The sequence below is a fragment of the Chiloscyllium punctatum genome, chromosome 2, assembly GCF_047496795.1.
Source record: "Chiloscyllium punctatum isolate Juve2018m chromosome 2, sChiPun1.3, whole genome shotgun sequence".
In the NCBI taxonomy this organism is placed as follows: Eukaryota; Metazoa; Chordata; class Chondrichthyes; order Orectolobiformes; family Hemiscylliidae; genus Chiloscyllium; species Chiloscyllium punctatum.
The window spans coordinates 40743256-40887434 of NC_092740.1; the positions used below are offsets into that span (position 1 = coordinate 40743256).

Sequence of the window (144179 nt, forward strand, 5' to 3'; positions counted from 1 at the left end):
ATGTATTTGTGGTTTAAATTGAGTATCACATGCGGAATTCACAGTGGAGCTGGGGGCTGAGCAGGAGGAATTCTCCGGCAGCTTGCACATTAGCAAACCCAAAGTCATCCAGTTTGCCTTAATCACTACAATTAGTCCTGAATTATCACCGGACTCTGACAGACGTTCCTTGTAACTCTCTTTTATTTCCAACAGCCCATAATCAGCAGCTCTCATTACAAACGCTGATTAAACTGCAAATTATCCAGCAGTGGCCCTGTTACCGTCTACCAGCGGCTCGTTCAATATCAATTAAGGCAAAAGCAGCAGCCTGCAAGCTCCCAGCTCTTCTAACCGCCTGATAGTGGCAGTTATTAGTTTGGAAAACTCGGAAAATACTAATAATCGACGGGCATGGCAGACAGAGAGGGGGAGAAAGAGAAACTTCAAAATAGACATCCTTAAACCATAGACATTAATTTCGCATAATATTAACAGAACATTACCTATGTTGGGTTCCTATTATATTTTTACTAGGTAGCTCAGTCCAGTGGGTGGCAAAGAGATTTTATTGGACAAGGTAATATCTTTATATTATTGGAGTCACTTTTGGAAATAATGAATCGTATTAATGCATGAAAAATCTAAAATCCGACATCATTAGGTCGTTCCGGTAAGAGTGAGAATTAATAAGTAATTTTTTCTCCCTGTGACCTTGTAGCCTAAGTAAAATTAAAGTTAATGATGGCTGATTTTATTTATTTATTTCATTAGTGAAAACCTTCTCATACATGTCAAGCTTTTTCGTGAAGTCACGCTCATTGGAGTGTCCAATGGAACTGAAAAAACTTAGCGAGGCTTTTCTTTTACCTACCTGGGTTACTGGCGACGTTTGTTTAAGTTTTAAACTTAAAAACATTTTCTTCCTCCGAAAAATCGTGAAAGCGAAGCTCGAATACTGGCTGAGGACAGTGTTTGTATGCACAACATCAAATTAATCTGCAAAGCGTGCGTCTATTTATCAAAGGGATACAAGCAGTAAAACGCTGAAATAGTTGTAGATAAATCATTCAATTATCAACATATATCCATAAAAAGGACATCAAGGAGATGTTAATAGATACTGTACCGATGTGTCTAAATGCGTGTGTTTATTATGGATATGCACTTCGAACCAATGAATACATGTGAGTAACCATGAACTGGAGTAATGTATATAGATTCCTATGCCTGCCGTCTACCGATCTCTGCTTGTTACAATACTATCTCCCTTGTTGTTCCACGGATAAATTGAATGAAATTAAACTGCCAAACGGTCCGAGCTGAAATCAGAGTCCTTAAAATGTTGCTTGCTGCACTGACGACTTTCACCAAACAAATCGCAGCCTCAATCTAATTTGAAACAAGACAAGTGAGTAAATTGTGTAAAATGCTGCTTACCTCGTGGAGAGAATTCGCCTGATTCAGAATTGCACAGTCTTCAATGATGATGGGCTGCATATGGAGGACAGATGAAAATTAAACATTCTAACTGGCATTTTCCAAATCTGTCAAGAAACTCTAGCGCATAAAACCGTGTAGGGAAATAGGTTTATACAAATAAAACATCGCAAAGCCATATATTCGCACATAATTGGACCAGAGATAACAAATGTTTAAAAGCCAACTGTGCATAAAATATTACGTAAATAATATCAAACGGTGTGGGCAGTCATGCATTTACTATCGTCAGTGAAAAGAACATGAAACATGCAATAAAAAAATCACACCAGGAAAAGGTAAATCCATAGTGAAATAGGTAAAGTAATAAGGTTCTTTACATTTGCCTTACTTGTCGGTAAGTATAAGGAGAGAAAAGTACCAAGGCGTCGATTATGGGTGCCAGCATTTATTTTTCTTATTGATTCTACGTTCTTATACGAAAGACAAAGAATCTCAGATATGTTAATACAGTACTCTACAGATGAATTTATTTGTACAACTTTAATGGTCTTGGTGTACTCAACGGAATTACCCTTGTTGCGGTATTGAACCCTAAGTAATGGTATATGAGGTTCCTTCTGTGGAAATCGCACCAACAACAGTGTTATTTTGTTAAAAACAAACTTTACAAACTTGTCATATATTTGAGTACTCCCGGCGATTTGGAGGAGCCGGTGTTGGACTGGGAGGGACAAAGTTAAAAATCACACAATTCCAGGTTATAGTCTAACAAGTTTATTTGGAAGCGCAAGCTTTCGGAGCGCCGCTCCTTCATCGGATGGTTGTCCTGAAGAAAGTGCGGCGCTCCGAAAGCTCGTACTTCCAAATAAACCTGTTGGACTATAACCTGGTGTTGTGCTATTTTCAATCATTGAGTGAAAACTTATCTTGCTTACAATGCGCACAATCTTAACGCCTCCAAAAACATTAAACACTGCCGGTTACAATTCACGAGGAGCAGTCTCGTTGTCAACAAGACATTATGCAAAATGACGAACAATACTATGACAAGTTGACATTAATATACAGGAACTATACAGTTATCAAGCTGGACGTTGAGTTTCATCGTACAGTAAAAACACCCTTTCCAAACACCATGAACTTACGTTTAATTGGAGGGAAAGACGAGAAACTATTAAATTGGTGATGTGTTAGAAATAATTTCCGTTTGTTACTTCTGAATCTTGTTACTTCTGAAAGTTCTTCAATTCCATAAACAAACACATCTTGATGCAGTGTGGTCCTCAGTTGGAGCCTGATATTGACAAGAACATTCCAATTTTTAAAGTTCCCACAACACATGAAAATAACTGAATAGTCAAAGGGTTTGTGCCATCAAATTCACCTCACAGCAATCAAATATACTGCTCACTATCTGTTATAACATCCTTCCCCTTATCAACTGTTATATCATCTATCTTAGTGTAATAGCTGAAAATGTGTTGCTGGAAAAGCGCAGCAGGTCAGGCAGCATCCAACGAGCAGGAGAATCGACGTTTCGGGCATGAGCCCTTCTTCCTGAAGAAGGGTTTATGCCCGAAACGTCGATTCTCCTGCTCCTTGGATGCTGCCTGACCTGCTGCGCTTTTCCAGCAACACATTTTCAGCTCTAATCTCCAGCATCTGCAGTCCTCACTTTCTCCAACTTACTGTAATACTCTGGAATATCCAGAGATAGCATAAAACTTGAGGTATAAGGTTTCAGATATCCATTAAATTTAAGTCAAACACATATGTCTAATACAAATTTCTCTGTCAGATTTGTATAAAGAATCAAAGGTCGTTACTTGGATTGCAGGAAAATGGAGGTGAAGCATTCAAAAGAACTGGGGCTCTTAATTATGATCTCTTCTTGAATAGCAATTATCCTTGAATAAACTCATTGAATGTTTACTTAACATAGATTAGACTTTATAACAGTACAAGGAGACAATTTTATCTTACCAGTGAAATAATACATTATGTATTATACGCTACAATTTAATACACTTCAAACAATCCCATAAATGTTTTAGTCAATGCGATTACAATTTGATCTCATGGCCTATCTGCCATACTTACTATTTTTCTTTTTTTGCAACAATAGATGTGTACAAATATTGCATAAATAATTGTGTTATTACATCTTAAAAATGAAAGAGACAAAGGCAGTTATTTAAAAGCCTCTTAACTGATGTTATCAATAACATTGAACAACAAAACAACAACATTACTATTTTGACCTCCAGCCCAAATAGAAATTCAATTCTGATTGAAAATACCAAAAATACACATTTTAAAGTTTGTGCTAGTGACATGGAATCATGGATAATATGCTAACAATTTTCTGTCATGTTTTTCCTAGGTGATGCGAACTGGAAAACAATATTTCCTAGTGCTTACTTAACATAAATAAAACATTGTGCTCTTTCTAAAAAAAGTAACTTTGCCTTAATGCTAATATAATGTATTGTTCATTAACATTTCAACCTGCATAAAATACCTACCATCTGACTTAACTGTGATCAATACCATTTAGATCCAGGTAGCATATTACACATGTTTAATTTGTGCATTGCTTTCTAAATTCCATGTCCAGTCATTACAGGCATAAAACAACCAAAGAAGGAAACCAAAATTTCCAAGTAGCATAAAATGGTGCTTTTAAGCTGAAGTAGGAAACAGTCAAGTGTTTTCACTTTCCATAACTGGACTCTAATTGGCCAGAATGTGTATTCATTACTGTTGTAATTTATGATCTTAAGAGGGCATGGTTTTGTGTTATTAACAGAGCAATATAATATACATAAAGTATTGTGTGTAAATGTTTTATCCTTAATAAGGATGTTGCTAGGATTGGAGGATTCGAGCTATAGGGAGAGGCTGAGTAGGCTGGGGCTGTTTTCCTGCAGGGTCTGAGGCTGAGGGGTGACCTTATAGAGATTTATAAAATCATGAGAGGCATGGATACAGTAAATGGACAAGGTATTTTCCCTGTGGTGGTGGAGTCCAGAATGAGAAAGCATAGATTTAGGGTTCTAAATGTAGGTTTGCTCGCTGAGCTGGAAGGTTCATTTCCAGACTTTTTGTCACCCGACTAGGTAACATCTTCAGCGGGCCTCCAGGTGAAGCACTGTTCATGATTCTTGCTTTCTATGTATATGTTTGGGCTTCTTTGCGTCGGTGATGTAATTTCCTGTGATGATGTCATTTCCGGTTCTTTTTCTCAGGCGCTGATAAATCGGGTCCAAGTCAATGTGTTTGTTGATAGAGTTCCAGTTGGAATGTCATGCTTCTAGAAATTCTCGTGCATGTCTCTGTTTGGCCTGTCCTAGGATGGATGTGTTGTTCCAGTCGAAGTGGTGTCCTTCCTTATCTGTATGTAAGGAAAAGAGTGAGAGAGGGTCATGTCGTTTTGTGGCTAGTTGGTGTTCATGTAGCCTGGTGGCTGGCTTTCTGCCTATTTGTCCAATGTAGTGTTTGTTACAGTTCTTGCGCGGTATTTTGTAAATGACACTAGTTTTGCTTCTTGTCTGTATAGGGTCTTTTAAATTCATTAGCTGCTGTTTTAGTATGTTGGTGGGTTTGTGGGCTACCATGATGCCAAGGGGTCTGAGTAGTCTGGCAGTCAGTTCCAAGATGTCTTTGATGTAAGGGAGAGTGGCTAGCGTTTCTGGACATGTTTTGCCTGCTTGTTTGGGTTTGTAGCTGAGAAATTGGCGGACTATGTTCATTGGGTACCCATTCTTTTTGAATACACGGTACAGGTGATTTTCCTTTGCTCTGCATAGTTCCTCTGTGCTGCAATGTGTGTTGGCTCATTGAAATAATGTTCTGATGCAGCTTTGTTTGTGGATGTTGGGATGATTGTTTCTGTAATTCAATATTTGTTCATTATGTGTTGTTTTCCTGTAGACGCTGCTTTGAAGTTCCCCATTGGCTGCTCGCTCTATTGTGATATCTAGGAATGGCAGTTTGTTGTTGTTTTCCTCCTCTTTAGTGAATTTTATGCCAGTAAGGGTATTATTGATGGTCTTGAAGGTTTCCTCTAATTTTTTCATTTAGTGATGACAATGGTGTCATCCACGTAGCAGACCCAAAGCTTCGGTTGGATGGTTGGCAGAGCTGTTTATTTCTCTGCATAACTGCCTCTACTAAGAACCCTGATATCGGAGATCTCATGGGTATTCCATCGGTTTGTCTGTAAGTTTTGTTGTTGAAGGTGAAGTGGGTGGTAAGTCATAGGTTCACAAGCTTGACAATACTGTCCTTGCTGATGAAGTTAGTGGTGTTTGGCATATGTGTCTTTGGGTCTTCTAGTAGTGTAGTCAGTGTTTCCTTGGCCAGGTTAATGTTGATTGATATAAACAGGCTGTTACGTTAAAGGAGACCATATTTCATCCTCTTCTATCTTAGTGTTTTTGATGGTCTTCAGGAATTCTTGGGTGGAGTGGATGGAGTGGTGTGAGTCTTCTACTAAGTGTTTTAGTCTTTAGTGTAGCTCCTTGGCCAATCTGTAAGTTGGTGTTCCAGGTAGCGAGACTATGGGTCTGAGGCGGGGGGTGGGGGGGGCGGGGGGGGGAGGCTCCTGATTTGTGAATTTTGGGTAATCCATAGAAGCGTGGTGTGTTGTATCCGTCTGGTTTCATTTTTTGGAAGTCGGTCTTATTCATTTCTCCAGATTTCTGAAGTTTTTTGAGTAGGGCTATGATTAGGTTCTCTAGTTGTGAGGTTGGTCTATCACCACTTGTTGGTAAATGTTGGTATCTGCAAGTAATGTGTTCACTTTTTCAATGTAGTCTTTTTGATTTAGAAGGATATAGCTGAAGAACCTATAACTACTTTGTGTCAGTCTTCGCAGTGGAAGACATGAGTAATATCCCAAAAATTAAGGAGAGTCAGGGGACAGAGTTGAGTATGATAGCCATTACAAAAGAGAAAGTGCTAGAAAAGCTAAAAGGTCTAAAAATTGATAAATCTCCTGGCTCCGATGGGCTACATCCTAGAGTTCTGAGGGAGGTGGCTGAAGAAATAGCAGAGGCATTGGTTGTGATCTTTCAAAAATCACTGGAGTCAGGGAAAGTCCCAGATGTTTGGAAAATCGCTGTTGTAACCCCCTTGTTCAAGAAAGGATCAAGACAAAAGATGGAAAATTATCAGCTGATTAGCCTAACCTCCATTGTAGGTAAAATTCTAGAATCCATTGTTAAGGATGAGCTTTCTAAATTCTTGGAAGTACAGGGTTGATTAGAACAAGTCAGCATGGATTTAGTAAGGGGAGGTCGTGCCTGACAACCTGTTAGAATTCTTTGAAGAGGTAACAAGTAGGTTCGACCAGGGAAACCCAGTGGATGTTATCTACCTAGACTTCCAAAAGGCCTTTGATAAGGTGCGTCACAGGAGGCTGCTGAGTAAAGTGACGGCCCATGGTGTTCGAGGTGAGCTACTGGCATGGATTGAGGATTGGCTGTCTGATAGGAGACAGACAGTTGGGATAAAAGGTTCTTTTTCAGAATGGTCACTCGTGACAAGTGGTGTCCCAAAGGGTTCAGTGTTGGGGCCGCAGCTGTTCACTTTATATATTAAAGATCTGGATGAAGGGACTGGGGTATTCTGATGATACGAAATTAGTCGGACAGGCAGGTAGTTCTGAGCAGGTGGGGAAGCTGTAGAAAGATTTAGACAGTTTAGGAGAGTGATCCAGGAATGGCTAATGAAATTCAACGTGAGCAAATATGAGGTCTTGCACTTCAGAAAAAAAGAATACAGGCATGGACAATTTTCTAAGTGGTGAGAAAATTCATAAAGCTAAAGTACAAAGGGATCTGGGAGTGCTAGTCCAGGATTCTCTAAAGGTTGACTTGCAGGTTGAGTCCGTGGTTAAGAAAGCAAATGTAATGTTGTCGTTTTTCTCAAGAGGGTTGGAATATAAAAGCAGCGATGTGCTACTAAGACTTTATAAAGCTCTGGTTAGGCCCCATTTAGAATACTGTGTCCAGTTTTGGGTCCCACACCTCAGGAAGGACATACTGGCACTGGGGCATGTCCAGCGGAGATTCACACGGATGATCCCTGGAATGGTAGGCCTAACATATGATGAACAGCTGAGGATTCTGGGATTGTATTCATTAGAGTTTAGAAGGTTATGGGGAGATCTAATAGAAACTTACAAGATAATGCATGGCTTAGAAATAATGGACGCTGGGAATTTGTTTCCGTTAATCAGGGAGACTAGGATCTGTGGACACAGCCTTAGAATTAGAGGGGTTCAATTTAGAATGGAAATGAGGAGACATTTCTTCAGCCAGAGAGTAGCGGGCCTGTGTAATTCATTGCCATGGAGCACAGTGGAGGCCAGGTGGTTAAATGTCTTCAAGGCAGAGATTGATAAAATTCTTGATCTTGCAAGGAATTAAGAGCTACAGGGAGAGTGTGGATACAGGGAGTTGAAATGACCATCATCCATGATTGAATGGCAGAGTGGTCCCAATGGGATGAATGGCCTTACTTCCACTCCTATCTCTTATGGCATGGACGAGTTGGACCAAAGGGTCTGTTTTGTGCTGTTTCTATGACTCTATAGCTAAGAGGATCTTCTCATTCTTTTGTCCCTTAAGGAGGGGACATGTGGTTGTATCACAGTAAATTCAAATTGAGAAAAACATTCCAATCAGTAAACTGGTTTCTATCACAACTGATGATGTATTGGTCATGTATTGTGCAAATCCAGGCTTTAAATCATTTTGCAGAAATGATCCTGATTTCCCTTCTTTTGTCAATTATTACTGGAGCAAAGTTATGGAATTTTCTCATTTCATGAAAGTTATCATTAAGATTACATCTTGAGCACAACCTTTCAGCACTGCTCAAATCCTTACTTAATGAACTTGATGTTGCCTTTGGTGAACATGTCCTCTATACTGATGTGAGGTAGTAAAGTCAAGCGAAGGTCCTGCTAAGACTTTTAGATCCAATGCATGAAATTGTCACATTTTGCAAATCAAGGAATGAAGAGTGCAGTAAGCTGTCAGACAATGCATAATTTCTTGACTTTGTATTCCTTATAGATACAATTCAAAACTGAGCTAAACTGTGAACTGCAGGAAATGGACAGAGTTAGCTTGCAATCAGCAATGGAAATGCATTCAAATTAAAATTGGTTCTATCATAGAGTCAGAGTTATACAGAATGGAAACAGACCCTTTGGTCCAACTCATAATCTCAATTTAAAACAAATGCAGCAACATTTCCTGACTCTGTAAAAAGAAAACAAATCAAAGTTAAATAACATTGTTTCTATCTAGAAAATGTCTGTGCACACCCAAGGACATTCGCAGAGCAATTCAAATGATTTCAGAAGTTAGATGTGATGGACCAAATGTTCATGTTTTGTCTCACATCATTCCTTCAAGTGGACATCGGTGTGTTGGCTACTAAATTCCAACAGTGGAGTTGATGTGGAGATGATTACTAGACAAAATGATATTGAGCTGAAAGTCAGATCAAGGGACAGTGAATAGTGGAGAATTATAAACAAATAAAAATACCTGTTTCCTTCTTTCTTGTGCTTTTAACATGAAAGCTTACTTTGACTCCACATACCTCCATGATACAGTGTTCTCCCAAATGGAAATAATCAGGTCCAAGTATCATAGCTGTCTCAGAAATAGCTATTTTTGTGGACTGTATACAAGTAGCAGGTTCAAACTACAACCCATACTTCTAGTCACAGGTATCACGCTGAGAGTTGATGAATGAATGACAAAAATAATAATTATCTATACTTCATTTCAGATTTATATAGCATTAACAATTAACTGTTCATCCTATATTTTCTTAGAGGTACATCCTGTGTTGCACTTAAATTCAAAAAATGATCTTGTGCCCATAACTTGGAGACAACCGACATAGACAATAAATACTTGAGGCTATAGGACTGATTTTTGTTGCCCTCCACCAATTACATCATACCAAACGAAAATAAACATTAATCCCGATTCACTGCCTTTTGTTTGTAAACCATCATAGAATCATAAAATCCGCACAGTGAAGAAACAGGCCATTTAATCCAACAATTAGATTTAAAATAGTGATGGAAAAAGATAGACCAGATCTAAAAGTTGAAGTTCTAAATTGGACAAAGGCCAATTTTGACAGTACTAGGCAAGAACTTTTGAAAGCTGATTGGGGGCAGATGTTCACAGGTAAAGAGACGGCTGGAAAATGGGAAGCCATCAGAAATGAGATAACGAGAATCTAGAGAAAGTATATTCATGTTAGTGTGAAAGGAAAGGCTGGTAACTATAGGGAATGTTGGATGACTAAAGAAATTGAGGGATTGGTTAAGAAAAAGAAGGAAGCACATGAAAGGTATAGACAGGATAGATCGAGTGAATCCTTAGAAGAGTATAAAGAAAGTAGGAGTATACTTAAGATGGAGATCAGGAGGGCAAAAAGGGGACATGAGATAGCTTTGGCAAATAGAATTAAGGAGAATCCAAAGGGTTTTTATAAATACATTAAAGAAAAAAGGGTAGGGAGAGACTAGGGCCCCTCAAAGATCAGCAAGGCGGCCTTTGTGTGGAGCCGCAAAAAATGGGGGAGATACTAAATGAGTATTTTGCATCAGTATTTACTGTGGAAAAGGATATGGAAGGTATAGACTGTAGGGAAATAGATGGTGCCACCTTGCAAAATGTCCAGATTACAGAGGAGCAAGTATTGGATGTCTTGAAATGCATAAAGGTGGATAAATCCACAGGACTGGATCAGGTGTACCTGAGAACTCTGTGGTAAGCTAGAGAAATGATTGCGGGGCCTCTTGCTGAGATATTTGTATCATCGATAATCACAGGTGAGGTGCCAGAAGACTGGAGGTCGGTTAAAGTGGCTTACGAAAGGTGGTAATGACAAGCCAGGGAACTATAGACCAGTGAGCCTCTCGTTGGTGGTGGGCAAGTTGTTGGAGGGAATCCTGAGGGACAGGACGTACATGTATTTGGAAAGGCAAGGACTGATTAGGGATAGTCAACATGGCTTTGTGCGTGGGAAATCATGTCTCACAAACATGATTGAGGTTTTTGAAGAAGTAACAAAGAAGATTGATGAGGGCAGAGCAATAGATGTGACCTATATGGACTTCAGTAAGGCGTTTGACAAGGTTCCCCATGGAAGACTGATTAGCAAGGTTAGATCTCACGGAAACAAGGGAGAACTAGCCATTTGGATACAGAACTGGCTCAAAGGTAGAAGATAGAGGGTGGTGGTGGAGGGTTGTTTTTCAGAGTGGAGGCCTGTGACCAAATGGAGTGCTACAAGTATCAGTGCTGGGTCCGATACTTTTTGTCATTTATATAAATAATTTGGATGCAAGCTTAAGAGGTACAGTTAGTAAGTTTGTAGATGACACCAAAATTGGAGGTGTAGTGGACAGCGAAGAGGGTTATCTCAGATTACAACAGGATCTGGAGCAGATGGGCCAATGGGCTGAGAAGTGGCAGATGGAGTTTAATTCAGATAAATGCGAGGTGCTGCACTTTGGGAAAGCAAATCTTAGCAGGATGTATACACTTAATAGTAAGGTCCTAGGGAGTGTTGCTGAACAAAGAGACCTTGGAGTGCAAGTTCATAGCTCTTTGAAAGTGGAGTCGCAGGTAGATAGGATAGTGAAGAAGGCGTTTGATATGCTTTCCTTTATTGGTCAGAGTATTGATTACGGGAGTTGGGAGGTCATGTTGCGGCTGTACAGGTCATTGGTTAGGCCACTGTTGGAATATTGCATGCCATTGTGGTCTCCTTCCTATTGGAAAGATGTTATGAAACTTGAAAGGGTTCAGAAAAGATTTACAAGGATGTTGCAAGGGTTTCAGGATTTGAGCTATAGGGAGAGGCTGAACAGACTGGGGCTGTTTTCCCTGAAGCGTCGGAGGCTGAGGGGTGACCTTATAGAGGTTTACAAAATTGTGAGGGACATGGATAGGATAAATAGACAAAGTCTTTTCCCTGGGGTTGGGCAGTCCAGAACAAGAGGGCATAGGTTTAGGGTGAGAGGGGAAAGATATAAAAGGGACCTAAGGGGCAACCTTTTCACACAGAGGGTGGTATGTGTATTCGCATATTCTCCCCATGTCTGCATGGGTTTCCTCTGGGTGCTCCGGTTTCCTCCCACAGTCCAAAGGTGTACAGGTTAGGTGGATTGGCCATGCAAAATTACACTGTAACATTCAGGGAAGTGTAGATTTGTTGATTAACTATGGTTAATGCGGGGTTACAGCATAAGGTAGGGGCTGGGTCCGGGTGGGATGCTCTATGGAGAGTTGGTATAGATTGAATGACCCCTTTCTGCACTGGAGGGATTCGATGATATAAGTTGAGAGTGGGGTGTCAGAAAAGCACAGCAGGTCAGGAAACATCTGAGGAGCAGGAGAATTGACGTTTTGGGCAAGAGTCCTTCATTAGGAATTTCTGATTGAGGCCTCTTGCCTGAAATGATGATTCTCGTGCTCCTCAGATGCTGCGCTTTTCCAGCTCCCCACTCTCGACACTGACCTCCAGCATCTGCAGTCCTCCCTTTCTCCTTCTATGATATAAACTGTATTCAGGCCTCTCAGTGTTCTTAAGTTTCAATGTGACCTCTCCACATCCTACTGAGTACAGGCCCAGAGTTGTCAACCACTTCTCATATGACAAGCCCTTCATCCTTGGGATCATTCTTGTCAAACTTCTCCAGATGATCTCCAAAGCCAGCACATCCTTTCTTAGCTATGGGGTTCACAATATTCCAAATGTGGTTTGACCAGAGCCTTATACAGCCTCAATAGTAGATGCCTGTCTTGCATTTTAGATTAGATTACAAGTTTAGATTAGATTACTTACAGTGTGGAAACAGGCCCTTCGGCCCAACAAGTCCACACCGCCCCGCCGAAGCGCAACCCACCCATACCCCTACATTTACCCCTTACCTAACACTACGAGCAATTTAGCATGGCCAATTCACCTGACCTGCACATCTTTGGACTGTGGGAGGAAACTGGAGCACCCGGAGGAAACCCACGCAGACACGGAGAGAACGTGCAAACTCCACACAGTCAGTCGTCTGAGGCGGGAATTGAACCCAGGTCTCTAGCGCTGTGAGGCAGCAGTGCTAACCACTGCGCCACCGTGCCACCCTCTTGAAATGAATGCTAATGTCTACTGTGCCTGAAGTTTGATTTTTGACTCTTTACATACTCTTTGTCCTATTAGAGTCAGAGAGTCATAGAGATATTCCGCAAGAAACAAACCCTTCGGTCTAACTTGTCCATGCTGACTTCATAACCCAACACAATCTAGCCCCACCTGTCATTACCAGTCCATATCCCTCCAAAACATTCATATACGTATACCCATCCAGATGCCTTTTGAATGTTGCAATTGTACTAGCTTCCACCACTTCCTCTGGCAGCTCATTCCACACATGCACCACCTTCTGCATGGATATGTTGCCCCTTGGGTCTCTTTTATATCTTTCCTATTGCACCCTAAACCTATGCCATCTAGTTCTGGACTCCCCCACCCCAGGGAAAAGACCGTGTCTATTTACCCTATCCATGCCCCTCATAATTTTATAAATCTCTATATGGTCACCCCTCAGCCTCTGATGCTCCAGGGAAAACAGCCCTAGCCTATTCTCTCTATCGCTCAAATCCTCCGACCCTGACAACACCCTTGTAAATCTTTTCTGAACCCTTTCAAGTTTTGCAAAATCCTTCCAATAGGAAGGAGACCAGAATTGCATGCAATACTCCAACAGTGGCCGAATCAATGTCCTGTACAGCTGCAACATGACCTCCCAACTCCTGTACTCAATATTCTGCCCAATAAAGGAAAGCATACCAAACGCATTCTTCACTATCCTATCTACCTGCGACTCCATTTTCAAGAAGCTATGAACCTGCACTCCAAGGTATCTTTATTCAGCCACACTCTCTAGGACCTTACCATAAAGTGTATAAGTCCTGCTAAGGTTGGCTTTCCCAAAATGCTGCACCTTGCATTTATCTAAATTAAACTCCATCTCAGCCCACTGGCCTGTCTAATCAAGATCCCATTGTAATCTGAGGTAACCTCCTTCAGTGTCCACCACACCTCCAATTTTTGTGTTATCTGCAAACTTACTAACTACTGTATACTTCCTATGCCCACATCCAAATCATTTATATAAATGACGAAATGTAGTGGACCCAGCGCCGATCCTTGTCGCACTCCACTAGTCACAGGCCTCCAGTCTGAAAAACAACCCTTTACCACCACCCTCTGTCTTCTACTTTTGAGCCAGTTCTGTATCCAAATGGCTAGTTCTCCCTGTATTCCATGAGATCTAACCTTGCTAACCAGTTTCCTATAGGGAACCTTGTTGAACACCTTACTGAAGTCCACATCGATCATGTCTACTGCTCTGCCCCCATCAATCCTCTTTGCTACTTCTTCAAAAACCTCAATCAAGTTTGTGAGACATGATTTCCCACGCACAAAGCCATGTTGACTATCCCGAATCAGTCCTTGCCTTTCCAAATAAATGTACATCCTGTCCCACAGGATTCCCTCCAACAACCTGCCTACCACCGACGTCAGGCTCACCAGTCTATAGTTCCCTGGCTTGTCCTTACCATTTTCCCAAAATTGTGGCACCATGTTCATCAACCTCCAGTCTTCAGGGACCTCACCTCTTACAGTCGATGATACAAATATCTCAGGAAGGGGCCTAGCAATCATTTCCCTATCAGCCCACAGAATTCAAGGGTACACTTGATCAGGTCCTGGGGATTTATCCTCTTTTCGGCATTTCAAGACATCCAGCACTTCCCCCTCTGTAATATGGACATTTTCAAGATGTCACCATCTATTTCCCTGCATTCTATATCTGCCATGTCCTTTTCCACAGTAAATACTGATGCAAAATACTCGTTTCGTACCTGCCTCATCTCCTGCAGCTCCACACAAAGGCCGCCTTGCTGATCTTTGAGGGGCTCTATTCTCTCCCTAATCACCCTTTTGTTCTGTTCTGGAAACTTTAATAATCTCAGCTGAGCCCTCCCCCACCTTTAACATTTTCCATAATTTTACAAGCAACTGATCCCCGCCCCCAAATAGTTCAAACCCCTTGTTATATGAGTTGCCAGGACTGGTCCCAGCCTGATTCTGGTGGAGCCTGTCCCAATGAAACAGCTCCCTCCTTCCCCAGTACTGGAGCAATGTCCCATGAATCTAAACCCATTTCTCCCACACAAATGTTTGAGCTACTTGTTTACCTCTTTATCCTGTTGATCCTGTGCTTGTTGCTCAGTTAGTAATCCAGAGATTATTATCTTTTTGGTTCTGCTTTTTAATTTAGCCCTTGGCTGCTCATATTCCCTCAGCACAACCCCTTTCGTCTTTCTGAAAACAACAAATGCTGAAGATCACAACGGGTCAAGCATCATTCATGGAGAGAGAGCAAGCTAGGGTTTCGAGTCTAGATGACTCTTCATCAGAGTTGAAGTAACGTATGGAGGGTGCGGTTGGAGTTTAGAGTGCTGAGGGAGAAAGGATGTTGATAGTTCAGATTAAGTGATTGGAATGGAAGAATGGCAGAACAATGGTGTGTCTAACTGCCTGACTTGAAAGAACAGACAGTTCCACTGGGGTTGTTGGGGGGGTGGGGGGGAGTTGGCAGAGAGAGGACATGGCAAGAAAGAATGTAACAAGTAAAGCTAAAAGAAAGGAAAGGAATGGGATTTGGTGCATCATTTGAAGATGTTGAATTCAATATTAAGTCTAGGAGGCTGTACAGTGCCTAGTCTGAAGATGAGATATTGTTCCTCTAGTTTGCATTGTGATTCACTTTACACTGATTGTGGGAAGGTCGGGGTCATGCTTGAGTATTTGTTGTTTTCAATACGGGTTCCAGTATCCAGAGTAATTTGCTCCCTTTCCTCTTTCTACCTATTGTAGTACCTTCATAGACCATGATAACTGGACCTATCCCCTTCCCGGTCCAGGTTCTTCTGCAGCCCAGAAGAGAGAGCCTGAACATGGGCACCAGGTAGGCCAAGCAGCACCTTGCTCCTGGCCACAGAGAACAGACTCTATTTTCCTGGGTACACTATCCCCAGTTACAACTACATTTCTCTTTCCTTCTCCCTCTTGAAAGGCTCTCTGTACCATGATTACTATCTCTCTTCTTCCCCCCCACCTATATCATGGGATGGCATGGTGGCTCCGTGGTTAGCACTGCTGCCTCACAGCACCAGGGACCTGGGTTCGATTTCAGCCTTGGGCGGCTGTCTGTGTGGGGTTTTCACGTTCTCCCTGTGTATGTGTGGGTTTCCTCCCACAGTCACAAAGGTGTGCAGGTTAGGTGAATTGGCCAAGGTAAATTGTCCATAATATTCAGGGATGTGTAGGTTAGGTGCATTAGGTAGGGGAATGGGTCAGGATGGGATGCTCTTTGGAGGATCATTGTGGACTTGTTGTGTCGAATGGCCTGTTTCCATACTGTAGGGATTCTACGATTCATGGTACTATAGTCGGTTTGCTCATCCTCCTTACAGTCTCCCTTTCACTTACACAGGGTGCAAGAATCTCAAACCTATTAGGCAAGCTCAGAGGTGAAGATTCCTTCAGACTACCTCAATATTGCCTTGTAGTAAGGTTTACTAGCTTACAATCATAATTGCAATGAACTAATAATTGCTTCAAAAACAAGAATCATTGGATGTCTACTTACTTATGCTATTTATCTTCTGTGTGTTTGACTCACTGCTCAGCTTTCATATTGTCAAATTGATTTTGCTAGTAGTGGGGGAGAACTGTGGTAAACATTTCCTGTCAACAATCCCTTTAGAATAGACATGGTCCCTGTGAATACTGTCAATACATCAGGCACCACAATGGCTGCCAAACATACTTACTCCATGGCATTTGTCACTGCTCTGAAGAGCTTGGTTTGATGGGTCCTTTTAACAATTGAGAAAAGGTTGCCTCTTTAGTTTCCTTTGTCTCCTTGCCTGCCATAAACTCAATTATTGGACCTCACAGCTTTATGCCCAGTTCTACAGCAAGTATCTGAAGTGGGTGACACTTCTTTCCAAATCATCATACAGTGCATTGAATGTGGTGTAGGAATCCAGTATCTAGACCTGCAACCTTTTTGTGTAATGAGATAATGTTTGCATCATGCATCACCTGTGGAACAGAGCCCACTTTTCTAAAAGGTAGAAGGTGATAACATTGTGAGGATAAATGGGACTTTCTGTATTTGGACAATACGGTGGCTTCGAGAGGTGCATTTTGTTCTGGCATTTGTTCTTGAAGAGAGGTTTTGAGCCTCAGGCTCGGGTTGTGTCTTCAAAGCCAATAAAGTAAATGGCTTGTGAAGTCCCGTGTTTTTTTTAAAAGAACAATAGAAACAGCATGAATAGGTGCAGTCAAGCTCCTAAGAGCCAGGGTTTTAGTTTACCTTTCAGTAGTTATTGAGGTTTTGGAAGTTGGTTATGGAAACTGCCGAAATTCTCTCTGCCAGAATTTTCTCTTGATGTTCGTTCCACCTGGACTGGAGGAACACCACGCATGAGATAATCTATCATACTGAACTTGCTTTTGCCAAGAGTGTGCTATGAGATGTTACTATGTTGGAACAGTTGCTGTTTAGTAGTTAAATAAGCTGTATTCTGTTAAGTTTTCCATGCTTCTATTCTTTTTACCAAAGTTCATGACCTCACACTTTCCCACATTGTACTCCATCTGACTCTTCTTTGCCCACTTTCTTAACCTGTCCAAATTCTTCTGCAGCCTCCCTGCCTCCTCAATAATAATTGTCCCTCTACCTATCTTTGTAATCTGCAAACTTAACCAGAATGCCATCACTTCCTTCATCTAGATCATTAACGTATAAGGTGAAAAGCTGTGGTCCCAACACACCACTTACCGCCTGAAAAAGACCCTGTTATCCTCACTCTCTACTTTCTGCCAGACAGCCAATTTTCTATCCATGTACCTTGCATCTAATACCATAGGCCCTTGTCTTACTCAGCAGCCTCCTGTGCAGCACCTTGTCAAAGGCCTTCTTGAAGTTCAGGTAGATAACATCCATTGGCTCTCCTTGGTCTAACTTGCTTGTTACTTCCTCAAAGAATTCTCGCAGTTTTATCAAGCATGACCTTCCCTCTAGTTTTGGACTCTGTTACCCTGGGGAAAAGACCTTGACTATTCACCCTCATGATTTTATAAACTTTGATAAGGTCACTCCGATGCTCCAGGGAAAACAGCCCCAGCCTATTCAGCCTCTCCCTGTGGCTCAAACCCTGTAACCCTGGCAACAAACTTGTAAATCTTTTCTGAACCCTTTCAAGTTTCACAACATCCATCCTAAAGATTGGAGGCCAGAATTAAATGTAGTATTCTAAAAGTGGCCTAACCAATGTCCTGTACAGCTGCAACATGACCTCTCGATTCCTATATTCAATGCACTGACCAATAAAAGCAAGCATAACAAATGCCTTCTTCACTGTCCTGTCAACCTGCGACTCTACTTTCAAGGAACTATGAACCTGCACTCCAAGATTTGTTTAGCAACACTACCCAGGACCTTACCGTTAAGTGTATAAGTTCTATATTTTTGAATGTGGTGTAGGAATCCAATATTTGGACCTGCAGCCTTTTTGTGTAATGAGATGATGTTTGCATCAGGCATTGCCTGTGGAACAGGGCCTACTTTTCTAAAAAGTAGGAGAAGGTGATAACATTGTGAGGATAAATGGGACTTTCCGTATTGGGACAAAATTGATGGCTTTGAGAAGTTTAACTAAATTAAGTCACATTTAACTCAATTAAACTCCACCTGCCACTCCTTAGTCCATTAGTCCATGTGACCAAGGTCTCGTTGTACTTTGAGATACCCTTCTTCATTGTCCATTATACTGCCAAGTTTAGTGTCATCTTCAAAATTATTATCCATTTCTTCTATATTCACATCCAAATCATGCTTTTATCTGTTTCCTAATTTTTCCTGGAACAGGTAACTAACCTATTGTTCGAAAATTAGTATATTAAGGGGCAATACTCCTCATCTAACATGTCTAAGCAGGAGATTATTCTATTCTTAATGCCTGTCAGAGCCATATTGGAAGAATTTATAGGTTAATCATCAAATTAATTGCCTTCAATATAAACATACTTTGTGTGGTCACAGGCCCTGAAATGGGACTCACCTTCAGATTAGTGATCCTACAGTTTGCAACACTTGACCTTTACAACTTAAGTCAGATTTAGGCCACTTTTGTGGTTTAAAGTCCTGGAGCAGGTCTTAATTTGACCACTTGGATTGCTGAGACACTGAATGTGCCATAAAGAGGATGTATTAGAGGTATTAAGCCGTAATGCTGATAATTTACCAGAACTGCATGAGATGCATCCAAGGATTCTGAGGGAATGATAGTGCAAATTACAGAGGAACTGGTGATTATTTTTGAATCATTATTCTATATTTTGGTGGTGCTAGAGGAATAAAGAACTGCAAATGTTACAGATTTCTTCAATAAAGGATATAAAGATAAGCCTAGCTACAACAATTAGTTTAACCTTTGTAATGGAGAGGTGTTACATTTTGGTAAGGCAAATCATGTCAGAATTTCAGGCTTAATGGTAGGATCCTGGGGAATGTTTCAAAAAAAGATCTAGGGGTGCAGGTTCATAGTATCTTGAAGGTGGAGTCACAGGTAGACAGGATTGTGAAGGCAGCTTTTGGTACACTTGCCCTTATTGGTCAGTGCATTGAGTGTAGGTGGTGGGTTGTCATGTTGCTGCTGTACAGGACATTAGGTTCAACCACTTCTAGAATGCTCTGTTCTGCTGTGGTCTCCCTGTTATAGAAAAGATGTTAAACTTGAAAGGATGCAGAAAGATTTACAAGAATATTGCCGAGCTTGGAGGGTCTGAGCTATGGGGTGATTTTACCTAGAATGTTGGACGCTGATGGGTAACCTTATAGAGGTTTCTAAAATCATGAGGAGCACTAATAGGCTGAATATTCAGTTTTTTTCCAGGGTAGGGGAGTCCCAAACTAGAAGGCATAGGTTTAAGGTGAAAGGAGAAAGATTTAAAAGGTACCTAAGGGGCAACTTTTTCACGCAGAAGGTGGTGCATTTGTGGAATGAGCTGCCAGAAGAAGTGGTGGAGACTGGTACAATTACAACATTTAAAAATCATCTGGTTGGGTACCTGACCAGAAAGTGTTTAGAGATATATGGGCCAAATACTGGCAAATACGACTAGATTAATTTAGGATGTCTGATCTATCTTGTCCTTAAATGTAGTCCATTTCTCCTTTACAGTTTTGCCTGCCAATCTTTGATTTCAACTTATCTTACTCAGATCCCTTCTCATCCCAATGTTGTTGACCCTATGCCTATAAATTATTTTTACTTAGGATTCCATGCCAACCTGACAACTTTGACATAATGGCCACCATCCCCTAAATGTTCCCTTAATGATTCATGATTCACCCCCTTCTCTAAAACTATATCCAATAGTGCTTTCTTCTGCATTGGACCAGAAATATACTGGTGCAGAAAATTGTCCTAAAAGACACTCTTGAAACTCTTTCTTCTCTCTGCCCTTTACACTGCTGCTATATATTAATCTAATTAAATGCTCATTTTAACTATCTTACAGATTTTGCATCTCTTTGTAATTTCCTTACACATTTGATTATCTATTGTCCCGCAGGTCAGTGGCTTATGAATACATCCAACAATTCCTGTTATTTCTTAGCTCTAACTGAACAGATTCTGTGAAAACTGAAAGGACTGTGGATGCTGTAATTCAAAGACAAAAATAAAAATTGCTGGAAAAGCTCAGCAGATCTGGCAGCATCTGTGGAGAGAAATCACAGTTAACATTTTGGGTTGAGTGAGTCTTCCTCAGAACTGAGGAAGAGAACCTCATCCTCTTTTTACCTGTGTCATTGGTACTGACGTGACTACTGATGCTGGCTGTTCACCCTCCCCAATTAGGTGCTTTTTAACTGTTAGTGTTATCTCTGATCCTGGAACCCAGGAGGTGACATCTTACACTGGATTCAAGTCTGTAGCCATAGAAATGCCTGTAAAATCTTTTAATCACTTAGCACTACTACAATCCTTCACCAATGGTGTCATTGGAGGGTTGGATGCACGTGAAGAATAACAGAACTTTGGTGACTTCACTATAATGTGTGAACAGAAGGTAGCTCCACTGAACCTTGTCCAGTTTGTATGACAGCTCTCCCAATGTTGGCTCAAGTCCTCAAGATTTTGATTAGGATAACTTTGCAGGAATGACAAGGCTGTGTTCACCATTAATATTCCTGGTGACATAGGTCAATGCTAGGTGGTCTGTCTGATTTCATTCTTTTCACTTTTCCCTAACTCAACATCATATTTCTACATGAATATTTGCATTTACAACTCACTAATCTTGTTGATCTAATTTCATGCATTCACATACACTTACAGTAAAACTAACTCAGACCTTATTTCATTCCTTCTTACTCTTCCCCCTCCTAATACCTATTTCCTACTGCAGTGTTTTCAGCCTTGACAAAATACTTATGCATTGTAGGTCAAAGTCCAGATCATTCAGTGATTGTACTTCCGCTGGAGATGGTGGAGTCTTTAGTGATGATAACACTACTGAAAGTTACACTGACATATATTTGAAATTAGTGCAGTTTGGGAAACAAGGTCTTAGCCAAATTAAATAATTAAGAAGTTATTTAATTTCTGATGAAGAGTTATTGATTTGAAGTGTTAACTCTATATCTCTCCACAGGTGCTGCCTGACATTTGTTTTGTATTTTGATTTCAAACTTCTAGCATCAGCAGTAAGTGTATTCTCTCTGTGTGGCCAGGTGGGAGAAATTAATACAATTTTGAGAACAGATATTGTGTAATAACACAAGAGGTCTGACAGTAATTGTGCAAGCGGATTAAAACATATATTTCTTTGTAACTGTCTCCCTTAAGGCATCCTTGGGCTTTCAATGTTCTTTAAAAAAATAATTGATAAGAAACAAAAGCAGCATTAATCAATGTCATAGACCTACTGGCAATATAGAATGTATGTAACTACATTAGATGTTATGTAGTATTGGATCTGCACTGAGGTCTGTCGAGCAAGATTGCCAACTGTTCTAGACTTTCCTCAAGTGTACTGCCTGAAAAGGTAGTGAAGAGCATTCAGGAGTAATCTTCAAATGGAATTAGATATAAATGTGAGAAAGAAAGGCTTAGGGAAATATGGGGGGGGGGGGCGGGGGGGGTGAACAGGGGAACAGCATCTATTGGATAGGCACAATAAACTAATATGTTCCTTCTTTGTATTAAGATTCTTATTGGCAAATCATCAAGAATAGGCATAGAGGTCAATAGAAATGGACACAATGGACAGCATGTCCTCTTTCTGTGCTGTAACTATTGTTGGAGAGGAAAAATAGGTTACTTTTAGTAGTTTAGGTAGCACTGGAACCTATGTGAACAAGGTAGACTGTAAATGCAATTACTTGTATTTGAATTGCAAAAATAATTAGTTTCTAGTCATAATTTGTTACTTTAATCAGCTCAAGTTTTACATTTTGCTCCCTTCATCTTTTCATTGCATTGTTTCTTGAGTTTATGGTTTACCTGAAGGGAAATTATCAGTTGATTTTGGCATTGAAATGGTTGGAATGGTTAGAATTTTTTTTCCATTTGAATAATTTACCTCCTGCTGTTGTTTCTCATTGAAATGTTTCTCATTCTCATTGTTAATTCCCATTCTTTTGGTCCCAGTGTCTATTGTGTGACAAGGTTAGCAATCTGAATGTAGGTTTGCTCACTGAGCTGGAAGGTTCATTTCCAGATGTTTCGTCACCATAATGGGTAACATCTTCAGTGGCTCTCCGGGCAAGACACTGCTGATAATTCCTGCTTTCTAGTTATATGTTTGGGTTTCTTTGGGTTGGTGATTACAGAGAACAAGCAGTTACCCATTCTATGTCTGGAGAAAAAAAGGAGTGGAAGTTAAAAAAATTTTAAACCAAAAAATAAAGAAAATGTTTACATGAAGTAAAATGCTATTTGCCTTATGGACATATGGACTGAGTAAGCTAGGTACTAAAGCTGAAAATCAGATGACAAAAATTGGTCTGTGAAGCAATTTATTTGAAGCATTTCAATATAATGAACAGATCTCTTTCAAAAATTCATTTAATTACTTACTTTCAAACAACTATTTTAATAAACAATTTATTTCATACAAAGATAAAATACAAATAACTAAATTCACACAAAATTATACTCAAAATATTATTCAACAATATTCATTTCCACATGGAACTTACTTCCATTTGCTTTAGCTTACTTGTCTCGACTCTAGTTAAATTAGATTTACAATTTTTAATGTATGATTTCTACAAACCATTCTCTATATCTTCAGTGACACTGTCAAGAATCCTAAATTTCAAATTCTACATGTTGACCAATTTCCTCAATATTTGTAAAACTATGAATAGTAAAAATCCATTTCAAAGGCATGTCAATGCCTACATTTTCAGCATTTGTTGAAATGCTCATTGTTTTGTTACAGGTTGGAAGTTCATCATTCTTGAATCAAAATAAAGAGATTTGTTGGTAATCCTAATGGGCTGTTATATTTTCTGATGTCTTTCAAGAAGTGTTCTGATTTATTATTTGTTCATAAAAACATTCAGTGCACAGGTCACAATCATGTTTTACTATTTGGACAATACTTTTTTTCAATTCACTGGTCAGCATGTGTTATCCACCTCTGGTTTTCTTCGAGTTGATAGTGGTGAGCTGCCTTCTTGAACCACCACAGTCCATGTATTGCAGGTTGACTCACAATGCTGTTAGGGAGGGAATTTCAGGATTTTGATGCAGCAACATTGAAGGAGCATTGATTTCTTTTTGGGCAGGTTGAGTAGGTTGGACTTGTACTCACTGAAGTTTAGAAAAATGATTACTGGGGACATGACAGGCAATGCAGAGAGTTTCCCTTTCCCCCCACCCCGCATGAGTATCCAGGAGCAGAGGACATGTTGTCAGAGTAAGGGTTCACTCATGTAAGACAGCTGAGTAGAAATTCTTTTGTCTCAGAGGGTGGGAATGTGTGGAATTCCCACCCTCTGCGGGGTGTAGGGAAGTATATTGGTTGTTGAGTATATGTAAAGCTGAGATAGACAGACTTTTTTTGAATTAGTCAGGGATTCAAAGAGGAAAAGTGGAGTTGAAGATTATCAGATCAGCCGTGATCTCATTGAGTAGTGGAGCAGACTGGGCGGGCCGAACGGCAAACTAACATGGTAAAGTCTAGCCCTTCCTCAGAATCTACTGTAGAAACAGCTGTCTACTTAAAAGCGTTAGTGTAACACTTAATTTTAAAAAGCTGAGTTGAGAAGTCGGGTGAAAAAGTGGGGAAACAATTTGCAATGAGTTCCTGAAGAAGCAGGACGCAACTTCACAGAACGTTGTCAGCTGGTTCCCAGGTGGGCGAGGGCGCATGCGTGCCCCCTCCTCCCGGTCATTAGGAGCTTGGCGACAGTTGAATGTTCGGCGCGGGATTTCCGGTTTGCGTTTTGCACCGTTTAGTCCAGTAACCCCAGCATGGCGGATCCCCGAACCCGACAGATAAAAATCAAGATCGGCGTGGTGAAACGGTGAGTGGAAAACCTGGTGTCAAGCGGGAAGGAGTTGTTGGTCCTTGGGGGGTGTGTAGCCGGCCTGTGCAGGGTCGCAAGGCCCGCCGAGCGGGCGGCGGCGGCTGCTATTACTCGAGGCCCAGGCTGAACCGAGGGGCCCCCCTCGCACCCGGCCCGAAAGTTGCTGAATCACTTCGGTCGCTTTTTGTTTGGGGCGAAATTTATTTGATGGGCTTTTTGCGATCGGGAACGATGATGGACTTTGTGGAGCCGTCCGTCTTTCCAACGGTAGACATTCCAGGTTGGATTATGCCTCAGGGTAACGTTTTTTGGTGTAAATGGTACACGAACCATGTTGTTTTGTTGGTATTCACACCAAAGGCATTGGCTGGCGGCGTTCTGTCGCTGTCATCTTTCAATTTCGACTGCAGAGACCTGTCACAAAGGAGAACCCAGGGTGAACATCTGAGGCATAACTAGATTCTAAAATCGAAACCAAGATCGAGACAGATGGAGGTTGAAGGGTCCGGGTGGTGACTGTTGTGCTCAACTCACCTGTCTTCCCATAGAAATGTATCGTACCTTTATCATTCAATCATGACTTGACCCATGAGCTTTTAGTCTGGTTATTCCAAGTGTATTTGCCTTTTTCAGGAGAAGTTCTTCTTCCTTGCACCATTCCTCAAGTTAATCTGTACCTTTGGTCCCTTGTACTGCATTTGTGATCAAAGCTGAAATAGTGCTCAAGATCGACCTTTTCATGTTTGCTGTTGTTTATCACCTTTTTGAAAGTAAATGTTGGCTGTTTCCTTTTAAATATTCAGCATTTCTTTTTGTTGGGAGCTGATCTGTGGACTTCAGTCTAACGGTAGATAGAGTATTAGCCATGTACAGCATGGAAACAGACTCTTCGGTCCAATTCGTCCATGCCGAGCAGATATCTCAACCCAATCTAGTCCCACCTGCCAGCACTTGGCCCATATCCCTCCAAACCCTTCCTATTCATATACCCATCCAGATACCTTTTTACATGTTGCAATTGTACTAGCCTCGACCACTTCCTCTAGCAGTTCACTCCATACATGTACCACTCTGTGTATGAAAAGGTTGTCCCTTAGGTCTCTTTTATATCTTTCCCTTCTCACTCTAAACCTATACCCTCTAGTTCTGGGCTACCCCTACCACAGGGAAAAGACTTTGTCTATTTATCCTATCCATGTCCTCATGATTTTATAAACCTCTAAGGTCACCCCTCAGCCTCCGCTTCAGGTAAAACAGCCCTGGCCTATTCAACCTTTTCCCTATAGCTCAAATTCTCCAATCCTGGCAACATCCTTGTAAATCTTTTCTGAATTCTTTCAAGTTTTACAACATCCTTCCGATAGGAAAGAGACCAGAATTGCATGCAGTATTCCAACAGTGGCCTAACCAATGTCCTGTATAGCTGCAACATGACCTCTCAACTCTTGTACTCTTTACTCTGACCAATAAAGGAAAGCACACCAAATGCTGCCTTCACAATCCTATTTACCTGCAACCCCACTTTCAAGGAGCTATGAACCTGCATTTCAAGGTCTCTTTGTTCAGCAACACTCCCTAGACCTTACCAATAAGTGTATAAGTCCTGCTAAGATTGGCTTTCCCAAAATGCAGCATATCACATATATCTAAATTAAACTCTATCTGCCACTTCTCAGCCTATTGGCCCATCTGATCAAGATTCCATTGTAATCTGAGATAACCTTCTTAGCTGTCCAGTACACCTCCAATTTTGGTGTCATCTGCAAACTTACTTACTAACTATACATCTTATGTAAAATGATTTGGATGGGAGCATAAATGATGAAAAGTGGTGGACCAAGCACCGATTCTTGTGGCACTCCACTGGTCTTAGGCCTCCAGTCTGAAAAACAACTCTCCACCACCCTCTGTCTTCTACCTTTGAGCCAATTTTATATCCAAATGGCAAATTCTCCCTGTATTCCATGAGATCTAACCTTCCTCACCAGTCTTCCATAGGGAACCTTGTTGAATGTCTTACTGAAGCCCATATAGATCACCTCTACTGCTCTGTCCTCATCAGTCGTCTTTGTTACTTCCTCAAAAAAACTCAATCAAATTACTGAGACATGATTTCCCACGCATGAAGCCATGTTGACTATCCCAAATCAGTCCTTGCCCTTTCCACATGTACATCCTGTCCCTCAGGATTCCCTCCAACAACTTTCCCACCACCGACGTCAGGCTCACTGGTCTATAGTTCCGTGTCTTGTCCTTATCACTTTCCTAAACAGTGGCACCACGTTAGCCAACCTCCAGTCTTCTGTTACCTCACCTGTGACTAACGATGATACAAATATCTCAGCAAGAGGCCCAGCAATCCCTTCCCTAGTTTCCCACTGAGCTCTAGAGTACACCTGATCAGGTCCTGGGGATTTATCCACTTTTATGCATTTCAAGACCGTCAGCGCTTCCTCCTCTGTAATATGGACATTTTTTTTCAAGATGTCACCATCTATTTCCCTACATTCTATGTAGAGTCATAGAGATGTACAGCATGGAAACAGACCTTTCGGTCCATGCCGACCAGATATCCTAACCCCAAACTAGTCCCAACTGCCAGCATCCGGTCCATATCCCTCCAAACCCATCCTATTCATATACCCATCCAAATGCCTCTTAAACGTTGCAATTATACCAGCCTCCACCACATCCTCTGGCAGCTCATTCCATACACGTACCACTCTCTGCGTGAAAAAGTTGTCCCTTAGATCTCTTTTATATCTTTCCCCGCTCACCTTAAACCTATGCCTTCTAGTTCTGGACTCCCTGACCCCAGGGAAAAGACTTTGTCTATTTATCCTATCCATGCCCCTCATAATTTTGTAAACCTCTATAAGGTCACCCCTCGGCCTCCGACACTCCAGAGAAAACAGCCCCAGCCTGTTCAGCCTCTCCCTGTAGCTCAGGTTCTCCAACCCTGGCAACATCCTTGTAAATCTTTTCTGAACCCTTTCAAGTTTCACAACATCTTTCTGATAGGAAGGAGACCAGAATTGCTCGCAATATTCCAACAGTGGCGCACCAATGTCCTGTACAGCCGCAACATGACCTCCCAACGCCTGTACTCAATACTCTGACCAATAAAGGAAAGCATGCCAAACGCCTTCTTCACTATCCTATCTACCTGTGACTCTACTTTCAAGGAGCTATGAACCTGCACTCCAAGGTCTCTTTGTTCAGCAACACTCCCTAGAACCTTACCATTAAGTGTATAAGTGCTGCTAAGATTTGCTTTCCCAAAATGCCGTAGCTCGCATTTATCTGAATTAAACTCCATCTGCCACGTTTCAGCCCATTGGCCCCATCTGGTCCAGATCCTGTTGTAATTTGAGGTAACCCTCTTCACTGTCCACTACACCTCCAATTTTGGTGTCATCTGCAAACTTACTAACTGTACCTCTTTTATGCTCGCATCTAAATCACTTATGTCGATGACAAAAACTAGAGGGCCCAGCACCGACCCTTGTGGCACTCCACTGGACACAGGCCTCCACTCTGAAAAACAGCCCTCCCTCCACCACCTTTGAGCCAGTTCTGTATCCAAATGGCTAGTTCTCCCAGTATTCAGTGAGATCTAACCTTGCTAATCAGTCTCCCATGGGGAACCTTGTCGAACACCTTACCGAAGTCCATATAGATCACATCTACTGCTCTGCCCTCATCAATCTTCTTTGTTACTTCTTCAAAAAACTCAATCAAGTTTGTGAGACATGATTTCCCACGCACAAAGCCATGTTGACTATCCCGAATCAAATCTTGCCTTTCCAAATATATGTATATCCTGTCCCTCAGGGTTCCCTCCAACAACTTGCCCACCACCGATGTCAGGCTCACCGGTCTATAGTCCCCTGGCTTGTCTTTACCGCCCTTCTTAAACAGTGGCACCACGTTTGCCAACCTCCAGTCTTCCGGCACCTCACCTGTGAATATCGATGATACAAATATCTCAGCAAGAGTCCCAGCAATCTCTTCTCTAGCTTCCCACAAAGTTCTTGGGTACACCTGATCAGGTCCTGGGGATTTATCCACCTTTAACTGTTTCAAGACATCCAGCACTTCCTCCTCTGTAATCTGGACACTTTGCAAGATGTCACCATCTATTTCCCTACAGTCTATATCTTCCATATCCGTTTCTACAGTAAAATAATGATGCAAAATATTCATTTAGTATCTCCCCCATTTTCTGTGGCTCCACACAAAGGCCGCCTTGCTGATCTTTGAGGGGCCCTATTCTCTCCCTTGTTCCCCTTTTTGTCCTTAATATATTTGTACAAACCCTTTTAGATTCTCCATATTTCTATTTGCCAAAGCTATCTCTTGTCCCCGTTTTGCCCTCCTGATTTCCATCTTAAATATACTCCTACTTTCTTTATACTTTTCTAAGGATTCACTTGATCTATCCTGTCTATACCTGACATATGCTTCCTTCTTTTTCTTATCCAATCCCTCAATTTCTTTAGTCATCCAGTATTCCCTATACCTACCAGCCTTCCCTTTCACCCTGACAGCAATATATTTTCTCTGGATTCTTGTTATGTCCCTTCTGAAGGCTTCCCATTTTCCAGCCATCCCTTTACCTGCAAACATCTGCCTCCAATCAGCTTTTGAAAGTTCTTGCCTAATACTGTGAAAATTGGCCTTTCTCCAATTTAGAACTTCAACTTTTAGATCTGGTCTATCCTTTTCCATCACTATTTTAAAATGAATAGAATTATGGTCGCTGGCCCCAAAGTGCTCCCCCACTGACACCTCGGTCACCTGCCCTGCCTTATTTCCCAAGAGTAGGTCAAGTTTTGCACCTTCTCTAGTAGGTACATCCACATACTGAATCAGAAAATCGTCTTGTACACACTTAACAAATTCCTCTCCATCTAAACCTTTAACACTATGGCAGTCCCAGTCGATGTTTAGAAAGTTAAAATCCGCTACCAGAACTATACTATTATTCTTACAGATAGCTGAGATCTCCTTACTAGTTTGTTTCACGATTTCCCTCGAACTATTAGGGGGTCTATAATGCAAACCCAATAAGGGATCGTCCCTTTCTTATTTCTCCGTTCCACCCAAATAACTTCCCTGAATGTATTTCCAGGAATATCTTCCCTCAGCACAGCTGTAATGCTATCCCTTATCAAAAGTGCCACTCCCCTTCCTCTCTTGCCTCCCTTTCTATCCTTCCTGTAGCATTTGTATCCTGGAACATTAAGCTGCCAGACCTGCCCATCCCTGAGCCATGTTTCTGTAATTGCTGTGATATCCCAGTCCCATGTTCCTAACCATACCCTGAGTTCATCTGCCTTCCCTGTTAGGCCCCTTGCATTGAAATAAATGCAGTTTCATTTATTAGTCCTACCTTGTCCCTGCCTGCCCTGACTGTTTGACTCATTTCTGTTCTCAACTGTACCAGTCTCCGATCGATCTCTTTCCTCACTATCTCCCTGGATCCCACCCTCTCACCTTACTAGTTTAAATGCTCCCAAGCAGTTCTCGCAAATTTCCCTGCCAGTATATTAGTCCCCTTCCAATCTTGGTGCAATCAGTCCTTCTTGTACAGGTCACTTCTACCCCAAAAGAGATTCCAATGATCCAAAAATGTGAATTCTTCTCCCATACACCAAATCCTCAGCCATGCATTCATCTGCTCTATCCTCCTATTCCTACCCTCACTGGGAGTAATCCAGGTATTACTACCCTTGAGGACCTCCATTTTAAATTTCTTCCTAACTCTCTGTAATCTCCCTTCCGAATCTCGACCTTTTCCCTTCCTATATCGTTGGTTCCAATGTGGACAATGACCTCTTGCTGGCCCCTCTCCCCCGTGAGAACATTCTGCACCCTCTCTGAGACATCCTTGATCCTGGTACCAGGGAAACAACACACCATTCTGCTTTTTCTCTGCTGGCCACAGAAACGTCTGTCTATACCTCTGACTACAGAATCCCCTAACACAGTTGAACAGTCGATCTCTTGAAAGCCGACGTGCCCCTTGTTGCATCGGAGCCAGTCTCAATACCAGAAACTTGGTTATTAGTGCTACGTTCCCCTGAGAATCCATCACTCCCTACAGCTTTCAAAACGGTATATTCACAAAAGACTCCTGCCCTAGGTGCCTACCTCTCTTACCCTTCCTGGAGTTAACCCATCTATGTGATTGTATCTGAGACCACCCCCCCCCCCCCCCCATAACAGCCATCCATAACACACTGTTGCTGTTGCAAATTCCTCATCGCTCCTATCTGTCTCTCCAACAGATCCACTCGATCTGATAAGATTCGCATCAAAAGGCATTTATGGCAGATATAATCTGTAGTAACCCTTAAACTCTCTTTAAACTCCCACATCTGACAAGAAGTGCATATCACTGCAAAGGTCATTTTTGCTCCCTCACAATCTACAGACCCAGAAAGTAATACCGTCTTATTCCTCTACAAAACACTGCACCAGGTTAATCAATAGCTATGGCTTATATTTTAAGTTTAATCAAGAGACTTCTCTCCAAAAACACATAATCAAGAAAGAACCCACTGTACTCACTAATATAGCCTTTCTCTTGGATAACTTAAATTGCTGTTTTAAGTCTATCTGATTCTGTGTTTGCTGCCTGACCTGCCGTGCTTTCCTAGTAACACACTCTCGACTCTGATCTCTAGCATTTGCAGTCTTCACTTTCTCTCCCCTTTTTTTTATGAAGACTGATACAAAATAACTCTTCCAATTCATCTGCCATCTCTTAATCCTGCATTTCTAATTCTAATTATAAAAAAAAGTGCACACATTTTGTAAAACAAAACAAGTCCAAGGGAATGTGGTCCATAATTAATTTCTGCCATCCCAGTAAGCCCGGCGGGTTCTCGGGCATCCAATTCATCAGAATGTTCTTCTGTGTATAGTAAGAATATTAAGTAGTTACTTCCCATGCCTGTCTAAGGAGGATAAATTCAGTAGACCTAGAAGAGATATCTGGTCTACTTTAACTTTTGGTCCTCATTACCCTCCCAATCTGTCCTGCCACAGCTCTCCAATAAATACGGAGCCTCTGGCATGTCCAGAAGCAATGGGTAAGAGTACCTACACTTATTTTATATTTTGGGGCACATTGGAGATGCCCCATTTTTAAACTTGGCCAGATGGTCTGGTGCCAGATGAATCCTGTGCAGAACTTTAACTGCATAGTGCACTTCCTATTACAGATTGAGATCTTTTGCACATCCTCCCATGTTTCAGAAGAGACCTCCACCACTAGCTCTTGCTCCCAGACTTCATAACCGGTTAATATCCTGTCAGGTGCTGCCACCCAGCAAGCGATAGAGGGCACTAACCAAGAGGGTGCTTGTGGAACATACAGACGTTGTTGCTATCAAGCGTAGTCATCTTCTGGATAAAATTCCCTAGCCTGAGAAACATGGAAAAGATCTCTGCTGGACAGTCCATATTTGTGGCTCAATTGCTCGAAAGGCATCATAACTTCCCCCTCCAACAAGTCTCCCAAACTGGAAACTCCTCTCACTGCCTATAGTTTGAACCCTGAGTCCATCATCCCTGGTCAGAACCCTGGCATACCAACTATGGGCGTAAGTGGCAAAGTCTTGGATAAACAACTCTCACTCTGACATGTCGCCATCCATGCCTTGACCATACTAATGACAAATGGGGTTCTAGCAATGATCCATAACTGTCCTCATCTTATTTCTGATCAACAGGTTAATAAGAGGGCACTTTTGCCTGGGAGGCCTCTCTCCAGCCATATTGAACCCAGATTCATTAACTGCCCAATTGCGCACACATGACAACAGGGAACTCAAATGATACCTCCTAATATCTGAGAAATAGACTCCTCCCCCTCCTTGAGGCAACTGCAATTTTAAGTTTGAGGGGCCACCCACTATGCCAGACAAAGGAACTAAACTAACCCCTAAGTTTCTGCTGCATTGACCTGGGGAAACATTATAGGGAGCATACGCATGGGATAAAGCAAATGAGTAAGGACATTCATCTTAATGAGGGCTATTTGGCCCAAACATGAAATTGGAAGAGCCTCCTCTCTCTGGAGATCCACCTAATATTATCAAACAAGTGAGCAAAGTTAGTCTGAAATAACCAATCAAACATGGGGGTAATAAAGATACCTAAGTATCAGAAACCCACCCGTAACCACTTAAAGGGGAACTTTGGGCCGCTTTCAACCTCTGGCACCTCCTTGAGGTTCCCCAAAGGCATACCTTCCGATTTTTTTTGCAAAATTGATCTTCTATCCTGAAATAGCCCCAAATGAATGATGCATTGTATCAGATGGGGTACAGAGGTCATCGGGTTCAATTAAAAACAGAAGGACATCATCCGCATACGGTGTAATCTTGTGTACCCTCAATCCCACTTCCGGAGCGGTTATGTGGATGTTCTGACAAATCGCCTTTGCCAGCAGCTCTTTCACCGTTGTTGTTTATGTTGGTGATAGGGGGCAGCTTTGACGATGACCCCTACCAATCCTAAAGTTGCCAGTCTTCACCCTGTTGGAGATGACCGTGGCCAGAGGGTGGCAATTATAAAACCTCCACCCACCCAACAAAAACCCCACCCAACCCAAACCGCTCTAAGACATAAGAGATACGGCCATTCCACCGGTCAAATGCTTTCTCTGCATCTAACGAAGTCACCAACCCTGGGTCGATTCGTTGCCAATAAACTTGGATCATATTCAGCAACCGTCTAATATTATTAGAAGACGTGGGGCCCCTTATAAAGCCCATCTGGTCCTCTTTGACAAGATCCTTTTTGACAATCTGGGGCAACACCTTCTCCAATCTCAGCGCCAAGATCTTAGACAGAATCTTGAAATCTGAATTTAGTAGAGGGATGGGCCTGTATGAGGCACAATCCATAGGAACCTTTCCCTTCTTTAATATTGCCTTCTCTCAAAGATGGTAAGTATTCATGCATATAGGAGTGATTGTACATCTCTAACATTGGCCCTAACAGAATCCCTATAAAGTCCTTATAAAACTCACCCGGGAGACCGTCAGGGCTCTGAAGTTGCCTAGCTGCCACCTGTATTTACTGAACTGTCAAGTGGGCATTAAGGAGGTACAGCTTCTTTTCTTTATTTTTTAAAAAAAAGCATCCATTTTAGCCCACCTGTCCTCTCAAACCTTCAGACCGATACATTTCAGAGTAATAGCTCCGAAAAGCTTTATGAATCCTTTTGGCATTGTATGTTGAGGACCCCGGTGCTGTCACTAATTACAGTAATGGATTGGGGAGCATGCTTTTTCCTAGTCAGATATACTAAATATTTCCCTGGCCTATCCTCATACTCGAACAGCCTTTGTATAGCAAAAGCAAGTTCTTTCTTTGTGGTTTATGTAAGTATTGAATTCAAGGCAGCTCGAAGGGCCATGATCTGCTGTAGCTTAGTCACCAAAGGCTGCGCAAAATATGCCACCTTGGTGGCTTTCAAGCGTATCTCAAGTAGAACGTTGCTGTCCATCCGAGGGTGCCCCCGCCCCCGCCTCACATAAGTCAGCCACCTGCTTGGCCTGTGAAGAAATACCTGGGGGCTCACTAGACCTCCTGTCCACAGTTGGATCCAAAAGGCAATTAAAATTTCCCCCCCCCCCCCATTAAAAATACCTATTTTAAAAAAAAGCCCCAATAATAATGTGCTGTGTTCCAAAGGCACTCAACTTAGAAAAAGGACTAACCAAAAATTTGAGGGGATGCGCCGGAGGACAATAGACATTTAAAATGCCATATTCCTCCCCATGTAGGGCCTTAAGTATCTCAAACCGCCCTTGCTCATCTTTCAGATGCTCTCATAATGTGAACGGAAGATTTTTCTGAATAAGTACCGCCACTCCCCTACTTTTAGTAGTAAAGGATGAAAAGAATACCCGGTCATAACCCCCCCTGTTGTAACTCCAGGTGTTCTCCATCATCAAGATGGGATTCCTGAAACAGAGTGGGTGGGGGGGACTGAGACACCAGGCAATGGGTTAGCATTGCTGTGCACACGCCAGGGACTCTGGTTCGATTCCAGCCTCTGGCAACTGTCTGTCTGTCTGTGTTGAGTTTGCACGTTCTCCCCGTGTCTATGTGGGTTTTCTCCGGGTGCTCCAGTTTCCTCCCACAATCCAAAGATGTACAGGTTAGCTGAATTGTCCATTCTAAATTGCCCATAGTGTTAGGTGCATTAGTCAGAGGGAAATGGGTCTGGGTGGGTTACTCTTCAGAGGTTCGGTGGGGACTTCTTTGGCCGAAGGGCCTGTTACCACACTGTAAGAAATCTAATCTAATATCCCCTTTCAGAGAGCATTGAACCCCTGCATGGGAGAACCAAGCATACAATGCATCAGGCACAAGTAAATAAAGACTCCTAGTTGCAGAATTGTGTGTACAAAAACTACTCTATCATAACTACCTGTTCCATTCTTAATAAAGCCAATGATCTCTATGCTTTAACAACCTTCTTAGTTTATTTTGTCATTTTAAAGGGGCACATCACTGTTCTTGCACCCTTTCAAAAATTGTAGTGGAGGCTCACTGATGTTACCTATTAAGGTGACGAAACATCTGAAAATGAACCTTCCAGCTCAGTGAGCAAACGTACATCCAAAAATTGTACCATTAAGAGCCATAGTGCAATAATCATACTGCATGATTCTTCGTGGCAAGAACAGGAACGGCAGATTGCTACCTAAATGGAGTCAAGTTAGGTAAAGGGACAGTACAAAGAGATCTGGGTGTTCTTGTACACCAGTCAATGAAGACAAGCATACAGGTACAGCAGGTAGTGAAGAAAACTAATAGCATGCTGGCCTTCATAACAAGAGGGATCGAGTTTTGAAGCAAAGAGGTTCTTCTGCAGCTGTACAGGGCCCTGGTGAGACCACACCTGGAGTATTGTGTGCAGTTCTTGTCTCCAAATTTGAGGAAAGACATTCTGGCTATTGAGGGAGTGCAGTGTAGGTTCACTAGGTCTATTCCTGGAATGGCAGGACTATCTTATGATTGGAGCGACTGGGCTTATATACCCTTGCGTTTATAAGACTGAGAGGGGACCTGATTGAGACATATAAGATTATTAAAGGATTGGATACTCTGGAGGCAGGAAACATGTTTCCGCTGATGGGTGAGTCCTGAACCAGAGAACACAGCTTAAAAATACGGGGTAGACCATTTAGGACAGAGATGAGGAGAAACTTCTTCACCCAGAGAGTGGTGGGTGTGTGGAATGCTCTGCCTCAGGGCAATGGAGGCCCAGTCTCTGGATTCATTTAAGAAAGAGTCGGATAGAGCTCTCAAAGATAGTGGAATCAAGGGTTATGGAGATAAGGCAGGAACAGGATGCTGTTTTGAGGTTGATCAGCCATGATCATAATGAATGGTGGTGTAGGTCTGAAGGGCAGAATGGCCTATTCCTGCACCTATTGTCTATTGGTATGTCAAGCTTGTTGCGACCGCTTATCCTAAAACAATTGCATCCTGCTCTAGATTATTTCACAAGAGGAAACAGCTTTTTTACATCTACTTTGTCAATCCCCTTTAGCATCTTTATGTACCATGATTAGATTGCCTCTCATTCCTCTAAACTCGAGAGTATAAGCTTAAGATGCTCAATCTCCCTTTATCAGGCAAGCCCCGTATTTCTGGAATCCATCAAATCAGACCTCCTTTGAGCTGCCTCCAATGCAAAAGATAAGGCTGAAACATTTGCACCAATCTTCAGCCAGAAGTGCCAAGTAGGCAGTTGGGTTCTGTCATGGTCTTCAGCATGTAGATACCAGTCTTCAGTCAATTTAGTTCACTCTATCTGATATCAAGAAATGGTTGGAGGTACTGGATACTGCAAAGGCTGTTGGCCCTGACAATATTAGAATCCCTACAGTGTAGAAACAGACCCTTCAGCCCAACAAGTCCACACCTCCAAAGAGTAAAACACCCAGGCTCATTTTCCCCCTCCCAATTATCCTATATTTACCCCTGATTAATGCACCTAACCTACACATCCCTGAACACTATGGGCAATTTAGCATGGCCAACTCACATAACCTGCACAGATTTTGGATTGTGGGAGGAAACTAGACCACCCGGAGGAAAAACATCCAGACATTGGGAGAATGTGCAAACTCAACACACAGTTGCCCGAGGCTAGAATTGAGCCCAGGTTCCTGGCACTGAGGCAGCAGTGCTAACCACTGAGCCATCGTGCTGCCCCAACTAATCCTGCAATAGAACTGAAAACTTGAGGTCCAGAACTTGCTGCTGCCCTAGCCAAGCTCTTCCAGTATATTTATGCCAATGTTGAAAAATGCCCATGTATGTACTGTCCACAAAAAGCAGGACAAACCCGACGCTGTCAATTACTGCTCGTCAGCCTACTTTCAAAGGGACCAACCAAAATTGTTCTCGCTGCTTCAGGTGGAATCTCAATCATACCTTGTACAGTTGCAATTCCATTTGTCCTCTCTATTTCCTGCTGCCTGGATACTAGTTATCTGCAAATGCACATGGACACCTTCATATCTCTGCACTGAAGTACTCTGAAGTTTCTCTCCATTTTTAAAAAAAAGTATCTTTCTATTCCTTCAATCAAAATGGATAAGTCTATACTTATCCAACTATTTCAGTGTCATCTGTAAACTTGGCTATAGTGCCTTCTATTTTTCTGATTAACCTGTTCAGTGATGTTATTACAAACTTTTGGAGAAGATGGGACTTGAACCCAGGCCTCCTGGTCCAAAGGTAGAGATAACATCACAGCACCACTAGAGTATCTTTTCTATTTCTGCGTCCAAGCCGTTAATCAAGATTGTAAGTAGTTGTGGCACCCTATTAGTTACATCTAACCAACTAGAAAAGAACCATTTTTCCAACTCTCTCTACTTTAAGACCATATGACACAAAAGCAGAAATTAGGTCATTCAGCCATCGAGTCTACTCTGCCATTCAATCATGGCTAAGTTTCTTAACCCCATTCTCCTGCTTTTTCCCATTAACCCTTGAACCCCTTGACAATCGAGAACCTATCTTTGTCTCTCTCAAATATACTCAAAGGCCTAGTTCCACAGCCTTCTGTCTGGCAGTGAATTACGTAGATTCACAACTCTGGCTGAAGAAGTTTCTCCTTATCTCCATTCTAAAAGGTCTTCCCTTTGCTCTAAGGCTGTGCCCTCAGGTCCTAGTCTCTCCCACCAATGGAAATAACTTCCCAACATCCACTCTGGCCAGGCCATTGAGTATTCTGTAAGTTTCAGTTAGATTCCCCCTCATCTTTCTAAACTCTATCAAATATAGACCCAGAGTCTTCAAATGTTCCTCCTATGTTAGGCTGTTCATTCCTGGGACCATTCTCATGAATCTCCTCCTGAAGATGTTCCAGGACCAGTGCATCCTTCTTGAGATAAGGGGCCTATTGATTATTTGATGATTAATTAATAAATTACCCCTCACACTACGTGATCTAATTTTGTGGTGTTTTCCAAATGGATGAATAATAGTAAGTTCTCATATTCTGCCATATGGTAAACCTGAAGTTAGGTCATCCAAGCCATGTGATACATTTGCTATATGAAATACATCTGATTTTTGGAGAGCAATTCCATTTGACTGTCTTAATTATATCAAATGAGGGGCTAAATTTTTTCCCCTTTTTAAAATTGTGCAGCATTTTGTTTTTATTTGAAAAGTGTGTTTGGCACAGTGATAGTGAATGATTCTACCTTTGAATGAGAGGCCTTGGTTCAAGTTCTATCTGTTTCAGAAGTGTATGGTAACATATCTGGACACGTTGATTAGGATTTTTTTTTAAAAAGGGGTTAGTGATCACAAAATGCATAATTGGCCAAAGTAAAAGATAATTCACCGAATTTATAGAATTGGAAATAAAATTTTACATTTTATTAATTGCAGTCTCATGTATATTGTTTTAAAATTAGCTGAAACAATATTAGTTGAGTCTAGATTGGGTATGATTCAGAAAAATTGTTAATGATCTGCGCAGGTTTTGGAATCCATAAGTGTAAGCGCAAGGTTTTTAAGGAAACAAAAAAGCTGTCAATGTGGTGCTAATTTAGGCTGATCGTTTAGTGTTGATTAAACCAAACTGACATCAGTAGATTAGAATAAGCCTAAAACAATTCACAGTGCAATCCTTTTAGTTTATCTGTAACATTCTTTTAACACTCATATTTAAATGTTGTTGGCATACCATAATTACACATCTGAGCCTTGACTATGAAAGAACCTTTCATTATATACCAATGGGGAAAAGGTATTGATTAATAACAAAGAACCCTTTGCCATTTCTAGCATCACTGGAAGAAATAAGATTTTTTTTTTCTCCTGTCCCTGTGGAATCTATATTTCTGTCTCTCAATGAGGATATTCTTTAATGTGTTAGGTAGCAGTACCAATGTGTTTGGTGGGATAGATTAGGAATATAGCTTGCAGTTTAAAAATGAGCATCTGTGAGATGCTGTGCAGAATCATATACCCGTTTCAATTTACCATCTCATGACCAAACTTCATGAATACCCTCGCCCTAACTGAAGAAGGAAACCAAGGAACAAGAGTTGGGCTTTTGGCCTCTTGAGTCTGCTCTGCTAATGTGAGATGTCTTGTTGATTTGTGATCTAATGCAACCTACGCACACTTGCCTCTGTCCCATTATTCCTTAATATCTTTGGATAATAAAGACCTATCAAACTCAGATTTAAAGTAAGCAATTGATTTATCATTATTTGCTATTTTAAACCCAAACCTTTATAATTCTTTTGTACGTAAGTATATTTCATTCCTAAAATGTCAAGCCCTCTTTTTAAAAAAAAATAATGGTGAGAGTATGTATCTCCTCCACTGTTTCTATACCGATCAATCACCTTGATCTTTCTCAATTTGAAGGAATATGCTGCTTCGTATAAACTGTCAACATAATTTAACCCTTGGGCGTCCAGGAATAATTTTAGTAAACTTATATTGTACCCTGCAGGCCACTATATCGTTCCTAATATTTAGCGGTCAAAACTGGTCACACTACTTCACGTAGTCTAATTACAATTCTGCATAGGTAATACATAACTTCTGCAGCTTAATTCTGGACCACTAGATATAAAGGCCAATGTTCCATTAACCTTTTTGATTATTTTCTGTATCTTCTCTTGAGGTTTTAACAATCCTTGTACGTATATGTAGCAACATACTATGAAGTTGATTGTCTTTTAGAAATAATTTGTCACATCTTTCCTTGTCTAACTGAGATTTGATTCCAAGATGGACTTTCAAAATGCTCATGGATATTGAAGTACTTTGTTATCAGTTATATGATTTGTCCAGTCCTGTAAAGTGTCAAGTTACAGTATTACAGTGTTACATTCATCTAAGCAAATGAAAGTATTGTGGAATGAGCAAACATGGTAGGGTTAAGTAATAAGTTCTCATTCCGTGATTATGGTTTGAAATGATTGACACTTGAAAAAATTCCAACTTGAACATAAACGAATTCACATTAGTGTCAATTAAAGAAAACCATTACAAATGTTCAGAAAATACAACGCACTGTCCTAAGTTGGCAGCACCTTTCTGAGAGCTTTGAAACTGCTTCAGTGTTTTAATGTATGAATATATTAATACAAATCTTACTAAGAAGCAATTTCTGACTTAAAAAAAAGAGCTAAATTTAAGAGATGAGATGGAGGAGACTGCCCTTCATATCAAAATAGACAAGCAGGATGCTGGAAGAATACAGCAAACTAGCCAGCATCATGAGGTGGAGAAGTCAACGTTTCCGGTATATCTCTTCTTCAGGAAGGTAGCAATTGATGAACTATAAAAGTGAAGTCACTGGTAACTGAAGAAAGTGATTCACTAGTTGGCGTCATACATTGGACAAAGGAAGATAGTTCAGGTTGTCGGAGGCCTATAACCTTAGACATTGTTGTTGAAGGCTTATAATCTCGGAGCTTTCCTTTATTGATCAGAGTATTGAGTACAGGAGTTGGGAGGTCATGTTGCGGCTGTACAGGACATTGGTTAGGCCACTGTTGGAATATTTTGTTATTATGCAATTCTGGTCTCCTTCCTATCGGAGCGATGTTGTGGAACTTGAAAGGGTTCAGAAATGGTTTACAAGGATGTTGCCAGGCTTGGAGGATTTGAGCTATAGGGAGAGGCTGAATAGGCTAGGGCGGTGTCGGAGGCTGAGGGTTGACCCTATAGAGGTTTATAAAATCATGAGGGGCATGGATAGGATAAATAGACAAAGTCTTTTCTCTGGGGTGAAGGAGTCCAGAACTAGAGGGCATAGGTTTAGGGTGAGAGGGGAAAAATATAAAAGTGATCTAAGGGGCAACTTTTTCACGCAGAGGGTGGTACGTGTATGGAATGAGCTGCCAGAGGAAGTGGTGGAGGTTGGTACATTGCAACATTTAAAAGGCATTTGGATGGGTATATGAATAGGAAGGGTTTGGAGGGATAGGGGCTGGGTGCTGGTAGGTGGGACTAGATTGGGTTGGGATATCTGATCGGCGTGGACAGGTTGGACTAAAGGGTCTGTTACCATGCTGTACATCTCTATGACTCTACTATTTGTGTCACAAATCTTGGATAATGATGTTCTCCAAGATTAGAGAATCTAGCCATCATTGCTTAATGTTCAGCAGCATTGCCATTGCTGAATCCCACATGATTAATAAATTATGGATTAGCATTGACTTGAAACTTAAACCTGACTATCTATATTAATACTGTGCATTGAGTAGCTCACTCCTGTCTCTCCAGATTTGCTCACTATCCATAAGGCACAGGTGAGGGGTGTGATTTGGTACCCTCCAGTACTCTACACTTGGCTGAATGCAGCTCCAATGACATTCCTTAAGATGGACACCTACCAGGATAAGTTGTTAATTAGCATCCCACCCAGTAATCTATGCGATCCCTTCCTCTGCCATGGGTACACGGTGATGTGAACTATTTACAAGCTGCATTGGAGTATCTCTGCGTTCAAGAAAGTTGCAGCAAAGCCCTTCAACTCATGATCCCTGTTAACCTGGGCAACATGACAAGTTTCCTTCCACGTCTCAGACCAATCTGATTTGGAAATATATTGCTATTGCTTCACTGTCATTGGGTCAAAACCTTGGCACTCTTTCCTTGTTGGCACTGTAGATTACCTACACCACCATAAAGACTGTATAGATAAATCAAGGAAATGGCTCATCTCCACCTTTATTAAGGGCAATTTAAGATGGGCAATAAATGCTGAGTTTGCCTGGGCTACCTAAATCCGTTACAAGAATTATCCTCCATCTCCTTCTGTGTGGTTGAAGAGGTACTCCCTGGAATCATACTGTGGATTCTTGATTTCCTAAGTTACTTTGCTCCCAGTCAAGTCATTCTCAAATTTAGCTCTTTGGAAATTAGTCCTCCCTCTTTGACTGCTACACAAAAACATACAAATGTGATTCTCGCCAGTGGATCCACTAAAGATCCAATACAAGTGCATCATTGTACTTCGTCATCTTCCACATCAGAATTTCACCTGCTATCCATGTACTTTCTTGCTGATCTGGAGTTTTTCTTCAGGATGAGTGGGGAAATAGTTAAATTTGGCCTCCAATACAGAACAAAGTGCATCCTAAATTCTTAGTGTCAAGCAGCAGTATACAGATGAAGCTTCTGTGTGCACTCTGAAGCTGACCTCTAAATAATCATCATCGTCCTACTCCCTCCTCCCTCCCTCCCTCCCCTCCTCATCTCAATCAGCCTGATCCTGCCATATTGCATCCCTTACCCTCATCCCCAAAAAATGATCCTGAGGGCCTCTTTTCTGTGAGGGAGACATTGATGATGAAATTCAACATTGTCTCCAATGTGCCAGTGTAGCCTTAGGCCATCTGTGGAATTGAATGTTTGTTGAAAAAGTGTCAGTGTCATGATCTATATGACCTGCCTTTCTGTGTGCTTTGGAGGCATGGACAGTGTACAGTGGCCACCTCAAATTCTTAGAAATATTAGCATTGATATCTTTACAAAATCTTGCAAATGCAATGGCAGGATGTACATTCCAGTTCTGGTATCCTCTCAGGCCAACATCCCCAGTATGGAAGCATTGGTTACCTTAATTAGCTGTGTTGGTGGGTCATGTCTCCATGTGGCTGAGTCAAGTCTTTCAGAATGGAGGAATGCGAATGCTGGATATCAGAAACTGAAAAAATGGCTGGAAAATCTCAGCAGATTTGGCAGCATCTATGCAGCGAAAGCAGTGTTAACATCTTTTGGTCTAATGACCCTTCAGAACTGTAGATTTAAAGCATTTGGCCAGTCCTGTTATATCTCCACAATGTAGAGCAGACCATATTGTGAGAAGCCTACGTTCTGTCAGGAAAAGTGACCCTGAGCTTCCTGTCGCCTACCACTTCAACACACCACGCTTGCTGGCTAACATCTTTGTCTTGGTCTTCAGTGCTCCAGGGAAACTCTGCGCTAATTGGAAAAACAGCATCTTATTATCCACTTAGGAACCCTGCAACCTTCAGGACTCCATATTAAGTTAAATAATTTCGGCCCTGAGCACCTTATCCCAGGTCCTTACCCAACCCCATACAACCTGGCCTTGTCATCACAGAGGCTACTACCATAACCAACATATTGTTAGCTACTAATGGTCCCTGTAAGCAGCTTTTTCTCCACCCAGATTTACCTGTATCCATTTCTTTGTCTGCCCAGTTGTTGTTCTTTCTATCTAGGCTCCATCTTCACCTATTGTTTACTCCTCCCTTCCTCCACCCCATTGTCAGCATACATATTAGCCTTTTCCTACCTACTGTCAATTCTGAAGAAGGGTTACTGGACCTGAAATGCTCACTCTGCTTTCTCTTCATAGACACTACCAAACCCTTCAAAATAAACTCTCTATTCTGAGCCCACTGTGATCAGGAGGGCAGAGAAAATGCTAGAAGGATGTTTTTGAAGCCTTTCTGCAAAATACTTCAGCATCACCAACCCCTGAAAGTTTCTTAATATTCAGGTGACATCCAGGGAGGAGTACAAAAATAAGAGCATGCCACCTACTTGCTTCGACAACTGATATGCGCATCCAATATTGGACTATTTAGTCACCTCCGGACCCACAGCTGCAAGTAGGAGAAGGTCATCCTTATCCAAGGGATTGCTTAAGGCAACACCCCTTGATGATATTAATTAAAATGGCCATGCTTAAACCAGTTTTATGAAGGATTATATTTAAAAGTAAATCTTTTTGTGGAAGTAATGACAAGTGGTATTCTTAAACCTGTTATGTAATCAAAGGCTAAAAGTTATTAAAGCTGTTTGCTATGAGCTATCATTAAATTTGCACTTCCTGAATTTGAGAAGCTTTCATTATGTGTATGTTATTTAAACCATATTGAGACTAGTGCTTTGCAAAGTAACACAAGTGTTGTGATGGTCATCATTGTAAATGATAGTGGAGCATTTAAAACTGCATTATGTGCATTACTTCTCTAAGTTGAACTTTAGAATCTTAGAAATGTACAGCACGAAACAGACCCTTCAGTCCAACTCCATCGTGCCAACCAGATATCCTAACCTAATCTGGTCCCATTTGCCAGCACTTGGCCCATATCCCTCTAAACCCTTCCTATTCATATATCTATCTAGATACCTTTTTAAATGTTGTAATTGTACCAGCCTCCACCACTTCCTCTGGCAGCTCAATCCATACAAGCATCACCCTCTGAAAAGTTTGCCCCTTCGGTCCCTTTTAAATTTTTTAGTATACTTACAGGACACTTTCACGGCAAAAGTTCCATTAGGTCTATACTTATATGTCAATTTAATACCCCCTTCCAGATCATTTGAATCAAATATGAATGGGTTCTAGACACAATTCGATGTTTCCTGAGGAAAGCAAAAGTTTTGACATTTGCTGAGCACTCGAAGTAGGATTGCAGTCAAGAATGAAGAGTTAAGTTGGTTACAGTCAGTTTAACTTTTCTTGTTCTTGATATTGTACACAATTGATTTTAACTGTTGATTTATTAGCAGGAAATTATAGACCAGTTAGTCTGACCTCAGTGGTGGGAAAGATGCTGGAGTCTATTATAAAGGATGAAATTACGACACATCTCGATAGTAGTAACAGGATAGGTCAGAGTCAGCATGGATTTATGAAGGGGAAATCATGCTTGACTAATCTTCTGGAATTTTTTGAGGATGTAACTCTGAAGATGGATGAGGGAGATCAGGTAGATGTAGTGTACCTGGACTTTCAGAAAGCTTTTGATAAAGTCCCACATAGGAGGTTAGTGAGCAAAATTAGGGCGCATGGAATTGGGAGCAAGGTACTAACTTGGATTGAAAGTTGGTTGGCTGATAGGAAACAAAGGATAGTGATAAACGGCTCCATTTCAGAATGGCAGGCAGTGACCAGTGGGGTATCGCAGGGATCAGTGCTGGGACTGCAGCTTTTTACAATATATATTTAATGATATAGAAGATGGTATTAGTAATAACATTAGCAAATTTGCTGATAGTACTAAGCTGGGTGGCAGGGTGAAATGTGATGAGGATGTTAGGAGATTACAGGGTGACCTGGAGAGGTTAGGTGAGTGGTCAGATGCATGGCAGATGCAGTTTAATGTGGATAAATGTATGGTTATCCACTTTGGCAAGAACAGGAAGGCAGATTACTACCCAAATGGAATCAATTTAGGTAAAGGGACAGTATAAAGCGATCTGGGTGTTCTTGTACACCAGTCAATGAAGGTAAGCATGCAGGTACAGCAGGTAGTGAAGAAGGCTAATAGCATGCTGGCCTTCATAACCAGAGGGATTGAGTATAGAAGCAAAGCGGTTCTTCTGCAGCTGTACAGGGCCCTGGTGAGACCACACCTGGAGTATTGTGTGCAGTTCTTGTCTCCAAATTTGAGGAAAGACATTCTGGCTATTGAGGGAGTGTAGCGTAGGTTCACGAGGTCAATTCCTGGAATGGTGGGCCTACCTTACACTGAAAGACTGGAGCGACTGGGCTTGTATACCCTTGAGTTTAGAAGACTGAAGGGATCTGATTGAGACATATAAGATTATTAAAGGATTGGACACTCTGGAGGCAGGAAACCTGTTTCACTGATGGGTGAGTCCTGAACCAGAGGACACAGCTTAAAAATACGGGGTAGATCATTTAGGACAGAGATGAGGAGAAACCTCTTCACCCAGAGAGTGGTGGCTGCGTTGGATGCAGTGGAGGCCCAGTCTCTGGATTCATTTAAGAAAGAGTTGGATAGAGCTCTCAAGGATAGTGGAATCAAGGATAGTGGAATCAAGGGTTATGGAGATAAGGCAGGAACAGGATACTGATTGAGGATGATTAGCCATGATCATAATGAATGGTGGTGCAGGCTCGAAGGGCAGAATGGCCTACTCCTGCACCTATTGTCTATTGTCACTGCCACTAAAGGTGGGAGGAGGTAATGTTTCTGTCCCTGTTTGTTACTCTGGAAAGAATATATCTCAAACAAATGGATGAATTTCAACAAAACGTGGTGCTCCAGGGAGAATGGAGTAGATTTTGGCAAACGAACAAATTAAGATCTGGATGTGAAGGTTTTTAAGGGTCTATTAACATTGGGATTTGGATGAATATTCTTATTTGAAAGAATAGTGTGGATTTTATTCAGAATGTTAGAGATTGACATAGCTATGAATATATTAAGAATCTTCTGAGCAGACTTTTATTTATTCATTCAAGGATATGGGCATCACAGGCCAGTATTTCGTGCCATTTCTTGTTGCCTTTGAGTAGGTGAAGATGAGCTGCTGTTTTTAGCTGCTGCAATCTGGGGCTGGCAGACAGTTCCAGGATTTTGGCCCAGTGACACTGAAGGGGCAGTGAAATATCTCCAAGTCAGGATAGTGAGTGGCTTTTTTGAAATTGCTGTTTAAGGATTCCTAAAGCATATTTTAATATATGGTACAGACTGCTGATATTGAGCATCAATAGTGGAAAGAGTGGAAGTGTATCAGTCAAGCAGGCTGATTTGTTCTGGATGATGTCCAGCAATTGAGTGTTTTTGGACCTTCCATTATCTAGGTAATTGGGGAGTAACCCATCACACTTCTGATTTGTGCCCTGGGGAATCCAGAGAAGAGTTACTTGCTGCAGGCTTTCTAACCTGTAGCCATTGTATACATTTATGGCTAGCCTCGTTCAATTTTTTGGTCATTTAGTAACTTCTAGGATGTTGAAAGTGGAGATTTAAGGATGGTAATGCCCTTGAATACCAAGGAATGTTAGTTAGATTTTGTATTGTTGGAGATGATAAGTGACTGAAAACATTCGCGCCAGGAAATTATCAGTCCCAGTCTGTATGTCCTCCAGGGCTAGCTGCATTTCGACATGGACTACTTCAATATCACGAATTGTGCTGAATATTGTGCAATCATCAGTGAACATCCCCACTTCTGACCTTTTTATAATGGAGAGAAAGTCATTGTTGAAGTAGCTGTAGTTGGTTGAGCCTAGGACACTACACTGAGGAACTCTTGCACTCTTGCACCTGGAACTAAGGTGATTGGCCTCTACAACCACAACTATCTTCCTATTGTGACTCCAACCAGCAAAGAGCTCTCTTCCCCTCCCCGATTCCTATCGACTCTAGTTTTGCTGAGGCTCCTTAGTGCAGGACTCAGTCAAATGCAGCTTTGGTATCAAGGGCAGTCATTCTCACCCTCCCTCAGGAATTTAGCTTTCTTTATCCATATTTGAATGAAGGTTTTAATGTGATTGATAAATTCTTGATGTCACAAGGAATTAAGGGCTATGGGGAAAATGCGGGTAAGTGGAGTTGAAATGCCCATCAGCCATGATTGAATGGCGGAGTGGACTCGATGGGCCGAATGGCCTTACTTCCACTCCTGTGTCTTATGGTCTAGGGTCAGGAGCTGAGTAACCCTGGCAGAACCCAAACGAGACTTCAGTGAGCAGGTATTCACTAAGCAAATGCTGCTTGATAGCTCTGGTGACACCTTGCATCTGAATTTCTTCTCACCTATACTGATGATCTAGAGGAGACTGAGAGATAATTGACCAGATTGATTTTGTTTGTTTTTGTGTGTAAAGAGTATACCTAGGTGGATTTATCCACATTTGTTGGTTAGATGCTACTGTAATAGGTTGGCTAGAGATGAGGCTGGACTACATGCCTTCAGTACAATGGCTGGAATGTCATCAAAGTTCCACAGCCTTTGCAGTTTCCAGTGCCTCCAGTGTTTCTCTATCACACACAGTGAATCGAATTGACTGAAGACTGAAAATTGTGGATCTCTGGAAGAGGCCGAAGTAGGTCATTTTGTCAACATTTCTGGCAGAAGATTGTTGTGAATGCTTTAGTCTTGTCATTTACACGGATGTGATGGGCTCCCTACTGTTGAGGATGGATATTTGTGGAGCTGCCACCTCCGGTAAGTCACCTTGTTTTCCCCATTAACCATTCATGACTGGATGTAGCAGAATTGCAGAACCGAGGTCTGATCTGTTCATTGTGAAATTGCTTAGTCTGGTCAGTCACTTTCTATTTGTTGTTTGGCACATAAGGAGTCCTGTTTTGCAGCTTCACCATGTTGATGCCTCATTTTTAGGTATGCCAGGTATACTCCTAGCATGCCTTCCTGCAGTCGTTGATGAACAAGCAGTGATCCCCTTTTTTTGGTGGTGGTGGTAGTTGTAGATTGGGGGATGTGTTAGGTAACACCATGATGTATGCTATGAGGTGACCAGATTGTGATGACTCACATCACCTCATGGATTCCCAGTCTTGTTGCTAGGAGTGACTATCTCCCAATAAGAGAGAACCTAGCCAATGGCCCTTGATATTTGGTGATGTTACCATTGGTGTCCAGCGTCACAGGTGCCGGTCTTCAGTCAATTCAATTCAATTCCCTCCACATGCAGTTCAAGTCTATGTGCACCAGCAACATTCCAGTAGTAGTATTGAAGAATTTTGCTCCAGATCTTGCTGCGCCCCTAGCCAAGCTGTTCAAGTACAGTTACAGCACCAGCAGCTGCCTGACAATGTGAAAAATTGTCTAAGTATGCTCTCTACACAAAAAGGAGGACACATCCGAACCAGCTAATTCACGCTCCATCAGTCTACTCTTGATCATCAATAAAATGAAGGAAGGTGTCATCAACACTGCAATCAAGCATCATGTGCTCAGCAATAACCTATTTATTGAGGCCCAGTTTGGGTCCTACCAGGGCCATTTAGCTCCTAACCTCATTACAGTCTTTAATTCAAACATTGTCAAAAGATATAGATTCCAGAGGTGAAGTAAGAATGACAGCCTTTGACATCAAATCTACATTTGACCAAGTCTGGCATTGAAGAGCCCAGCAAAACTGGAATTGGAGTCCCATCTAGCACGTAGGAAAATGGCTGTGGTTGTTGAAAGTCAGTCATCTCTGCTCCAGGACATCTCCGCTAGAGTTCTTCAAAGTTGTGTCTGAGGCCCAACCATCTTCAGCTGCTTCAAAGTCTATCCCTCTATCATTAGGTCAAAAGTGGGAATGTTTGCTGATGATTGCACGATGTTCAGCACTAGTCACAACTCCTCAGACACAGAAGCAGATGTTGTTCAAATGTAACAAGATCTGAACAAAATATTCAGTTTGGGGCTGACAGGTAGCAAGTAACATCCATGCCAAGCAGTGACTATTCCAGTAAGACATAATCTAGCCAATGGTCCTTGACATTCAATGGCATTACCGTCACTGATTTTCCCCACTATCAACATCATAGAGGTTACCATTGACCAGAAACTCAACTGGACTCAGCATTTTAATACTGTGGCTGCAAGAGCTGATCAGAGGCTAGGAATCCTGCAGCAATTAACTCAATCCTTGAACAGCCCCCTCCACCAAAAAAAAAGCCTGTCAACCATCTACAAGGCCCATAGTCAAGAATGTGATGGAATATCTCCCACTTGCCTGGATGAGCACCAACAACACTCTAGGCCTGACACCATCCAGGACAAAGCCAGTTTTATTTGTACCACATGCACAGCATGCACTCCCTCCCCCACAGTAGCAAGTGTGTACCATCTACAAAATACATTGCAGCAAGTTGCCAATGTTTCTTAGACAGTACCTTCCAAACCCTTCCTTGTCGAAGGACAAGGGTAGCTGGTAAATGGGAACACCACCACCTTCAAGTTGCCAACAAAGCCACTCACCATCCTGACTTGGAGATGTATTGATATTCCTTCTCAGAGTCTTGGAATTCCCTCCCTTATGCCATGTGTGTCAAAATAAAGCTCAATGGTTGCTGCAGTTCATGAAATCAGCTCATCATCACCTTCTTAAGGGTAACATGGACAGGCAATAATTGTAGGCCAGCCAGTGATGCTATCGACCCACAAGAGGAGAAAAAACATTTTGGCACTTGCACCAAACATTTGTAAGGAAGACTTTGCTGTTAACCAAGCTGAGTTTGTTGACATTGTTTCTGGTCCCTTAGTCAATTCCATGTAGTCTGACTAGTTTTATTTCCTTTTTAAGCAATTGATGCAACTCGGTCACTTGCTGGACCATTTCTGAGAGCAGCTGGGAGCTAACCACTTTGCTGTCCGTGCTTGATCTGGCCCACATGTGACTTAAGATTGATAATGTGATTGCTCTTAACTGCCTTCTGGGCAATGAGGGATGGGCAATAAATGCTGGCCTAGCCAGGGATGACCTCTTGCTGTGAGCAAATGAAGAACATCCATTGCACTGTTATTGGCACTTGTTGCCACCTCAGACAATTGCTGCTGAAACTCTAATTTGAATCTTTGATACCTCCAGGCTTGCTTGTTTGTTTCTAAACTGGCTTCCCATCCTATCTTTTGTGTAAAGTTTAGCTATGCTAGGATCATGTACTAGCTTACTTTATCATACCGTCTTTGCTGACTTGTGGTCCCTCAGTTTAACATGATCTCCTTTTTAATTCACTAAGGCCTGATTTATAATTGAAAATTATATATTGTGAGTACTATCTCATTCCTTCCTCGGGCTTTAGTGATTTCTAACCTTCATTTAAAACTGTTTCTGTCCATGATAGTATATTCTATAGATGCTGAAATTGAATTTGTTGAGCGACAGTTCACTTTCTGAACCATTTATAAAGTCAGAAGCTACTAGGTGCAGATCTACCAGTATGTGTGTGACCTTGTGCAAGATCTGTAGTCCTGGTGCAAAGTAGAATGAAGCACTGATTCATCTTCCCTCCACTGTTTGGTCATTGAAAGTACAGTGCATGGTTTTCCTGCAATTTTGCACATTTGAGTTAGTGCCAGATGCAGCGGATGCTCTTAATAAAATGACAACAGTAATTTAGTTTTGTCATTTGAACTGGCACTAGCTACATGGCTCAAAAATGCAGTATTAAAGCAGTTGAGTGTATGTCGAGTCTAATTCTTTTTTCCATTTTCCAGAGAGCTGCGTTTCCATTAACTTCAGGAAAACGCACTGGCAGATTCATTTAAAATAAGCTCAGCTCCACCCTTCATATAAGTGACTTAGCATACAAAATACAAATTAAGACTATAGAATTGCTTTTCATTAGCTTGTCATTTATTTATTTTATTGCACCCTAAGACAGCATGACTAAACACAAGCATAACTGTAAGACAAGTAATCTCAAAGAAGCTTAAAATTCTTGCTGTAGCATATGCTAACTATTACAAGATGCTTTTGATGGAAGGATATTAAAATTACTGGTAATTGACATAAAATATGACAAAGTGTTTTAAGCTTTCTGAGCAAAGCAACACACATTACAGAGGATCGGCCCCGTAATGTAACTGATTAATGAAGGATTGCTCAGGCACATGCAGCTGATGTTATGAAAAATGAATTCTTTGTTGTCTTGCCGACAACCAGGCAACAGCAGCCGGAAGAAACTATTAATGGGAATCATTATCAATAGCAATATTTTCAAACTCTATTATGGCAATCAGGCAGGAATTTATTCAATAGATTTAGTTCATTTGGTGGTAATTGACAAATAATCAAAATTTATCAATGTACTTGCACACATTTCACTAACAATCAAGCAAAAGTGGTCCATTTACCACCTGACTTGATCCAAATTAGGACTAAATTGATGATCAATTAATCTTAGAAGGGGCAGCGTTGTATTTTGTAGAGGAGCAGCAGCAAAAGTGGCAAACAAATGGAGTAAAGACAGGAGATTAGTGGAATGAACAGAAAGGAGCTCAACGCGCCACGGATCGCAGCTAATGAGCATGCAGTTAGATTACAAATGGTTGGATTTATGGTGTCTGCCATTTTTATGCAATTTAAGGAAAAGGTGGGCAAGTTTTTCCATGTTAGTCATAAAGGAAACAAAAGTGCATTCAGTAATTCTGCTTTTGGTGCCAATATGTCAGTTTGTCCTTTGAATATTAAAACTTTTTTAAAAAAAAAAGAAAGTTTAACCCTAGGAAAGATATTATTTATGATGTATGATTTAGTTGTACAGGAGAAATCATGACTCAAGTAATGAATTGATACTCTGGAAGTGTCTTTAATACGATATTGATGTAATAAACGTATCCCTAAAGCTTTTAATTATATACATCTGACTTGACTGTCATTGTAATTATTTTACACAGGCTAGCAAAGGAAAAGCTCATGTATGAAAAAGAAGTAAAACAACAGGAAGAAAAGGTTGAGAAAATGAAAGTCGATGGGAATGATCAATATATGGTTAAAAAGCAGGTGAGTTGCTTTTCGGTTTTAAGTTGTACTTGGAATAACTTATTGAGCATAACAGCTCCAAGATACTATGCCCTTACTAGTGTTTATCCCAAATGAAACAAATCATTAAAATATCAGCTCCTTTTTGGAAATTGTAGTAACTTAACTGATTAGTAATCCAGATGTCTACACTCGTGATCTGGGGACCGAAAATTAAATCCACCCCCCTGAAGATTTTAATTGTTTAGTTAATTATAGTAATTATTTATAATCAATTAATGTGGCATTAAAAGTCTAACTGACATCAACTTAGGCACTGGAAAGAACAATGGTTTACCCTATTGACCCTATAAAGTCATTCACGCTAGCCTCAGTGAGCCTGTGCTGAAATTGAGAGGGGTGTCCCATAGACTAGTTGAGCAACATTCTGGCATATTTATGCCTATTGTCTATAAGGTATTACTGCTATCATCATCCCTGAGAATGTCCTGTTTGACGAAAAATACAAATCTGCCAGAGATGGCATACAGTCAGGAGAAAGTTACCTTCCCAGTTCACACCAATGACTCTGGATCTCAAGAAGTATTGTGGCATCAGGGCAACATGGGAAGGCAACTTCCTGACTGCCACCTAATATTCTGTTTCAGCTGATGCAATTTACCCTCCATTGGAAGAAGCGCTAAAGCAAGAGCACCACATGTACCTTGGGTTATGGTTTTTTAGTGTCCATGAAAAAGAGTGACTTGACATTGAAATTTGTGTATGTTGTTGCTGAATTGTGGGTATACAGAATGACTTATTGCAATGACATTAGCTACCAAAAATGTCATTTGCATTGTCACTGCATTGTAGCAGTGTAAAACAACTTGCTTAACTTGCTCAAGTTTATGAGAAACTTTTTTAAGTAACTTGAGGTAAGCCAGGTACTCTTCAAATCCATAACAGGCAATTTTTCTTTTATTGACCTGTTTTGAGTTTGTCGATACTGTCTGCTTTTGATTCTATGACTGGGGCATACTTGCTGGAGTGTGATGATAATTACACTAACAACCAGCTTTAGATGGTCATTCAAGCTTATTTACACTTGTTGGGTGCAGCATAAATTTATGTTGAGGCACCTGTTCTGTGCAAACAAAAAGGATATGTTCATTTCTCATGCCGCATTTTGAGCTACCCATGTGCTTGGGGAAACTTAGTTCCCTTTGTTTTTTTCAGTGACAATGCCTCTGCCTATCAGAGTTATAGTGTCATAGTGTTGTACAACAGAGAAATAGACCCTTTGATCTAACTCATCCATGTTGACCAGATATCCAAAGTTAATCTAGTTCCACTTGTCAACATTTGGCCCTTGGCCCATGTCCCTCTAACCCCTTTCTATTCATGTACCCATCCAGATGCTTTTTAAATGTTGTTATAATTGTACCAGTCTCCACCACTTCCTCTGGCAGCTCATTCTATACATGCACCACCCTCTGCATGAGGAAGTTGCCCTTTAGGTCCCTTTTTTATTTGTTTCCCCTCTCACCGTTAACCTGAGTTTTCGACTCTCCTATCCTGGGAAAAGTTCACCCTATCTATGCCCCTCATGATTTTACAAACACAGATTAGATTAGATTCCCTACAGTGTGGAAACAGGCCCTTCGGCCCAACAAGTCCACACCGACCCTCCGACGTCTATAAGATCACCCCTCAACCGTGACGCTCCAGGGAAAATAGCCTCTCCCTGTAGCTCAAACCCTGTAACCCTAGCAACATCCTTTTAAGTCTTTTCTGAACTCTTCCAAATTTAACAACATCTTCAACACCATTTTCTCCTGTTGTATAAATTGTGATTTGCTGAGACCTCTCTACTGTCCTTTTTAAACATTGCAAATACCAATGTGACTATTACCAAGGTCAATATTTATTGTCCATCTTTTAAAGGGTAACTCATGGTGTAGTAGTAATATCAATGAATTACTAATCCAGAGGCCCAGGCTAATGTTTAAGAGGCATAGATTCAAATTCCACACTGGTAGTTGGTGGAATTTACATTCAGTTAACAAAATCTGGAATTATAAAACAAGTTTCTGTAATGTTAACCATGAAGTGATCATCCATTATCATAAAAAAAGCACCCTACTCAGTTCATATCCTTCAGGGAAGGAAGTTTGTTACTGTTGCCTAGTTTGGGCTAGATGTGAATTCTGATATGCAGCAATGTGGCTAATTCGTAACTGATCTCTGAGATGGCTAAACAAGTCACTCATTCAAGAGCTATTAGGCCTTGCCAGCCACCCCTTACATTCCATAATTGAATATTTCATTTTTAAACTCGTATCAGTTCTTGCGGATTGGAGGGTGGCTAATGTTATACCACCTTTTTAAGAAAGGTGGGAGAGAGAAAGCAGGAAATTTATAGACCAGTTAGTCTGACTCGGTGGTGGGAAAGATGCTGGAGTCTATTATAAAGAATGAAATTACGACACATCTCGATAGTAGTAACAGGATAGGTCAGAGTCAGCATGGATTTATGAAGGGGAAATCATGCTTGACTAATCTTCTGGAAAATGTTTTGAGGATGTAACTCTGAAGATGGATGAGGGAGATCCAGTAAATGTAGTGTACCTGGACTTTCAGAAAACTTTTGATAAAATCCCACATAGGAGGTTAGTGAGCAAAATTAGGGCGCATGGTATTGGGGGCAAAGTACTAACTTGGATTGAAAGTTGGTTGGCTGATAGGAAACAAAGGATAGTGATAAACTGCTCCATTTCAGAATGGCAGGCAGTGACCAGTGGGGTACGGCAGGGATCAGTGCTGGGACCGCAGCTTTTTACAATATATGTTAATGATATAGAAGATGATATTAGTAATAACATTAGCAAATATGCTGATAGTACTAAGCTGGGTGGCAGGGTGAAATGTGATGAGGATGTTAGGAGATTACAGGGTGACCTGGAGAGGTTAGGTGAGTGGTCAGATGCATGGCAGATGCAGTTTAATGTGGATAAATGTATGGTTATCCACTTTGGCAAGAACAGGAAGGCAGATTACTACCCAAATGGAATCAATTTAGGTAAAGGGACGGTATAAAGCGATCTGGGTGTTCTTGTACACCAGTCAATGAAGGTAAGCATGCAGGTACAGCAGGTAGTGAAGAAGGCTAATAGCATGCTGGCCTTCATAACCAGAGGGATTGAGTATAGAAGCAAAGCGGTTCTTCTGCAGCTGTACAGGGCCCTGGTGAGACCACACCTGGAATATTGTGTGCAGTTCTTGTCTCCAAATTTGAGGAAAGACATTCTGGCTATTGAGGGAGTGTAGCGTAGGTTCACGAGGTCAATTCCTGGAATGATGGGCCTACCTTACACTGAAAGACTGGAGCGACTGGGCTTGTGTACCTTTTGAGTTTAGAAGACTGAAGGGATCTGATTGAGACATATAAGATTATTAAAGGATTGGACACTCTGGAGGCAGGAAACATGTTTCTGCTGATGGGTGAGTGCCGAACCAGAGGGACAGGGAAACTTCTTCACCCAGAGAGTGGTGGGTGTGTGGAATGCTCTACCCCAGAAGGCAGTGGGGGCCCAGTCTCTGGATTCATTTAAGAAAGAGTTGGATAGAGCTCTCAAGGATAGTGGAATCAAGGGTTATGGAGATAAGGCAGGAACAGGATACTGATTAAGGATGATCAGCCATGATCATATTGAATGGTGGTGCAGGCTCGAAGGGCAGAATGGCCTACTCCTGCACCTATTGTCTATTAAAAATTCCCCTGAAAGAGTGTTGAGCTTCATTTTTGAACCACTGCAGATATGGTGTGACATTCATACAGTCATAGTATCCCTACAGTGCAGAAGCAGGCCATTTGGTCTATCGACTCTGTACTGACCCTCCAAAGAGCATTTCTTCCAGATTCTGCGCCCCCACCATTCCAGAACAATAGTCATCCAGGCAAGTTGAGAATATATACATTATATGCCTAAGTTTTACTTTTGTAGGTAGTGGACAGGTTTTAAGGAGTCAGCTGATCTATTTGCCACAGAATTACTCTGCTGTTGTAGGCACAGTATTTATATAGCAGGTCCAGTTAGTTTCTTATTAGTGGTAACTCCCAAGATGTTTTTGAATGGGTTTTCAGAAATACATATATCATTGAGTGTCGAGGGAAGAAGATTACGTCTGTCATTCGTAGCGTGATTGTTTGCCTTCACTGTGTGGCATGAATATTTCTTGCCATTTGAGCCCAAGCCTGAATCTTCTCTGGGTCCTGCTACATATGGATACAGACTGTTTTGATATCTGAGGAGCTATGAATAACACTGAATGCTATTCAATTGTCAGCATATATTCCCAATTTTGACCGTATGCTGGTGAGAATGTCATTAATGAAAAAAACTGAAAATAATTGTGTTTAGGATACTACCTTAAGGACACTCCTACAATAATAGTCATGGAGCTGTGATGATTAGCCATCAATACCACAATCACTTTTCTTGCACTAGGTGTAACTCCTGACTCCTATTGACCAGTGTTTCTGGAATTCCTTGATAGTAAACTCATTTAAATATTATCTTGATGTCAAGAGCAATCATTCTTGCCTCGCCTCTGAAAGTAACCACTTTTGTACATGTTTGGGACAAGTCTGTAATGAGATCAGAACTGACTCTGGCAGAAGCCAAAATAAGTATCTGTGTGGATGTTTGTCTAAGTACTGCTTGTTGACAACACTTTGCTTTGGACTTTTTGAGGTGGTAATCGGCCAGGTTAATTTCTTTTACTTTTTATGGACACTTTCCTACACTGTTGGGTTGCTAGACTGGAACAGCGTGACTAGGGGCTAGCGGAGCAAAGGCAGGTATTTGATACTGCAGCCAGAATGTCACGAGGACAGAAGCTTTGCTGTGTTCTGTGCCTTCAGCATTTTTTTGGTATCATGCAAGTTATCTGAAGACTGGTATCTGCAGTGATGAGTACTCTAGCAAGAGACTGAGATGGGTCATCCCTCTGCGTCTAGTCTCTCCCACAAGTGAAAACAACCACTCTGCATCTAACAACCTTACATGTTTCAGTAAAGTCGCTTTTTTGCCATAAGCTCTAATGAATGTAGAACCAACGTGCTCAAACACTCTCCTCGACAAAAATCCTTCCATGACTTGAGTCAACTCAGTGAGCCTTCTCTGGAATGTCTCCAATGCCAGTATATTATTCCTTGGATAAGGGAACCAAAACTGTTCATAATATTGTAGGTATGGTCTGATTAATGCCTGACATACATTTAACAAGATCTTCCTCTTTTTATCATTCATTCTCTTTTGAAATAAAGGCCGACATTTCATTTGCTGCTAGTCACTGAAGTTGTGTGCTAGCCTTTTATAGATGATTTTAGATGTTACCTAATCCTAGCTGCTCTTTTTGATTATTCCTTCCTTCATTCATTACTCTGCTTATCCTTACTTTTGACTCCATGTTCTCTTAACATTCTCAATGAGCAGCTATTGCCTCATTGCTTAAGTGCTCCCTTACTCTGCATCTGATAACCTTTATCTGTATCAGGATCTGACTTAAGTGGAATTGTTTCACCATGTCAGATTTTCCTGAAGTTTTCTTTACCCCCCCCCCCCCCCCACCGCCCTGCCCCGTCCCGCCCCAGCTTTGTATTGGGGGAATAGGCAGAAATTACAGTGAAAGCAGATTTTAAAGCACTGCAATGGACGGAGGCCTCTGTGCACAGTTGTTGCTGCTAACATCATTTTGGACCAGCCTAAGAATGCCTCTTCATTCCCCGACTTACTCTGTTCCATAAGCATGCTCAGATCTGAGAACAATGTCTGGTTTCCAAACACCTTGCTTTTGGTTATGTATTGAAGTTTCAAGTGGGCTTCTCTAGGTCATTCTACTTGATCTCAAAATTTAGAAATCTCTTGGACTTACCTCCCTTGTATAGTCTAACTTTTTTTAATTTCCAAGTCAGGTGATCCATTATCAGTATATTGTGATAATCTTGTTGCTTTAAATCTGGATGATTCCTATCTTGATGTTTTACCTTGATATAAAAGGCTATTAATCAGAAATAGATTTCTTTGGTATAAAACAGAAAATGCGAGAGAATCTCTGGAGATCCAGCAGCATCTATGAAGACTGAAACAGTTAATGTTTCTTCAGAACAGATTTCTTTTATGTTCTTGTGTGAATGTTAATACCTTTGGATCAGGGGGTCTTGAGTTAGGAGAATTATGACTAGGTGGATTTATTGGTTTTGCTTCATTTTACCCTTCCTTAATCTTAAATCCTATATTTATACAGGCACGGTAATATGGAGTTTGTGCAATTGAATCTAATTATGTCTTTGACCATTTCAAGAAATTTTGTTGCAGATCCATCATAGAAGCAAATAACAAAATCCTTTGAAATCAATGAAAAATTGCTTTTACCAAATGAGTTTGAGGTAGATTAGTAGTGAAGATAGACTTTGGTTATTGACCTTGGCAGCTAAATGTCTGTAATCTGTCTTCATTATGTCTGTTTGCATAGTGTCATTGGATTCTTAGAAAATTTCTAGTTGGTTGTAGAAGTACTCACTGTATACTTTGCATTTTATAAAATACAATTGGAACCCAGTGTATCATTCTTAAAAGAGATTGATTTGGTTTAATGTGTGATGTAGTATAATTTATTGTTTTAAAAACTGGAACTGGACTGGTCCATTACTCAGTTGCATCAGGTTTGTTTAAAATACAGATGTCTTAGTAAAATATCCAAATTATATTTTGGCACTGTTGTATGTGCAAATATAACAGAAATCACTTTATTTTCCATTACTTTCTTTGTTTGCATTTATTTTGTTTATTCATGTAACCTCAGTTTCTGAGTCTTGTGCTTGTTCCTTGCTGGAAAGCAGACAATCAACCTGCTTCATAATCAGACCCATGTTTCAGCTTTGAGGAAAGCCCAAGTATTGGTAAGAGTTGTGATATTGTGATGGTAAAAGAGAAATGAAGCAAGGATAGTGGTGAAGGTACTTATGGTAATTTAAACAAATAATTAAACTTTATGACAGGATGTAGTCATGTATCTTTTTTCTGTTCACTTAGCTTTCTTTCTTTATATCCAGTTCCTTTTCACTTTACTTATGCCCTTCTCTCTACATCGTATGCACCATTAACAGTTGACAATAAATTCACAACGCAAAAATCAAATAGCACAGGTGTTGGAAATCTGAACAAAAACAGAAAATATTGAAAAAATTCAGGCTTGACAGCATCTTTGAAAAATGAAATGAAGTAAACTTTGTAGGTGATGACCTTTTGTCAAGGCATGGAGAATTTAGGAAACGACATGTAAATTGTTGGTTGTCTATTTAAAATTCCAATCTGTGGCCAAAAGGAAATGTGAAGCTAAGAGTATAACTTCAGTTTTTCATACTTAAAGTGAGAATGAGCAATGTTACTGTTGGCTTCTCTGCCAAAACAAAAGTCAGTGAAGAATTTCTGTGCTGCTTTTCAATGTCCCTCCAAAACAGTATAGCTAGGGATGCTTTTCTCATCGATCTTGTCCCGTTGCTGTTGTGCCCTACGTTAATGTTCTGATGTACTGTGCCATTCTATCGTTCGCTGAAGTGATGTTAAATAAGGGATAAATTATGTTGATTTCAAGCTTTTTTTTCCACATTGTATGAAATCTAGAGTGTAACTTAATATTTGTTCTCTCTTCTGACAGGAATTTGAGCATTCGTGTACATAATTTTGACTCGTTTTTAATGGATCACTATGTTGCTTGAATAGTTGGAAGATGAATTACAAGTAAATTGGATTTTGTCAGTGGAAATAATTTAGTGTGTCGTCAGTTTTTTTTCTAATCTGTTGCTTATGATGTGGAAAAGGCAGACTTTCTAATTCGTTTACTGTGAACCCTTCTTGGTGTCAGTAAGCTTTAGTCTGGTAACTTTTTTTTTGTGTTAATTCAGTGATTCATATTAGTTACTCAGGCGAGTGATCCCCTTGGATTGACGATTCTCCTTTCTAGTTACCATTAAGTTTTTAGTCAGAAAATAAATGGAAAATTGTTTAGTGAAATAAAATACAGGTATCTTAGATGTCATTGCTTTTCCTGCCAGTCTTTGACTGTTATGCCTGTCCTTTTCAAGATGGAGTAAAACAGCAGAAAACTTTGATTCATTGTTGATATCCATTTCCATACTCAATATTTAACTTAGTCATAGAGATGTACAGCATGGAAACAGACCCTTCAGTCCAACTCGTCCATGCTGACCAGGTATCCCAACTTAATCTGGTCCTATTTGCCGGCACTTGGCCCACATACCTCTAAAGCTTTCCTATTCATATACCCATCCAGATGTCTTTTAAATGTTGTAATTGTACCACCCTCCACCACTTCCTCTGGCAGCTCATTCCATACACGCAGCGCCCTCTGTGTGTGAAAACATTGCTTCTTAGTTCCCTTTTTATATTTTTCCTCTCACCCTAAACCTATGCTATCTGGTTCTGGACTGCGCCACCCCAGGGAAAATACATTGTCTATTTATCCTATCCATGCCCCTCATGATTTTATAAACCTCTATAAGGTCACCTCTTAGCCTCGGATGCTCCAGGGAAAATAGCCCCAGACTATTCAGCCTCTCTCCTTAGCTCAAATCTTCCAACCCTGGCAACATCTTTCTAAATCATTTGTCAACCCTTTGAAGGTTCACAATATCCTTCCGATAGGAAGGAGATGAGAATTGCATGCAATATTCCAAAAGTGGCCAAACGAATGTCCTGTACAGCCACAACATGACCTCCCAACTCCTAAACTCTATACTCTGACCAACAAAGGAAAGCATACCAAATGCGGTTTCACTATCCTACCGACTTGCGACTCCACTTTCAAGGAGCTATGAGCATGCACTCCAAGGTCTCTTTGTTCAGCAACGCTCCCATGGACCTTACCATCAAGTATACAAGTCCTGCTAAGATTTGCTTTTCTGAAATGCAGCAGCTCGCATTTAGCTAAATTAAGGTCCATCTGCCACTCCTCAGCCCATTAGCCCATCTGATCAAGTTTGTACTCTGAGGTTACTGCTCCTCGGTTGCTGCCTGAACTGTAGTGCTTTTCCAGCACTACTCTAATCTAAACTCTGGTTTCCAGCATCTGCAGTCATTGTTTTTACCTTCTTTACTGTTCATTACACCTCCAATTTTGGCGTCATCTGCAAATTTTCTAAATATACCTCCTATGTTCACATCCAAATCATTTTATGCAAATGATGAAAAGTAATGAACCTAGCACCAGTCCTTGAGGCACTCCACTGGTCACAGGCCTCCTGTCTGAAAAACAGCCCTCCACTACCACCCTCCATCTTCTACCTTTTGAGCCAGTTCTGTATCCTAATGGCTAGTTCTCCCTGTTCCATGAGATCTAGCCTTGCTAACGGGTCTCCCATGGGGAACCCTTGTCAAAAGCCTTACTGAAGTCCATGCACACCACCTCCACTGCTCTGCCCTCATCAATCCTCTTTGTTACTTCTCCAAAAAACTCTGTCAAGTTCATGAGACATGATTTTCCACACACAAAGCCATGCCTAATTAGTCCTTGCCTTTCCAAATACATGTAAATCCTGTCCCTCTGGATTCCCTCCAACAACTTGGCCACCACTGACGTAAGGGTCACTGGTCTGTAGTCCCCTGGCTTGTCCTTATCACCTTTCTTAAATAGTAAACCACGTTAGCCAACCTCCAGTCTTCCGGCACCTCACCTGTGACTATCAATGATACAAATTTCTCAGCAAGGGGCCCAGCAATCTTTTCCTTAGTTTCCCACAGAGTTCTAGGGTACACCTGAGCAGGTCCTGGGGAATTATCCACTTTTATGCGTTTTAAGACATCCAGCACTTCCTCCTCTTTAATATGGACATTTTTCAAGATATCACCATCAATTTCCCTACAGTCTATATCTTCCTTGTCATTTTCCAGAGTGAACACTGATGCAAAATACTCATTTATTATATCCTGTGACTCCACACACAGGCTGCCTTGCTGATCTTTGAGGTCTTCTTCGAATGAAACTGTTCCATTCTATACTCGAAGGCAGATCCTTTGTTCAGCATCTGCTGGTGCTTCAGCCTGAGCAGTTCTTCCATATGATAGCTTACTATTTTTAAAACAATTTTTGGGACGTGGATGTTGCTGGCTGACCAGCGTTTATTGCCTGACCCTGTTGCCCTTGACGATGTTGGTGAGCTGCCTCATTTAACCACTGCAGTCCACACGATGTCGGTTGATTCATATATTGCCCTTAAGGATGGAATTCCAGGATTTTGACCCAGTAACAGTGAAGGATCATTAGTGGCTTGGAGGGGAACTTGCAGACGGTGGTGCTTCCATTTACCTGTTATCTTTGTTTCTAGATGGCAGTGGTCTTGGGTTTGAGAGGTGCTGTCTAAGGATCTTTGGTGAATTTCTAGACTGCCTCTTGTAGGTAGTACATGCTACCCACTATGAAGTGTCAGCGGTAGATGTTATATGGTACTAATCAAGCGGGCTGCTTTGTCCTTGTTGCTCGAGCCTCTTAAGTGTTGTTGGAGCTGCACTAATCCAGGCAGCTAGTGAGTATTCCATCATACTCCTGACTTATGCCTTGTAGATGGTGGACAGGCTTTATGAACTCAGGAGGTAACTTACTTGCCATTAATATGGTGACTCCAGTTGAGTTTCTGATCAGTGGTGACCCTCAGGATGTTGATATTTTGTGCTACCTGAGGGAGTTCCCATAATCATGCCTTACTATTCCACATAGCATTGGAAATATGCAAATACACAATTAAACCACCAAAACGATCAATTTCAAACAAAAACAGAAATACATTGACCAGGATGTGATAGCACTGGAGAGGCTGCAGAGGAGACTGATAAGGATATGATAGTGTGGCAATGGCACTAAGACTCTACCTTTTTAGATAAGGTAAATAGCAATGATCTTTTTCCTAGCATAGGGGAATTCAAAACTAGGGGCATATTTTAAGATGAAAAGAGAAAGTTTTAAAAAGGACATGAGGGACATTTTTATACAGCGAGTGGCTCGTGTGTGGAATGAACTGCCAGAGGAAATGGTAAATGCAATTACATTTACAGCATTTAAAAGACATTTGAACAGGTATGTGAATAGGAGCGGTTTTGAAGAATATGGGCCAAATGTAGGCAAATGAGACCAGTTTAGTTTGGGAACATAGTTGGCATGGACTAGTTGGACTGAAGGTCTGTTTCCGTGCTATTTGCCTCTGACTCTAAACCCAGCAGGTCTGGCAGCACCTGTGGAGAGAAAGCAGAGCCAACGTTTCCGGTCCTTCAGAACACTGATCGGTTTGCTTGACAAATGGAGTAGGGGTAGGAAGAGACAAGTGGTTCTTGTCTGCAGATCTTCTGGATGTCTGGGTGCATTGTCTTACAGGTCCATGTAAAACTGCAACTTAAAAAGCAAACTTCAAGGCTGTTGCTGCATTGTTGTTGTTCCTTAACTCAAAAACTTCTCGTACCAGTCCATCTCGCAACTCTGAAAGGGAACATACACTAGTGAAGCAGAAATGTATGTCACAAAATACCAAGACTTTCAGGATGCAAAGAAAAATAACTCTCCTGGCTCTTTTTAGTATGTCCAACTTCCATTTTTCAGTTTATAGTCCAAAAGGAAAGCTATATAGCCTTCACAATAGGAATGAGAGAATGACGTCTAGTGTAGCCTTTCATCTAGATCCATGCAGATTTCTTTCACAAAAAGCTGAGAAAAGTAATAATTATGGAAAGTAAGGAAGAGCACTTCCATGTAACATATATCCAGTTTTAGATAAAAGACAGGATGCGAATCACCCTAGCAGAAATCAAAAGTTTTAATAGAGCATTTAGAAAGACCTTTTGAAAAGTTGAACATCTTTATTTGATTAGCATTCAGTATGTATTTCTATTTTCATTTAAAATTTTATCAACTAATCTTAATTGCAAGAAAAAAATTCTACCAGCATCATGGTATGTGGAACATTAATGGCAATGTATAAATTAGAGTGCCTATGCCAACCATAAACACTGGATTAAAGGAGATAAGCATTTCTCCATTGATTTTTACGAATGAGAAGCTTCAATTATACGGACAGATTTGAAGAAATTGGGATTGTTTTCCATGGAGAGAAGAAGGCTGAGAGCAGATTTGATAGAGATTTTGTAGTTATGGGGAGCAACGTTCCTGTTTGGAAAAGGAACAAGAGGGCTCAAGGATTCTGAATAATTCAAGATGGAGGACGGCAAAGATTTCTGGCTGTAACAGCTGCTCCTTTTTTTTGAGGTATTTTAGATATTGGAGGTGATTTCCTCGAATTCCAGGAGCAGCAATTACTATTTTATATGCTGGTGCATTGTTTTGGAACTTCAGAGGAAAAAAAAGTCAAACAACAGCACTTTTACAAGGGAGAGGAACAGACAAAGGAAGGACATGGTGAGGTCAGTGCAGGAGAGAGAAAGAAACCCACACTGCTAACTGACACAGCAGTGAACCTGCACAGTTACTGCCTTTGCTGATCGAATTCATGTATCGCTGGACATCGGAGTGTGTCTGGGAAAATTAACAAACAGTGAAATTCACAACTGATCTTGGAGGAACCTGGTTTGGGAGAGGTCACAGCACAGAAACAGATAAGTGAATATTTATGCGTGGCCTTACAGCAAGTCTGCAGTAAGAGTAGAGTGGGTTCTTGATTATATGTTTTATTGAGATATGTCTCTTCATTAAACTTAAAATATAAGCCATAAGTATTGATTTAACCTGGAGCAGTGTTTTGTAGAGGAATAAGAAGAGAGTGTTACTTTCTGGGTTTGTGTATTGGAAAAAAAGCAAAAATGTCCTTTAGTAGAGTGATATGTTCCTCTTGTCAGATGTGGGAGTTTACGGGTTACCAAGGATTATATCTGCAATAAATGCCATTCGTTGCAAATCCTGTCGGATTGAATGGATTGGTTGGAGAGACCGTTAGAGGCAGTGAGGAATTTACAAGAGTAGGGGATGTGATGGATGGTAGTTATAGGAAGGGGGGAAAAGTCGCAGATACAGTCACATAAATGGGTTAACTCCAGGAAAGGTAAGAGAGGTAGGCGGTTAGTGCAGGAGTCTTCTGTGGCTGTCCCCATTTCAAACAAGTATGCTGTTTTGGAAAATGTAGGGGGTGATGGATTCTCAAGGGAACGTAGCACAAACAGCCAAGTTTCTGGTAGTGAAACTGGATCTAATGCAATGAGGGGTACGTTGGGTTCCAAGCGATCGATTGTGTTAGGGGACTCTCTAGTCTGAGGTACAGACAGACATTTCTGTGGCCAGCAGAGAAAAATCAGGATGGTGTGTTGCTTCCCTGGTGCCAGGATCAAAGAAGTCTCGGAGGATGCAGAATTTTCTCACTGGGAAGAGGAGCCAGCAGGAGGTCATTGTACACATTGGAGCCAACAACATATGAAGGGAAAAGGTTGAGATTCTGAAGTGAGTTAGGCAGGAAGTTAAAAAGGAGGTCCTTGAGAGTAGTAATATCTGGATTACTCTCAGTGCTACAAGCTACTGAGGACAGGAATAGGAGGATAGAGCAGGTGAATGCATGGCTGAGGAACTGGTGTACGGGAGAAGGATTCACATTTTTGGATCATTGAAAGCTGTTTTGGAGTAGAAGTGACCTGAACAAAAAGGACTGATTGCACCTAACTTGGAAGGGGACTAATATACTGGCAGAGAGATTTGATAGAGCTGCTCAGGAGGATTTGAAGTAGTAAGGTGGAGGTGGAGGTGGGGGGGGGGAGGGGAGGGATCCAGGGAGATAGTGAGAAAAGATTTCCATCTGAAACTGGTACAGTTAAGAACAAAGGCAAGTCAAACAGTCATGGCAGGCCGGGACAAAGCAGACAACAAGGTAGGACTGATAAATTAAACTGCATTTATTTCAATGCAAGAGGCCTAACAGGGAAGGCAGATGAACTCCGGGCATGGTTAGGAATATGGGACTGGGGTATCATAGCGAATACAGAAACATGGCTTGGGGATGGACAGGAGTGGCAGCTTAATGTTCCAGGATACAAATGCTACAGGAAGCACAGAAAGGGAGACGAGAGGAGGGGGAGTGGCATTTTTGATAAGGGATAGCATTACAGCTGTGCTGAGGGAGAATATTCCCGGAAATACATCCAGGGAAGTTATTTAGGTGGAACTGAGAAATAAGAAAGGGTTGATCATCTCATTAGGATTGTATTATAGACCCCCTGCAAGTCGGAGGGAAATTGAGAAACAAATTTGTAAGGAAATCTCAGCTATCGATAAGAATAATAATAGGGTAGTTATGCTAGGGGATTTTGACATTCCAAACATGGACTGGGACTACCATAGTGTTAAGGAGTTAGATGGAGAGGAATTTAAGTGTGTACAAGAAAATTATCTGATTTCACTATGTGGATGTACCTTCCAGAGAATGTGCAAAACATGACCTACTCTTGAGAAATAAGGCAGGGCAGGTGACTGAGGTGTCAGTTGGGGAGCACTTCGGGGTCAGTGACCAAAATTCTGTTCATTTTAAAATAATGATGGAAAAGGATCGACCAGACCTAAAAGTTGAAGTTCTAAATTGGAGAAAGGCCAATTTTGACGGGGCATTAGGCAAGAACTTTCAAATGCTGATTGGGGGCAGATGTTCACGGGTAGAGAGACGGCTGGAAAATGGGAAGCCTGAAGAAATGAGATAACGAGAGTGCAGAGAAAGTATATACCTGTTAGGGTGAAAGGAAAGGCTGGCAGGTATAGGTAATGTTGGATGACTAAAGAAATTGAGGGTTTGATTAAGAAAAAGAAGGAAGAGTATGAAAGGTATAGACAGGATAGATTAAGTGAATCCTTAGAGTATAAAGGCAGTAGTAGTATACTTAAAAGAGAAATCAGGAGGGCAAAAATGGGATGTGAGAGAGCTTTGGCAGCTAGAGTTAAGGAATATCCAAAGGGTTTTTACAAATATATTAAAGACAAAAAGGGTAACTAGGGAGAGAATAGGGCCCCTCAAAGATCAGCAAGGCAGCCTTTGTGTGGAGCTGCAGGAAATGGGGAAGATACTAAACGAGTATTTTGCATCAATGTTTACAGTGGGAAAGGGCATGGAAGATATAGAATATAGGGAAAAAATGGTGACGTCTTGAAAAATGTCCCTATTACAGAGGCGGGGGGGGATGTCTTGAAATGCATAAAGATGGATAAATCTCCAGGACCTGTTCAGGTGGGAAGCTAGGAAGGTGATTGCTGGGCCTCTTACTGAGATAGTCATAGGTGAGGTGCTGGAAGACTGGAGGTTGGCTAACGTGGTGCCACTATTTATGAATGGTGATAAGGACAAACTAGGAATGGTATCCAAAGAGCCTGACGTCAGTGGTGGGCACGTTGTTGGAGGGAATCCGGAGGGGCATGGTGTACATGTATTTGGAAAGGCAAGGACTGGTTTGGGATAGTCAACATGGCTTTATGCGTGGGAAATCATGTTTCACAAACTTGGTTGAGTTTTTTTTTGAAGAAGTCACACAAAGGATTGAGTGGGGCAGAGTGATAGACATGATCTATATGGACTTCAGTAAGGCGTTCAACAAGGTTTCCCATGGGAGACTGGTTGGCAAGGTTAGATTTCATGGGATACAGGAAGAACTAGCCATTTGGATACAGAACTGGCTTAAGGTAGAAGACAGAAGATAGTGGTGGAGGGTTGCTTTTCAGACTGGAGGCCTGTGACAAGTGGAGTTTAATTTAGATAAATGCAAGGTGCTACATTTTGGGAAAGCAAGTCTTAGCAGGACTTATACACTTTATGGTAAGGTCCTAGGGAGTGTTGCTGAACAAAGAGATCTTGGAGTGCAGGTTCGTAGCTCCTTGAAAGTGGAGTTGCAGATAGGATAGTGAAGAAGACATTTGATATGCTTTCCTTTATTGGTCAGAATATTGAGTACAAGAATTGGGAGGTCACGTCATGGCTGTACAGGATGTTGGTTAGGCCACTGTTGGAATATTGCGTGCAATTCTGGCCTCCTTCCTATCGGAAAGATGTTGTGAAACTTGAAAGGGTTCAGAAAAGATTTACAAGGATGTTGACAGGGTTGGGGGATTTGAGTGGTAGGGATAGGTTGAACAGGCTGGGGCTGTTTTCCCTAGAGTGTCGCAGGCTGAGGGGTGACCTTGGAGGTTTATAAAATCATGAGGGGCATGGATTGGATAAATAGACAGTCTTTTCCCTGGGGTGGGGGAGTCCAGAATTAGAGTGCATTGGTTTAGGGTGAGAGGGGAAAGATATAAAAGTGATCTAAGGGGCAACTTTTTCACACAGAGGGTGGTACGTGTATGGAATGAGCTGCCAGAGGATGTGGTGGAGGCTGGTACAATTGCAACATTTAAGAGGCATTTGGATGGGTATATGAATAGGAAGGGTTTGGAGGGATATGGGCCAGGTGCTGGCAGGTGGGACTAGATTGGGTTGGGATGTCTGGTCGGCATGGACGGGTTGGACCGAAGGGTCTGTTTCCGTGCTGTACATCTCTGTGACTTTATGATATGGATTTAAAGTGGTGTGCAAAACAATCAACGGCGACATGAGTTTTGTTTTTCAACAGAGTGAGTAGTTAGGTTATGGAATGCACTGTCTGGATATATGGTAGAGGCAGGTTCAAATCAGGCATTCAGGAGGGCCTTGGATGATGATTGTTTGGCATCAAAATAGTGTCAAGGGTATAGTGAAAAGGCAGGAAATTGGCACTAGATAACACACATCTGCAGAGCTGGTGCATAGCACAATGTGTTGAATAGCCTACTTACCATACAGTTGTTCTTGTCTGAAAAGGCAGGTAAAACCTGTTTGATAAAGCTGGAACAGGCTGTTCCTGAGTCTTTGAGGGTTGACTGATATTTGTCTCAGCACGCTCCTGTTCCACTGAACTCATCTCTACCTACCTCGACACTGTCCTATTTCTCCACCCCCCCCCCCCCCCCCCCCGGTCCAGGAACTCCCCACATACGTTCGAGACACCACCCACGCCCTCCACCTCCTCCAAGACTTTGGTTTTCCCCAGCCCCCAATGCCTCATCTTCACCATGGATATCCAATCCCTCTACACCTCCATCCGCCATGACCAGGGCCTCCAAGCCCTCCGTTTTTTTCCTCTCCAGACGTCCCCAACAGTACCCTTCCACTGACACTCTCGTTCGTTTGGCCGAACTGGTCCTCACCCGTAACAATTTCTTCTTCGAATCCTCCCACTTCCTCCAGATCAAAGGGGTAGCCATGGGCACACGTATGGGCCCCAGCTATGCCTGTCTCTTTGGCTATGTAGAACAGTTGATCTTCCGTAATTACACCGGCACCACTCCCCACCTCTTCCTCCGCTGCATTGATGACTGCATTGTCGCCACCTCGTGCTCTCACAAGGAGGTTGTGCAATTCATCAACTTCACCAACACATTCCACCCTGACCTTTAAATTTACCTGGACCATCTCTGACACCTCCCTCCCCTTCCTGGACCTCTCCATCTCCATTAATGACGACCGACTTGACACTGACATTTTTTTTACAAACCCACCGACTCTCACAGCTACCTAGATTACACCTCTTCCCACCTTATCTCTTGTAAAAATGCCATTCCATATTCCCAATTCCTCCGCATCCGCCATATCTGTTCCCAGGAGGACCAGTTCCACCACAGAACACACCAGATGGCCTCCTTCTTTAGAGACCACAATTTCCCTTCCCACGTGGTTAAAGACCTGTGCCCACACCTCCTCCCTCACCTCTATCCAAGGCCCTAAAGGAGCTTCCACATCCATCAATGTTTTACCTGCACATCCACTAATATCATTTATTGTATCCGTTGCTCCCAATGCGGTCTCTTCTACACTGGGGAGACCGGACGCCTCCTAGCAGAGTACTTTCGGGAACATCTCCGGGACAGGTCCTGGGCCTCCTTCGCCGCTCCCTCACCACCAGACACCTGGAGGAAGAACGCCTCCTCTTCCGCCTCGGAACACTTCAACCCCAGGGCATCAATGTGGACTTCAACAGTTTCCTCATTTCCTCTTCCCCCACCACACCCTAGTTCTAAACTTCCAGCTCAGTAACTGTCCCCATGACTTGTCCTCCCTGACCTTCATCCCCTCCCCCACTCACCCATTGTACTCTATGCTACTTTCTCCCCACCCCCACCCTCCTCTAGCTTATCTCTCCACGCTTCAGGCTCACTGCCTTTATTCCTGATGAAGGGTTTTTGCCCGAAACGTCGATTTTACTGCTCCTCGGATGCTGCCTGAACTGCTGTGCTCTTCCAGCACCACTAATCCAGAGTCTGGTTTCCAGCATCAGCAGTCATTGTTTTTACCTGCATGAATGCTGTCTGTTCCAACTCTGCAGTTTGCAAATTGCAGAGTCTGGCTAGATTTTAACTTAGCTTCCACACTTTGAGTTTTTAATCCATGCTTATGGGGAAAACAAATCAATATTTCTGAAACAGTCCTGGAGGTCATTGATCACCTGACCATATTGGCATTTGAAGCAGTTCAATGAAGATTCACTAAAGCTGATTTCTGGAATGAAGGGATTGGCTTGCTAAGAATGGCTGAACAATAGAGGCCTGTATTCATTGGCATTTAGACGAATAATGGTAATTTTAAAAAAACATTCTCTGTGCGGACTTATCAGGGTAGATGTTGAGAAGATGATTCCACTGGTGGGAGAATTTCTAATGAATGAACGGTTACAGAATAAGGGGAAGGAATTTCTCCCAGAGAATGGTGAATGTCTGGAATTCTCTATCCTACAGCATGTTGAGGGTAGGTCACTGGAAATATTTAAAGAGGAAGTGGACTTTCTGAAATGTCAGGGTATTGAGGACTATGCTGAGATGGCACAAAAGACAAGTTGGCACGAAGCAAATCAGCAATGATTATATAGAATGGCAAGGCTTGAAGTGACAAATGTACTACTCCTATGTTCTTTTATTCATCCTCTGGAAACTGCTAATTCTGAATGATTAGGTCAAGATTAGATTACTTTAGTGTGGAAACAAGCCCTTCGGCCCAACAAGTCCACACCGACCCTCCGAAGAACAACCCACCCAGACCCATTCCCCTACATTTACCCCTTTACCTAACACTACGAGCAATTTAGCATGGCCAATTCACCTAACCTGCGCATTTTTTGGACTGTGGGGAAAAAACCGGAGCACCCGGAGGAAACCCAGGCAGACACCGAGAATGTGCAAACTCCACGCAAACAGTTGCCTGAGGCGGGAATTGAACCCAGGTCTCTAGCGCTGTGAGGCAGCAGTGCTAACCACTGTCACCATGCCAACCGTGAATGTTGACCTCAGGATCTCAGAAAACTGATTTAATTGCATTCTTTTGTGTTCAAGAACAGGATGAAACAATGCATATTTTTATATCACAATATCAGGTTGTCAAATTATTCAGTCATTTTGCCAGTAGTAGGATTACTTTGGGAACTGCAGTCACTAATCACGTGTAATTTTATTTGGCAAGGGTTAAGATTTCCAGCATCGTACAGCCATGAACAAATGCCTACAGGTTCAAGAGGCTGATAACCAACTCTTGTGTTTGTGTCCAGCGGTAACTGGTTTGTCCATATTTGGAAGGCATAAACATCAGATAAATGAAGATTGTTTAGTACTGTTGGTTTAGGTGGGAATCTTGACCAAGACTTGCAGAAGCTGTCTTCTGCTATTCAGATAATGTCTTAGAACGTTTTGCATCTTTTTGGACAAGCAGAAGAGCACACAAATATATCTCATTTAAACAATTCTTTATTCTAACAATGCAGTATTGGGTACAAATATCACATAAGTTGTGTGCTTAATTCCACAGTAGGCCTTGAACCCATGATGATCTAATAAATTCAGAGTTCTACTAAATTTACTAGGCTGATAGTCAACTGAAGAAGTCTGTACATCTTGAGTTTTATTTGTTGGAAATCACTTAGAGTAACAGCTGTATCAGTTAAAATGTCATTATCTTTCTAACATAAAATTAAATTAATTTCATAATTGCAACATAATAGTTTTGAAGGCATCAGTATGAACTTGAAAGGCGATAAAATAATCAATTTGCTGACTTTGAATTTGCATTAGTAATTTCAGAAACTTTAGCAGTGTAAGAATTGCTTTCTCTAAATGTTTCTCTAAAAACATTCTGAAGGTTGAGAATTATTTTGGCATTTGGATGTTAAGTTACTGAAAAATGTAGGCTTTTTCAAACTCTCTGACACTGGAAAGTTATTCTGTTCATAAAATTGTTGAATTGTTACACATCAGGAGAGCATTTAGTCTATCGTGTATGTACTGGTTCTTCAGTTAAGCATTTCACTATAATGTAGGAAAGTATTGAGACTGTTAACTTGCTCATAAGCATTGAAAAGCAAAGTATTTTTTAAGCATGTTATAAAAGACTTTGAGTACAAGGAATTCAGAGGGTTTAATTTAACTAAAATTCTGATGTCTAAACTTGAGGTTGAAAGATATTTCGCCTCATTTTAAAAAGATGCTGTGCTGTTTGAAGTGGCCAAAATACCTTGATTTTATAAAGTGTCCAAATAGGTACAACTACAAATGGGTATGCCTGGTTATCAGAAGAACAATTTGCAGAATATGAAGCTTTTAAAAGAGCAGTGCTTCAAGCTGACGAGCTTGTTCCTGAAGCTTATCAACTAAAATTTAGGCCATGTGAACAAAACTAAATCAGACATTTGTAAAACTTGCAAGGGAAAAAGAAATATTGAGAGATTAGTGGTTTTGATCTCTGAAGTTAAGGGGAATTTTGAAAATGTAAGACTCTGGGGAAATGATCATGTGGGAATCAATAAGGAGATTGGAAGAATAGAACGGATAGAAAAAGCATTGGTTTCGTAGACCAAACAGAAGGGTGTCAAAATAATAAAGGAGAAAGGCTAGAATCTAAAAGTGAATGAAAGAAAAATAACATGCTTCCATGGAAATGGAATGAATATACTAATGCTGAAAATTAAATCAGTGACTTTTTCAGGTTATAGCAACACAGATTCCTCAGAAAAGGGTGCATTGGGAAAAGAGATGGGCAGTAAACACAATGGCACATGTAAAACATGTATAGTCACAAACCTGTTTAGAAAGCAGAGGCTTCAGGACAGTCAAGCACATTCTTCCTCAATTATTAACAAAGAATCATATCACTGGATATCCTGAAGATTTTATTTCAAAGGGAGAAATATTTCCTCCTTCTAAACAAGGAGGTAAACAATTAAAGGTGTTGATAGACACTGGAGTAAGTCATTCGTTGATGCTGGCTGATGATACAATGCCTCTTCCAGTGGGATTAATGAAGGAATAAATATTAATTTAGAAATATACACAGATTAAAAACTAGTCATATGCTATAGAGTTGGATTGAAGAGTGACTTGGCAAATGGATAGATTGTAGTTGGAATAGTGCAATAGAAGGAATTGATTTTATCTTGGGCAGTGACCTGGCTTGTTCAAAAATATTGTCCTCACTGATGGTGTTGAAACAACCAGTAGAGGTAAAATAAATAGATGCCACAGGAAAAACATCCTGGATTGTTATGTGACCATTAGAATTAGAATCCATACAGTGTGGAAACCGGCCCTTCGGCCCAGCAAGTCCACACTGACCCTCCAAAGAGGATCCCACCCAGACCCATTCACCTATTACTCTACATTTTTCCCCCTAACTAATGCAACGAACCTATATGGGCAATCTCTGAACACTATATGGGCAATTTAGCATGGCCAACTTACCTAACCTAGACTGTGGGAGGAAACTGGAGCACCCAGAGGAAACCCACTGGGGCATGTGCAAAATCCACCCAGACAGCCTGCCCAAGGCTTTAATCGAACCCAAATCCCTGGCGCTATGAGGCATCAGTACTAACCACTCAGCCACTGTGCTGGCTATGTTTGACAAGAGCTCAAGCTCATATTCTCTTTCTCTTCCTCTTCCTGTCTAATGAAGAAAGAGAAGTGAGTTGGAAATTTACTTCTCTGTAACTATTTTGAAAAAATTAAATAAAATAGATGAAAGCAAAGAAGCTGACATGTTTAGTCCATATTCCTTAACAGAATGATTAATAGCAAAGCTGTTGGAAAATTACTGTCCGAGAATCCACTACCTTTTATAGATACTTAACTTTAATATCCTAAGATGCATCCCATCAGATCCAGGAGAATTATCTATCTTTAGCCACGTTAGTTTCCATAGTACCATTTGGCTTGTGATTAGCTATTTTAATTAGTACCGCTCTTCCTGCTCCTTGATTATTTAATTTGTAATGCTATTAGTGCCGCCTTCTGATACAAAACATTTATTCGATTCTTCTGTCATTTTCTGACACCCCATTATTGTTTCCCCCACTTTGTTCTGCAGTGGGCCTGTGTTCAATTTGGCTTCTCTCTTCCTTTTTTATACGTTTTAAGGAAGTTCTTGTAGGTAGACAATCCATTATCCAAAATCCAAAGTTTCTTTTGTGAAGTTTTTTCTCATTAACAAGGTTGTTTGGTGTGCAAACAGTTAACCCAACTCCACTCTCACTCGACCCACATCATGCTGAGGGTGTGGCCCAGCACTGGCAGGTGTTAATTCTGTCTCCGGGCCCATCGTACACTCGGGTGCATCTGCTTTTCAGTAAGATTTTCTAAAAGTTCACCATTAAACTGTCACTTATTCCGAAATCTGGAAAATCCTGAAAACTAGCTGGTCCTGAGGGTTTCAGATAAAGAATTGTGTACTTGTAGTTGGAAGTTTATTCTCAAAGTTTATCTTCTGTCTCTTTTTTTTGATGAAGATTAGTGGGAAGCTCATAGATTAGGAAGCCTTTTAAAAATCAGCAGAAGACGACCAAAAAGCAGTAAGGAGGAGAAGATGAAATATAAGGGTAAGCCAGATAGTAATGTAAAAGAAGATTGCAACAGTCTTTTGTTTTAGATGTACAAAAAGAAAAGAGACATGAGACATAAGACATTGGAACACTGTCAAATAGTGATAGAGTAATAATGGGCAACAAAGAATGGCAGATAAACTAATTGAGTACTTTGTGCCAATCTTTATGGCTTCATCAAGGGGAGGTCATGCCAGACAAATCTGTTAAATTCTTTGAGGAGATCATGAGCAAATTAGGAGAGCCAGTGACATGATTGTTTTTTAAAGAGTTCCAGAAAGCCTTTTAGCAATGTGCTGCACAGAAGGTTCCTAAATAAGACCATGGTGTTAGGAGCATGGTATGCATAGAGGGTTGACTGACTGGCAGAATGTTGGGAAAAACAGGCTTTTTTCAGAATAATAACCAGTTCTGCAGGGGTCAGTGTTGGGTCTGTAATTGTTAACATTATACATTAATGATTTGGACAAAGGATCTAAGGGCATTGTTGCGAAGTTTTGCAGATGACACCAAGATAGATGGACAGGTAATTTGAGGAAGTGGAGAGGCTGCAAAAGGATGCGGGCAGGCTAGAGTAGTGGGTAAAGATATGGCAGATTGAATACAATGTGGGCAAAGTGTGAGGTTATGCACTCTAGTCAACGAATAGAGGTGTAGACTATTTTCTAAATAGGGAAAGAATTTGGAATCTTGAAACACAAAGGGGCTAGAGAGTCTTAGTTTGGAGTACTCAAAATGAACCTGCAGGTTCAATTGGCAACAGGCAAATGCAATATTAGTGTTCATTTTGAGAACCTAGAATACAACACCAGGGATGTACTCCTGAGGCTGTATAAGGCTCTGGTCAGACTTCTCAAATGAGAAGTGGTTGAGGACTCCGCATCTGTATTCAGTGGAATTTAGAAGAATGAGGAGGGATCTTATTGAAACTTAGAGAATACTGAGAGGCCTTGATAGAATGGAAATGGAGAGGATGTTTCTGCTAGCAGGAGAGACTAGTATCTGAGGCGACAGCCTCACAAAGGAGGGAAAACCCTTTAGAACGCAGATGAGGAATTCTTGCACCAAGAGTGTAATAAATCTTTTGGAACACATTGCCACAGATGGCTGTGGAGGAAAAGTCATTAAGTGTCTTTTAGCCAGAGTTAGGTAGGTTTGTGATTAATAAGGGTTGAAAATTTTAGGAGAGTGGAGTTGAGAAACATCAGCCATGATTGAGCCTGCTCCACCATTTAATGTGCTGAATGGCCTAATTTTGCTTCTGTATCGCATAATGTTATAGTGTGGTCATTTTTGTTTTTTAAATATATATTTTCCAATCTTTTAGGTTACTTTTGGCAAATTATACATTTAAAAAAAAATTAATTTAATGGTTGACATCACCTGCTTAGAATCCTTACTCCTCACTGGGATAAGTCTCTTGATTAAACTTTAACAATATAACCCAGGATACAAAGTTATTCTGGAGCAGTGTTGTTAGAGCAGTAAGACTGCTATTTTTTTGGGTTTCTAGATTAAGGTGCAAAGATGACATTTAGTAGAATGATGTGCTCTTCCTGTCAGATGTGGGAGGTTAGGGAGATTTTCAGTGTTACTGAGGATTATGTCTGCATTTGGTTGCGAATCCTATTGGATTGTGTATGATGGTTGGAGTAGCCGTTCAAGGCAGTGAGGAATTTACAGGAGCCAGGTTGTGATGGATGGCAGTTTCAGGAAAGGAGAAAAACCACAGTTACCTTCAGGAAAGGTAGGAAAGGTAGGAGGGGTAGGCAGGTTGTGTAGGAGTCTCCTGTGACTATCCCCACCTCCAGTATGCTGTTTTGGAAAATGTTGGGAGTTGTGGATTCTTGGGGGAATGTACCATCAATAGTCAGGTTTTGGTCGTGAGACTGGCTGTACTATAACAAGGGGCTAGGTCATGTTCCAACCGGTCAGTTGTGATATGGGACTGCCTAGTCAGAGGCACAAATAGACATTTTTGTGGCCAATGGTGAGACATCAGAATGTTGTGTTGCCTCCCTGGTGCCATGATAAAGAATATTTACTGAGAGGGTGCAGATATTCTCCAAAGGGAAGAGGGGCCAGCAGGAGGTCATTGTGCACATTGGAATTAATGATTGTAGAAGAGAAAAGGACAAGAATCTGAGGAGAAAATATCGGAAATTAGGCAGGAAGCTAAAATGTAGGTCAGTCACAGATATGCAGCATGAAACAGACCCTTCAGTCCAACTTATCCATGCCGACCAGATATCTTGACCTAATCTAGTCCCATTTGCCAGCACTTTGTCCATATCCCTCTAAACCCTTCCTATTAATATACCGCTCCAGATGCCTTTTTAAATGTTGTAATTGTACCGGCGCCCACCACTTCCTTTGGCAGCTCATTCCATATACGCACCACCCTCTGCGTGAAAATGTTGTTGTCCCTTCAGTCTATTTTAAATTTTTCCCCTCTCACCTGAAACAGATGCCCTCTAGTTGTGGACTCCCCCACTCTAGGGAAAAGACCTTGTCTCTTTGACTTATCCATGCCCCTTTATAATTTTATCAACCCCTCTTAAGGTCACCCTTCAGTCTCCAACGCTCCAGGGAAAACAGCCCCAGCCGGTTAGCCTCTCCCTGTAGTTCAAATCCTCCAACCCTGGCAACGTCCTTGTAAATTTTTTCTGAACTCTTTCAAGTTTCACAACATCTTTCCGATAGGACAGACACCAGAATTGCACACAATATGCCAAAAATGGCCTAACCAACATAACCTCCCAACTCCTATTCTCAATGCTATGTTCAATAAAGGAAAGCATATCGTAAGCCTTCTTCACTCTCCTCCCAACTTGCAACTCAACTTTCAAGGAACTGTGAACCTGTACTGCAAGTTCTCTTTGTTCAGCAACACTCCCACAGGATCTTACCATTAAATATATACGTCCTGCTCTGATTTGCCTTTCCAAAATTCAGCACTTCACATTTATCTAAATTAAACTCCATCTGCCACTCCTCAGCCCACTGGCCTATCTGATCAAGATCCCATTGTACTCTAAAGTAACCTTCTTTGCTGTCCACAAAACCTCCAATTTTGATGTCATCTGCAAACATACAAACTATACCTCTTATGTTCACATCCAAATAATTTACATAAATGACAATAAGCAGAGGACCCAGCATCGATCATTGTGGTACACTTGTGGTCATAGGCCTCCAGTCTGAAAATCAACCCTCCTCCACCACTGTCTTCTACCTTCAAGCCAGTTTTGTATCCAGATAGCTAGTTCTCCCTGTATTCCATGAGATCTAACCTTGCTAAACAGTCTCTCATGAGGAACCTTATCAAATGCCTTACTGAAGTCCATATAGATCATGTCCACCACTCTACCCTCATCAGAACTCTTCTTAACTTTATCAAGTTTGTGAGGCATGATTTCCCATGCGCAAATCCATGTGGACTATCGCTGATCAGTCCTTGCCTTTCCCAATACATGTAAATCCTGTCCCTCAGAATCCTCTCCAACACTGATGTCAGGCTCAATAGTCTATAGTTCCCTGACTTTTCCTTATCACCTTTCTTAAATAGTGGTACCACGTTAGCCAACCTCCAGTCTTCCGGCACCTCACTTGTGACTATCGATGATACAAATATCTCAGAAAGCGGCCCAGCAATCACTTTCATAGTTTCCCACAGAGTTCTAGGTTGCACCTGATCAAGTCCTGGGGATTTATCCATTTTCATGCATTTTAAGACATTCAGCACTATCAACTCTGTGTAATATGGACATTTTTCAAGCTGTCACCATCTATTTCCCTCTCTTCTATATCTTCCATACCCTCTTCTACAGTAAATACTGATGCAGAATCCTCTTTTAGTAACCCCCTCATCTCCTGTGATTCTACATGTAGGTTGCCTTGCTGATCTTTTGAGAGGTCCTATTATCTTCCTAGTTACCCATTTGTCCTTAATGTATTTATAAAATCTCTTGGCTTCTCCTTAACTCTGTTTGCTAAAGCTATCTCCTATCCCCTTTTTTGCCCGCCTGAGTTCCCTCTTAAGTATACTCCTACTGCCTTTATACTCTTCTCAGGATTCACTCGATCTCTGCTGTCTGTACCCGACATATGCTTCCTTCTTTTTCTTAACCAAATCTTCAATTTCTATAGTCATCCAACATTCCCCACACCTACTAGCCTTCCCTTTCACCCTAACAGGAATATACTGTCTCTGCTTATCTCATTTTTGAAGGCTTCCCATTTTCCAGCCATTCCTTTACCTGTGAACGTCTGCTCCCAATCAACTTTTGAAAGTTCTTGCCTAATATTGTCAAAATTAGCCTTCCTCCAATTTAGAACTTCAGATTTTAGATCTGGTCTGTCATTTTCCATTTCTATTTTAAAGCTCATACAATTATGGTCGCTGGCCTCAAAGTGCTCCTCCACTGACACCTCAATTACCTGCCCTGCCTAATTTCCCAAGAGTAGTTGTGGTTTTGCACCTTCTCTAGTAGCTGCATCCACATACAGAATTTTCTTGTACCCACTTAACAAATTCATCTCCATCTAAATCTTTAACACTATGGCAATCCCTGTCTATGTTTGGAAAGTAAAACACCCCTACTCCCCTATTATTCTTAAGGATAACCATTTCTCAATTTCCCCCCTGACTACTGGGAGGTCTATAAATAGAATCCCAATAACGTGACCATCCCTTTCCTATATCTCAGTTCCAATCTAATAACTTCCCTGGATGTAATCCCAAGAATCTCCTCCTGAAGTAAAGCTGTAAATGCTATCACTTATCAAAAACGCCACTCCCCCTCCTCTCTTGCCCCTGCCCCCCCCCCCGCTTCTATCTTTCCTGTAGCATTTGTATCCTGGAATGTTAAGCTGCCAGCCCTATCCATTCCTGAGTCGTTAGTCTGTAATTGCGATGATATCCCAGTCCCATGTTCCTAATCATGCCCCGAGTTCTCATCTGCCTTCCCTGTGAGGCCTCTTACAATGAAATAAATGCAGTTTAACTTATCAGTTCTACCTTATTCTGTCCTTTGTTTCTGCCTGCTCTGACTGTTTGTTTGATTTGCTCCTTTTCCTACCTGTACCAGTCTCAGATTGAACTCTCTCCTTACTATTTCCCTGGGTCCCACCCTCTCACCTTACCAGTTTAAATCCTCCTGAGCAGCCCTAGCAAATCTCCCTGCCAGTAGATGAGTCCCCTTCCAATTCAGGTGCAATCTGTCCTCCTTGTACAGGTCACTTCAACCCCAGAAGAGATTCCAATGATCCCAAAAGTGTGAATCCTTCTCCCCTGCACCACCTCCTCAGCCATGTATTCATCTACTCTATCCTCCTATTCCTACCCTCACTAGCTCTTACCACCGGGAATAATCCAGATATTATCATCTTCAAGGACATCCTTTTTAAATTTCTGCCTAGCTTTCCTGCCTAACATTCTCCCTTCGGAATTTCCCTTCCTATGTCGTTAGGTCCAATATGTACAACAACCTCCTGATGGTCCCTCTCCCCTTATCTGAGATATCCTCTATTCTGGCACCAGGGAGGCAACACACCATTCTGATTTTTACTGCCGGTCGCAGAAACATCTGTCTGTGCCTCTGAGTAGGGAGTCCCCTAACACAATCAATCACTTGGGACCCAATGTGTACCCCTCATTGCATGAGAACCATTCTCAGTACCAGGAACTTGGCTGTTCATGCTACATTCCCTTGAGAGTCTACTTTTTCCCAAAACAGCATACTTGTGTGAGATGGGGATAGCCACAGGAGACTCCTGCACTATCTGCCTACTCCTCCTACCTTTCTTGGAGTTAACCCATCTACCTGTGTTTCTGCAGCTTTTCTGCCTTCCTCTAACTGCCATCCATCACACCACCTAGCTCCTGCAAATTCCTTATTGCCTCTAACTGCAGCTCTGACCAATTCACATGCTCTCTGATAGGATTTGCAACCAAAGTCACTTCCTGCAGACGTAATCATCAGTAACATGGAAATCTCCCTAAACTCCCATGTTTGACAGGAAGAGCACATCACTCTACTAAAGGTTGTCTTTGCTCCTTCACAATGTATAGACCCAGAAAATAGCACCATCTTATTGCTATAAAAAAACACTGCTGCAGGCTAACTTAATATTTTCAATTAAATTTTTAAAAATATAAGCCATGAGACAGATCTCAATAAATCATCTAATCGAGAAAGAACCCACTCTCCTTGTTATTGTAGATTTACAACAAGGCTATACTTAAAACTATGTACTTAACTGTTCCTTGTGCTGTGAGCCCTCCCACATCGTTTTCTTCAAGGTTAGCTGTGAATTTTGGTTTTTGTTAATTTTTTTCGAGACACATTCCGATGTCTGAAATACTTGGACTCAAACAACAAAGACAGTAACTGTGCAGATTCAGTGTGTCAGGCAGCAGCATAGTTTTCTTTCTCTGACCATGTGGTCACTACCTTTTTGTCTGTCTTCCTCCTTTTAAAGTGCCCATCGTTTTGATCTTTTGTCCACCAGAGTTCCAAAGCAACATATAAAACAATACTTGCTGTTCCTGGAATTCAAGGAAATCCCCTCCAACACCTAAAATACCGCAAAAAAGAGCAGCTCTTACAGCCACAATTTTTCCATCCTCCATTTTGGTTTTCCCAGAATAATAAAATATGGATTACTCCTGGTGCCATGGTCTAGTGAGGGTATGAGTAGGAGGATACAGCAGATTAATGTGTGCTGAAAAACTAGCGTAAAGGAAAAGGATTCGCTTTCTTGGATCATTGGAATCTTTTCTGGAGTAGAAATAACCTGTATAAGAAGGACCTGTATATGAATTGGAAGGGGACTAATGTACTGGCAGGGAGATTTGTTCCAGCTGCTCTGGAGGATTCAAATCAGTAAGGTGGGAGGTCGCGACCCATTGAGGTAGTGAGGAAAGAGATCAGTCTGAAACATACAGTTGGGAAAAACAGTCAGGGCAGGCAGGAACAAAGTAGAGAATAACATCGGACTGATAAATTAAACTGCATTTATTTCAAGGTGGGAGGCCTTATAGGTAAGGCAGATGAACTCAAGGCATGGTTAGGAACATGGGACTGGGATCTCCTGGCGATTTATGGAGTAGTGGCTCAGGGATGGGCTAGACTGGCAGCTTAATGTTCCAGGGTACAGATGTTATAGGAAGGATAGAAAGGAAGCTAAGAGTGGAGAGACATTTTTGATAAGGGATAACATTATGACTGTACTTCGGGAGGATATTCCTGGGAGTACATCCAAGGAAGTTATTTGGGTGGAACTGAGGATATTAGAAAGGGATAATTATATTATAAAGATTGTATCCTCGCGCTCTGGCACTCTCTCTCCATAGTCAGCAGGAAATTGAGAAAGTTTCTAACGAGATCATAGTTCTCTGTAAGAATAATAAGGTGGTAACGGTATGGGATTTTAACTTTTTAAACCTAAACTGGGATTGGCACAGAGTTAGGATGGAGAGGGATTTGTGATGTGTGTACTAAACGAGTATTTTGTATCAGTATTTACTGCAGAGAAGGAAATGGGCACTAGAGAACTTTGGGAAATAAATAGCGACATCTTGCAAAACATCCATATTACAGAGAAGGAAGTGCAGGATGCCTTGAAATGCATAAAGATGGATAAATACCTGGGATCTGATTTGGGTGTACCCAAGAACATTGTGGGAAGCTCAGGAAGTGATTGCTGGGTCCCTTGCTGAGATATTTGTATCGTCAATAGTCACAGAGGAGGTGCTGGAAGACTAGAGATCAGCTAACATGGTGACACTGTTTAAGAAAGGTGGTAAGGAAAAGGCAGGGAACTGTAGACTAATATCATTTATTGTATCCGTTGCTCCCGATGCGGTCTCCTCTACATTGGGGAGACTGGGCGCCTCCTAGCAGCGCGCTTTAGGGAACATCTCCGGGACACCCGCACCAATCAACCACACCGTCCCGTGCCCCAACATTTCAGCTTTCCCCCACCCCCCCCTTCCCACTCTGCCGAGGACATGGAGGTCCTGGGTCTCCTTCACCGCTGCTCCCTCACCACCAGACACCTGGAGGAAGAACGCCTCATCTTCTGCCTCAGAACACTCCAACACCAGGGCATCAATGTGCACTTCAACAGTTTCCTCATTTCCCCTTCCCCCACCTCACCAACTTATCTCTCTATGCTTCAGGCTCACTGCCTTTATTCCTGATGAAGGGCTTTTGCCCGAAACGTCGATTTTGAAGCTTCTTGAGTGCTGCCTGAACTGCTGTGCTCTTCCAGCACCACTAATCCAGAATCTGGTTTCCAGCATCTGCAGTCATTGCTTTTACCTCCTGAGGGGGAACTGTAGATTGAGTCTGACATCATTGGTGGTGGGTGAGTTGTTAGAGGGAATTCTGAGGGACAGGATGTACATGTAGTTGGAACTACATGTTTAGGACTGATTAGGGATAGTCAACATGGCTTTTTGGGTGGAAAACAGTGTCTCACTAACTTGGATTTTTGAAGAGGTAACGAAGAGGATTGACTAAGGCAGAACAGTGGATATGATCTTTATGGACTTCAGAAAGGCATTCAACAAGGTTCTGCATGGTAGATTTATTAGCAAGGTTAAATCACATGGACTACAGGAAGAACTAGCAATTTGGGTACAGAATTGGCTTGAAGATAGAAGACCGAGGCTGGTGGAGGGTTGTTTTTCGGACTGGAGGCCTTTGACCGGTGGTATGCCATAGAGTTCAGTGCTGGGCCCACTGCTTTTCATCAGTTATATAAATGGCTTGGGATGTGAACAGATGAGGTATAGAACATAGAAAAGTACAGCACAGAACAGGCCCTTTAGCCCACGATGTTGTGCTGAGCTTTAATCCTAATGTCAAATATAGTAACTTAACCTACGCACCCCTCAACTCACTGCTATCCATGTGCATGTCCAGCAGTTGCTTAAATGTCCCCAATGACTCTGCTTCCACCACCACCGCTGGCAACGCATTCCATGCATTCACAACTCTCTGCGTAAAGAAACTACCTCTGACGTCTCCTTTATACCTTCCTCCTAATATTTCCAAGCTGTGACTTCTCGTACCAGTCAATCCTGCCGTGGGGAAAAGTCTCTGGCTATTGATTCTATCTATTCCTATTATTATTTTGTACACCTCGATCAGGTCTCCTCTCCTCCTCCTTCTCTCCAGAGAGAAAAGTTCACGTTTATTCAACCTTTCTTCATAAGGCAAGCCATCCAGTCCAGGCAGCATCCTGGGCAGCCTTCTTTGCACCCTCTCCAAAGCCTCTGTATCTTTCCTATAGTAGGGTGACCAGAACTGGACACAATAGTCCAAGTGTGGTCTCACCAGGGACTTGTAGAGCTGCAGCAAAACCTCACGACTCTTAAACTCGATTCTCCTGTTAATGAAAGCCAAAACACCTTATGTTTTCTTAACAACCCTATCCACTTGGGTGGCAACTTTGAGGGATCTATGTACTTGCGCATCCAGATCCCTCTGTTCCTCCACACTGCCAAGAATCCTGTCTTTAATCCTATATTCAGCATTCGAGTTCTACCTTCCAAAGTGCATCACTTTGCATTTATCCAGGTGGAACTCCATCTGCCATTTCTTAGCCCAGCTCTGCATCCTGTCTATGTTGCGCTGTTAATATCAACAGCACCTCCAATCTTTGTGTCATCGCCCCATTTACTAACCCATCCCTCAACCTCCTCATCCAAGTCATGTTTAAACACTACAAAGAGCAGAGGCCCAAGAACAGAGCCCTGTAGGACCCCACTCAACACTGATTACATTAGATTACATACAGTGTGGAAACAGGCCCTTCAGCCCAACAACTCCACACCGACCCACAACCCACCTAGACCCATTCCCCTACATTTACCCCTTCACCTAATACTACGGGCAATTTAGCATGGCCAGTTCACCCAACCTGCACATTTTTGGATTGTGGGAGGAAACCGGAGCACCCAGAAGAAACCCACGCAGACACTGGGCGAACGTGCAAACTCCACATAGAGAGTCGCCTGAGGCGGGAATTGAACCCAGGTCTCTGGTCCTGTGAGGTAGCAGTGCTAACCACCGTGCCGCCCTGACCTCCAGGCAGAATACTTCCCATCTACAACCACTCTCTGCCTTCTGTCAGCCAGCCAATTCTGAATCCAGACAGCCAAATCGCCCTGAATCCCATATTTTCTGACTTTGACTGAGCCTACCATGAGGAACCCTATCAAATACATTGCTGAAGTCCATATACACCACATCCGCTGCTTGACCGTCGTCGACCTGTCTTGACACCTCCTCAAAGAACTCAATAAGATTTGTGAGGCATGACCTGCCCCCCTCTCAGCTGTGCTGACTGCCTTTAATCACACTACGCTTTGCCAAATAGTCATAAATCCTATCCCTCAGAATTCTTTCCAAAACTTTGCTGACCACAGACGTAAAACTGACTGGTCTGTAATTGCCAGGGATTTCCCTAGTCCCCTTCTTGAAAAGAAGAACAACATTCGCCTCCTTCCAGTCCTACAGTGCGACTCTTGCGGAGAGTGAGGAGGCAAATATTCTCGCCAGCGGCTTAGCAACCTCCTTTCTCACTTCCTGGAGCAGCCTGGGATAAATCTGGTCTGGCCCTGAAGACTTATCAATCTTAATGATTTCCAAAGTTTCTAGCACATCAACTTCATCAATCTTGATCTGGTCAAGACTGTATCCCAGGTCCTCTAAAGTTTTCATTTACAACAAGTTCTCTTTTTCCTTGGTGAAAACCGAAGCAAAAAACTCATTTAGGGCTTCCCCTATCTGCTTAGACTCCTACGCTATCCCTGATCGGCCCAACCTTCTCCCTAATCATTCTCTTATTCCTCACATATGAGTAAAATGCCTTTGGGTTCTCCCTAATCCTTCTTGCCAAGCCTTTGTCATGCCCCCTCCTGGGTCTCCTCAGTCCAGTTCTGAGCTCCTTTCTAGCAAGCCTGTAATCCTCTAAAGCTGTGCTAGATCCTTGCTTCCTCCTTATGTAAGCTGCCTTCTTCCTTTTGACGAGAAGTTTCTCTGTTCTCGTCATCCAAGGTTCCTTAATTTACCCCTTCTTACCTGTCTTAGAAGAACACATTTGTGCACCACTCACAACAACTGCACCTTAAAATATCTCCACATGTCTGCTGTGCCCTTTCTGTGGTATGATTGCTCCCAGTCTGTACTTCCCAACTCTGTCTGATAGCGTCATAATTTCCTTTTCCCCAATTAAATATCTTCCCTCGGTAACTACTCCTTTCCCTTTCCAAAGCTATGCTAAATGTGAGGCAGTTGTGATCACCTTCACCAAAGTGCTCTCCCACCGCAAGGTCTGGAACCTGTCCTGGCTTGTTGCAGAGCACCAAATCCAAAATGGCCTTTCCCCTCGTCAGTCTGTCTACATACTGAGTAAGGAAACCCTCCTGGACACCTGACAAAAACTGCTCCATCCAAACCATCTGCACTTATTGGGAAAGTCGAAATCACCATATGGTTAGTAAGTTTGCAGATAACACCAAAATTGGAGGTGTAGTGGATAGCAAAGAAGCTGAAAATGTGTTGCTGGAAAAGCGCAGTAGGTCAGGCAGCATCCAAGGAGTAGGAGAATCGATGTTTCGGGCATGAGCCCTTCTTCAGGAAGGCCCTTCATGCCCGAAACGTCGATTTCTCCTGTTCCTTGGATGCTGCCTGACCTGTTGTGCTTTTCCAGCAACACATTTTCAGCTCTGATCTCCAGTCTTCACTTTCTCCTGGATAGCAAAGGAGGTTACCTCCAGAGTACAACGGGATTTTGATCCGATCATCCGGCAGGCTGAGGAGTGGCAAATGGAATTTAATTTAGATAAATGTGAGGTGCTGCATTTTGGAAAGGCAGTTCAGGGCAGGACATATGCACCTTTTAATGGTAAGGAGAAAATGAGGACTGTAGATGCTGGGGGTCAGAGTTAAGAGTGTGATGCTGGAAAAGTGCAGCTGGTCAGGCAACATCCAAGGAGTAGGAGAGTCGACATTTTGTCGATTCTCCTGTTCCTTGGATGCTGCCTGCCGGCTGTGCTTTTCCAGAACCACACTCTTCAACTTAATGATAAGGTCCTGGGGAATGTTGCTGAACAAAGAAATCTTGGAGTGCAGGTTCATAGTTCTGTGAAAGTAGAGTTGTGGGCAGACAGGATAGTGAAGAAGTGTTTGGTATGCTTGCCTTTATCGGTGAGTTGGGAGGTCATGTACTGTACAGCTGCAACATTTGGTGAGACCACTTTTGGAATACCAGATTCAATTCTGGTCTCCTTGCTATAGGAAGGATGTTGTCAGGGTTGAAGCATTTCAGCTAGAAGGATAGGCTGGACTATTTTCTCCGGAGTGTTGGAGGCTGAGGGGTGACCTTTCCGAACTTTATAAAATCATGAGGGGCATAAAGAGGGTGAATAGTTGAGGCCTTTTCCCTGGGTGGCGGAGTTCAAAACTAGAGGGCCTAGCTTAAAGGCGAGAGGAAAAAGGTATAAAAGGGACCTAAGGGGCAACTTTTTCATGCAGAGGGTGGTGTGTGTATGGAATGAGCTGCCAGAGGAAGTGGTGGAGACTATACAATTACAACATTAAAGGCATTGGAATGGGTATATGAATAGGAAGGGTTCAGAGGGATTGGGGGTGGGGGAAATGGGAATTAGAGTTGGTTGATTGATTGATTGAATGGCACAGCAGACTCGATGGGCCAAATGGCCAAATTTCTGCTCCTATCTCTTAGTGTTTTATGAGAGAAAGTGAGGCCTGCAGATTCTGGAGGTCAGAGTCAAAGTGTGGCACTGGAAAAGCACAGCAGGTCAGACAGCATCCAAGGAGCAGGAGGGTCGATGTTTCAGGCATAAGCCCTTTATCAGTCTGTAACATTGACCCTCCCTCCTGCTTCTTGGATGGGCTGCCTGACCTGTTGTGCTTTTTCCAGGGCCACACTTTTCAAGTTATGGTTATGCTAATTTGGGATATCTGGTCAGCATGGGCAAGTTACACCAAAGGGTCTGTTTCCATGCTGTACTGCTCAATGACTCTATATGGAATGAATGACTTCCATTCTAAGATCATTTCTTGCTGTCATACTTATTCCATCCTAATTTTCTTTGGCATCAACAATGCAATCTTTGCTTCAAATTTTTCAAATTTTTTGCCTTTCTGAAAAAACTGTCAATGGAGCCACTAGAATGCTGAAATTCAAATATCATGAATAAAATCTCAGAATTTCATGTCTTGCTTTGGGCCTGGATTGTCTAAGTGCTACAGTGTGGCTCATAAGACACACTTTTGCTTCAGCAAATTTATGTTCACAAATTAAATAGTTCTATCAAGTTGTGTGACTTTTCTTTTCTCATTTTGGATTAACACAACCAAGTTGTCGATGTTGATAAAGCAGTTACATTGTCCTTCAAAGACTTGTTGGTCAATCATTCATATAGCTGTTGGTGATGGCAAATGGAGATATCCCATGCTGGTCATGGAGTAATGTTGGGAAATCTTTTACCACCTGCCGAGAGGACAGGAGGACCTTGGGTTCAACAGCTCATTTGAAAGATGAGCCTCCAATAGCACATCACTCTCAGTATTGCATGGAAGCATCAGCCAGGATTGCATGCTTAAGCCATTAGAAATTGCTCAACCTCACAACTGTCTGACTCAGAAGAATACAGCCATTGAAATATGACTTTAGCCTTTCAAATCATTTATAGAACTTCCAAAACGCATTCCAAAGTGTGTATTGTTGTTTTCACCATCATTAGTCCATCTGTAGCTTTAAGGTTCAATTTTGTTATAACAGTTTATTCCGGGACTATTTCATGCATCCATGCAACTTTTGGTTTATTGGAATATTTTTGCTTGTTAGCTGTGGCAGTCTGTTGTCTGAGTCATAAAATTTGAATTCCAGTCTCTCTCCAGAACCTGAACATAAATGTAATCAAAGTTGACATTCCAGCGCAGCACTGAGGGAATGCTGCATTGTCAGAAGTGTCACCTTTTGGTTAAGATGTTAAACTGAAACCCTGTATACTTTCTCAGGCAGACTTAAAAGCTGCTGTGCAATGTTTTTGAAGATGAGCACGGAGATTTTCTCTGGTGTCCAGGCCAATATTTATCCTTCAATAAATTTCACAAAAGATTATCTGGTCATTTATCACATTCCTGTATGTGGGAGCTTGTTTACAAATTGACTGCTGCATCTTCTGCACTAAAATTGTGACTGTACTAAAACAGTGAATGCACTTCAGAAGTACTTCATTGGTTGTAAAGTTCTTTGAGCTATCTGATGATGGTCAAGGTACCACTTAAGTGCAAGCTTTTCTTTCTTGAACAATAACATATTAATTATATTCATTTTCTCAGATTTGTCACTTCCTGTTTCTTTTTATTGTACAGTTTACCTTTCAAAACCATTAACCACTTCTATTGATATCATGAGTTTGTGTGCTCTATGCATGTATTTTGTGGACATGTTTAGAATTCTGTTTTGTCCGAGAGAATCAAATTGTAAAGTCCTGTGTTACGGCTGAATCTGGGATTTTTATGGTGTATGCACACTGTAAATTGTTTCTTTTGATTTTACACATTAGAAATCTTTAATTCATACTGTAGAGCAAACAAAATATTTGTTATATTACATAACTATAGGTTAAATAAAACTTTCTTGAGGTTAAAGAAGAAAGTCCTTGGATTTTGAAAGTATAAAACTTTAAATGTAGAAGCAGAAATTATCTTTTGTACTTCCCTGAAAGCTTTGAATCTCTAACACCATTGTTCCAGCACTAACGTTACATCATTTGGATGAGCACACTTTTTAACAATTGGACTGTATTTGTTACTATTTTTCATCCTAAAGGGAACAGAATCATACTGTCTTAGCCAAAATTAATGCACGCAGTTTTGAAATAAGTTTCTTATGCATGATAAAGACCATGAAGATGAACCTGCTGGTTTCCGCTCACTTCTGTCTGAGCTCCTGTAGACCTCTGTCTTTCACAGTCTGAACCTCCTGCAGAGAGCACGCAGTTCGATCAATAACTCAATAACTTTTTTCATGCAGTAATTATCTCTGTGATATTACTTGGACATTGCATTTCTTTATTACCCCAAAGAAAAAGCTTTTTATGTTGACTGCAGATAGTTTTATTTTTATTAAAATAAAAAATACTTGGACTAACTTATTACAATATATTTGTTGAACTGGTTTAGCGATTTTATTTTGTATTTTCATATGATGAAGCAGTGAAAACTATGATTCAAATTATTGCCAGCAATTCTAGAAGTGCTGCAAACCATTGAATATCAGTATCTTAACATTTGAATAGAATAGCAGACAATTCCATTTCAAGCATGAAGTAGCAAGGGTGGTATTTGGCAATCAAGCTATTAACAACATCCTTTGTTGCTTCCAGCCTCATTTTCACTCTCCTGTTTTCTTTGTTTCTAGATGGAAGTTCTGCAAGAATCACGGATGATGATTCCAGATTGTCAGCGTCGATTGGAAACGGCCCACAGTGACCTGGCACAACTATTGGTGAGGCTGTTTTATTTCAGTTTGGCAAGTTTTAATTACATGGTCCATTTTAGTCACTGCAAATTAATAAAATCAATGCTTAATATCTAAAATAGTATTAAACCAGCATATATTGTGCTCTGATGAAGGGTCGTCTAGGCTCAAAGCATTAGCTTGCTCTCTCTCCATGGGTGCTGTCTGACCCGCTGTGGTCTCCAGCATTTGTTGTTTTCAGGACAGTTTCCGACATCTGCAGTAATTTGTTCCTAATATATTGTGAAATGACTGTATTAGACTTTTATTCCACATCCTCTTTAAAAAAATCAACTTTGCCTTTCACTCCTGTATTGTGTGCATGCAGGCAATCCAGCATTTCGTTTTGCTCATTCTTAATTGCCTTGGATAAAATGGTAGTGAGTGATCTTGATTCACTGGGTGTAGATGCTTCTATTGTGCTGTTAACTGGGAAGTTTCAGGATATTGACTCATTCACAAAGGGGAAGCAGTGATTCCAAGTCATGGGTGTATGTGACTTGAAGGAAACCTTGGTAGGGCTAGTATTCCCCTGTATCTGCCACCTTCCCTGTCTTAGATGGTAAGGTGCTGCCAAAGACGTTGACGACTTTTACTCTGTACCTTCATAACTGTTTAATGCTGTCGTCAGTGCTTTAGTGAAAGAAGATTTGGTACCAGTCAAATGGGTTTGCTTTTTCCTGCTGAAATCAAACTCTTAACAGTGTTGTTAGTCTCTACTCGACTGTATGGCTGTAACTCTATGTCATGGGGTTCAATCCCAGGGCTCAAATCCAAGTTTGGAAAGGCCCAGCTCCAATCCCAAGTTGGAATGACCATATTCTGAAACCAGGCTTCAATCCCAGGTAGGAAAGGTCAGCTCTGTCCTGGTCTGTGTTTATGCCCCATTCGCTCTGCTCTGCTGTCACATGTGAAAGGCGACATCCTGATACCTGGACTATGTCTGAGTTCCCAACTGCCTCTACTCTAGTCCCAGGTATGAAAGGCTACATTCCACTCCCTAGGCTATCTTTAGAAGCCATTCAGTCCATCAAGTTTGTACCATCAGAAATCTTCTTCTGCAGACACTATTCCACTTTTGTGCATTAGGCCTGTAGCTTTGGATTTTATGACGTTTCAAGTGCTCGTCTAAGTACTTTTTAAAACTTCTGGCGTTTCCTACCTCAATTATCCTGCCAAGCAGTGCATTTTTTTCTCACATCCCCTCTAAACCTCCTGCATCTCACTTCTTTAAAATTATGAACTCTTTTATTGACCCTCTGACTAATTGAAGCAGGTGCTTTTCTGTTCACCCTGTCCATGCTCCTTATTACATTATGCTCTGCTATCAGGTTCCCATGCGCACCCCTCCCCCCGCCCCCAAAAAAAGACTGAGTCCTACAGCATGGATACAGGAACTAGTCCATGCCAACCAAAATGTCTATAACACTAACCTCATTTCCCTGCAGATGGCCCAAATCCTTCTGAACCTTTCCTACCGCGTATTTGCCCAAATGCCTTTTTAAATGTTGTTAATGGTATCGCCTCAACCACTTCTACTGGCAGTACATGCACCACCCTCTGTTTTAGAAAATAATTGCCCCTCGGGTTCCCCTTCATTTCCCTCCCCTTCAACCCTAAACTGATGCCCTCCCGTTCTCTGCTCCAAAGGAAAGAAAAAACCCAAACTTACCCAATTTCTCTGCCCAGCTGAAATACTGCATTCCAGACAACATCCTGTTGAATCTCCCTTGCACCCCCTCCACTGCAAATACATCCTTCCTGTAGTGGTGACCAGAACTGCATACAGCATTCCAACTTTGGCCGAAGCAAAGTGCTGTACAGCTGCAACATGATCCCCCTGCTCTTTTATAATTTTTACCATGATTGACAAAGGAAAGCAACCCATATGTCTCTAACTACGATAGTGTACTTGCTAAAGCATAAGCCATAGTCATGAAGTCATTGTCATAGAGATATTCAGCACAGAAACAGACCTTCAGTCCAACTCGTCCATGCTGACCAGATATTCTAAATTAATGTAGTCCCATTTGCCAGCATTTGGTATCTGAATGGGTACATCAATAGGAAGGGTTTAAAGAGATATAAGCCTTCATCCAAGTGTAATGAAAGGTATTTAATTCATCTGTATTTGGATTTCAAGCTAGTGGCATATGGTGTTTGTTTACTTTTGGGGAAAGATTTAAACATTATCTCGGTTTCTAGTTTGGTGGCACTTCCTCGGAACTTCTCAGAGTTCTGGGGAAGGGCCACCGGACTAGAAATGTTAACTCTGATTTCTCTTCACAGATGATGCCGGGCCTGCTGAGCTTTTCCAACAAATTCTGTTTTTGATTTTGCTTGTATGAGTTTACATCAGAAGAGGAAAAATGTGAAGCCATTAATTGTAGCAGATCAAGTTTTTTTTAGAAAAGAAAACTTTCGATTGCAGTTCAAAGAAGACTTGACTATGGTCAGAACCTCTGTGAAGGTGTATAATTTGTGAAACTTCCAGACTCAGGATTGTTTGGTTAGAAATCTGCATTAATACCACTAAACCATCTAATAGATTCCCAGATTATCCCTATAACTGATATATTAATATAACTTGCCTACAATTTCTTGCTTTCTGTCTCCTTCCTTTCTTGAATCGATGAGTCACATCTGCTATCTTCCAAACTGATGGAAGCTTTCTGGAATCTAGAAAATTTTGGAAGATTAAAACCAATATATTGACTCTAATACATTGACTTTTTTGAAGATTCTAGGATGAAGTCTTTCAGGGTGTGGGAACTTGTCAACCTTCAAGTGTAAAGATGGTGTAGTCAGATATGTAATGACCTACCTCCTGGAGCAGGTGGGACTTGAACCTACGTCTCCTTGGCTCAGATGTAGGGACACTACAACTACACCACAAGCTCAAGGAGGTGATTAGACTTTCTATTCTTAGGGATGGTACAAATGCCTGAATGTTGTACATGTTTTGCTTATTGTCAGTGGGAGCGCATGTTTTTTTTAATCTGAGGAGTCACAAATAGGCTGAACAGTGAAGTCATCAGCACACATCCCCGTCAACATCTGAGAATGAAGCAATTGGAAATAGGTTAACCTATGATTCTGCTAAAGGAACTGCAATAAATGATCTAGACAAAGGAACTGAGAGTATTGTAGCTATGTTTGCAGATGACATAAAGGTGGAAGGATAGGTACTGTTGAGGTAGGAAGGCTGCAAGAAGGACATAGACAGGTCAGGAGAATGAACAAAGAGGTGGCAGATGGAATACAATGTGGGAAAGTACAAGTTATACATTTTAGCAGGAAGAATAGAGGTGTAAACTCTTTTCAAAATGAGAAAAGGCTTCAGAAATCTAAAGCACAAACCCTTTATTCTTGGGATTATTCTTATAAACCCCCTCTGGCCAATGGACTCCCTCCAATGTTGTCATATCCTTCCATAGATGCAGGTTTCAGAAATGCTTAAAGGTAGTACAAAGGAACTTGGGAGTCCTATTTCAGGATTCTCTTAAGATTAATATGCAGGTTTGGTTAGCTGTTAGGAAGGCAAATGCAATGTTAGCATTCTTTCAAGACAACTAGAAAACAAGAGCAGGAGTGTACTGCTGAGGCTGTGTAGATCCTTGTCAGACCACATTTGGAGTATTATGAGCATTTTTGAACCCTGTATCTAAGGCTCTGATGACATTGGAGGTGGTCCATTGGCCAGAGAAGGTTTATAAGAATGATCCCAAGAATGAAGGGTTTGTCATATGAACAATAGTTGAGAGGTCTGGGTCTGTATTTAATGGAGTTTAGAAGAATGAGGGAGATCTGATTAAAGCTGGCAAAACGCTGAGAGGCCTGGATAGAATAGAAGTGGAGGAGATGTTTCCACTAGTAGGAGAGGCTAGGACCAAGAGCACAACCTCCGTGAAGGGACTGAGGATTTTATAACTGATTAGGAGGAATGTCTTCAGCCAGTGAACCTGTGGAACTCATTGTCATAGAAGTTTGTGGAAGCCAAGACATTGAATGTCTTTGAGACCGAAAGTAAGGTGCTGTAAGGGCATCAGCGAGAGAAGTGCGATATTTAGCAGTCATAATCGAATGATGGAGTAGACTCAATGGTACAAATGGCCTAATTCGGTTCCTATATCTCATCATCTTATGGTCTTGATAACTCTGCCTGTCATAATTTTGCTCATGATCAAGAGTAGACTCTGAGGCAGTAGTTTTCCAGATTGGATCAGACCTGTCTTTTGAATTCAGGATACTGAGGTCATCTCTCTCTCTATCAGAGGCCCATGTAGATGGATTGATCAACCAGATCATATGGAATGTATGAAATTAATGAAGACTGACTCCTGAGATGGTGGGGATCTGGAGAGTGAGATCAGGCACTCAGCATTTCTGATGAAATGTTTGCCCTCATGATGAGCTCCACCATCTTTGAGTGAGGTTATTCCTTGAGGGGCTTCCCCATGTTCATTGTTTAATTGTTCATAATTCACACTGCAGGGTTTTTAACTGATCTGATAGTTGTGGTGTTGCTAAGCTTTGTTTAGCACATGCTGCTTATGAATACGTATAGTCCAGTGATGTAGCTGAACTAGATTTGCACATTTAATTTTAAGTATGCCTGGTGCTGCTTCTGGTGTGCTCCTTTTTACACTCATTGAACCAGGTTTGATCCCCTGGCTTGCTGGTATTTTTGTTTTTGTACAAGTGATGTGGGTATTTTGGCATTTAATGCCAATCCTGTAATTAACTTGGGCAAGTTGGTGGTGACTGTGGCTGTCTAAGGGATATTCTGGCCTTGAGGTTGCATAATACAGTTCTGCTGATGCCCACAGCAACTCATGAATGCCCAGTTTTTAGCTGCTGCCTCTGTCCATAATCTTCCCTTTTGGCATTGTGCTAATGCAACATGGTAGAGAGTGTCCTCTATGTGAAGAGAGGACTTTGTCCTCATAATGGCTAGCCGGTAGTTACTTCAATCAATACTATTATGCAAGCATACAGAGAAGATGGTTACTGAATGTGTTTTTTTTTGTCTCTTCATATTTTTGAACTGATATAATGTAAACAAAGCTTTGTTTTGTTATTTTTGTAATCTTTCCTGCATATGTAGAGACGAATGACTTGCATTGGAAAACATTGTAATGCAAATAAGTATGAGCCTTTGCTTTACAACAAGTTATGAAGTGTACAACAGTCAAATGTGACTTAATTTATAGTTGTGGGACTTCATTTGCATTATCTAGAGATCCTTAAGGTTTAATTAATTTACCTTTCATTCCACAATAAAATTGCAATAAGATGCATTTTATTATTTGAATTGGTTGGGGATTTACACTTTAAACAAAAGATAACCAGTAGATTCTACATCAACAGTAGAAGGCAATGCAATTTATATTCATTTTGGAAAATTGCACTTAAAGTACTTTTATAAAATAAGTATAAAATCAGGTATATTTTGTAAGTCTCATTTTAATGACAATGTAAATGGTATGGGAGTTAAGTTTATTAAAGAATGCTTGCTTGGATAAAGTCTCTGAATCAATAAGAAATAAAAGATTAGTAAAAAATTGATAACAGCTGTTTCTAAGCATCCTAGTTCTCTACTATAGTTATACAACTATGTTCATATATTTTAGAGAAATTAGACTAAGATTTTATTCATACACCAATGGCAATGAGATTAGCTGCAGTGAGTCTTTTAGTCTTATTAACATCTCTTGAAAATAACTTTGTGTATAACAGAATTGGCATTTTGGGAACTATATTTTTTTGATCTGTAAATGTTTATATTATAACTTTGGGTGGAAAGGAAGAACTTCATTTTTGCAGATTATTCTAGTACCTTCAGTTCAGCAGCAATATTTTCTTAAAACTTGGATAAAAGTCGAATCCTAAAAGTGGGCAAACCTTAGCTAAATGGCATTTTGATTTCATTGGTTTTGCTAAAAATTAAAACTAGTATTTTCATTTGTCTTTATTAGCTGGCGGCCTACAAGTGCCACAAACTCCATCCTCTTCTAATCTTTATATCTGCTCAATTTAAAGCCGAAATGATTTCCTTCTGCTTCACCAAAGATAATGGGAGCAATTTAATGGCATCTCACTGCTGGTCTAGTTAATGCTGGCTACCTTGGCAATGGTCAGGACCTTGCATTAACTTAATAGGGCCGCCACATTTCAGCAGATCTTATATGGCACCGATGCAAACTGAAAACATTATAATCACATTGAAGTCATTTATTTTGATATTTGTTTTACTAGTGCTGTGAAACCTTCTGGAAGAAAGAGCTTGTACAGCTCCAACTTTTCACCAACTGCAGTATATTTGAGACTGGTGCCAAGCTGATTTTGTTTCTAAGCTTTGAGATGTTGAACTCTGTCTTGTGTTCAAATTGAAAATTATAAGAAAATAAACATCTAGCAGGCAGTATGGCTGCAATATGTTTCCTTACTAATGAGAGTAGCTAACCAAGACATCTCTCAAACATTAATGCAATTAAACCTTTTAGTTGTATGTTCATGACTACTAAAACTTTCTTGCACCTGGAAAATGTAAAAGAATTTGTGGAAATATACAGATGTATTTCAAATTTTCTTTGCAAAATTTATCAGCTGGAAGCGTTGAAGCAGATTTTAACTATTTCAATTTAACTATTGAAATACATTGGGGCAAATTTTGTCACAACAGGCATCTGTACCTGCCATTAGTACGTGCATGCTTCAGCTCAAGTTGTTGACAGTGCAAACTAATAATGCTACAGTGAAGGGAAGGGGATATTGAAGGGGATGAGTGAAGGGGGCAAACATTTCCTTAACCAATACTTGGTAACGGATCATGCTTACCCTTGGCTAAAAGGGAAGGTGGTCTCCTAATTAGTAGATTAAATATCTGCTGGATTTCATTTACATGCAACATGAAAATACAGCAGCTTTCTGGTATTCAGTGCAAGTCTTTGGGGGTAGATGACAAAAATGCAGTTTTTAACAAAGCTGCGAGTGAAAGGGACGGCACGGTGGCTCAGTGGTTAGTACTGCTGTCTCACAGCGCCAGGGACCTGGGTTCGATTCCAGCCTTGGGCAACTGTCTGTGTGGAGTTTGCACATTCTCCCTGTGTCTGCGTGGGTTTCCTCCGGGTGCTCTGGTTTCCCCCCACAATCCAAAGATGTGCAGGTTAGGTGAATTGGCCATGCTAAATTGCCCATAGTGTTAGATGCATTAGTCAGAGGGAAATCGGTCTTGGTGGGTTACTCTTTGGAGGGTTGGTGTGGACTTGTTGGGCCGAAGGGCCTGTTTTCATACTGTAGTGAATCTAATAAATAAATCTAATAAAAGTGTTGCAACATGCACATCAGCCTTTGGGAACTGGTATATTGGTCTAGTATTACTGTGTCATTTCCTAAAATAATCATGATCACCATTAGGCTAGCTTGATTTTAAAAGTTAACCTTTTAAGTTTTCTCTGTGGTTGATTTGATATTTCTGTTTTTTTTTTCTCCTCTGCTTAATCCACTACCTTTTCAGTTGAATTTAAAAACTGAACCCATAATGTTTCAGTGGCTACAGACTTCTTTCTGAGTCTTTTATATGACATAGGACCAGAAGCAGACTATTCGGTGCCTTGAGCCACCTCCTCCATTCAATAAGATCATGGCTGATCTGTTTGTTTCAAAGTTCGCGTTCTTGATAATGCCCCGAAATGCCCCTGCCTGACAAGAATTCACCCACCTCTGTTATAAAAACATTTGACATCCCAACCTCCACCACCACCGGTAGCAAATTCCAAACTTTTTCAACCCTCAAAGAAAAATATTTTCCTTATCGGTCCTGAAAATGAAACCTTTTTAATTTTAAAACCGTGCCCCCTAGTTCTGAATTCAACCGAAGAGGAAACAAGCTTACCGCATCCACTTTGTCAAGACCATTTAAGACACTTGAACCAAGTCACCCCCAATCTTCTAAACTCACAACAGAAGCACACCAAGTCTGTCCAACCTGTCCTCCTCAGACAACCATTAATTCTAGGTATCAATCCAGTGAACCTCTCATGAACAATCTTCAATGTATTTATGTCCTTCTTTAAATAAGGAAACTAAAATTGCTCACAATCTTTCTTTTACTAATGTATGGATGCTGAAAGAAACACTCCTTTCAGTGATAAAGTTGTTCAGAGGGTAGGAACAGCCTTATGTCAATAATGACCCAATGCTGCTATAAACAGAGTATAGTAAATGTCACCAACTTTGGCCTTCTCCTTTTCTTCATTCTCTTTTTTTTTGTCCTTTGTTTCCCCTGGAGTAGCCATTTCTTTTATTTCAGACTTTGTAATAGGTGCTGGTAAATAACAGTTAAGATAAGAGTATGTGGATAGTTGACATACCATGACCAATTGAAGCAACCCTGACTAAAATCAGCTAGCTCATTACAACCGTAAGAAAAACCCATGGTTTAATTCCTAGGGAATCCTTTTTGTTTTTACTAATTTCTGTCCTAACTCTTTGCTTTTTTTTCTCTCTATATGAATATTTTATTTGATTTACTGTGCCTTCAGTGTTGTCATGTGTATTTCAGAGTTAGAACATAGATTCTAAAACTTTGCCTATGGATCGCTAAAAACAAAGATCTATACATTTGTTTGATAATTGGTTGAGGATAATGAGCATACATTTTCTAAAATTTCAGGCATCTGAAGTAATTGTCATCTGCTGTACTGCACCATAGTTCCCCAACAAGGATATTAAGTCGGAGTACTCCCTGTCCAAGTAGAAATCTTTCGATTCAGAACTTCTGCTGAATCTTTATTTAATGGTAGATTAGAGTCATAGAATCATAGAGATGTACAGCATGGAAACAGACCCTTCAGTCCAACCCGTCCATGCCGACCAGATATCCCAACCCAATCTAGTCCCACCTGCCAGCACCCAGCCCATATCCCTCCAAACCCTTCCTATTCATATACCCATCCAAATGCCTCTTAAATGTTGCAATTGTACCAGCCTCCACCACATCCTCTGGCAGCACATTCCATACACGTACCACCCTCTGTGTGAAAACGTTGCCTGTTAGGTCTCTTTTACATCTTTCCCCTCTCACCCTAAACCTATGCCCTCTAGTTCTAGACTCCCTATCCCCAGGGAAAAGACTTTGTCTATTTATCCTATTCAGCCCCTCATAATTTTGTAAACCTCTATAAGGTCACCCCTCAGCCTCCGACGCTCCAGGGAAAACAGTCCCAGCCTGTTCAGCCTCTCTCTCTCTGTAGCTCAAATCCTCTAACCCTGGCAACATCCTTGTAAATCTTTTCTGAACCCTTTCAAGTTTCACAATATCTTTCCGATAGGAAGGAGATGAGAAATGCATGCAATATTCCAACAGTGGCCTAATCAATGTCCTGTACAGCCGCAACATGACCTCCCAAATCCTGTACTCAGTACTCTGACCAATAAAGGAAAGCATACCAAACGCTGCCTTCACTATCCTATCTACCTGCGACTCCACTTTCAAGGAGCTATGAACCTGCACTCTAAGGTCTCTTTGTTCAGCAACACTCCCTAGGACCTTACCATACAATCTTTCTCCCTTCTCGTAAGTACACTCATGTTATGAAAAACAATTAACCATTTTTACACTCTGTAAAAGCCATTTCAGCTCCTAGCTCTGATGTAATTATGGCTAGTCAAAGCTTCCTAAAATTTTAATGATGTGAAATCCCACAGCAAATATAACTTAAAGTTGGATATGACCATGAGTTGTCAAAGGAACTAGTTTTACCTCATTTTATAGTTTGTGTATTGAAAACTATTAGTTTGAGTACTGATTAAAGGATTAGTGCATAACAGTAACGTATTTGCAAAAATGAAAACATTCTGTTTTTGTATTCTTTCTGCTCTAGGAAAGCGAGAAAGAATTGGAAGACACTGAGGAATACAAGGAAGCCCAGGCCACAATAGGATCAATCAAACTAGAAGCTTAGACCCTATTTCTTAATTATGATGTTTTGTTTTGTTATAAATATTTGCACTGTCCATTCCATTCGCCCCCCTCCATCCCCCAAATTTCAGTTTTAGGCATTATGACCCTGTTATTATTATGCTTGGGATTGATGGATGAACCCTGTGTAATCTGAGTTCTCTTACATTGCACAACAGATTGTGTACCCAAACAAATTTTGTGCTACATCATGATGAAATAATGAAACATTAAATAAAAGTACATGCTGACAATTGTCTTATTTTATGTGTGCATCTAACATTAAAATGTCTGTTGTTCCACTTTAACTTGACGGATAAAGTGGGTGTACATTTTGTGGTCTGGCAACTGATAGTTGTATTTTTAGCAGCTGCTACATCATTGGCCAAGCATGCTGGCAATATTTCTCTACAAAACAACTTATTCAGGAACTGAGGCAGTCCACAACTGCTATGTTGTCTGTTTTCAGGATTTGATTTGTACTACTCTAACCACTTAATATCGAAGTGAAAGCACCATGTAAGACTGGTCTCAGTCTGACTGCAAGCAGGATGTATTAAGTAGCCTTGCACTTCTTGAGCTGTGTACAAACAGCTGTAGCATAAGTCTGTATACACAAAACGGCCAGATTTTGCAGTGACCTACTTCGGAACTGTGACTTTTCACAAGGTTGAAAATATTCTTGAATGTTATAAATTTGTCCAGTAGCCATGCACATTGTCCCTTTTTCACTGAGTGTAACCTGTTGCAAGGGCAATGACTTTGGGTTGGGTTTATGCTGTACTGTCTTTGTAATATGACAACCTGTGCCTGTAGCAATACAGTCTGGCTGTAGACTTAATACTACATCAGTGATAGTTGACATTTTTGTTTTACTATTACATCCGTTTATAAATCTCCAGATTCTCTGATTCACAGGCAAACATAGAGCATGCAAGATTACTTGCCTCATGAACTTCATTTTGAATGATTTTTAAAAATATTGGTTTGTCACATTAGGAAAAAGGCCACCCAACCTGTTGAAATATCATGCTATCACACTTATATATATTTTTAAATTACAATCCATAAGTAACTATATTGAACAAATGTAAATCAAATTTGGTTATTTAAATAAACCTCCATATTCTCCAGTAAAATCAATGACAACTTGCTTGAAAAAAATCATTTCACAGCATGATATATTCTCTACTTACATAATAGCTGTTCTATATTTAACAGTTGTATAACAGTCCAGTGTAACATGAAATTTATCACACTGAATGATGAAAAGATCAGCTAGTTTGGCTATTAGTACTATTTAAGTTATTTGAAATGGAGGTTGAGCCTCCTTTACACAGGTCAATCAACAAGACCATTATCTATTGCTTATTTGGTAATCTTAACAAAGTTTCATGACTAATTGATGAAAGCAGCATTGGCCCTGCCTGCTTAATATTGAGAAATATAAGATGGCAATTTGATATCTGGAGCACATCACTGATTTCTCCTGTAAAACAGTAATTTTAATAAAGTCTGTTTTTGTTAGCAGAGTTGAGAAAGTTGTTATTTATTGCTCTCCTTAGATGTTGGCACTGTGGCAATGCCACTAAACTAGTAATCAAGAACCTGTTTTAATGTTCTGGGGTTAGGATTCTAATCCCACCATGGTGGATGATGAAATTTGAACTAATTAAAATCTGCACTTAAAAGCTCTCTTAGCAATGATGAAGTAACTACTGTTTGTTGTCAATAGAAGATATCCAATTCAGAAGTGTCCTCTCTAGAGGGAAATCTGCCTTCCTTTTTGATCTTGCTTATGTGTGACTCCAACCCATAGCAACATTGTTGATAGAATCCTTAGTGTGCAAGCAGGCTATTCGGCCCATTATGTCCATACTGACCCTCTGAAGGACACCCCACTTCCATAGCCCTCCATTTCCCATGGCTAATCCACCTTACCACATCTTTGGACTGTGGGAGGAAACCACGGCACTCAGGACAAACACCAACACAGAGTGTGTACAAACTCCACACAGGTAGTCACCCGAGGTCAAACCCAGGTCTCTGGCAGTGATGCGAGCCACTGTGCCACTAATGGTGCAACATTCCTTCAATGTGCACAAGCTCTGCAGTAGTACTTGACTCTGCAGTCTTTTAGTTGACACTTTAAAGTCGGCGAAGTAGATTTTGATGTCTGGTATGGGGTGAGAGATGGTGTTGAAACCAAGGTATACCAAGATGGAGGAAGAGGAAAGTGAGAGGAACAAATGCAAATGATCAGTCCTAAAGTTTGGCTACCAATGAGGTTGTTACACTCAATAACCAAGGTGAGTAAAGGGGGGAATCTGAGTAAGCAGTTTGTGTTTTATATTTTAAAAAATTCCATTTTTCCTATTCAGCATGATTTTTGTTGGAGTACACAAATTTTAACTTGACAACTCACGGTGGTTAAACCACATCTGTTTATGTTAATCTAATCTTCATGTCATATCTTCATCCAAATTCTTAACTGTCCTGTGATACATTGTGGATGGGCAGCAAGTGACAAACACTTGCATCCCATGAACAAATAAAAATAATTGTATTTTCAGTTTATCCAAAATCTTGGTGAGGGTGACAAAATAAGTACATCTGAATATTGAAGGAAAGTGTTCAAAGGAGTAATACTCAAAAGAGCTGAAGTATAAAGCACATGTCCCAATTTTGCAGGTTGCAAGTTTTAAGTATCAGTTACCTTAATTCTTTCTGAAAGTTTCTTTTGGAAAATATTTGACCTTGTTGGTTTATTTGCACCCAAAACCGTCTGTGACTTTGACCTGACTATTAATCTATATCTTTGGGAATTTTATAGGTTTTATAATTAATTGTGTACAAAGACCCCAAATGTGATGCAGTGTTTCCACCATAATTACCTCTGCGAATTGATTTCAGCTTTAAAATGAATTTTGATGATTATTCCAAAGAATTGTTGAGCCCACCTGTTCCAGAGAGGAGCTGAAGTAGAAATAGTGAGGATGCAGCAGTTTGGCATTGCACGGAGTGCAAGTGTCCTTTTGTGCTAAGCAGCCATGCCATGTGATGTACTCCGGCTGACTTTACATATTACAGCACAGACTTTTCAACATTTTCGAACAAAATGACTCCTGGAAGAGAATGGATGTAATAGGCAGAAAGGAATTATTTAGCCAAGTAAACGTGTAGCGTAGACTAACTAATACACAAGGCAGCTCGCTACAAAAGAGAGGATCCCTCGGTCAGGTACTCTGGTGCAGTTTCATAGGTTCATTTTCTGCAGTTTCGTATTATTATAGTTCCAATCTTACTAGAATAATATATATTTGGTTCCAGCTCTGTACTACTTTGCTTTACCGATTAGCATTAGAAACTTTTCGAGCTGTCATAATGATGTGGACTGATTAAACAAATTGAGTTTTTACAAGTGTATTGTGTATGTTCCAGTCTTTTACTGGCCGAGGTATGAAACGATACAACTTTGGAGCTATCTTGCCTTCCTACCGGCATGGAAAATCAACTATTGGAAATCCTTCGCGTCCTTACCTCGCCTTTTTATCCCCCCACAGAGGATCCTGATTTCGATGTTTGAAGTGCAAAAATACTTTTAGTGAATCGAATGTATCTGACGTCGGTGTAATTGACAGCGATGCAGATTCCAGGGACAATTGTGTAAAATAAATTATTCAATAAATTCTGGAAACAATGACCTGAGGCCAATTGGTGTGATCCCTGCGCTCTGATGGCTCCCAGTCCTGCCTGGCTTTTAAAGTTTATATCATTAGTTTCAAATACTTAATCGCTTCACTCCTGTGCGTGGTAAAACCTCTACGTCTCCATTTTTCCAATAATTCTCTATTTATAATCTAATCTTTTGGGTCACCTGTAGCAATGCATCTTTATGTTGGTCCCTGTCAAATTGTATTTGATAATGTGTGAAAGACCTTGGGACGTTTCACTGTATTTAATATGCGGGATAAATGCAAGTTGATGAGGGGTTTGGTATCTGTGTCTCGCAATGGCATGCCCAGCTATTGGATTAAACTGGAGGCTTGGACACAGACTTTGGTACCACCTGCTCATTCTGACCAAGGAGAAACGCACAATAGGCCTGCAAAATCGTAAAGCGCATTCGACCTCCATCATCCAGAGCGTGGACACCAATAAAACCAAAACCAAATTCTTGGGCCAGAGCCAGGAAGTGGGTCACTTGGACAAAATTCAAGCAAATTAGGTCAGCCCGAGCGAAATCGATAGCAGAGCAAACCTGATGGCAAAATGTTCAAACCAGCAAAATTCAATTGAAGCAGTGCCAAAGATTGCACAGGTTGCTCATAACAAGAGTTTTTTTCCCCAAGATCTTCTCTCTTTCTCACACACAGCCTGTAGTGAGTGACATTAAATTCCTTCCTAGTAAATTTCCAATTTGGAAAAATCGAATAAGTATGTGGGTTGAACCCCCTTTAGCATTCTATAACATCACGAGTGTAATGTTTCTTAAATTTGAATGTCTTTGTTTTTTTTGGTCCGACTTCCTTGCTAAACGTTGGATCATTTTTATATTTTTTTTTATATATATAAAGAAAACACCCTCCTGTTCTGCCTGCTCCACAAATCCAGCCTCATTACCAGCGGTTTAATGAGACCCCCATCCTCCGTGACATGCAGCCGCTCCATCTCATTAACGAAATCGCTCTTCAATGCTGATTATTTTATTTGGAGCCATAATTATATTTCTTTTGGCTGAATCACGATTGAAAAGCGAAAGACATTCGGGGGCGCGGCACCCCTTAATTGAAGGATGCTGAGAAGATTTCGCGACGCTGGGATGCGGGGCGAGGCAGAGGTTCAAAACTGCCTGATCCGGCAGAGCAGCTCGCCCCTCGCCCCTCGCCCCGCTCCATCCTCCCGGCTTCGGCAAAGAGAGAGAGAAAAACATCCACACAAACAACTTATTACTTCTAATTCATGAACTGTCTGCGCTCTCACAAAATCACCTGCACGAAACAAGAATCTAATTTGTTAACCTGGCATTTCTGTAGATGGAAGATCGATTTTCTCTTTAGAATTCTCTAATTGAGTGAATATAGACGCCCGAATTAGCTCAGTTGGAAAAAAGTCAACAAAAATCATCCTTGTAAAATAAGCCATATTACTTCTGGAATAGCCAAATAATAAACGAACGCGGATCGAAAGGTCCCTGATTGAATGACAGTCATATTCTGGAACTAACTGGCTTTTAAAAAGCAGAGCGGGGTACGGTGTTAGAATATTAACTAACCGAGCAGAGAATTGCTGGAATTACATTTGTTTTTTTTGTGATATTATTAAAAGTCTATCCTCATCTCCAGAATGCGTGAAAATATCTACTTTCCACTCAGATACACCGCATTAACTTGTTCGAGGCGAATTTGTTTGTTTGTCTATTTTTATTTATTTGGGGAAAAGATTGATGTGTTCTTATTATCAGTATCTTGTTAAGAAACAAATGGAGGGAGGAAGGACGCTGCGGGCGCCTTTGAAGTTTTTGGCTAATTAAAGTTTTATATATCCACATTTTTAAAGGATTAAAATTATGATCGTTACAAGGTTTTTTTTTAATCTGCGGGTGTGTACTTACCGGCTTTTGCATAAACTATATAGAAGTTCCCCACCCCAATCACTGGCTTGTTTTATGTAACCGAATGACACAGAAAGGTATTGCTCTAATTTGCCGGCGAATTAAAATTGATTCTTCTCATCAGGCAAGAAAATAAGAAAATGTGCGATCGTTAATTATTGCAGTGGATTCTTCATTTCAAACGCCAGGGGTCGAAATAAGCAATTTATATATATATATAAAAAACAAACATAGAATCAAACCAGGGCGCCCTGCCTAAGCAAAAGCAGATGAAGAAATAGCTGAACATCTGACTAGAAGCATGGGCGATTTCTGCAACTCCCACAACAGTTTATAATCCGTTTATTAATGTGAATTATTTGCTTGGCCATTTCTCAGTAAGACACAGCCAGTACGTTGGTACAGTCAGGAAATATATTTCCACACCGTTATTATTTTCACTGAAGTCGTTTTCTTCATCACACTTTTTAAAAATATTACATTTGGCCAATAACGTATAAGTCCATTCTTTCCAAAGTGTTGGGAGGTTTGCTGCGGGTCTATGTGTCAACAGGAAACTTTAATATTTACAATCAATTGTGTCTCCTGCTCCATCCGCAGAATTTACGCCGTTCGAAATTTAGCTGGTTGTAACTGATGAAAGATCGAACTTGTGGATTCTCCCTAGTATCCACTTAAGAGGACAGTACACCCAGAATAGCGGCAGCAGTTTACGTTGGTAAACGCATCTGTTCTTCTTGTAACAAATTCAACATCCCATCATCAGATAGGGACACCAGCAAATGGAAATCTAACCTAACATCCAAAAGAATGTCAAGTTTCAAATCTCGACGATAAAAAAGCTACAAGAATTCATGTTCCACGTTACCCTGCTATCTCTCTAGTTTGGTTCCTAACGGCGTTGTGTAGGTATAAAATTGAATCTTTGTGTTCCATAAGAAACAAACTCAATAAATAAATTATATTACGAGCAACCAATATGTATCCAGACAGCTAGTTCACTGCTGCCTTTGGTGTGAGTAACAATTTGAAACCTATTTAAAATCTACCGATCGCTTCTGTAAAGAGCTCCTTTATCCCCGGCTCTATATTTTAAAACTCGATTCTGACAAGACTGGAGCTGTCCCCCAGCGCCGAGGTAAGATGTTGCTTCGGAGAGCGTTACAAACACCCGAACGCCGTCAATTCTTTGAGGTTGAGCAGGTAGCAATCTCCATTGAACCCGTCTCCGTCAAAGTGTGGTAAGTTATGTTTCGATTCTCTCCGCCTCGATTTCTGCCTGCAACTTATTTGCTAAGTGATTTTTTGTTTTGTTTAGCGACAATAATTTTAACCGCCTCTCCCCATCGCCATCGCAAGGAGCTGTGTAGCAACCCACCCAAATCTTTTTAAAGCAATTTCTTCTCTTGCTGTCGTGTCTTCATAAACGCAAATGAGACAGAATTCAGCATAAAATGGAATAACACTAATACTATTAGGGACTATTCTGTTTCTTTGGAAGAGACTTGTTCCAGTTAATTCTATCCACAAGGAGGAACTGCATATTACAGAGAAATTGAGTTTTTTTTTTAACAACGAGCTAACGAATTGGTCTGCATTTTAAACTTTCTCCCCAGCCAATGTGAATCATTGCAGTTTCCTGCGTGGCTTGTCACTACCTGTTTTACTCTCCCTTTTGGTAGCAACAAGCTCAGAGTTCCCCATCACACCAACTGCCCCCCTCCCCCAAAACCTCCCCACCCCAACCACTATCCCCCACCACCCCCCCCCCCCCTTCTCCCCTGCCCAAGTTTGGATTCAAACCTGCATTAAATGTTTCTCTGCCTGCTCTGACCTGAGACGCCACAGCGCTGTAAGAAGTCATAAATGCAGCAGGGTATCAATCACCCGGCTGCCATTACCAGGCCGCAGTAAACAACGAATAATAAAACCAATGATCTCTTTATAACGGAAAATATACTTAACTGTAGCGTTAAGTCGATACATTTTCATACCCAGATACCGTCTCAATTTGACATGAAAAGGCGTATAGAAAAAGAAGAGCCCGGGCAATAACCAGAAACGCGTTTACAGAATGAAAGCAAAACGCTCCTTTCTGACATTCTATTCCATTAAGCACGTTTTAACAATGCGATGATAATAATACATTTAACCAGGCTCTCTGCTCAAACACCTGAGTCTCTCCCTGAGGCTGCAGCTGCCGGCTCTGGACAACCGAACTCCGTGATTCTTTTTGTTGGTTTTGTTTGTTTCCTCTGGCAGTGATAAGGTTTATTTCCTTCTAACAGTAGCTTGCTCATCTTTCCCCAGGTTCCGCTTCACCTTGGCTTCCTAATTTCATTGACGTGCACACATGCACACCGAGAGTTCGGAGACCATCCCCGTGTGGGCTGAAAGAAGCAGGTACCAAACTCAAATCTGGGAGTCCCGGCTTGGAAGCCTGTGTGTCTGCCCGATATCAGGATGAAAACGCTCTGCCGAGGATCCTAGCGACACTCACATTCATTCTGAAGATTGACGTGTCTAAAAGCAGAATTGAATAAATCTAGGCAAGGTGCAGAGAAAAGAACAAAAATGCACAATCTGCGTCTCGGCGCCTCCTTTGTCTGCTCCTCACTACACAGAGCGTTTACAAAGCTCACTCTCCAATCTGCTTTTAGGCCTTTCTAATAGATGGTGAGAGTCAACTTGCTGCACAATTAGCTTATTCTACCTTATTTTAACTGACTTTATATAACGCCAGTTTTGGACTTTTATTACCACTTAATAAATTCTCTTAATTGCATCAATTTTGTTTTAAAAAATCAATCACAATCGAGATGAATTGTATCAATGAAGTACATCAGTCTCAATTGTGCCTTGTTACGCATCTTACACTATGTTTTCTCGTGTTAAACTAAACGTCTTAAGAGATACGATTTCCCTAGTACTAATACTGTTTGGATGGACTGGTTCATACACCAATTACATCTACTCTGTAACCTGCTCTCTATTTCCACTGATATTCACAACAGCAGATCTTTTCCGTTGACAGCCCAGTCTAAACCATTGGCAAATTAGTACACATTTATACTGATTTTGTTTTAATAATCGTAATAAAAGCTTATAGATTTGGCACTAATTAGATAAATGCCTAATGATCTTGAAAATTACTCTGGTTTGAAATATATTACTAACAGAAACTTTGTTGTTGGCTGATTTTGGAATTCAGAAGATTAGAAACGGATGGCTTCACGTGTTTTTACAGTTCTGCAAACCGCTCAAGCAGCGAGTAAGTTGTTAAAATCCATAGTACTGACAATTTACCGATTCCCCCTACCCTCACAACCCCCATACATAGGTTTAATTTTGTACCTCGTCCGTAAGTTTTCAGAAATATGTCCAAAGTCGAACACTTGTGAAGTGTTTGATTGCAAACATACTTGTGACAACCAAAAGCTTCCCTCTGGTACATCATTATTACGGGCGAATGTTGCAAACCCAATTGGAGAAAAATCAGAACATTTTAGAAATCACATTACGCTTGGGCTTGGGAAGGTTTGGCGCAGGGTCGGGGGGGTGGGGGATGAAGTGGGTGCTGAATTCCTCCGCCCGATTTAGTTCTGAAAATATGTAAGTTCCAGGCATAGAATGTGGTGGGGAACCGATTCCAGCCTTTTCGTAAATGTGCAGGTGTGATATGTTATGTAATTGTGGCAACCTTAATATTTGACTATGGTTACAATATAATAGATTACATTAAGGCACAGGAAAAGAAAGTGAGCAGATAAGGTATAGTCAGATAAATATAATTCCTGTAATATTGGCTTTATTATGTTTGGTTTGTATCTATTATCCAAATTAGAACAGGTCATTTAAAGGCATAATATTTGACGTTGAAAGCTAATAAATCAGATTTAGAAAGCAGAAATAGAATTGTAAATGTTCCGAGTGCTTTCTGACTGGTTGGGTGGTGGGGTAGGGGGGGGGGGGGGGGGGGAACAGAAGCTGCCTTGAGACATGCGTAATGGAGTCTCACTTTGCTCTGACATTTGCAGCGGTGAGTTTTGATTGGCCCTGATTTGGAGCTGCTCATGGGCTCATTCAAGTGTTAAGCACCACCCCGTCCTTCTAAAGGAGATTATAATGCAAGAGACTCCCTTTTACAACAAACAGAAATTTGTAGTTTTTTTTGTATTTTTAAAAAAAACCTCTCCGGTTTTTAGGGTTCTCTCATCACCCTGGAGCGGTGCGCCATGCTCTCTCACGCCGACCTCCTGGACGCTCGCCTGGGTGAGTGTTGGCGCAAAAGTCCCTTCCAAAATTCCCCCCAAAAATATGTAGAGACCTCTCTGTAGGAACGAAACCACCGGGGGCTGCTGGCTTGCTGCTTCATACTCATAGACTCTTCGTTATTCCGCTTTAATGCAACGAAAATGAGTTAATTCTATCTAAAAGTAATTATTTTAGTTTCAAATTACTGCAATAATTTGATTTAGAATCAATTTAATAGAATTGTGTTCGTTCTTTCAGTTCGGAAAATCTATCACTTGTTAACAACTGATGGAAAGTTTTTTTTTAATCCTCACTTTATGTTTCTCTCTTTTTGTGTGTGTGTGGATGCCGATCTGATTTCTATTGGTTTTGTTCCATTTTTGTCTCCCAGGGATGAAGGAGGCGGCGGCTGAACTTCTCGGGCACCGGGAGGCGGTGAAGTGCCGGATGGGACCCGGGGGCTCCGAGCCTGGTCACCCGGGCGATTGCCCTCCGGGCTCAGACACGGTGGAAGGTGCAACTCTCCTTCCCGGGGACAGCATCACCTCGGCCGGATCAAACCCGGGAGGAGGCGGCGGCGGCGGCGGCGGCTCGGGCAGCGGCAAAGACCCGGACAAACAGCAACAGCAACAGCAACAGCAGCAACAACAACAGAGCCAGCAGAAACAGAAGAGGCACCGGACCCGCTTCACACCGGCTCAGCTCAACGAGCTGGAGAGGAGCTTCGCCAAGACGCACTATCCGGACATCTTCATGAGAGAGGAACTGGCTCTGCGCATCGGTCTCACCGAATCCAGAGTGCAGGTAAGAACATGCCCTCAAAAACACCGCCAGATGGGCTGGAGAGGGGGCACTTGCGGGAACAACCACATTGGGAACACGTTTATGAAGTGTGCAAACCCTTCTTTCCTTCAGGCTATCTTTAACGAGGTTGCTGTATCCCAATCAAATTCCCAGCCGATTTCCAAACTCAGTGAACCCCGCTGTCCCATTCTATAATCAAGCGGGGAATTAACTTCACCATCTCACTGTTGTTTGAATGTCATTTTCTCCCGTATTCCAGAGTTCTTAAGATGACATGATGTAATTCTGTGGCTGCGTTGAACACACTAACCTCTCGCTTCTTACATTTCCTTAACCTTGCTTTGGGGCTGAAGGAACTTGCAAACTTGTAGGGGAGAATCCAACCGCTTCCCGGTTAAAATTAAAAATAAAAGGACAGAACTGCCCGGGCGGTGCAGCAACAAAGTAATGCGGTCGACCAAATGTGTAAAATCACATCCCTTCGTGCAATCTTGAGAGCGAAGGAGATAGATGAGAGCAGAATTTGACAAGGTTTCGGGTTATTAGCGACCCGCCATACAGTCAGGAATGAAGGCGGGATCCCGAAAGATAGACGTTTGAAAGGCACCCGGTGTCTTGAGCAAACACAACCTCAAATTTCAGTCCACTTTACACTGTTTTCACATATTCTACAGGAGACGCCATCCTCAATAATCTGAACCAGAAGCAGATGAATTAAATGTACTCCCGAAGTGACTATACGATGAGGTTGTGAAATGAGTGATTCGTCTTCAGAGAGCGCCTGGCACCACAACAAATGTATAGTTTTTGATAAAAGATAAAGCTATTTTTAAACCATGCATAATTTTGAAGGAATTGAGAATTGAAACACACTGAAACAAACTTCTATTTCTGGAGGCTTGCCTTTAGGTAGCGGCCGTTAAGATATTTAGTAACTAGACCATTATCAGGCTTGGCATTTAAATACTCAAACTTTGATGGTCATTCCGAAATGAAGTGGAATATTGAACGTTGGGAGATGAAGATTTTAGTTTCAACACCAAGTCCAAATCGAACCATATAAAGTTGAAACTTATTTTCTCAAAACGTAATATTTGTGAAGATTTATTTCAAAATTAGCGTTCAAAATAATTATGTACCTGATGGAAATTGCAGATTAAATTATCGGCCGGTAGTTTAACAGCATAAAATGTAGGGTTCGAGTTCATAACTGGGTTCATTAGATGAAAGAGCGTCTCAGTGTGCTCTCGGCTACTGGTGCCTGTTAAAAATTACGAATGTGCGCAATGTCCCGCGCCTCCTATACTAATACAAACCCACAGAAGTATTCTCCCGGACAGCTGGGAATGGCAACAGCAGAAGGACGCTCCTTTGTTTTGAAACGCGGAGACTTGTGTGAGATTTCCGGGTTCTGACGAAGGGTTTGATCAGCAAATCACCCGAAGCGGCGATCTGTAATTACTGCTGACACTGGCCATTACCGTGGCTGGCCAATCAGTTAAAATGATAGCGATTATAGTCTGATGATAATGGAAAGTGTAAAGAATTGCATTTTAAAAGTTTGCGCCCAGAGGGTACCTCAAACTTTATTTTACATTCAAGGCGAATAAAGCTGACTTCAAAGTTCTTGAGGCTTTCATTCAGCTAGTAGAAGACTACATACCAAATATTAGCAAATTTCCCACCTTTACAGTCCAAATCTTTACAAGTGTTCAGCCTGGACGGAAAGCTTGTCATCTCAGCAGCACGGTCAGAATCCCTAGTGATCAACAAAAGAAACCAAACGATTTAAGTCCAGTCTAACATTAAAGAATATATTTTAAAAACTGGATTGCTCTTACTTTTTGGACTCAAATCGAAAATTTTGGATTTAATAGTAAAGCAAAATATAACCAAACAGGACTAGCAATATCTGGTGTAAATTTGACAAATATTATCAGTAAACGCACTATAAATAGTTCTTGGCACTGACTCTCCAATATTTTACGATTAGAATTCGTGTAGATTACTGCTAAAACATCACAGCGTTTCTAATAAACTTGATATAAAACGGCTCCCGCCTACAAAGCTGAAGGTCCCCAATAACCAATTATGGGGCCCAGTTAATAATGAATAGCGCTTTTATCACCGACCAGGCTAATGTCTTCTTGTCTTAAATAAAGTCCGGTTGACGGAGATTTGCTTAGTTGCAGCTCAGCGTTTAGGTTTGAAATTACCTTTCAATTGTGTGTGCGATGTCAAATTGCAATATTAGCCTTGAACTTAGATTTAAGTTTGGACGCTAAATGGAGGAAAGCCGGTGACTGATCACTTAAACAAACAGGTACAAGATGATCACATATCATTTCCGACATTGGCCAGGCTGTTTCATCGATAATGATCACATGTACTCACTTAATGAGGAAAACCTATCAGTTGCATATTGAAATCGAATTTTCACCAAATGTTGAGGCGTCATTAATGTTAAACCCTGTTATTTCGAGATATTTTCGTTCTAACCTATCGTCCAGGTTAATTTTCTCTAAGGTGACAAAGCTGGTCCCGTGTTTTGAATGTAATGCGGGGTTTTGGAGAGGGTTGCTAACTAACCCACCTCCTAAACTGCCCAAAAAAGTCACCTCCTTTGCCTTAATCTAACGTGTTATTGTTTGTCTCCCCCTCAACGTTTACCATCAAGTCTGTTCCTGTCATTTCCCACAAAGGAGACATTATCTAAAGTTTATTCAATTTCCACAGACAACGCATTAGAACATAAATCATTTTTCTCTTCACAGGAGCCCGATGAACAAAGGCGTAAATCAAGCCAGTCTCTCTCTTTCTCACACATAGGGATAATGTTTAAGCCCAAACTATTTCGAAATCATAATATAGAACAAAAGATGTTTACACGCCTGCCTCACAAATATCGAATGCATTTATTTACTTAAAATATTTCACACCAACAATTATTGGCAGGCCATTTCCGAATCATCTGTCGTCTGAAATGGTTTGTTAAATGGCAATGTGAAAATAATGCAAATCATCCAATAAAATACAATATCATCAGCATCATCATTAGTCTCCAGCATGTATAAATTAGCTTCCAATACTTTATTTACATAAAACCCATATCAGGGAAATAACGCTGAACAGTGATCCTTGAGATCTCATCTTTCCGTCCTAATTATGTGTTTTAATTCTCTCTGTAACCTGTCGTTCTATATTGTGGATATGCAATGCCCCGTCACCTGCCACATCTTAATAGGCGACAAGTTGAAAGTATTTTCTAGTTTTCTAATGGAATGAGAAATTGCATTTTCTCTAACACTATTAAAGTGTAATGAATTTCGCTGGGATTTCACGGTTGACTGGGCAGAATGAATCTGTGCTCTGTGCACATCGAGAGCTTTAAATTTCACACAAAATCTCCGCATTAATCATTGCAAATATTACAGTGAAATCTTCATAAACCCAACAGTTTCCTGGAAAATTTAACATTTGAAACACTACGTTTTCTGAAAAAAAAAATTTCACATCAGCTAAAACTGTCAGTGAGCCATTTTACTGGCTTATTTTTAATAAATAGAGGTTAAAATCTCAGAAAAATAACAGAACTTGCGCGTAAAGAATGAAATTCTAAACAGGCAGATAGCAGTATCTGGAGTCTGTTTTGTACAAGTTACCTTCTCGACTATAACAATGTAATTGTAATACAAGGAGCTACGTATTTCTGAGACTGCAGTCAGTATTATTTAATGTATCGATTAATTCCACAGTTACTTTCCCCTTTGCAGGACTTGATCTTGGCCAAGATGTGTCGAGCCTTCTCCCAGTACGATTTGCATTATCCTGATAAATAACGGTGCTAATTCTTTCATATTCCCGGTTTCTAAATTATCTGAGAGTTATTGCAAAATTAGCTTGAATTAATCTCGCATATTTTGTTCGGTTCATTTTCTGGCCCATCTCCCATTCTTTATTAGACGAATAATACTTCTTTTCTCACAAGATAGAGATAGCTCGTATTTCAATTCCAGAAACCGTGCCTCACCTCATTGGATGTGCAGGATTTTCTAACGGTTTACGTGAAGTGATGTAAGACAGCCCTTTCCCTTTTCTTTTAAAAAAAATGTTTTTAAACGCTGTTTGTTTCAGTTCGATTTCATATATTCGTTGCGATAATTTTCAATGTCAAGTTCACTCCTCGTGCCTCAATATCGCTCTGCAGATTTGCCAAATTTGAGCCTTTTTCACGACCATTACATTTCAACCCCTTCCCAAATGATTTACTGCATCTTTCAATGTCCACCTGCGAAACTGACTCCTTCCCGCCTCTGTCGGATAGAAATTGCAAGATGTGATTGTATTTCATCCTGTGTTAATTGTAGATTTATTTGTGTTGATCTGAAGTTCTGTGCACCTTTGGAAGATCAATTCGTTATAAAGAAACTTGATGAAAGGTCACCGGACTCGAAACGTTAACTCTGCTTTCTTCCCACAGATACTGCCAGACCTGCTGAGTTTCTCCAGCAATTTCTGGTTTAGTTTCAGAAAGTTCAAAACGTGCATAAAAACTCCTTCAATTTCTTCGAAAATAAACTGATACCATTATCTCGGTCCCTTTTAGGGCAACCTTTTTCATTTTGAATGTGGGGCAATAAATTTGTTCTTTTTGAAGTGTTTGCCTTCCTGAATGTGCCTTTAAGGTCCCCCCCCCCCACAATCGTTTCCTTAAATTGCCCTGTTGTTCTTGAGCTGACGCCCCTCATGGTCTCTTTGTCATCGGCCCATCTGCAGTAACTTTTTTCCGGGAGTTGACCTTTCGCCCTCACCGCTCCAAGCAGAAGAAGACAACCTGCCCTCCTCCCTCACTCCCAGTCACAACCCTCCTCCCCACTTATAAACCGGATGATCACCCTTCTCTGGGGAGTCGTGGGTAGCGTCAGTTTATTTAAGTACCTGTGAAATTTCGTAGTTGGGTTGAATCGAGTGCATGGGGAACAGTGGCGAGGTTTGGGTTGGGTCAGTCAAAACTGGAGATGATCTGGGAAAGGAAGGAGTATTCTCAACCAAACTGGGAGACCACAATCGGTGAATATTCGGTCATGTGCTCACACACACACATAGACACACACAGTGGATCCAGCTCTGATTTGTGCCTCTTACTGGACACTCTCCCCTTTGGCTTTTGGTGTTCTTCAGAGTTTTGCAATGTCTCTCATTAACTGTGTGTCCTTTCTTCCCCCCCCCCCCCCCACCAACCCCCACACCCCCCCCCCCCCCATCCCCACCACCTCAGGTTTGGTTTCAGAATCGCCGCGCCAAGTGGAAGAAGCGCAAGAAGACCACCAATGTGTTCCGTGCGCCGGGCACGCTGCTGCCGACACCAGGACTGCCTCAGTTCCCGGGCGCCAGCATGGGAGACGGCCTGTGCTCCTTCCACGCCAACGATACCCGCTGGGCCACGGCGGGGGTGGGCGTCTCGCAGCTCCAGCTGCCCCCGGCCCTGGGCAGGCAACAGGCCATGGCTCAGTCCCTGTCCCAGTGCAGCCTCGGCGGGCCGCCCAATTCCATGGGGCTCTCCAACAGCCTGGCCAGCGCTAACGGCGGAGGCTTGCAGTCCCACCTGTACCAGCCCACTTTCCCGGGCATGGTGCCCGCTTCCCTCGCCGGCCCCGGCAACGTGACTAGCGGCTCGCCGCAGCTCTGCAGCTCCCCGGACAGCGACGTGTGGCGGGGGACCAGCATCGCCTCCCTGCGCCGCAAAGCACTCGAGCACACAGTGTCTATGAGCTTCACCTAATGCAGCTCCCCTGAGCAGCTCTCCCCTAACCCCCCCCGCCCCACCCCCCCCCCCTCCTCCCCAACCTTCTGTCCAGCAGCCAAACAGCCAGGGAGTCGACTCAGGGTTTGAAATGCATCCTTCAGTACCCACACTCAAATAGCAGGTGGGAGGGAAAGGGAGGGTGGTTGGTCAAACTCTTTAAAATTATTAATATTTGAAGAACCCACTCGAGGCACCAGGGACAAAGTGAACACCATATGGACTCAACTTCAAGAACTGTGTCAGTGGCGGTGATCTGGAACTCTGAGCTGCCTCATCTTTCTCAATCATATTTCCACATGGCTAGAGTTGACCTGTTGCAATAACATGTTAAATCACACAAAGAAGGAGCTCTGACCAACTTTAGGGGAATTGTATTTCTTTTTCTCTCTTTCATTTGCTTTGAATTTCTGCACGTTTGTATTCTGCACATGTCTAATTAGTATGTAATCACTCTGATACACTTCAGCAGGCCCAGCTTCTTGGACATTTCGGTGAACTTCACTGTCATTACCTCCGGGCCCTTCCCCGCTCCTCTGACTCTTCACCTATCTCCCCCCCCCCCCAGGAGTAGATACACAGCCAGCCTGCCCACTAATTCAATCTGGTCCTGGCTGACCACTAGTTCAACTCCAATTGCCCACCTGGATTCCATGACCCTGAATATTCTTACCCCTCAAAAGATACCTAATTTATGATCATTTCAATTGACCACGACTCACTTCCCTTGGTTGCAGGAGAGGCTGGATAGTCAATGACAGATAGATATGTGAGATTAGCCTTTGCAGTGTTGCCTCTGCACTTTTAACAAATTGACTGCACAACATATGTTTTGATTCACCATTCAATCAAGAGACCACACTGAAACGTACTTCAGTCTTGCACTACAGCAGCCACGGTAACACAAAAAGGCGGTGCAAGAAGGTGTACTGATTAATACTCTTTTCTCAATGCACTATGTTATATCATTGGCGAGACTTGGTTCTCCGTGGTCGTAGCTCATGACTTGCGTGATTTTCTTTTTTTTATATATGAGAAAATCCTTCAGTTGAAAAATGCCACTTGCACAGCATGCCGAGAGGAAGGTCACCAGCATGCCATGTGCACGTGAGTATTTCGAAGCCCAGAACCAACATAAAGTACAAACTCCACATCTTCACCTGCATGAACTGGTCAGAATTAACTATTGGGCGGAAGTTTCATGTGAACGAAATGATCAAAGCTGTGATATAGGATGTTTTTTGTGTAGAATAACCATACCGGTTATACATTGGTCGATTCGTGATATGTTTTAACTTATTGTCTGTACTTATTTATTGAACATAGATTTACAAATAAATGTTTGATCTGTTATTGATTTTCTTTTGCGCTGGGTTAAAATTTATTCATTACAGAGGGGGAAATCCTGCCATTTTGAATATGTAATATACAATATTCTCTTCATGTTTTCGGATTGTGTGATCTTGGCTTAACATCCCTTTCTGATAATACGCGATAGCATCCTCTGTGCCTTTTTAGCTGTCATCTACAGCCCGACTCAGCAAGGCACTGAATCTGTTTCCAAATTAGTCAAGCTATTGCAGAGTTATGTTTATTATTAAACAACGACAAATTGATACATCATAACTTTTAAAAAAAAATCAACGTACTGGTTAAGTGTTGGCTGGGCTTTTGATGCATTCAATAGGAGAGAGTACAGTTAAAAGAGCACAGAAACATAGGAATTACCATTCTGTTCATCACCGCCCAATTTAGCAACTAAGTGATGGTGATTATTTTAAGATGTTTTTAATACACAATGTGTATTAAACCTTTAACGGAATTTATAAGAAAAAAAGCTCTATGATTTCATGTACAGTTATTTGTATTTAGAGATGTCAGAAGCGTTCAAAAAGTGAAACTCGATCTGTGGAAATTCAATAAATGAATTGAATAAAAACAAATGCAATGCATTGCAGGAAAAACAAAGTTTCGACGTTATAGTTTTTGCACAGCCCTTCCACGTGTGTTTCACTATCAAGTGACAAGAGTAAAATATAAAGACAGGCGGCATTTTTACCTCACTGTTTTTCGTTCGTTCACGGAATGTAGGGCTTCGCCAGTTACTCCAGCATTTACTGCTCTTTCCCTGATTTCCCTGGAAAAAGGGGGTGGCGAGCTGTTTTTTTTTGAACCGCAGCAGTCCTTGAGGAGTAGGGGCACCCAGTGCTGCAGGGGAGAGAGGTCCAGGATTTTTAACGCAGCAACAGCCAAGAAACATGGTATTTTGAAGTCAGGATGGTGTGTGACTTGGAGGGGGACTTGCCGGTTGTGTTGTCCTCCTGCATCTGCTGCACTTGTCCTTCTAGTTGGGAGAGGTCGCAAGTTTGGAAAGCGAGAAAAGGGGATTATTTTTGAAGTCGGTGCCAATTCGGTAATGGCCAGATCGTGAAAAGCATGTGGAATTCGTTTTTTTAAAGAGTGAGTAACCAGCATACCAGATCTAAATTGAATATGAGGAATTGGGGGTTGGGGAAAGGAGTGGAGGGAGATTTAGGAATTGGGTGTTATTCCAGATCGCTGCTTTCAAAAGCATCAAACACAGTTCCGACCAGTTTCCTTGCACTTTTTAGTTTTCGCCTCAGTCTTGTGTAAATGCAGCCTTCTGAAGATTTTGCACGTGTTGTATTCAAATAAGTTTTGAATGCTGGAGTGTCAAGTTTTATATGTCCAGTAATAAAGATGGCAGCTGACTTTTCTGTGCTATTCATTTGGTTTTTCTCCAGTTCTCTACACGCTACACCCGGGCAGGTTTGTCTTGCATCACACATGGACCTTCGATCCATTGCTAATAGGTTTCAAACTGCATTTGATGAGCGCCCACCGTTGCACGGCACTGTCCCAGTATACGCTGCAATGTCATTACCAAGGGGTTCAAATCAAAGAAAGATTATCTGCCCCATGCAAATGTTGATATGGAGTCAAAATAAGAATTGAAACGCCAAGTGCAAAACCTCAGCTGGAGAACTTCACAATAACAAGGTGAATGCTGCAGATGTTGGAAGTCTGAAAAAACAGAACATACCTCAGATCAGGCAGCGAGCCGGGACACAGAAACAGACTTAACCTTTCAGAATGATAACCTTTCATCAACACTGGAACAATTTTAGATATGAACACTTCTTAAGCGAGTATATAGGGAAACATACACCAGGCTCCAAGGCAAGCGCCTGCAGAATATTGGTAGCAGACAAGCGTCTCTGGTCAGAGCGGTATTCCGTCCTCCAGACATCAGCACCACACATCATTGGGAGACAAGCATGCAATAGGCAGATTGAACTGTTTGACGGAACGGATCTTACAATTCACAAAGAATGATCAGGAAATTGAAACATACCGTAGCAGTTTCAATTATGTATTTAGTCATACAGGTGAAGGGTTAAATTCAAGACAGGATTCAAATTAAAATGTGTTTACCAGTTTAAATATTTTCATGTAATAACAGAATCCATTTGTCTTCGAAAGTATAACGTAATCAGACCGAGCAGAACACAGCGCTGTAACGTTTAAAATGATAAAGCGGGAAGTAACTCGACCAAGTTTTATATTAGAGCGTAATCGACTTAAATTGTTGAAAATTGACCAACTGTTATGTAACATACACACGCAGTGGATTATTTACCAAAGACTTTTGCACGCCTCGTGGGTCGTGCTCCGAAATTATGTCACCCACAAACCTTGAATTGTTTGATGATTTTTAATGTAATAGCCAGCATTAATCCTGTGCAATTCTGTGGGATTAAATGTGAGTTTTGGAATGCAAAATAGAAATGTACTTGCCTACATAGGAACCTATGCCAATTAGCACCAGAAGATATTGTTTAAGTTGAGTTTAATTTTAAAAAGGGTACAGAAAATGCCGTATATGGTTCGTGCCGAGAAGTTGATTCCACACAGCGTGTTAGCAGGTTCCAAGAGGGTCTTATTTTGGGAAAATCACATCTCAGTACACCGTCAAGAGTATCAGCACCTTAATGATAATTATGGGCGATAAAAGTGACATGTACCATTAAGGTCAGTGACTGTTTGAAGCCTTGAGGGATGATTCTGCAGCTGGGAATGGTAGTTTTCAGCCTTAATGGTTTCTTGTACCCTGTGTAGTGCTGTCTCTGGCCATTGTGTGTGCGCCTGCTCTCTGGACCTTTGGGCTTCGCATCACACCCATGGCTCTCTCCTCATGAAACAGTGCAAGTTGTAGGAGTGAAGTGGCGTGAAAAAATAGGTAACGATCACTCTGCATACAGTAAATGTGTCAGCAGCTTCGCAGTGAATACACATTGTCAGCTTTTACCGATGTTAAGAAGTCATGATGGGATCCTTTGTTTTTTGGTATAGTGGTTTGGTATTTGTACATTCAGGAAACTTCAAACGACAGAGGATTCCGAAGATAGATTGTTACCTAGGTCAGTGCTTTATAATGGATCTTTAACTCTACTTCGATAAAATCAGCTTTAAAACGACACATTATAGCATTCAAAAGACATTGAAAACACTTTTCAAACTAGGAAAAAGTACTTATTCTATTTAATTATCACATTCTAATTTCTAGTTTCAATGATTACTTGTGGTATTCGTAACAGCCACATAGAAAAGGCCTTGAGGGTAATGACAATAGAAAATACATTAGAATCAAACGTAAACAGTATCGTTCATTAATTATACATCATTTCATTTCTCATAGTTGATTAGAAACAACCCACTGTTTAATTTAAGGAACACAACCAGCAGTTTACATTTAAAACAAGTTGTAAGAATAGATCCTAATCAACCTTCATATGATTTACTGTTTCAGTGTCTATTCTACTGTTTCTTTTAACATGTGATAAAAGGTATATTTTGCAGCCAATATTGCTTATGCATTTCAACTATTACCTTCATACAAGGCTGATATGTCTGGCTGGAGTCTTTCAGCTCAAATATTACTGTGGTTTCTATTGACTATTTCTGCTTCTTTAAAACTAGTCACTGGAGGCAATTCAATTACCAGTACAGAAAAGTACAGCAAGAACTTAGAGAAAGGGTCTGCTAATCAAACTGAGAACGTACAGTGACATTCTCACTCATATTACAGTTATAAAACAATGAACAACCCAGCTGAGTACTATCAAGTAAACTGAAGATAGCCTGTTATTGTTTGGTTTATTACATTGAGTTTCTTTGAGTTACAGTTTTAGGACCAGAATGTTCCAAGGTTAGCATCCCAGTGACCTGCCCTGTCTGATGCAAGTGTAATGAATGCCATTTCCTTTGACATGGAGAGAAAAAGCTGTGCTGACTATACTATTGTGATATTTTTCTTCAATTATTCCTGGCTATTTTGGGAATGTGAGTGGGGATAAGTGCTGCAGCCAAGGCAACTACCATGCAAAGAAGCTTGTTTGACTTCTTGCCTCTTTTTCTTCCCATTACATTATACTCAGTACCAGAGTACAGAACATGCACATGCACATTAATCAACAGAAAGCTGCAATACGCTGGAGCTCTTATAGACCATCAGTGCAATTTTAAGTGAAGCTACTTGTCATCTGCAGCTTGCATCAATGCTTGATCAACAGAATGTTGAAGTGGCCTGGAGAATAATATTTCCCTGGTGCATACTTGTCTTCAAAGGCAACCAGTCAAGGTTCTGGTATCACAGACACTCCTACAGAGTTGTTCAGCACTCTGAACCAAATTCAGTCATTAAAACTGATCAAACTGGGCAGACAAAACCACAAAAAGTGTTATTCATTTACTAGACAAAAATGATCTACTATTAACATGTTTTGCCTAGACAGAAACCAACTTGCTGTTTGCCACTGATATTTGAGGCTGAATAACTTTCTGTAATGAACAACTGATGGTCGTAAACCATTGCCAGGGTCACAGTTACCAGGGCACATGATGCAGACTGAAGAACCAGCCACCATCTGTACTGCCAAACCCCTATGCAGGAGGGCACACCACGAAATACATAAAAAAGTGTATAATTACATTGGCTGCAAGGGAAGACAGCTTAAGAAGTAATGACCAAATGATGAGTCTGACTGAAAAAATATTGGGTTATAATAACAGAAAGTGCCAATGACCATCATAGAATGAGAAGGATACAAGTGGTTTGAATTTTGTGGACCCATTAACGAATATCAACAGCTGGTGGTCAGAGTGAAGACATAAATTACTGAGGAAACATAAATCATGAATGCAAAAGATAAAGAAATGATATGGAAAAGTATAAAAGACAGATTACTAAAGCATAAAGTGAAAATACATTATCTTCCTCTGCCACAATGAAGCACTTTACTCCCTTTCCATTGCTGCAGATTTCTCCAACTCTACTTGTTAGCTTTGATTGAGATACAAACAGAGAAAATTGGATCAAGCGTAGATCATTTGGCCGTTTGGGCCTGTTTTCCCATTCATTATGATCGTGGCTGATCATCCATTTCAGTAGCTTGTTCCCACTTTTTCCAAATATCTTTTGATGCCTTTAGCCCCAAGTGTTATACCCAGCTCCTTCTTAAAATCACCCAATGTTTCAGCCTCAACTACTTTCTGTGGTAGGGAATTCTAAAGCTCATCCCTCTTTGAAGAAATTTCTCCTCCTCCAATGGAGTTACCCTGTATCCTTAGATTGTGACCCCTGGTACTGGATTACTTCTTCATCAGGAACATCATTCTTGCATTTACCTCGTTAGGTCATGTTGTAAAAGTTTACAGGTTTCTATGGACTCCAGTGAATATAACCCTAACTAATTCAACCTCCCCTCATATGTCAACCCTACCATCCCAGGAGTCAGTCTGGTAAAACGTTACTGCCTTCCCTCTGTAGCAAAACATCCTTCCTCAGATAAAGAGACCAAAACTTCTCACAGTGTTCCAGGTGTGATCTCACCGAGACCCTGTATAATTGTGGCAAGATGTCCCTGTCCTTGTACTCAAATCCTTTCACTATGAAATCCAATATGCCATTTGCCTTCTTGACTGTCTGCTGCACCTGCATACTCACTTCCAGTGGCTGGTGTATGAGGACACCTAGTTCTTATTGCAAATTCCCTTCTCTCAATTTATAGCCATTCAGGTAGTAATCTGTTTTCCTGATTTTGCTTCAAAGTGGATAGCATCATATGTATCCACATTACACTGCATCTGTTATGTATTTGCCTATTTACTCAACTTGTCCAAATCATATTGCATCCACTTCTTAGCTCACTCTTCCAATCAACTTTGTGACCTCTGCAAATTTGGAGATATCGCATTTAGTTCCCTCACCTGAAGCATTAATAAATATTGAGAATAGCTGGGTTCCTGGCACTGATCTCTGTGGCACCCTGCTAGTCACTACCATCTATTTGAAAAAAGATGCATTTTTTTGTTTCCTGTCCACCAACCACCTTTCTATCCATTTCAATACACTACTCCAGTCCTATTTTACATTTTACATCCCAATCTCTCCATTTGGGACATTGTTGAAAGCGTTCCTGAAAGTCCAAATAACCACATACATTGGCTTCTCCTCATCGACTCTTCTAGTTACATCTTGGAAGGATTCCAGTCGGTTTGTCAAGCATAACTTCCCTGTCGTAAATCTTTGCCAACTGTCCAATCTTGCCACTGCTTTCCAAGCACTCAGCTATGAAATCTTTTATAATGGACTTTAGCACTTGTCCCAATACTGACATCTGTAATTCTGGGTTTACTCTCTGCCTCCCTTCTTAAACAATGGGATTACATTAGCCACCCTCAAATCTGTAGGAACAGTTCTAGCGTCTATAGAATCTTTGAACCTGACCACTAACGCATCTTTTATTACTAGGGCCACTTCATTAAGTACTCTGAAATTTAGACTATCAGGGCTTGGGTATTTATCAGCCTTCAATCTCACCAGTATGATTTCCCTCCTAATACTGATTTTCCCTTTCTTTAAACCCTGTGCTCCCAACATTTCTGGCATTTTATTTATGTTCTCCTTTGTGAACACAGGTCTAATCTAAGTGTTTTGTTAGTTAGCAATTTCTTTTTCACCATTATAAATTCACCTGTCTTTGACTGTGAGGGACCTACCTTTGTCTCCATCAATCTTTTTCCCTTTACATTCTTACAGAAACTTTTTAGGTAGTTTTTACTTTCCCCACAGGCTTACTCTCATTCTCTATTTTGCCTTTCCTTATCAATCCCTTTGTCCTCCTTTGCTGAATACTAAACTGCTCCCACTTCTTAGGTCAATTGTTTATTTCTGGCCAATTTGATGCTTCTTCCATAGATTAATGCTATCTCTGATTTCCCTTGTAAGCCATGTTTGGTCACATATGAATGTTTGGGCGAGATGGGAATGAACAGTTGTTGCAGTTCATCCATGAGCTTTTTGTCTTTCCACTGTCATCCCTTTGATGGTCAGAATCTTTTTCCCAGAGTTGAAATGTCTAATATTAGGGGCATGCATTTAAGGTGAAAGGGGAAAAGGTCAAAGGTGAAGTGAAGGGCAAGTTTTTTACACAGAGAGTACAGAGCATTTTGCTATAACACGCATTTCATTGATGCAAATTTGCTACAACATGATCAGCGAATTGAGGACACTGTTTCTAAAGTGCAAACTTTTAAAGCGTGTGTTGGTTATAACATGATTCCAACCCCATTATTTGAAATGGTGCTGCTATTATGCGATTTTCTTATAACATGGGATTGTGCTCGAACAGAACTACCATGTCATAGCAGAACTGGCTGTAGTAGGAGTCTGGAACATGCTGCCAGGGTTTGTGGTGGAGGCAGATACATTAGGGGCATTTAAGGGACTTTCAGATAAGCACATGAATATGCAAGGAGTGGAGGGATATGGACTACAGGCACGCAGAAGGGATTAGTTTAATTTGGCATCATGTTCAACACAACATTGTGGGTGTAAGGACCCATTCCTGTGCTATAAAGTTCTATGTTTTACATTCTATGTTCTATTGTCCTCCAATCTAATATAACTGACATGCATTGTGGTGCAGGCTCAAAGGGCAGAATGGCCTACTCCTGCACCTATTGTCTATTGTCTATCTCATACCATCGTAGTTTCCTCTATTTACATTTAGGACCCAGTCTCAGAATCAACTGCATCACTCTCCATCTTGATGAGGAATTCCATCATATTATGGCCAGTCATCCCCAAGTTTCCTCACACAGCTATATTACCAATTATTTCTTTCACTTTGTACATGACCCAGTCTAGATGGCCTATTCTCTATTTGATTCCTCAATGCATTAGTTCAGAAAATCATTCTGTATGCACTCCAGGAAAATTAGAGCAAATATCTTTCCTCACTATTGCATTAATTTCTTCTTTAACCAGAAATGCAATTCCACCAGCCCTTCCTTTCTGTCTATCATTCCTAAATACTGAATACTTCTGTATATTCAGTTCCCACCCCTGGTCACCCTGCAGCCTTGTCTCCAAAACCCTGACTAGGTCAATTTGTTTTCAGCTATTTGCATGATTAATTCATCTACTTTATTTTGAATGCTCTACGTATTAAGGCACAAAGCCTTAAGGCTTGTCTTTTCAGCATTGCATGTTCTGTTCCCACTATTTCACCCTGTTTGATCTAGAACTTTGATTTCTCTGCCTTTTCTTATTCTCCTTTCAGTCTTTTGATTTTGTCCTTGATTCTCCTTCTTTTGACTCCTTGCATAGGTTCTCAGCATCCCACTATTTTAGTTAAAGACTCCCCAAACACTCTAGTGAGTTCTCCTGTCCATGTGTAACCCCTACAGTTTCCATTTGTTCTACCTCCCCCAGAATCTGTCCCAAGGCCCCAGGAATCTGAAATGCCCCTTGCACCATCTCTTCAGCCATCTCTTCAGAAATCTTGCAATTTCTACTCTGACTAGCTAGTGGCACTGGCACCCCAGCTTTAAGGTCTTAAATTTTAACTTACTTCCTAACTTCCCATATTCTGCTTTTAGGGCCTCATCCCTTTTTCTTACTGTATCATTCATACCAATATGTACCATAGTCACTGACTGTTCACCTTCCCTCTCCAGAATGTGCTGTCGATGTAGCACTCTTGTTTCTGTACAAGAAGGCTAAGAGTTTTAACTTCATTCCAGAGACTTGAGAAAGTATTCCAGGCAAAAACTCTGAAAAGTGCTGAGGGAATGCTGCATTGTTGGAGACAACATATTTCAAAAGAAATACGAAGTCAAATGGCTGTAACTGCTTGGGTTTGCTGTCATGATCTTATGGTGCTATTTGAAGAGATTAAGAAAAGTTTTGATCCACATTCATCCCTCGAACCATTTGCCCTGTTAGTGATGAGCAGTCGTTCTGAAGATGTCAGACAAGGGGAAAATAGTACCATAGTTCCCCACCAGGAACCTAGAGGTCTTAGTGGACAGAATGGGCCAGAGGAGGGACACCCAGGGAACTGGCAGATGAGGCCTAGCAGCCTGGCCCAAGGTTGCCATCCAGGTCAGTGCAGTTTACACTGTCTGAAGAACATTTAACAGTCACATTTTTATTTCAAATTTAAATATATAATTGAACCTATTTTAAGCAAATTTGCAAAACAAATAACAGCAATATTGCTTTGAGAGTTGGTTGGGGGGGAGGGAGAAGTGGTGATTGTAGCCCTGTACTTCTTGCAGTAGAAACATTATACAGGATTTCTGTGCGTTGCTCCATCTGAATAATGTCATATGATGAAAGGCCCAATTTCAGTGGGATAGAGGTCAATCACCTACGTTCTGCTAGGGTAAGTGCCACACTCTTCTTCTCTCAGCTGCCTCACACTCACTCTATCTCTCCAACTGCACCCATCTCTCACCAAGGATCAGGTTCTTCCACTCTCACGATTGCATGCAACATCTTCCCTCACTCACTGTAATTCTAGGTGCAATCCCCCACATTGCTAACCTTGCATTGCCACCGTGCTTCCTAGTCACTCACCTGGGATTTCTCACCACCTTTCGCCCACCTGTGCCAGCCACTTTCACCTCAGTCAATGGGCTTATTGCTTCTTTTTTTTCCCACTGAGTAGTTTAAATTTCAGCACAATGGAAGGTGACAGTGAGTACTCTTTGGATAATGGTTTCCAACCTCCATCTCTCTGTTTTTATGATCCCCCGGACATCCAAATCCCATGTACCTTCAGGCTTCACATTGACTCATCCTGTCTATAGGTAAGCCTGCACCTACCCACCATTGCCCCTTGTCACTGCGGTGAGACCAGTTGTGTCCTCACAATGACCCCCTGAGAAGCCAAGGACAAACTTCCTTCCCATATGACCCTACTCCCATCCCTGCTTTACAATATTGAATTGAATGGAATGAATGAGCTTTATTGTCACATGTTCTCAAATGATGAAAAGTTTATAAATCATCACTTACAGTGCCATCTTAGGTACACTACCGAGGTACAATCATGACCTACAGAACAGGGAACTGAAGCAAGAACAAGTTACAAGACAGCTATACACAGGTCAGGAAAAACAAGAAGCAAACTTAAAAAGACAACAGTCACAGTCTCTCTCCAAAGGCTCTCCGCAGCGGAACAACGCAAGGGGCCTTCAAGTGGTCATACTGCTGGCTGCCGCCATGCTCTGTGTTGGGGCACTTCCACCATGCCCCACACCGGGCCACATTCCCTACCCTCCTGCACCGGGCCATATTCGCTACTATCCTGCACCGGACCACATTCACTACCCTCCTGCACCGGACCACATTCACTACCCTCCTGCACAGGGCCACATTCACTACCCACCTGCACCGGGCCACATTCACTACCCACCTGCACCGGGCCACATTCACTACCCTCCTGCACCGGGCCACATTCACTACCCTCCTGCACAGGGCCACATTCTCTACCCACCTGCCCCGGGACACATTCCCTACCCTTCTGCACCGGGACACATTCTCCATCCTCCTGCACCGGGCCATACGCTACCGTCCTGCACCGGGCCACATTCCCTACCCCCCTCTACCGGGCCACATTCACTACCCTCCTGCACCGGGCCACATTCCCTACCCTCCTGCACCGCGCCACATTCACTCCCCTCCTGCACCGGGCCACATTCGCTACCCTCTTGCACAGGGCCACATTCGCTACCCACCTGCCCCGGGCCACATTCACTACCCTCCTGCACTGGGCCACATTCACTACCCTCCTGCCCCAGACCACATTCTCTACCCTCCTGCACCGGACCACATTCCCTACCCTCCTGCACCGGGCCACATTCGCTACCCTCCTGCACCGGGCCACGTTCACTCCCATCCTGCACCGGGCCACATTCCCTACCCTCCTGCACTGGGCCACATTCACTACCCTCCTGCACCGGACCACATTCCCGACCCTCCTGCACTGGGCCACATTCGCTACCCTCCTGCACTGGGCCACATTCACTACCCTCCTGCACTGGGCCACATTCGCTGCCCACCTGCACCGTGCCACATTCCCTAACCTTCTGCACTGGGCCACATTCGCAACCCTCCTATACCGGGCCATATTCGCTACCCTCCTGCACCGGGCCATATTCGCTACCCACCTGCATTGGGCCACATTCCCTACCCTCCTACACCGGGCCACATTCCCTACCCTCCTGCACTGGGCCATTCCCTTCCCTCCTGCACCAGGCCACAGACACTACCCTCCTGCACTGGGCCACGTTCCCTACCCTCTTGCACCGGGCTACATTCACTACCCTCCTTCTCCGGGCCAAAGTCTCTAACCTCCTGCCCCGGGCCACATTCCCTACATACCTGCACCGGGTCACATTCCCTACACACCTGCACCGGGCCACATTCCCTAACCTTCTGCACTGGGCCACATTCCCTACCCTCCTGCACCGGGCCACATTCGCAACCCTCCTGCACCGGGCCACATTCCCTACCCTCCAGCACCGGGCCACAGTCACTACCCTCCTGCACCGGGCCACATTCCCTACCCTCCAGCACCGGGCCACAGTCACTACCCTCCTGCCCCGGGCCACATTCCCTACATACCTGCACCGGGTCACATTCCCTACACACCTGCACCGGGCCACATTCCCTAACCTTCTGCACTGGGCCACATTCCCTACCCTCCTGCACCGGGCCATATTCGCAACCCTCCTGCACCGGGCCACATTCCCTACCCTCCAGCACCGGGCCACAGTCACTACCCTCCTGCACAGGGCCACATTCCCTACCCTCCTGCACCGGGCCACATTCCCTAACCTTCTGCACTGGGCCATATTCGCTACCCTCCGGCACCGGGCCACATTCGCAACTCTCCTGCACCGGGCCATATTCGCAACCCTCCTGCACCGGGCCACATTCCCGACCCTCCTGCACCGGGCCACAGTCACTACCCTCCTGCACCGGGCCATATTCGCAACTCTCCTGCACCGGGCCATATTCGCAACCCTCCTGCACCGGGCCACATTCCCGACCCTCCTGCACCGGGCCACAGTCACTACCCTCCTGCACCGGGCCACATTCCCTACCCACCTGCAACGGGCCACATTCCCTAGCCTCCTGCACCGGGCCACATTCCCTACCCTCTTGCACTGGGCCACATTCGCTACCGTCCTGCACTGGGCCACATTCCCAACCCACCTGCACCAGGCCACATTCAGTACCCTCCAGCACCGGGCCACATTCCCTACCCTCCAGCATTGGGCCACATTCCCTACCCTCCAGCACTGGGCCACATTCCCTACCCTCCTGCACCGGGCCACATTCAGTACCCTCCTGCACCGGGCCACATTCCCTACCCTCCTGCACTGGGCCACATTCCCTACCCTCGTGCACCGGGCCACATTCCCTACCCTCGTGCACCGGGCCACATTCCCTACCCTCCTGTACTGGGCCACATTCCCTACCCTCCTGCACTGGGCCATATTCACTACCCTCCTGCACCAGGCCATATTCACTACCCTCCTGCACCAGGCCACATTCCCTACCCTCCTGCACTGGGCCACATTCACACCCCTCCTGCACCAGGCCATATTCACTACCCTCCTGCACCAGGCCACATTCCCTACCCTCCTGCACCGGGCCACATTCCCTACCCTCCTGCACCGGGCCACATTCCCTACCCTCCTGCACCGGGCCACATTCCCTACCCTCCTGCACTGGGCCACATTCCCTACCCTCCTGCACCGGGCCACATTCCCTACCTTCCTGCACCGGGGCACATTCCCTAACCTCCTGCACCGGGCCACATTCCCTACCCTCCTGCACTGGGCCACATTCCCTACCCTCCTGCACCGGGCCACATTCCCTACCCTCCTGCAATGGGCCACATTCCCAACCTTCCTGCACTGGGCCACATTCACTACCCTCCTGCAATGGGCCACATTCCCAACCTTCCTGCACTGGGCCACATTCCCTACCCTCCTGCACCGGGCCACATTCCCTACCCTCCTGCAATGGGCCACATTCCCAACCTTCCTGCACTGGGCCACATTCACTACCCTCCTGCACTGGGCCACATTCACTACCCTCCTGCACCAGACCACATTCCCTACCCTCCGGCACCGGGCCACATTCGCTACCCTCCTGCACCGGGCATATACACTACCCTCCGGCACCGGACCACATTCCCTACCCTCCTGTACCGGGCCACATTCACTACCCTCCTGTGCCGGGCCATATTCGCAACCGTCCTGCACCGGGCCACTTTCCCTACCCTCCTGCACTGGGCCACATTCCCTACCCTCCTGCACCGGGCCACATTCACTACCCTCCTGCACTGGGCCACATTCCCTACCCTCCTGCACCGGGCCACATTCCCTACCCTCCTGCACCGGGCCACATTCCCTACCCTCTTGCACTGGGCCACATTCGCTACCCTCCTGCACTGGGCCACATTCCCTACCCTCGTGCACCGGGCCACATTCACTACCCTCGTGCACCGGGCCACATTCCCTACCCTCCTGCACTGGGCCACATTCCCTACCCTCCTGCACTGGGCCACATTCCCTACCCTCGTGCACCGGGCCACATTCACTACCCTCGTGCACCGGGCCACATTCCCTACCCTCCTGCACTGGGCCACATTCCCTACCCTCCTGCACCGGGCCACATTCGCTACCCTCCTGCACTGGGCCACATTCACTACCCTCGTGCACCGGGCCACATTCCCTACCCTCCTGCACTGGGCCACATTCCCTACCCTCCTGCACTGGGCCACATTCACTACCCTCGTGCACCGGGCCACATTCCCTACCCTCCTGCACCGGGCCACATTCCCTACCCTCCTGCACTGGGCCACATTCACTACCCTCGTGCACCGGGCCACATTCCCTACCCTCCTGCACCGGGCCACATTCCCTACCCTCCTGCACTGGGCCACATTCACTCCCCTCCTGCACCAGGCCACATTCACTCCCCTCCTGCACCAGGCCACATTCCCTACCCTCCTGCACCGGGCCACATTCCCTACCCTCCTGCACCGGGCCACATTCCCTACCCTCCTGCACTGGGCCACATTCCCTACCCTCCTGCACCGGGCCACATTTCCCTACCCTCCTGCACCGGGCCACATTCCCTACCCTCCTGCACCAGGCCACATTCCCTACCCTCCTGCACGGGGCCACATTCACTACCCTCCTGCACCGGGCCACATTCCCAACCTTCCTGCACCGAGCCACATTCACTACCCTCCTGCACCGGGCCACATTCTCTACCCTCCTGCACTGGGCCACATTCCCAACCTCCTGCACCAGCCCACAATCCCTACCCTCCTGCTCCAGGCCGCATTCCCTACCCTCCTGCACCAGGCCACATTCCCTACCCTCCTGCACCAGGCCACATTCCCTACCCTCCTGCACTGGGCCACCTTCCCTACCCTCCTGCAATGGGCCACATTCCCTACCCTCCTGCACCGGGCCACATTCCCTACCCTCCTGCACCGGGCCACATTCCCTACCCTCCTGCAATGGGCCACATTCACTACCCTCCTGCACTGGGCCACATTCCCAACCTTCCTGCACCGAGCCACATTCACTACCCTCCTGCACCGGGCCAAATTCCCTACCCTCCTGCACCGCGCCACATTCACTGCCCTCCTGCACCGGGCTAAATTCCCTACCCTCCTGCACCGCGCCACATTCACTGCCCTCCTGCACCGGGCCACATTCCCTACCCTCCTGCACCGCGCCACATTCACTGCCCTCCTGCACCGCGCCACATTCACTGCCCTCCTGCACCGGGCCACATTCCCTACCCTCCTGCACCGCGCCACATTCACTGCCCTCCTGCACCGGGCCACATTCCCTACCCTCCTGCACCGGGCCACATTCCCTACCCTCTTGCACTGGGCCACATTCGCTACCCTCCTGCACTGGGCCACATTCCCTACCCACCTGCACCGGGCCACATTCAGTACCCTCCTGCACTGGGCCACATTCCCTACCCTCCTGCACTGGGCCACATTCCCTACCCTCGTGCACCGGGCCACATTCACTACCCTCGTGCACCGGGCCACATTCCCTACCCTCCTGCACTGGGCCACATTCCCTACCCTCGTGCACCGGGCCACATTCACTACCCTCGTGCACCGGGCCACATTCCCTACCCTCCTGCACTGGGCCACATTCCCTACCCTCCTGCACTGGGCCACATTCGCTACCCTCGTGCACCGGGCCACATTCCCTACCCTCCTGCACTGGGCCACATTCGCTACCCTCCTGCACCAGGCCACATTCACTCCCCTCCTGCACCAGGCCACATTCACTACCCTCCTGCACCAGGCCATATTCACTACCCTCCTGCACTGGGCCACATTCCCTACCCTCCTGCACTGGGCCATATTCACTACCCTCCTGCACCAGGCCACATTCACTCCCCTCCTGCACCGGGCCACATTCCCTACCCTCCTGCACCGGGCCACATTTCCCTACCCTCCTGCACCGGGCCACATTCCCTACCCTCCTGCACCGGGCCACATTCCCTACCCTCCTGCACCGGGCCACATTCCCTACCCTCCTGCACCGGGCCACATTTCCCTACCCTCCTGCACCGGGCCACATTCCCTACCCTCCTGCACCGGGCCACATTCACTACCCTCGTGCACCGGGCCACATTCCCTACCCTCCTGCACTGGGCCACATTCCCTACCCTCGTGCACCGGGCCACATTCACTACCCTCGTGCACCGGGCCACATTCCCTACCCTCCTGCACTGGGCCACATTCCCTACCCTCCTGCACCGGGCCACATTCCCTACCCTCCTGCACTGGGCCACATTCACTACCCTCGTGCACCGGGCCACATTCCCTACCCTCCTGCACCGGGCCACATTCCCTACCCTCCTGCACTGGGCCACATTCACTCCCCTCCTGCACCAGGCCACATTCACTCCCCTCCTGCACCAGGCCACATTCCCTACCCTCCTGCACCGGGCCACATTCCCTACCCTCCTGCACCGGGCCACATTCCCTACCCTCCTGCACTGGGCCACATTCCCTACCCTCCTGCACTGGGCCACATTCCCTACCCTCCTGCACTGGGCCATATTCACTACCCTCCTGCACCAGGCCACATTCACTCCCCTCCTGCACCGGGCCACATTCCCTACCCTCCTGCACCGGGCCACATTTCCCTACCCTCCTGCACCGGGCCACATTCCCTACCCTCCTGCACCGGGCCACATTCCCTACCCTCCTGCACCGGGCCACATTCCCTACCCTCCTGCACCGGGCCACATTCCCTACCCTCCTGCACTGGGCCACATTCCCTACCCTCCTGCACCGGGCCACATTTCCCTACCCTCCTGCACCGGGCCACATTCCCTACCCTCCTGCACCAGGCCACATTCCCTACCCTCCTGCACGGGGCCACATTCACTACCCTCCTGCACCGGGCCACATTCCCAACCTTCCTGCACCGAGCCACATTCACTACCCTCCTGCACCGGGCCACATTCTCTACCCTCCTGCACTGGGCCACATTCCCAACCTCCTGCACCAGCCCACAATCCCTACCCTCCTGCTCCAGGCCGCATTCCCTACCCTCCTGCACCAGGCCACATTCCCTACCCTCCTGCACCAGGCCACATTCCCTACCCTCCTGCACTGGGCCACCTTCCCTACCCTCCTGCAATGGGCCACATTCCCTACCCTCCTGCACCGGGCCACATTCCCTACCCTCCTGCACCGGGCCACATTCCCTACCCTCCTGCAATGGGCCACATTCACTACCCTCCTGCACTGGGCCACATTCCCAACCTTCCTGCACCGAGCCACATTCACTACCCTCCTGCACCGGGCCAAATTCCCTACCCTCCTGCACCGCGCCACATTCACTGCCCTCCTGCACCGGGCTAAATTCCCTACCCTCCTGCACCGCGCCACATTCACTGCCCTCCTGCACCGGGCCACATTCCCTACCCTCCTGCACCGCGCCACATTCACTGCCCTCCTGCACCGCGCCACATTCACTGCCCTCCTGCACCGGGCCACATTCCCTACCCTCCTGCACCGCGCCACATTCACTGCCCTCCTGCACCGGGCCACATTCCCTACCCTCCTGCACCGGGCCACATTCCCTACCCTCTTGCACTGGGCCACATTCGCTACCCTCCTGCACTGGGCCACATTCCCTACCCACCTGCACCGGGCCACATTCAGTACCCTCCTGCACTGGGCCACATTCCCTACCCTCCTGCACTGGGCCACATTCCCTACCCTCGTGCACCGGGCCACATTCACTACCCTCGTGCACCGGGCCACATTCCCTACCCTCCTGCACCAGGCCACATTCACTCCCCTCCTGCACCAGGCCACATTCACTACCCTCCTGCACCAGGCCATATTCACTACCCTCCTGCACTGGGCCACATTCCCTACCCTCCTGCACTGGGCCATATTCACTACCCTCCTGCACCAGGCCACATTCACTCCCCTCCTGCACCGGGCCACATTTCCTACCCTCCTGCACCGGGCCACATTTCCCTACCCTCCTGCACCGGGCCACATTCCCTACCCTCCTGCACCGGGCCACATTCCCTACCCTCCTGCACCGGGCCACATTCCCTACCCTCCTGCACCGGGCCACATTTCCCTACCCTCCTGCACCGGGCCACATTCCCTACCCTCCTGCACCGGGCCACATTCCCTACCCTCCTGCACCGGGCCACATTCCCTACCCTCCTGCACTGGGCCACATTCCCTACCCTCCTGCACCGGGCCACATTTCCCTACCCTCCTGCACCGGGCCACATTCCCTACCCTCCTGCACCAGGCCACATTCCCTACCCTCCTGCACGGGGCCACATTCACTACCCTCCTGCACCGGGCCACATTCCCAACCTTCCTGCACCGAGCCACATTCACTACCCTCCTGCACCGGGCCACATTCTCTACCCTCCTCTACTGGACCACAGTGGCTACCCTCCTGCACCGGGCCACATTCCCAACCTCCTGCACCAGCCCACAATCCCTACCCTCCTGCTCCAGGCCGCATTCCCTACCCTCCTGCACCAGGCCACATTCCCTACCCTCCTGCACTGGGCCACCTTCCCTACCCTCCTGCAATGGGCCACATTCCCTACCCTCCTGCACCGGGCCACATTCCCTACCCTCCTGCACCGGGCCACATTCCCTACCCTCCTGCAATGGGCCACATTCACTACCCTCCTGCACTGGGCCACATTCCCAACCTTCCTGCACCGAGCCACATTCACTACCCTCCTGCACCGGGCCAAATTCCCTACCCTCCTGCACCGCGCCACATTCACTGCCCTCCTGCACCGGGCTAAATTCCCTACCCTCCTGCACCGCGCCACATTCACTGCCCTCCTGCACCGTGCCACATTCCCTACCCTCCTGCACCGCGCCACATTCACTGCCCTCCTGCACCGGGCCACATTCTCTACCCTCCTGCACTTGGCCACATTCACTACCCTCCTCTACTGGACCACAGTGGCTACCCTCCTGCACCGGGCCACATTCCCAACCTCCTGCACCAGCCCACAATCCCTACCCTCCTGCTCCAGGCCGCATTCCCTACCCTCCTGCACCAGGCCATATTCACTACCCTCCTGCACCGGGCCATATTCGCAACTCTCCTGCACCGGGCAACATTCCCTACTCTCCTGCACCGGGCCACAGTCACTACCCTCCTGCACTGAGCCACATTCCCTACCCTTCTGCACCGGGCCACATTCCCTACCCTCATGCACCGGGCCACAGTCACTACCCTCCTGCACCGAGCCACATTCCCAACCCTCCTGCACCGGACCACATTCCCTACCCTCCTGCACCGAACCACATTCCCTACCCTCCTGCACCGGGCCACAGTCACTACCCTCCTGCACCGAGCCACATTCCCTACCCTCCTGCACCGAGCCACATTCCCTACCCTCCTGCACCGGGCCACATTCCCTACCCTCCTGCACCGGGCCACATTCCCTACCCACCTGCACCGGGCCACATTCCCTACCCTCCTGCACCGGGCCACATTCCCTACCCACCTGCACCGAGCCACATTCCCTACCCTCCTGCACCGGGCCACATTCCCTACCCACCTGCACCGGGCCACATTCTCTACCTTCCTGCACCGGGCGACATTCCCTACACTTCTCCGAAGGAACACATTCACTACCCTCCTGCACTGGGCCACGTTCTCTACACACCTGCACCGAGCCACATTCACTACCCTCCTGCACCGGGCCATATTCGCTACCCTCCTGCCCTGAGCCACATTCTCTACCCTCCCGCACCGAGCCACATTCCCTACACTCCTGCACCAGACCACATTCCCAACCCTCCTGCACCGAGCCACATTCGCAACCCTCCTGCACCGGCCGACATTCGCCAACCCCCTCCACCGGTCAATATTCGCTACCCTCCTGCACCTGGCCACAATCCCTACCCTCCTGCACGGGGCCACATTCTCTACCCTCCTGCACCGGGCCACATTCTCTACCCTCCTGCACCGGGCAACATTCCCTACCCTCCTGCACTGGGCCACATTCTCTACCCTCCTGCACCGGGCAACATTCCCTACCCTCTTGCACCGGGCCACATTCCCTACCCTCCTGCACTGGGCCACATTCACTACCCTCCTGCACTGGGCCACATTCTTTACCCCCCTCCACTGGGTCACATTCCCTACCCTCCTGCACCGTACCACATTCCCTACCCTCCTGCACCGAGCCACATTCTCTACCCTCCTGCACCGTACCACATTCTCTACCCTCCTGCACCGGACCACATTCGCCAACCCCCTCCACCGGTCAATATTCGCTACCCGCCTGCACCAGGCCACAATCCCTACCCTCCGGCACCGGACCACATTCCCTACCCTCCTGCACCGGGCCACATTCGCTACCCTCCTGTACCGGACCAAACTCCCTACCCTCCTGCACTGGGCCACATTCCTTACCCTCCTGCACTGGGCCACATTCTCTATCCACCTGCACGGGACCACATTCGCTACCCTCCTGCACCGGGCTATATTCACTACCAGATAAAAACAATGACTGTAGATGCTGAAAATCAAATACTGGATTAGTGGTGCTGGAAGAGCACAGCAGTTCAGGCAGCATCCAACGAGCAGCGAAATCAATGTTTCGGGCAAAAGCCCTTCATCAGGAATAAAGGCAGTGAGCCTGAAGTGTGGAGAGATAAGCTAGAGGAGGGTGGGGGTGGGGAGAGAGTAGCATCGAGTACAATGGGTGAGTGGGAGAGGAGATGAAGGTGATAGGTCAAGGAGGAGAGGGTGGAGTGGATAGGTGGAAAAGAAGATATGCAGGTCGGACAAGTCAAGGAGACAGTAACTGAGCTGGAAGTTTGAAACTAGGATGAGGTGGGGGAAGGGGAAATGAGGAAACTGTTGAAGTCCACATTGATGCCCTGGGGTTGAAGTGTTCCGAGGCGGAAGATGAGGCATTCTTCCTCCAGGCGTCTGGTGGTGAGGGAGCGGCGGTGAAGGAGGCCCAGGACCTCCATGTCCTCGGCAGAGTGGGAGGGGGAGTTGAAATGTTGGGCCACGGGGCGGTCTGGTTGATTGGTGCGGGTGTCTCGGAGATGTTCCCTAAAGCGCTCTCCTCCCTCACCTCTATCCAAGGTCCTAAAGGAGCCTTCCACATCCATCAAAGTTTCACCTGCACATTCCCTACCCTCCTGCACCAGGCCACATTCAGTACCCTCCTGCACCGGGCCACATTCGCAACCCTCCTGCACCAGGCCATATTCACTACCCTCCTGCACCGGGCCACATTCCCTACCCTCCTGCACCGGGCCACATTCGCAACCCTCCTGCACCAGGCCATATTCACTACCCTCCTGCACCGGGCCATATTCACTACCCTCCTGCACCGGGCCACATTCAGTACCCTCCTGCACCAGGCCACATTCCCTACCCTCCTGCACGGGGCCACATTCACTATCGTCCTGCACCGGGCCACATTCCCTACCCTCCTGCACCGGGCCACATTCCCTACCCTCCTGCACCGGGCCACATTCCCTACCCTCCTGCACCGGGCCACATTCACTACGCTCCTGAACTGGGACACATTTGCTACCCTCCTGCACCGGGCCACATTCGCTACGCTCCTGCACCGGACCACATTCGCTACCCTCCTGCACCGGACCACATTCGCTACCCTCCTGCACCGGACCACATTCCCTACCCTCCTGCACCGGGCCCCAGTCACAACCCTCCTGCCCCGGGCCACATTCGCTACCCTCCTGCACCGGGCCATGTTCACTCCCCTCCTGCACCGGGCCACATTCCCTACCCTCCTGCACCGGGCCACATTCGCTACCCTCCTGCACCGGGCCACATTCCCTACCCTCCTGCACCGGGCCAAATTCCCTACCCTCCTGTACCGGGCCACATTCACTACGCTCCGGCACCGGACCGCATTCCCTACCCTTCTGCCCCGGGCCAAATTCCCTACCCTGCTGCCCCGGGCCAAATTCACTACCCTCCTGCACGGGGCCACATTCCCTACCCTCCTGCACCGGGCCAAATTCCCTACCCTCCTGTACCGGGCCACATTCACTACGCTCCGGCACCGGACCGCATTCCCTACCCTGCTGCCCCGGGCCAAATTCCCTACCCTGCTGCACCGGGCCTTATTCATTACCCTCCTGCACCGAGCCACATTCCCAACCTTCCGCACCGGGCCACATTTGCAACCCTCCTGCACCGGGCCACATTCCCTACCCTCCTGCACTGGGCCACATTCCCTGCCCTCCTGCACCGGGCCACATTCCCTACCCTCCTGCACCAGGCCAAATTCCCTACCCTCCGGCACCGGGCCACATTCCCTACCCCCCTACACCAGGCCATATTCACTACCCTCCTGCACGGGGCCACATTCACTACCATCCTCTACCGGACCACATTCATTACCCTCCTGCACCGGGCCAAATTCCCTACCCTCCTGCACTGGGCCACATTCCCTACCCTCCTGCACCGGGCCACATTTGCTACCCTCCTGCTCTGGGCCACAGTCGCTACCCTCCTGCACTGGGGCACATTCACTACCCTCCTGCTCTGGGCCACATTTGCTACCCTCCTGCACCGGGGCACATTCACTACCCTCCTGCACCGGGCCACATTCCCTACCCTTCTGCACTGGGCCATATTCACTACCCTCCTGCACTGGGCCATATTCACTACCCTCCTGCACGGGGCCACATTCACTACCATCCTCTACCGGACCACATTCACTATCATCCTGCACAGGACCACATTCGATACCCTCCTGTACCGGGCCATATTCACTACCCTCCTGCACCGGGCCACATTCACTACCCTCCTGCACGGGGCCACATTCACTACCATCCTCTACCGGACCACATTCACTATCGTCCTGCACAGGACCACATTCGATACCCTCCTGTACCGGGCCATATTCACTACCGTCATGCACAGGACCACATTCGATACCCTCCTGTACCGGGCCATATTCACTACCGTCCTGCACGGGACCACATTCCCAACCTCCTGCACCGGGCCACATTCACTACCCTCCTCTACCGGACCACATTCATTACCCTCCTGCACCGGGCCACATTCATGACCTTCCTGTACCGGACCACATTCACTACACTCCTGCACCAGGCCACATTCACTACCCTCCTGTACTGGACCACATTCCCTACCCTCCTGCACAGGGCCACATTCCCTACCCTCCTGCCCCGGGCCACATTCCCTACCCTCCTGCACGGGACCACATTCCCAACCTCCTGCACGGGACCACATTCGCGACCTTCCTGTACCGGACCACATTGGCTACCCTCCTGCACCAGGCCATATTCACTACCCTCCTGCACCGGGCCACATTCGCGACCTTCCTGTACCGGACCACATTGGCTACCCTCCTGCACCAGGCCATATTCACTACCCTCCTGCACCAGGCCACATTCCCTACCCTCCTGCACCAGGCCAAATTCCCTACCCTCCTGTATCGGGCCACATTCACTATGCTCCTGAACTGGGCCACATTCACTAACCTCCTGCACCAGGCCACATTCACTCCCCTCCTGCACCGGACCACATTCGCTACCCTCTTGCACCAGGCCACATTCGCTACCCTCCTGCACGGGACCACATTCCCAACCTCCTGCACGGGACCACATTCGCGACCTTCCTGTACCGGACCACATTGGCTACCCTCCTGCACCAGGCCATATTCACTACCCTCCTGCACCGGACCACATTCGCTACCCTCCTGCACCGAGCCACATTCCCTACCCTCCTGCACCGGGCCTTATTCACTACCCACCTGCACCGGGCCACATTCCCTACCCTCCTGTACCGGGCCATATTCACTACCCTCCTGGACGGTGCCACTTTGGCTAACCTCCTGCACCGGGCCACAGTCACTACCCTCCTGTACCGGGCCACATTTGCAACCCTCTTGCACCGGGCCACATTCGCTACACTCCTGCACCAGGCCATATTCACTACCCTCCTGTACCGGGCCACATTCCCTACCCTCCTGTACCGGGCCATATTCACTACCCTCCTGCACCGGGCCACATTCCCTACCCTCCTGTACCGGGCCATATTCACTACCCTCCTGCACGGTGCCACTTTGGCTATCCTCCTGCACCGGGCCACAGTCACTACCCTCCAGCACCGGGCCACATTCGCAACCCTCCTGCACCAGGCCACATTCCCTACCCTCCTGCACTGGGCCACATTCCCTACCCTCCTGCACCAGGCCATATTCGCTACCCTCCTGCACCGGGCCACATTCGCTACCCTCCTGCACCGGGCCACATTCGCTACCCTCCTGTACCGGGCCACATTCACTACGCTCCGGAACTGGGCCACATTCACTAACCTCCTGCACCAGGCCACATTCGCTACCCTCTTGCACCGGGCCAGATTCACTCCCCTCCTGCACCGGACCACATTCGCTACCCCCCTGCACCGAGCCACATTCCCTACCCTCCTGCACCGGGCCACATTCCCTACCCTTCTGCACCGGGCCACATTCCCTACCCTCCTGCACCGGGCCACATTCCCTACCCTCCAGCACCGGGCCACATTCCCTACCCTCCAGCACCGGGCCACACTCACTACCCTCCTGCACCGGGCCACATTCACTACCCTCCTGCACCGGGCCACATTCCCTACCCTCCTGCACTGGGCCATATTCACTACCCTCCTGCACCGGGCCACATTCACTACCATCCTCTACCGGACCACATTCTCTATCGTCCTGCACAGGACCACATTCACTACCCTCCTCTACTGGACCACATTCACTACCCTCCTCTACCGGACCACATTCCCTACCCTCCTGCACCGGACCACATTCACTACCCTCCTCTACCGGACCACATTCACTACCCTCCTCTACCGGACCACATTCTCTATCGTCCTGCACAGGACCACATTCGATACCCTCCTGTACCGGGCCATATTCACTACCGTCCTGCACGGGACCACATTCCCAACCTCCTGCACCGGGCCACATTCACTACCCTCCTCTACCGGACCACATTCACTACCCTCCTCTACCGGACCACATTCACTACCCTCCTGCACCGGGCCACATTCACTACCCTCCTGCACCGGACCACATTCACTACCCTCCTGCACCAGGCCATATTCACTACCCTCCTGTACCGGGCCACATTCGCGACCTTCCTGTACCGGACCACATTGGCTACCCTCCTGCACCAGGCCAAATTCCCTACCCTCCTGTATCGGGCCACATTCACTACGCTCCGGAACTGGGCCACATTCACTAACCTCCTGCACCAGGCCACATTCGCTACCCTCCTGTACCGGGCCATATTCACTACCCTCCTGCACCGGGCCTTATTCACTACCCTCCTGCACAGTGCCACTTTGGCTATCCTCCTGCACCGGGCCACATTCGCTACCCTCTTGCACCGGGCCAGATTCACTCCCCTCCTGCACTGGACCACATTCGCTACCCCCCTGCACCGAGCCACATTCCCTACCCTCCTGCACTGGGCCACATTCCCTACCCTCCTGCTCTGGTCCACATTTGCTACCCTCCTGCACCAGGCCATATTCGCTACCCTCCTGCACCGGGCCATATTCACTACCTTCCTGCACTGGGCCAGATTCACTATCGTCCTGCACCGGGCCACATTCCCAAACCTCCTGCACCGGGCCACATTCTCTACCCTCCTGCACCGGGCCACATTCCTAAGCCTCCTGCACCGGGCCACATTCGCAACCCTCCTGCACCAGGCCACATTCGCAACCCTCCTGCATCGGGCCACATTCGCTACCCTCCTGCACCGGGCCACATTCGCAACCCTCCTGCACCAGGCCACATTCGCTACCCTCCTGCACCGGGCCACATTCACTACCCTCCTGCACCAGGCCACATTCGCTACACTCCTGCACCAGGCCACATTCGCTACACTCCTGCACCAGGCCATATTCACTACCCTCCTGCACCAGGCCACATTCCCTACCCTCCTGCACCGGGCCACATTCACTACCCTCCTGCACCAGGCCACATTCGCTACACTCCTGCACCAGGCCACATTCGCTACACTCCTGCACCAGGCCATATTCACTACCCTCCTGCACCAGGCCACATTCCCTACCCTCCTGCACCGGGCCACATTCGCAACCCTCCTGCACCAGGCCACATTCGCAACCCTCCTGCATCGGGCCACATTCGCTACCCTCCTGCACCGGGCCACATTCGCAACCCTCCTGCACCAGGCCACATTCGCTACCCTCCTGCACCGGGCCACATTCACTACCCTCCTGCACCAGGCCACATTCGCTACACTCCTGCACCAGGCCACATTCGCTACACTCCTGCACCAGGCCATATTCACTACCCTCCTGCACC

The 144179-nt window shown here is 43.5% G+C and overlaps 2 protein-coding genes across 3 annotated transcripts; both read left to right on the forward strand.

Moving 5' to 3' along the window:
* Window positions 1-23974: 23974 nt before the first annotated feature.
* On the forward strand, window positions 23975-100663 carry tbca (tubulin cofactor a). The gene is made up of 4 exons (XM_072547484.1): window positions 23975-24151; window positions 51839-51944; window positions 90347-90433; window positions 100333-100663. Exons 1-4 carry the CDS (start codon window positions 24099-24101, stop codon window positions 100411-100413), a joined length of 327 nt encoding a protein of 108 aa, XP_072403585.1. The 5' UTR covers window positions 23975-24098; the 3' UTR covers window positions 100414-100663.
* A 6415-nt stretch (window positions 100664-107078) lies between these two features.
* otpa (orthopedia homeobox a) lies at window positions 107079-118242 on the forward strand. Of its 2 annotated transcripts, XM_072547498.1 has the most exons (6): window positions 107079-107264; window positions 108334-108699; window positions 109235-109294; window positions 110229-110295; window positions 110669-111081; window positions 116360-118242. In XM_072547498.1, exons 2-6 carry the CDS (start codon window positions 108697-108699, stop codon window positions 116861-116863), a joined length of 1047 nt encoding a protein of 348 aa, XP_072403599.1. In that variant the 5' UTR covers window positions 107079-107264; window positions 108334-108696; the 3' UTR covers window positions 116864-118242. The 2 variants fall into 2 exon arrangements, with proteins under 2 accessions (XP_072403599.1, XP_072403607.1); XM_072547506.1 differs by lacking the exons at window positions 107079-107264; window positions 108334-108699; window positions 109235-109294; window positions 110229-110295 and adding an exon at window positions 110384-110459.
* Window positions 118243-144179: the final 25937 nt, after the last annotated feature.

Coding starts and splice junctions, on each gene's coding strand:
- tbca (XM_072547484.1), top strand. CDS start 24,099: ATGGCGGATCCCCGAACCCGACAGATAAAAATCAAGATCGGCGTGGTG. Junction 24,152..51,838: donor AAGATCGGCGTGGTGAAACG/GTGAGTGGAAAA, acceptor TATTTTACACAG/GCTAGCAAAGGAAAAGCTCA. Junction 51,945..90,346: donor AATATATGGTTAAAAAGCAG/GTGAGTTGCTTT, acceptor CTTTGTTTCTAG/ATGGAAGTTCTGCAAGAATC.
- otpa (XM_072547498.1), top strand. Junction 109,295..110,228: donor GCAAACCGCTCAAGCAGCGA/GTAAGTTGTTAA, acceptor TCCGGTTTTTAG/GGTTCTCTCATCACCCTGGA. Junction 110,296..110,668: donor CCTCCTGGACGCTCGCCTGG/GTGAGTGTTGGC, acceptor TTTGTCTCCCAG/GGATGAAGGAGGCGGCGGCT.